This window comes from Streptopelia decaocto (genome assembly GCF_964273445.1).
Source record: "Streptopelia decaocto genome assembly, chromosome: 3".
Taxonomy (NCBI): domain Eukaryota; kingdom Metazoa; phylum Chordata; class Aves; order Columbiformes; family Columbidae; genus Streptopelia; species Streptopelia decaocto.
In genome coordinates, this window is record NC_138656.1 from 9,664,157 (window position 1) to 9,783,653 (window position 119,497).

At 45.6% G+C, this 119,497-nt stretch overlaps 1 protein-coding gene and 1 long non-coding RNA gene across 7 annotated transcripts; one reads left to right on the forward strand and one right to left on the reverse strand.

The window, feature by feature from the left end:
• Positions 1-4,311: 4,311 nt before the first annotated feature.
• Positions 4,312-6,193, reverse strand: LOC309437633. Its single transcript, XR_014183595.1, has 3 exons — positions 6,128-6,193; positions 4,774-5,029; positions 4,312-4,429 (listed from the first exon to the last, which is right to left on the reverse strand). It is a non-coding gene; the product is annotated as an uncharacterized lncRNA (long non-coding RNA).
• A 10,113-nt stretch (positions 6,194-16,306) lies between these two features.
• Positions 16,307-101,137, forward strand: SERTAD2 (SERTA domain containing 2). 6 transcript variants are annotated; one of them, XM_082047332.1, is made up of 5 exons: positions 16,307-16,729; positions 43,392-43,504; positions 75,501-75,608; positions 77,531-77,690; positions 95,538-101,137. In XM_082047332.1, exon 5 carries the CDS (start codon positions 95,542-95,544, stop codon positions 96,484-96,486), a length of 945 nt encoding a protein of 314 aa, XP_081903458.1. In that variant the 5' UTR covers positions 16,307-16,729; positions 43,392-43,504; positions 75,501-75,608; positions 77,531-77,690; positions 95,538-95,541; the 3' UTR covers positions 96,487-101,137. The 6 variants fall into 6 exon arrangements, with proteins under 6 accessions (XP_081903458.1, XP_081903455.1, XP_081903457.1 ...); XM_082047329.1 differs by lacking the exon at positions 77,531-77,690; XM_082047331.1 differs by lacking the exons at positions 75,501-75,608; positions 77,531-77,690.
• Positions 101,138-119,497: the final 18,360 nt, after the last annotated feature.

The following is a 119,497-nucleotide window of genomic DNA, read 5'->3' on the forward strand; positions in this document are numbered from 1 at the left end:
TTCTTCTGGTTGTAATTTCACAGTTCAGCATTAAAATTTCAGTGGTACTTTGTTTTATTTTATAAGTTTTGGTGTCTGGGAATGCCCCCTTCTCACGTGGCAGAGAAATACATGCATGGTTCAATCACCAAAACGTGTTTTCATTTATTAATTTGTGTTCCAAACAAATATTTTTTTCTGCCATAAAGGTTATAGCCTCCTGCTTAGCTGGGAGATCAAGAGACACCAAGCATAAGCATAGCAGTCCTTGCTTAACTGTCCCAAACCAGGCTTGGGGTGGAATCCATGGGAGATGGCCAGGAGATAAGGGAAGCGCCAGTTGCCCTGGCTGGGACAGCCCTTGGAGGGCCACCGGAGCCAGGCATAAATCAGAGCCACCCTGAGACGGCGAGAGAGGGTGCCAAGAGCTGTGCTGGTCCCCTGCCAGCCACAGCACGGGGGCAGTCCCGAGGTGATATAAAGCCTCCATTGGCAAGACTTCCTCCCTCTGCTGCCTGACACAACAGGCAGTGCCGTCACACCAGAGCGTGATGGGTCTGGACTCCTGAAATTGCTGAGTCTCACTTGCCACATGTGTTTTATACATCCATGATAACAGCATCACATGGCGGGGGGGGGCGGGAAAGAGGGCTTAGCTGCAGTAGTAGCCATGTTTATAAGTATCATAAATCAGTGTCATTAGTATCATATGTACCGCTGTTATACTTCCCGGATAATGGTGAGAAGGACTGGGGTATGGCGAAAAATCAGTTGTTAATCCTTGTCTTCCCAAATAGAGAGAGAGCATTTCAAAAGCTTACACTCCCAGGTTCCAGTTCAGCAGAACACATAGACATGGTGTGTATGCTCCTGGGTCAAACTCCCAAGGCTACTTCACCCCTAAAGACACAGCAAGGAGCTTGTCAGAAGTTTGCTTTGGGATGGGAAGGTCCAAAACCATCTAAGCCAGTTTGGCATCTAACTCCCCATGCTGTCACTGGGATTTTAAGCATCTATTTGCATTTCCAGGCCCCTAAAGATCCTTGGAGCACCTAACCCATGGTTAATAAAGGGTAACGTGAGCAGGATGAGATGGAGTGGAGGATATGTAAGAGTAGACACTGGCTGCTTGCCTCCTCTTTTTGGCAAGGAGACTAGGATCTGAGTGCACTCCCTAAAATCACAGCTCATCCAGCCCAGCAAGAGAGCAAGCCCAGAAAGATTACTGCCAGCCCTTGCCAAATTTGCAGGATAGCCCTACATATTTCAGGGGGTACCATCAGACCCCCGGGTGATGAAGCAGGCTTGCTGGGAGGAATGAGCGAGGAGACCAGAGGCTGTGGTTTCCCCTTGGCCACATCCACAGCTCCTGCTTGCACTGAGGAGACTTATCCTGAGTGATGGAGAAGAGCCTGGTGCCCATGTCAGGATCAGATGTGCTGCCCTGGTGTCCAGGACACACGGTGTCACATCAGCTGCAACATGCAAGAGTAACCCACCAATAGGGAAACAATTTGAAATTGGGTGAACAGGAGAACGGCTTCCAAAAGGCATGAAAATTATCTTGTTTCATGCTTAGAATAACCCCATTACCACAATATCCTGAATGAATTATGCCATACTTTCCATGCACACACATACACAAAAAAAAATCCCCTTTTGGGCTACTTAACAACAGCAAGAAATTTCAGAAGGGGAAGCTCCTGAAAAGAGGGAATTTGAATAAAAATTGTCCTTTGGAACGTAACTACAAAGTGGGTATCATCCCTCTTTGATATTTATAGTGGCAATCGTTCTCCTCATTGTGAAATACGTTTCTTTTGTATCAGCAAATTCTTGAAAAAAGCTTAATCTCGCACACATTGTGCATTAGGAACCTACTCAAATTAAGACCTCTTTGAGACACTGATCAATGCAGCCATTAGGAAGGCCAGGAGAAAAAGAAAATAGCAGCTCAGAGAGGGAAAATTATTTCCTTCTGACAACAGAGGGCTATTTATTGTAAACATGGATGGCGGTAGCTTATGGTGTGTTATGAGCAATAATGTTTGTGTCCTGATTTTTGCTATCCAAGACTGTAACTGTTGAGCTTGCACCCAGGCAAGCTGTCCATAGACTCAATCCCTCCTCAAGAGCATGTAATGTCCTCCTTTCACAAGGGTAAGTACTCCACATGCTGTTAAACTCCAGGTGTCTAACGGAGCTGCCATTGCAGAGCTGTAGAAGCAATTAAATCATGGTCATCGCTATCGTGTCTCAGTGGCCAACTGGGCTGTGATGATGAAAAAATGAAGCTCTTGCAAGCAGGCTGAGGAAAGAGATGTTCAGAAAAGAAGAATGAACATCCACCTTGTTTCATTAGCTGGCTCCCAGTAGCTAACAACAGCATCAGCATGCTCATCAAAATTTATAGGTCCTGCCTAAAGCTACCAAAATATTGACTGAGCTATCAAAACATGAAGGTTATTAACACAAAGACCTCCTTGTTTTATAGAAAGCTAATTTTGGGGGACCAAGAGTGCAAGTTCTCAGGGAATTGCCAGGCATGGCTGTGACCTCTTGGTTTTGGCAAAAATAAATAGCAGTGGGGGGAGATGTCTTGGAATTAACATCATGACCTGACATGCGTAAAATCAACCCTTCATGGTGCAGAACGGATCTGGTTCCTGTACAGTCGGTATATCTGAGGGGTGTGTGAGCCCTGGGCTGTGCCCTGCTCTGTCCTGGGCTGAAATACTGCACATGGAGAGGGACAGGCTGGGGAGCTGCTGCTGGTCAGTTTTGGGAGCTAAGAAGAAGTGTAATGTTGCTGGTGATAAGCGAGCCACTTTCGGTAAGTAAGTAAACAGGTTGGTTTTAGTACCACTAAGTGGTTCCTTTAGAGATGGGGCTGTGGGTAAATGCGTTAAGGAAGGATATGCCTTGTAAAATCAAGTGTGAATTCAGCTGAAACTATGCAAATCACCTTTGGGGTCAACCGTAAAGGGATCTTCTTGGGTTTTTTTAGCCATTTGAGCTTTACAGGAAGTTTTCCTACAGAAAGCCAAAGGTCCTTAAGTGCACGTCCCTCTCCTGACATCCCTCTCTGTCCCATGTCCCCAGAAGAAACCAAATTCAGCAGATGGACAAGGCTATGTCTATGCCATGAAACAGAAGCAGACCAGCAGTAGGATGCCCGACTGGCAGCACTGCGGGGCTGTGAGCTGGTTCCCTGGCCCAGATGGGATGGATGGTCTCCCAGGACAGAGCCAGGCTCAGCTCTGGAGCCACTGGTCCCCATCCTCCCACGTTATCACAGTAAGGTTTTGCACCTTGAACACCCTCATGCCCTCCCACCAGAGGTTTGCAACACCCCCTTCCCAGTCATGCCATGAAAACCCCTTGTTGGCAGGTGGCAACAGAGAGCTCACACTATTTTAATAACCAAAAAAACTCAAATGAAATATAGAATGGCTTTGCACTAAATGGGGTGCTGCACAGGGAACATGCAGCCAGGCTGGTGTTTGGCTTTGGGGCTGGAGGCTGCTCTCAGGCTCTCTTCTTTAGCAATATGTAAGATGAATGCACAGAAAAGGCTTTTCTCCAAGGTTTTGGGTAGAAGAGGCCCGATGAGGGAAAAGCTAATGAGCCAATATCTTCCTGTCTCCTAGGGGAGTCCCACAGAGTCGTGGTATTGCCTACATCGAGAGTAACTCGGGTACAGCTGGACTTTTGCTGTGGCGTAGTCTGGGTGATCAGCAAAATGCTGTCCACTTCTATTGCTGCATTTCTAGCATAATCACCACCCAAACAAGCTGCAACCCGGAGCTGTGGGTGTGTGGGCAACCTCGTCCCAACCAGCGCAGCGGCATCCGCGGGAGCTCCCCGTGGCCAGCAACTGGGGCGAGAGCTGCCTTTAGGGCTGCTCCTGACTGAGCACTGCCCATGGATGGTGAGGGCCAGGACGGAGTAGCTGGGTCCAGCCAAGTCCCTGAGCCAGCCCATGGGCAGAGCACACCACGGCAGATTTCAGCTCGTGCCTGGAAACAACATCTGAATGGAGAGTCAGCACTATACTGGAAGCAGGGGTGCTGGTCCAGCATACGCTTCTGATTTAATAGAATTATTCAGGTGTTCTATGAAGCTTTTCTCAAAAGTAAATTACTTGTTTTCATTTATTTTAAATTTAACATCTCCTTTTCTTTTCCAGCAAGGAAAAGACAGAGGGAGAGAGAGGCAAAACCAGGTGAACACACAGAAGCCAAAATGCTTAAAAAGCATTGACATGCTTAAAAAGCATGGACATTTTTCATTTCAAGGCAAAAAAAGCACAGAGTAAAACACTAGACTCACATGAAATCCCTGTGTTTCCCTTGTTCTTGCTGTTAGTTTCTTCTTCACATGTGACAAAACCATGAGTCCACCTTTTTCATCAGAGTCATCCCAAAGACTTTGTAGCACCTGGAAAAGGCTTAATGGCAGCACAACTCTTATTAGACATCAGAGAATCCCTGTCAGCAAATTGCCCCAACCTCGGAAAAACCTTCTGTCAGCTCTTGCATGTCATTAGACATGGAAGAGACACAAATCCAGGGTGAATTTGGCTTTATTTTTTCCACCATTTACAGTTGGGTAGTTTCTCCCAAGTTTGAACCAACTGGTGGCAAACAGGCAGAGAAACGTGGGGAAGAAATGGAAAGGACAGGATGAGAGATCATGTACGGCTCAGGGAAAGGGACATTGCAAGACAGGTGATGAATTGGTGAAAAAAAAAAAAAAAAAAGGAAAACCAGCCAAAAAGTAAAATAAACTTACAGAAATATGGAGGAGTTCCAGTAAAAAGGGAAAGAGAAATAATCTGAAATGGCAGGCCACGATGCAGACGGTATATTTAGTTAAGCCACTGGCACTTTCCTCTGGTGGGAAAAGTGACAATTGCAGGGCTTAGGTCTTAATCTCACAAGGGAATTTCAACGTGGTCTTATTTTTAAACGTGTGAGTAATCCTCATCATTTAAATTCAGGAGGGTAGAACCCAGCTTGTATGAAGTGTGTTGCCAGCATGGACCTCCCTGTTTAAAAAAAAAAAGGATCTCTTTTAAGTCACATGTTTTGTTTTCCACTGTGAAAAGACATACATAACCAAATTTCTTTGGATTAAGAAGGACATGGTGGAGGCTGCTGTGAGGTGGGGAAACAGGGTTTGAAGTTTCCTTGGGGCTGAACAGGTCTGCCTGTGGAGGCTGCGCTTGCCCTGGTTGCATTTTGGGGACCAAATCAGTGTGATGGAAACACTTCCAGCAGGATGGAAGAATGCAAACAGCCAGCGGAACATGGACACCCAAGATACCATGTCCTTGGAAATGGGGCTTTCCTAGTGCAGAAAATATAGAGCAGGGCACAACCGGCTCCACTCCAGCCTCTTGCAACCCATAGAAAGCTTGGCAGGGGTGCGAAGGGATGCAGAAGAGTACATCCAAGGGTGAGCCTGCCTCCCGCATTTGGAGCTTGAGCTGTGCCTGGGGGCACACACTTTATCCCCAAATCCCCTGTGCCCTCTTAAAAGTCAGCCCAGCAGAAATTTCATGTCAGTAACTTTAACCACTGGATTTTAGGGTGGTTTTTTTTTTTGAGAGGGCGGTGGGATCACCAGTTCTTTCTGCACTCATCCTTTGAAAATGCTCACAAAACTAAGTGTTTCAAAGCTTAAACTTTTTGGACATTAGGAAAACAGCGATGCTTGGAGTCAAATGCTCAGCTTGGGAGTGAGTTACTCCTCCATGGGGATGGTCCTGCTCTCTCTCAGTGGCATTTTATCACCTGTTGTAAGCACTTCAGTCGCCCCTGAAATGGCAGAGCCCACCGTGTGCTGCTCTTTAAATGCCAGTGACTTCCATCAGATTAACCCCAAACAGATTAACCTCATCCCCCTCTCTCTCTGGTGGGTTTTGCACTGATAAACCCACAGGGTGTTCAAACATTCACAGAGAACTGTTCTTAGCCAACTTCAAGCTGCACTGGGCCATCAACATCTCCAGGAAACGTAGCAAATAAGGATCCCTGGAGGGTTCTTCAGTTGCTGGATGCAGTGCAACTTCACAGAGAGATGGTTCCTGCACTGGACATTGATGGCAGACCCCACAGAGAGCCCCAATTCTGGAAGAACTTACCATCTTCCTTGAAAAGGAGGATATCTCATGGCATTGGCTTGGTAGAGAGATGTGCCAGTGTCAGCCTGGCATCTTTGTGTTTAACAGGTTGATTTTTGAGCAAGTAGACCCAGACAGGTAGAATTCACCAGCAGGTTACTCCACTTCTTTTTGTTGGATTGACATGAACAATTTCCACAATGCTCTGTAATGAAAAAATTTATTTTAGGAGATAGTTGAAACCAGTGACATTTGGACAGTCCATCCTCACCCTTTTATCAGCAGCATCGTAAGTCACTGAAACTGGTGTCTGATAAGGAGACCTCCATTAACTGTGCTCCTGGAAATACACATCAAATTGCATCTGAGTTTGCAAAACCTACCAGGGAACAATGAATGAATATAAAGCAGGTGGAGAAGAGAAGGGACTGAAATAAAGCAGGTCAGGATGCTCAAAAATATGGCAGTGTTGCTAAAAAAAAAAAAAAAAAGAAAATTACCAGAGCCTCATTTGAAAAAAGTGATCCAGTTATCCCCATATTTATGCAAGCATTTTATACCGTCTTAGATGTGAGCTCTTTGCAAGAAGTGCTTTACCATAGCTTGCTGCATCTGAGCGGCTGATAGCGGGAGCTCAGAAAATGAAAGCACCAGGTCTTCTAACACCCCAGCCTTGAAATCTCGGTTAGACAGCAATGGTTTTAAAAGACCAGGTAGGAGAAGCGGCCTTATTTACGAACGGGTTATCTCCAATGGTGTGGGGAGGTGGTGACGAAGGGGGGAAATTTGGGCTAGAAATCCCCTCTAGCATACCTCAGACTTTTGCCTTTAGTCACCTTTGAGAACAACATTTAAATCTGCAGAGAAGGCATCACTGGCTGGTGGCACTGAACCAGCCTGCCCATCTTGCTGAGCTTTCTCTATCACCTCTTCTTCCCCTCCCTGATCTTAGCATGGGGTGAGGAGGAGCAAGGCAGGAGAGCAAACAGCACGGCAGGACTTCAGAAATCCCCCCAACATCCAAGTCAGGCAGAGATGCAGACCCTGGATGCCCATTTATTACAGGAACAGGTATTTCCCTGGTGCCGACTGTGCAGCCAAGGGACCAAGAATCAGAATACACTTTGCAACACCCAGGTGAGGCAGCTTGTAAGGATGCGTGGCTCATCTTTCCCCCTATGTTCTCTCCGAGACAGACTGTAGTAGACAGCGTGCAATGCTCCTTGCCCCCTGCTCCCCGCTCCGTCCCTGCCAAGCCAAGCTGCTCGGCTCTGGGTGCTGCGTGGCTGCTGTCGAGCGGAGCCGGGGAGGGCCATAATGACGCACCCTATTGGTATTAGAAGACTTCACCAGCTATTTATAGGCCCCTGCCGACCGCAGAAGGCTCTCGGCCTCTCTTTTTCTCCCTCCCTCCTTCCGTCTCGCTCAGTGGCTTTAGCTCAGCAGAGGAGAAGGAGCAAAAGAAACGCTGTAAATAAGCTGGTGGGTCCAAGCGCAACATTCCCAAGCACTGCAAGGTTTTTGCCCCTCCGTTATCGAAATCACTTGGCAGATTCAGACTGAACAAATTATTTCCAGCACACCGGGCTTTTTGCTCTGGTGTTCTTTCCTCGCAGCTTTTCAGCTTGGATTTCTTTCTCTTCTTTGCCGTTTTTGCTTTTTTTTCCCCACTCTGTCTTTGCACAGTTTCACGTTCCAGTTCCTGGCACTGGCTCAGCTATTCCTCGGCAGGGCTGGATAAAGCCCAGAGAGGGGGAGACCTCTCTATTGAGCTCAGCAAATTTCCCCAGTTCCTGCCAAGCACATCCCCCCCCACCCTGTGTCTCTTCCCATATTCAAGGCTGAGCCTTCACCGTTATTTTGACCTGCAACATCTCCTGATGCTCTCCTGACCACAGGGCCAGGCCACAGCCCTCTGAAGGACAAATGTCCAATACCATTGTCACCCATGTGTCTCTTCAGCCACTCCCCTGTTCCCATGATGGTGGTCAAGTTGATGAGGACCAAGCCGAACCATGGGTGGAAATGGTACCTGTGCATTGATCCTGGGTGTTCCTTCAGCGTGGATAACCACAGCAGTAAGTTTTGATTCACTGTTGCAGAAGCACAGTGTGCTTCAGTTCAGGGCAAAGGCAGCATGTGGAAATGTGAGTAAAAAATTCAGTACACCTGGATATAGGCAGCAAGGTAAAAACAATGAATAGTGTCCAAAGCAAAGGCGTTGATGGAGAAGTAAAGCCATTTATAATCACTTCAGTGAAGTGCAAAATAGAGGTCACTGGAGGTGCACATCCATTTTTTTTTAAAAAAACAATGCTGATTTTCACAATATTTATTGTCAGGAGCATTTCTAACAGAAATGCTGCTGCCTGCATGCACGCCCTCAGGTTTACAACAGAGGTAAGGGAGGACAACTGTGGGAACAAAATCTATAGCAAGACGTTTTCCTCCTGCTTTCATGTTAAATTAACCATTGCACTGCCTGGGAGACTCGGTTCCTTGCAGCTCCATCCGCACTGCAGAGATAAAGCAATCAAAGGGCGGTAGTGTCTTCTCAGGAGAGACCAGTCTTATCCTTAAGTAAATCACTTTACCTCTCTGGTTTTGTATGGCACCCAGCTCCCTGCTTATCTGCACAGATTTGCAGGCTCTGGGGCTGCCTCCTGCTGCTGAGTAGGGATGTGCAGCACCAAGCCCAGCCACATCCCCCAAGGGGGGTTGAGGCTTGTAGTGATGCTGGCAAACAACTAACCGTGTCTGGGCCTTTCTCCTTGGAGAGGAACCACATACCCAACTGCAAATAGCTAGTCCCAAAGCTAATGAATTACGCTTTAAAAATTATTTTTATTTTTTAGCAAAGCTTTATGATCAGGTTTTAAAGCCTCAATGTGCATGAGGCTCTTGCTAAGGACGTCTTACTGGGAGCTCTGTCATGACTGAGGCTATGGGTCTGAAAATTGAGTAAGAAAGATCAAATTATTTTTATCATTATGCAGCTCTTTTAGAGGTCTCATAAAATTGTGCTTGCTCTCCCTGCTAAGGTGAGCTGACTGCAACTGTTCAAAACCAAGTTGATGGGAAGGGGATGGGAAGCACCCTGGCACAGGGAAAGCAGCCCTTCTAATCTGACCACACTGGACGGTCCACGGTGTGATACTGAAAAGCCACGTAACCCATGGTCTGCCCTCCTCACACCACTCCACTGCAGAGCTGAAAGCCTACAGACCCTTTTACAGAGGCGGGTCAGCACATACAGATTCCTCTTGGAATGCTGGACGCTGTGCCACAACTGACAGCCAGGACACTTGCCTTTTGCATCCTTCTCAACCTAGAGATGCTCCAGCCCTGCCTTGAGAACTGCATGGTCACCCTACAAGTGTGGGATGAGCCAGTAAAATGTCAGGATGTCTCCCGAAGGCTGTTTTAAAAGGAAATCAGAACCAACAGCCTAAACAGGAAAATTTTGTTTTGTTCTCCAGTTCTTGGTTCTTCAGTTTTGGAGAGGCACAGTCATAAACCATAACAGCAAATTATCCCTCCACCAACACAGATCTAGCCTTGACCTTTCCACAACATAATTAAAATGTGAAAGTGCTTTGCCAAATTGCCATATGACTAAAATTGTTCCTTTCATTTATACCCCACTTTCTGCCAGAACCAATGGGTAAAGAATTGGTGGTTGTGGCTCACAACAACTGTCTGATAGCTGTCCTAAAATAAAATCCTGATTTTGATGAACTTGTAATTTAAGCTGGACAAACACCTCATAGGATATAATTTCCTCTTGAATTCAGTGTGCTTGTCCACAGGCAGCTTAATTTTCTCAAACTTTTGTGTTTGATATTTTCTCAACAGGTATTTACTGCAACTAAATCTTGTTACTATGGACCATGCAAAAGCATCCCTGCCACAAGTACTTGACACTTAGTGTTCAGCACAGGAAGTGGGATTGGTTCACTGCTACTATTTATTGTATTTTTGTCGTTGTCCCAGTTCTGCCACTCCATTCCTAAGCAGGAAAAAAACATATGGCCCCTGCCCTGAACAGGCTGCAGTCAGATGACAACTGGAGGCACTGAGGTGCTGCAGGTAATTTTAAACCTTCTGGCACACTTGGCTGTGGAAATTCGCAAACAAATACCCTTCAAGCATTTAAGAAGCCTGTGTAAAAGTTATGCTAGTTTTCATGATAAATGTTGGGGAAAAAAAATAAAATAACATATTTAAACTGTGGTTCAGACTTCGGACTTAAGAGTGAAGTGTTCAATATTGTATTTTAATATAAAAAGTTCCACGTGGCTTCTGGTAATGAAATAATACAAGTAACTCAGCACATTATACTTTCATGTATTAGATCAGAAATGTTTGTGAACAAGCCAATAAAGCTGTTTGAGCAGAAGTACTTACAATATACTAGTGAAATAATTTGGGTTTTAAAGTTACATAAAAAGTTGGTGTTTGACAGTGCTGTCTGGGGACACAGTGACACTGGACAGAAGAAACTGTTAACCAACAGAAGCAGCACAGTATGAGGTGTATGAGCAGCTTACAAACACATGTGTAAATGGCATGCTTTAGGGATAAAAACCACTACAGATTTTTTTCTTTTTAGGTAAAGGAGGGTCTGCTTTCTTGCAACAAGAGCTCTGGATCTTCTCACTTGGGCATTTGCTAAGCAAAGGGATCGGGAATGCGATGCTAAAGTGCAGGAGCATGCACATTAACCTAATTATGTGATGGGAGTAACGACTTTAAGTTTAAATCTCAGTCTTTTAAACTGCACAATTATACTGTATGTCCTGTAATAAACCTGGTAATATTCATATAACTATTTAGAAAGATGAACCTGATTTAAGAAAAGTAAGTATGTTACATTGGTATACCTTTGTTTCCAGTTCTACCTAACAATTGCAAACAAAGAATAAAAAAAATCTGAAGATTTACATGAAATTATTAAAATGGCAATTGACTCCATCTCAGCACTCAGTATTGTTATTTTTTTGCTAAATTCAGATGGTCTCCAAGAATCTATAAGCTCGTTACAGCTGGACAGTGTTTACAGACATATGGCAGAGGATGGTTTTCAAAGGAATTTAAATATTGCAGGGAGTGGTTTTATATTGCAGGGCCCCAAGTTTGCTTTGTGATAGTGGTTTACTTTCACTGTTGCTCAAGAAAGGAGCCCTCTGTGCAGAGAGAAACACGGAAGGTGTGAAGCAAAGAAATAAAATGTTATATTTTCCATCCCTGGCACAGCAGCACAGCAGAAAAACAGACAAGACTGGATGAACAGGAGAGATACACGACCTGAACAAATCATATGTATAATACTGGTTTGCGTTCCCTGAGTTGATGAACATAAATTAACACCCAGTAAGATGACTGCGTTCCTGAGATAAAATTTTGCTTTCCATTAATACCTTCTAAAATGGGCTAAAAATTCTTTCCATAAACATTTCTAGCCACTAATCTAATTGACTGGAATATTTTCAAAAAGCAAACACAGCTGAAGGAAATTCGCTGCTTTTATTCACATATAAGCGAGTATTTGCAGATTTTAAAGGTATTCCCTGAGGTTGATAACTAACTAAACCACCTTATTTTGTAAACAACTATGGTGCAGCAAAATAGCCAGGCTCTGAGGTCTTTGCTTCAAACTATCTACCAAATCATCTCAGTTACACTCAAAAGAAGAAATATTTATAGCAAGCGTTCACCTGAACACAATACACACCTTTTGATGCTCCCTGGAAGATGTAGCTGAACGTGAAGTTTATGTCACCAAGGCACCTGCACAGGGAACAAAGATTTCTGACTGCTCCAGATGTGCACAGACGCGAATGGGGAGAAATCAGGCCCCTCTTGCCAGACTCTGATTCGGGCTTTGAAACCTCAAATCCACGGGCTTCAGGGGAATTCCTCCCTATTCACAAGGGTAGGAGAGCTGCATCAAGCTCCTGGGACCTACCCCGGCGCCAGGCACACTGTGCACCTCAAGCAGACCTGGTTGCCTCAGCTCCTTTTACTTCTGGTTTTGCGATTTGTTTCTTTAACGACTTCTGCAGCAACAGCTGTGGAAACCTACAGGTAAAGCTGGAGCCAAACCCAAGTTGCGGGACATTCCTCCAGAGTTTTGCGCCACACAAAAATTGCGAAGGGAGGGCTACTGAATTTCCAAGCCAGGGACAGCAACCACCCCTGCTGAGCTGATCCTTACCTAAGTGGCACTAGTTTAACCGTAAGCAGTTTTGAAGCAGTTTGCTAGAAACGCTATAACTTCTAAACCCAGTCTTAACTGAAGAGTAGCTTGGCTCAGCTCAGCTGAAGCAAACATGCTCCCTAAACAACTGACCCTAAGCAACCAAACTCACCAAAAAAAAAAAAAAAAAAAAAAAAAGCAACAACCCACCAAAAAACCCAAAACAAAGCACTTCAATCAGAAATTGCCTTGTAGCAGCGGGTCGCATTTCCAAACTTTTCTCTGTAACTGTGAAATTGAGATTTTAAAAGTAAAAGCTAAGATCATCTTATAATTGCCTCCTCGCCAGCACTGGCCCTGAAGAAAAACTGCTGTACATTGGGAAAGCTGCAGCACTGCAATGATATGAAATATTACCTCAGCTGATGTCTCCGGGAGCGTGCACGCACGAAGCCCTTGTAGTAGGTTGTAGCAGTGGAGCAGGATGATTGCTTATAGACTTTCACCCTCCAGAAGCAATCATGCCTAAATTCACCAGCTGAATTTCTGTCTCAGTTCTGTTAGAATATTGCTGTTAAAGAAGATACAACTATTAATACAAAAAAAGGCAATCTACCCAGAAAGTCCCATCCCTTTCAGTTCTTCAAAGAGGTGGGGTGTATATATATCTATATATATCTATCTATCATTGAATGGTAAATATTCTATTCTTCATTTTATTTGCCAAATTGCATGGAATCTGATGCAAAGCCCTCTTTTGTGCAGCATTCACAAGTTGCTAAGTGCCAATCAGTGTGTGAGCATTGCTGAAGGTTGTAGAACCTTCCAAGTGTTTTAACCTCTTACTATGGCAGGGAAAAAAAAGGACAGAAAAAAAAAAAAAAGACAACAGATCTTAAATTCTCTGCTTTTGCTATTAAAATATGGGCATCACTGATGGAAATCCTTTGCTATTGCAAATGATTAGCTGAAATGAATCCCTTATACCAAGGTAACCCTCCTGGGTTTCAACAGAAACAGGTCTGTGCCGAACAAAATGCATGTTCTTAGTCATAAGTTTTAATGCAAACAGCCAATCACTCCAAAGAAGAGCAAAATACAGTATGCGTAAGATAAAATGCAATAAAATAACAATAGGGAGGATTCAGTTTATTCTAATGCAAGAGCAGTTAAAGCAAGAGCATTTACAATAGCAGAGCTCAGCAGATTCCAACAGAAAAGGAAATACTAATCAACAAATCCTGAAAGTTTTATGAATGTGCCAGTCAGGGTGGAGAAGCCTTCAGATGCTTTTGAAGTGGAGTGAAGAAACAGGGAAGATGTGGTAGTTATTATTTTCCCAATATTATGTTAGAATTGAAAGGTTTACGGCATTATGCAGCTGAGGAGAGCAGTGCCACTGCCCAAAGAATTCTGCATGTAAGAAACTCCCTGGACCCTCAGCATGATTGAGAAAGTGTTTGCAAGCAACACCCTAAAGCATAAAATCAGGTATGCTTCATAGTGTTTGGGGGTAAACTCAGAGCATCAAAAATTATAACTGATTTCTTAAAATTCACTGTGTGCCAGCACTAGATACTCAGGAAGGCATAAGACCCCACTTCTGATTTTTCCTTGATGAAAGAAAAAATTCCACTCAAAACCTACATCTGTAAGCCACCACTTTTTTTTTTCCTCCTTCCCCCCCACCCCAATGGCCTCACTGGTCTTGTTTTTCTTCCCTGTTCATACTAGAGCAATTTGACTACCGTCCATCCGGGATTTCTTGCAAAACACTATGGACTATAGGACAGCTGGCAGGATCGTGCCTTAGATGCTCAGAGACAACTCAGAAGGGCATTTTTTCGGTGTGTGATTCAACATTCCTGTTTCAAATGAGGAACTGTGAAATCTTCATCTCCCTGGATCTTGATAAAAGCAAGCAGGAAAAACCTGTAATTAATCCCACTACTTCTAAACTGAAAAACAAGAACAAATTATTGCAGGTTATAGTTTTTCAGCTCTTCAGTTACTGTGGATGTCAAAATAAGAAAAAAAAAAATCTTTATGGCACTCCGTCCAAGAAACAAGACGTAAAGCAAACAAAATTGGGTATTTTTGCAGGCTGGGAAAACACCAGTGTAGTCTCCTATTTCTATAGCATTATCTCACTATGTTACAGAAATCTATCAGTTATTTTATGCTTTTAGTGCAAAACCAGGTTTTAGTATAAAAGTTTGTGTGTAGAGATGAAGAGGTGGAACACAATTTGAGTATCTCATTTCCTTCACAAGCATTATATTTTTGGTAAGGCTCCAGTATTATTTGGAAACTCCTAGCAGGCATTACTTCCTCACTCTACTCGAAATAAATTCTTCCAGTGCTAATCATTTGTGAAAACAGCGTTGCTTTTTTACACCACCGATACTGCTCTTCTCTGTCAATTCCCCCCAGCAGCACAAGAGGAATTGCTCTTTGTCAGCTGTCAGTGCTATTACTTTTACTTTTTCATTCATCTGGTCAAATTCTGACATCATGCCGGAACCTGAGATGTGCTTTGTTCTGTCAGAAAAAAAAAAAAGGAAAAAAGATAAGGTGGGGGAGGGACGTGGAAATACTCAGACCTTGAGCTGTGACACCTGTCCAACACAAGCAAAGCCCAAGTTCTTACTTCGAAACCCCGGGGTTCTTTGGGGCCGGGGGAAGCCGAGGCTGTGACAGCCGAGCTGGCTGCAGTCAGCCCCCCTCCCTCAGGCTTTTTACCCCCCAGCCGGCGCCCGCCTGGCCCTTCCCCGCCCGGTGCCGGCGGAGCCACACCGCCTTCCTCTGGCTCAGGCCCCAGCCCCGGTCTCCTTCCTCCCGCGGGAAACGACCTTGGCCCCGCCGCCCGGCCCTGGGGCAAGCCCACTCCGCCCCGGACACCTCCCAGCCGCCGGCCCCGCTCCGCACGCAGCCCCGGGGGGAGCCATTCCCCACCCCGGCGTCGCGGAGGAGCCGCGCCCGCTCCCTCCGCCCCGCCCGGCTCCGCCTCACTCACTGAGGCGACTCCCGCCTCGGCGAGCTGGGTGCCCCCGTTCGCTGAGGTAACCCCCGGCTCAGCCGGCTCGGTGTCCCCCCTCGCTGAGGTAACCCCGCCCTGGCCGGCTCGGTGTCCCTCCCCTCGCTGAGGTAACCGCCGGCTCGGTGTCCCCGTTCACTGAGGTAACCCCCGCCCTGGCCGGCTCGGTGCCCCCGTTCACTGAGGCAACTGCCGCCTCGGCCAGCTCGGTGCCCCCCCATCGCTGAGGTAACCCCCAGCTCGGTGTCCCCGCTCGCTGAAGTAACCGCCGGCTCCGTGCCACCCTCCGTCCGCTCGCTGAGGTAACCCCCGCCCCGGACGGCTCAGTGCCCGCCCCCGCTGCTCGCTGAGGTAACCCCCGCCCACGCTCTCACACCGGAGCCGGCTCGGCGCCCCCGCCCGCCGCCCTCGGGGCCGGCTGGATGCCCGCGCCCCTCCCCCGGGTCGGGCCGCCCGCCCGCTGGCTCTAGTCACGCTCCCTCCCCCGCCCTCCACTCTCTGCGTGACCAACTCCCGCGGAGGGGGCGGGAAGAAATGCTTCTTCCCCCTCCTTCCTCTTCCCCCGCACCCTTTTGATTGGGTCGGGCCGGGCTGCCCATCAACCCAATCCTCCATGCTGGTTGGCCGCGGCGGCAGGCCAGAGCGCAGCTCCCGCCCCACGGTGATCCCTCCAGCCCTCCCCAACACTTCGCGGCAGTGTCCTCAGAAGACTCATTGGGCCGAAGGGGCCGCTCCAGCGCTGCCGGCAGATCCGTGCGCCCATTGGCCGGCCGCCGCGCCAATCCGCCGGGCCGCGGCGCCCCGTAGGCTGGCGGGTGTCCCGGGGGGCGGGGCGGGGCGGCCTCCCCCCCCTCTCTCCGGTCCCGCCCTGTGACTAACTCCCGTGTGTGAGTCACGGCGCGGCCCGTCAGCGCCGTTAAATGCCGTGTGCGGGCGGGCGGCGCTGCCTGGGCTGCCCCGGCCCCCTGCGCGCGGGCCGCCGCCTCCCCCGCCTCCTCCTGCGGTACATGGCTGGCGGGCCGTACTTGTCACGGTGTCACATCCTCCCCGCCGGCTGCGGCCCCAACTTCCCCCTCAGCTCGGCTGCAACTGCTGCCCAGGGCCACCGCAGCGGCATGGGATAGAGCACAGCCGCCTCAGCGCCTGGCCGCCGCCTCCTCCGCCGCGCACCCCGGCGCCTCGCCGCACGCTCATTTTAAATTAATTCACCCATCCGGTTTAAATTCCTCACCCGTGTCCCCCCCCCTACAGTCCCCCCAACTGCCTCCTCACCCCCCCGGCAGCGTCCCCTCTCCGTTGACTCTTTTTCCCGCCCCCCATTCGGCCGCCCCCCGCTCCCCTCAGCGCCTCTCTCAGCGGTTCTCAACAGCGGAGCCCCCCGGAGCGGGTGAGTGCCGGGCACGGCCTTCCCGGGCTCGCTCCTTTCTGCGTGGTGGTGGGGGGTGCGGGGTGGGCGACGGCCGGGGCAGCCGCCGGTTGCCCGGGGAGCCGGCGGGGCGGGCTGGGGGAGCGCGGCGGCGGGTCCGGGTGTTTCTGTCCGCTGCCAACTGTTGGAAAGTTGGGGGCATTCGCCTGGCAGCGCAGCCTGGCACCGGCCGCGGCGATACTTTCCACCTTCGGACTGGAAAGGAAAAAGGGGGAAGAAAAAAAATAATGATAAAAAAAAACCTGGCGTCGTTGCCAACTACAAATGCGTGTCATGCTGCCGGTGACACATTTGATTGTAATTTTTGTGTTATTTTTCCCCCGGCTGAAAGCACGGTTGGGGCTGTGATGAAGGTTGATGTGAGGGGCAAGGGGCTCCTGAAAGATGCTCTCCGGCCTGGGCCACTGTCCCTCTCTGAAGACCAGGGAAACCCACCTTTTTTTATTTCCAGGTGCACCGTCCTCCTCCCCACCTTGTCATGTTTCAGTATTACCTGGGCTTGACTTGGCTTGGCAGGACAATCTGTGTAGCGTAGGGTGAAGCCATGGTCCACAGCAGGGACTTCTGGTGGCTTGGATTGATATTGGGAGCACTTAATGTAAAATGGTTTTGTCTCTGTTTCATTGCTATTGATTTTTTTTTTTCCCTTCTTAATGTATTTTCAGAAATGTGAATGTGGTGTATGTTCTCATGTGCTGTACATTCAGAGTAGCTAAAATAAGACATACATGGAAAACCCCAGCAAGCACAGCAGCATTTCCATACACAGGGCGTCTGAAGCCTTAGTACTTTGCTGGGTTTAGTTATTAATATTAATTGCTTGGTCTTTGTAATTCATATCATATGGAAACTAATTGCTGAATTGAAGGTTTACCAAACCTCACAGCACTCCAAAATCATCTTTCTCAGACATCTGAAAAATAAAGCTACTGAACTTCTGTTAAGATGAAAGGCAAACACTCTTGTAAATGAGAAGTAGAAAAGTATGGCTTTAGTTCAGTGACTACTTAATTGTAGTTTTAAGTATGCTTAAGATCAATAAATTTGTAGAGGAAATGAAATCTTTAACAAATCTTGTCTTGCTTCTATCTATAAAGAGAGGGAGGGAAACAAAAGAAATCAACCCTGAGATTTTTACCAAACAGTCAATCAGCCTTTATCCCAAGGGGTGACTTGCTCAATGTAACCCAGAAACTTCCTAAATGTCTGTTATTTTGCCTTTACGGGGGGTCCTTGAGCTGTGGCCTGTTAAGTCAATTTGAAGAGGACCTGCTTCTCCTCTGTTACCACTTTTAGCATCAGTGCAACTTCGTTAACCTTAACGGACCAGATTTGCATTGATGTGAAAAGTAATCGAGAAACCCATGTTTTCAGAAAGGCCCCTATAGTAGTGATGTGACAAGCTCTGATTCATTCCCTCATCAGACCCAATTACGCCACCCTTACTCACACCGAGTGGTACTTTACTGCGCAAGAGCTCCCTGCGATGCTTGTATGACTACTTGTGTACTACAGTACCAATCTGGGTGAGGTAATGGCGCTTATTTTTTTTATAACTATTTTTTCCCTTCCCTTGAAATAAGAACTTATTGGATAACTATTTTTCTTGGGTTGTGAAGAAAACTGAGGATTAAATGTAAAGCTGCTCTGTTAAGTGACTATACAAAAAAACCCGCTGAGATCTGTGCTACCAGTGAAACGGGCAGGTAAGTTTTCTGTGTGTTTAGCTTTCCCTTGTTGCTATGGGAAGTAGGAAAAAGATTGTTGAGAAGTTCATTATCTTGTCCTGAAATTTCTCTGTGCCTGAGGGAGCCCATACCTACATGTGGTGTTCAAGTTAGGGTTGGGTTTTGGTTTTTTTTTAATTCCTCTCCTTCTCCAGAACCCCCCTAAACATTCACATCACATTGTTTAAATGTTTGCTATCGAAATCACTGGCAGCAGGATCAGGCCCTCAGTTGTTTTTCTTTAAAGCAGTTGATAATGGTTTGGACGTGATGTTGTAGAAAGATAATATTATCTGGTGTGTCCACAGCTCAGAACCACTGTCTTACAGTCTCAGAAGAAAGCTCCCTACTAAGCAGCTTGTAAAGAAAATACGTCTAATAAAGCAGAACTGTCTTCTGCCTTTATGTTCTTATTTATAACTCTCTTGAAAGTTTGCTTGATACCCTTTCAGAACAAGACACACTTCTTTCGTGTTTGTTTCATGTTTTCACTTCCTTGTATGACTGCGTTCATTGCTAAGCTTTTGTGTCACTGATTGAGATGTTATTGTAATTAACATTAATTAAGCAAACTAGATTGTTTTTAGAGGCTCTCCAGACCCGTATTGATACTGTCAACTTGTTTGTTTGTTGAACAAAAATACAAACATTTCACCATTCTCAGAGGAAATACATTAACTGGTTCCAAATCAATATATGCATGGGAAACCACAGCAAAATTAAGCTGTTTTTCCTCAAACTGCATATTGAATCTTGATGGAGGTGCTGAATACAGTATGGCTGGATCTGAAACATCATGGCAGGGTAAATGGAGGGGAGCAAGAAAAGGGACTTGTGTACAGCCATTTGGGGAGGCTTACACTGCAGAGTTCTTCCACATTCTTTCCAGATAGACAGTACTGGATTAGTTGGGCCAGATTCTGCAGTCCCTAATTCAGCAAAACTCTTACTGAAGTATCCTGGAGCTGTCTGCTTGGTTGTGGACTGCTGGATTTGTTCGAGAAGTGGAGAAAAATGGCAGAGTTTACTTCATGAATTATTTAGGACATTTTGGATTTTAGACTCAGAGAAGATATCTTCCTTTAATTTGGCTTAGAAGGTGTTCCAGGTTTCTTTTTAAAGAAAAACTTATTAAAAAAATCTTTGAAATATACATTCACTTATAAAATATTCCCTATAGCAATGGTAACATTGTACAATTTTTTTTATAATGTTAATTATAGTGACATTCACAAGAGTCTCTATGATTCCGAATCACCCTCTTGAAACACTTCTGAGCTGTGAGGGACTTCAGAATCTCTCCCTAGAAATTGTAATTGTTGCAATATTTATATGTTGTATAGTTGTGTACTCTTAAGGAAGAAAAAGCAAGTAGGAATAGGGAGAAGAGTTGAAACAAGGGTTTGTTGTCACAATATCTGAAAATCTATGCAGACTAGCAGATAATTCCCTGCCTTAAAAATTAAGTCACTCTAATTTCCCATTTAAATAAGCAGAATTTGGTTTGCAGTTTGCTTTGGGTAATGAAAGAGAGGTTTTTTGTTTCTACTTTTGGTTCAGTGGTCCTCTGGAAAGTTAGAAACAGCGCCCTGGGGCTCAGCGAAGTGGAGGGTGTATAATTATATGGGAAGGCTCCATAGCATCAGTGAATTAGCATTAGCAGCTGAGTGAGTTTGTTAAGCTGTAGAGATGGTATTATGGAAATCAATAAAATGCTGACTTCTTATTGCAGATTCCATGTTAAAAGGAAGATGGTATTTGTTCATCTGCCTTTCATGTAGACATGCCAAACCATTAGTTGATTTGGAAAAGCAGGTTTTTCAGTTCAGAAGATAAATAGATTATTTTTTTTAACTCTTTTGAATCTTTATTTATTAGATTGTCTTCCAGAAATCCCACTAACATCCTGGCCTGCAAGTTGCTTCAAGTGTGTCTGTTTGTCAGCAGAGGCAAGAGTGAAGGTCACTTACTTTTCTTATGACATGCTGGTGTGGCATTGTTTGTTGTAGACCAAATGCTGTATGTTACTGACATTTCTGCTTCTGCTTTAAATTAGAGTATCTCAAGTGTTTGGAGGGTTCTGATGAGATGTACTGAAATCCACACTAAAAATAAAAGAGAAATGGTGACCTTAACTGTTTTCAAATATATGAGTCAGGAGGGCTGATATTAATCACTATGAAATCTGTAATATGCATTGGCCTTTATTTCTTTGTCTCAAAGCTTCTCCTGCTTTTATACCAGAAAGACAAGTAACCAGATCATTCATCACATTAAGCGCTTATAGAGACATGACAGATCAACAGCCTTGTGTTGAGCACTGTGTAATGTGTATGATACATTAAGTTCTCATGATCTATAGAAAACATTTTAATTGAGAAGAATAGTAAATGGGAACGGCTGTCTTCTAATCCAAGGACCTTGTTGTTTGCTTGTTTGTTTTTAATTCTTCCTGATTGAAATTAAACTTAAGTTCATGTTCAAATTATTTTATATTTAAAAATCTGTATGCTATGACCCTTGATAAAATACTCTGAAACATTTTATTAAAGAGGAGATACGCTAAGGGGTTTAGGGGAACATGGGAAACTTGGCTGGTGGATAGCAGAACTGACTGTGATCCAGGGGACTTTATAGAACTTTGAAGGTGCAACTTGGCAGCTTCTTCGGGGATGCGGCAACGAGCATCTGTTTTGTGACATGTGAGCAGCGTATGTACAGAGTTCAGATATCGTGAGGCGTGCGGAGCATGTTCTTGTATGAATAGAAACAGTTCAAAATGCTGGGTTTATGATGCAGGCAATAGTAAAGGTCAGCAACTTGGAAAATTAATAATATGGTTCGTGTTGACATTTTAGAGAGAATTCTGATGGGGGCGTGTAAGCTCGTCAGTCCGGCAGCACAGATAAATAGGCAGCCTTCCTCTTATCTCTTTGGTAACCCAAACCTTTTTACTGAGAAACTGGCAACATCATGTTTATATTCTCCCTGTGCTTTATTGTTTCTGCTAATCTCTAATTAAATAGAGCTAGTGAGGGCCAGCATGGTGCTTTTAGTGCTCGACTACAGCTTAGAAATGACACTCTGCTTTCTAGTGATTATGAGCAGGTGAAGTCCCAGAAAGGGCAGGGGAGTTGGAGTAACATAGCATGCAAGTAAATTCCTGATTTGCTTAAATATTTGTCTGTAGTTGTAGCGATCCACAGTACTTCATATCTCTGGTATTGCCATGGGTGTCCAGTTAAGGGCCGTTTAAGAACACAGAAATGGAAAAACAAACAAACAAAACAAAACCAAAAAACCAGGGATGAAGAAATCTCAGTTGAACCCGGACAGAACCTTTTTAGTTCCTACCATGTAAAATAGGGAGGAGGGTCCCAATAAATAACAAGGATAAAGCCTTTTGTAACTGTAAAATTACAGTAGTGATGGTGACTCTGAAAAGTAGCTTCTAGATAGAGAATTGTAGTCACTTTACTGTCTTTTTGTAAGCTGTTAATAATGTAGTTAAAGCATTGGTTCTGAGAACAAGTATGTTGGTAGCTTGGATTCTTCCTCTTTAAAACTTAGAAGTCTACATTCATATGTTTTCTGTGGAGGAAAATAAAGTACTGCTTGTTTGATTATGCAAATTCAATGTTCTTATTAAGAGAAAATCATGCACCCTGTTTTTTGTTGAAATGAAGTAAAATATTCCTGTGGATGCCTGTTTCACGTTTGGGTTTTGTTTGTTTGTTTCCTGTCTTCTGACTCTCTTTTCATTGCCCACTCTTCTTTCTGTCCTCCTGAATTCCTTTTCTGTCATTGTTTTTGATTCCCTCCACTTCTTTCCAGCCATTTTTTATCCCGTTTGTTATTGTTCTTTCCAGTCTTAATCAACTACTGGTGTTGCTGCTTTCTTACAGAATCACATTAACAGCTCCCAATAACAGTGCTCTACACAGGGTACAAATAAATAGCAACCGATCCTTCCTTAAAAAGCTTACAGTGGGAATGTGAAATCTGGGGGACTGACATCCAGCTCCTGTTTTTCGTGGCCTACACTTCTTGGTTTTGGTATGGAGAGCGGTTGTGCTGCTGTCGTGCACGTGCTAAGGCACGTGTTGAGGTATGGGATGCCAGTAATATTTAGTGACCTCTGCTCTTGGCAAGGAAACGGTTCACCAATGCTGACCCTTAGTCCGAAAGGAAAATGTGAAGGGAGAGCCTGTTGGAGGTGTGACATGAGCTGGTGCAGTCACCCAGAAGGAGTCAGGACCACAGCCAGGAATAATACCCAGGTGTCATCAGCTTCAGACACGTGCCCTGGGCTGCAACAAAGAAAGTTTTTAACTTCTTCTATGGTTTGTGGAGCTGGTTTCTATTTTTTTTTTCATCCTTCTGCTTCTATTTATTTGGCTGTCTTCTCAGTTTTAGTCTTTTTTTTTTTTTTTTTTTTTAATATGTCATAGCTACTAGTGATCTCTCAGACTGCAGCACAGGGATGTGAATAAGATTTAGTGGGTTTTCCCTCATCCTGCGCTGGAATATTTGGCTGTTGCCAAAGAAATTGAGGTCAGAATCAGGGCCTCTTAAGTACCGTGTGCCAAAAAGTACCTATGTATGCATTAAAGGTATCAAAATACTCTTAAAAAAATAAATTGTGACATTAAAAAGCTAATGTGCTGTTTGTGATGCAATATGAGAACCAAAATATAAAATGCAATAGGTTTTCTGCGGTGATGTAAAGGTAAAAGGTGCAGCCTTTTCAAGAGAACCTTTAAGCTATTAAATCTTTTTAAGGAACACACCAATCCTTTGCTGAACCTGCTAATTTGAAGGTTTTGGAAGGTAAGTGGCCCTCCTTCTTGTGATAGGGAACATATGGGACAGTAAAGTTTCTAAACAGAGCTGAAGTCTCTAGGCCTGATGCTGGTTGTTGCCTAATATCAAGGGAAAGATGTAGCAGCCAGATATGCAGTGGGAAAATGCCCAGGAACAGGGCATCCTTCCAGCACCCAGCCAACGCAAGGAGGCTGTTTTAACTGCCCTTTGATTTGAAATATTTTTTATTTATTCCCTGTTATTATTTCAGTGCAGATTCTAGAGATGGGCAGTTTCTGTCCTTTTAGATTGGCAAATTTTTGTGGCATTCCTACCTTGGAAAGTCCAAAGGGGAGGGGGTTCAAATTTCGGGTATCATCTTCTACTCTCCCCCCTGCCATGTTCAAAATGAAATAGTCTTCCCTTGTTCTGAATAAAAGCTGTGATAATCGATTTCCTTTACTGTGATAATCCATTGCCTAAATGTCCTGGTAGCATAATTTGATTGTGGCGCTTGGACAGCTATCATATCACTCCTGTAAAACAACATTGTTTGAAATTTTATAATCCAAGAAATCCAGACTTAAAGTGCTTACAGCAGTAACTAATTGCATGCTAGTGAGTGTTACTATATCTTCCTGATTTATGTCCCTCATTGGCCAAGACAGACTTGCGTATGAGTTCTCAACATGTTATTTAACAAGATGGTAGTGCGCTGTGTTTAAATTGCTTCTTGTTGTGTGGGGATTTTTTGTTTGTTTTGTGTTTTGTTTTTTGTTTTTTAATTCTCCTTTCCCAATGTGGGGTTCAGACCTTATTGGTTTTATGGGAAAGCCACGAATCCGTATTCCTTCAGGAGCTGTTGCAGCATGAGTGAGCAAACTGTGTAGGTTCTTTGAGGAGCTATGAAAGTAGCCTGTGCTCCTTACCCAAGAAGAGTTAAGAATTGTTATTAACTCAGTGGTTTTGGTGGTGTTTGGTGGTTTGCTTTTTGTTCTTTCCTTTTCTTCCTCACTTGAGCTCTGATTCTAGAGGAGTGGGAGCAATTATCCAGCTTGTCTTGTATCTTTCCATTCAGAAGAGAGTAGGATGAGAAAGAAGGTCTGCTTTGGACTGCAGGTGTTCTCTCTAGCCCTTTTGCCACTCACAGGTCACATTTCTTTAACCTGCAAAACAGCAGAGGAGAAAACCCTTCTTGAACACTTCTACTGGCTTTAATGAGAGATTAAGGAAAAATCCTTCTTTTAGAAAGAGAAGTAGTGTAGGTGAATGCATTTAGCACCCTTTAGGAAAGGGTCGCCACCACAGGAGTGCTGTTAAGAAAGGTTGCCAAATCCTCCCAAACTCTGCATCAGGTTGTTATGAAAGACCCCTATGAAATGAAGAAGTTCTATAGCCAGTGCATGCACGCATATTTCTGAAGGTTATGCTGGATTGCTGCCATGCCACAAAACTGATTAGAATAATTTATAATAAAAAGTGGATTTCAGAAATGGATAATGTGATGGATAATGTGAGACTATCTGCTCCCTCCCAAAGCGCTTTTGGGAGGATGCTCAGGGGCTGGGGTATGAAATGGTGTTGTAGAAAGCCCCTCTGCCCTGAAGGGTGAAATACTCCTGCATATTGGGGCTCAGTACTGGAAGGAGGGAAGTGAGTGGCAGGGGATGCAAATCTGAAGTTTTTCCTGGTCAGTGGATGTACCCCAATGTGTAGATTTTCTACTACTGTCTGTAGGAAGAAGCTACTGCCATCACTTTTCTTGTCAGAGTTGACTGCTATATGCTTGGCTTAAAACATTAATACAGATTGTGTGCTTATGCATTGCTGTTTGTTTATTTACTTGCAGTAGGACTCGGAATATTCCAGGCAGTTTCGCAGTGCTTGTGGATAATCTCTGCTCCAAGGACTTCACAAATCTGAGAAAGGCCAGGGGAGAGTAAATAGGTGGGAATTTACAGGTGTTAGTACAGAGAGACAGAATGAGATTCATAGGATGTGGGGCCCTTGAGAGGAGTGTGAGTGTGTGGCAAAGGAGCTGTGCAGGTGAGGTGGGAGGAATATATGTGTGGTGCCCTCCTTGAAAGAAACGGGCACCATGCAGACAACTGCTTTGACTGCTGAGCGGTCTGTTCTGCATTTATCAGCCATCTAGGCCTAGTAAATGTGTGCATTTTGGTCCCTAGTGTGCCTGGAAAGAAAAGAGATCCTTTGCTTTCCTTCTGCATTACAAGTCAGTCCTTGGTCAGTTTAGAGCCCCTGACACCTGATCTGTCTCTTGGACGCTTTCCCCTGTATTTGTCATTGCGCGATGTGATGGCTGTGTAAGTGGAGTTATTCTCTCGTGTTCTGTGCAGAGAAATGCTGTCAAAATGAGAAAATGGGGGAATAAGGCACGTGAGGTGTGTGCGTGCAACATGAGGCTTGACAAGGCCAGCACTGGGGTTTTGCACATGCATTCCTTGGGGCACAAAGTGTCATCGTCTTCAATTCAGTTTTTGCTGCAATTAAGGCCACTGAGCATGTCTGTAATACAAACAGAAAACAAAAAGAAAATGTTTTCTCTCCATCCATCATTCTAGCATTGTTTATGTGTGTATGAATCATTCCTCCTCCATCTGGAAGGATGAGATGCAGAGCTCTTCTAAGGAGGTATCTAACGTACATCCTCATAGCAGCTAGCAATTGGCATGACAAAAAGGTTACAGCTAGTGGCTGGCGCTTTTCCCATCCATCTTGCCACTGGAAACATAATGCTTTTGCAATGTGCTTGTTCTTCAGGCACCAGCATGCAGAGCCAGTCCTCGGGACACACAAACGGAGCAGTTGCGTGTTGTTCGCTTTTGTTTATGGTGCCTCCTTGGTGACCCCAGAACTAAGAAGCAGGAGTAACAACAATGAATGCGACATGGAGTGAATGGGAACAGTGGGGTACTTGCAGGACATCCCCAGGTGTGGGAAGAGGAGCAGCAAGGCATCTAGCACTGCCAGTATAACATCAAGTGTGGCACAAGACCCTGTTTTGCTTCTAGCCTTGTATGCTTTGCACAGGATAAGACAAAATTTAGTAGTATTGGGTGCACAAGGAAAAAAAAAGTTGTTGTGTTTTTTTTTATTAAATGTCATATGTGATTCGTGTAAACTGACTACCTTATATATATATATTCTGTCCTTCTCTTGATTTGTAAGAAGACTAAGGCCCTAATTCAATTAACGTAGTCTCAAATGTTCCTGTGATGTCAAGAAAGAATTTTATTGCCTGGGATTTTGTAGAGGGGTGTTTAACATGGTGTCAGAATAGGCAGTAGAAAGAAAGCCCCCTTAATACTCTGCTTTAACAAATCTTTTTACCTTTCTCTGTTGCTGAGTGTACCTTAACATCTCATCTTGCACCAGTGATGAACACAATATGCAGTTCAAATCTACATGTAGAAGCTGGATATTCTTCTGCTGAAGCTTCTTGAAGCATTCTTGAAACTCACCAAACGCGTGCCCACGGGATTGGACATGTCTTCGTTGCTTCCTTCTTTTGAAAGACAGTTGGTGATGAGGTAGGGGAGAGTCCAGGATGTGCTGCCTGCCCCCAGGGCCTTTGGTGCATTTAATGAGCTGGTGTTTGCACTGGTTGTTCATAGAGCTGGGACCAGTGGCTCTTTCTCCCTGGGGAGTGCCTGTGCAAACAGTAAGAGCCTCTCTGCTCCCCTTCTCGTCTCTGCATTTTAAGCAGTGTCTGTTCTGCAAGGCAGGCTCATTAGTGCTGCAGGAGCTGAGAGTCATCTCCCCATCGCCCACCAGATAGTCTGGAGGTTTAGGGCACTGTTCTTTGCAAGACTGCAGCCAGCTTAGGTTGAGCTGGGAATGGCAGGGATGAAATCATCAGCGTGTCTCACCTGAAGGAGTTAAATCCTGCTCTGTTGCATGGAGGATAGACTTGTGGCTACTGCTGCTGCTGTCTTGTATATGAAGCGAGGAACTTTGGCTTTTTGAAGGACAGGTTCCTGTCTTAGTGCATGAATGGAGGAATCTCTTTTCTACTTTTTTGTAATGGGTGGGTTTAAGATGCAGCCCTGTTCTTAATGTCTCTTATTAGCTGACTCTAGACAGCGGTATGCTGCTCTCAGGGGTGCGAAGTACTGGCCTGTTGTTCCCTAGCATACTTTGCGTTTGGGTGAGAGGGAGATGGCCGATGTGGCCTGTAGGCTTTCTGCGGCGGAGTTCCTGTTCTGGGGTGATAACAGCTATGCCCCGTCCTTTCGAGTTGTTGTGGCAGCAGGCAGGGACTGTGAAACCCTCCTGTGGCTCTGAAGCTGGATGCTGTGTGCGAGAGACTATCTGCTCCCTCCCAAAGAGCTTTTGGGAGGATGCTCAGGGGCTGGGGTGTGAAATGGTGTCGTAGAAAGCCCCTCTGCCCTGGAGAGTGAAATACTCCTGCATATTGGGGCTCAGTACTGGACTTTGTATCTGGGGAGAGCTTTTCTTTCACGATGACTCAAGCTTCTCCTTTTATCTTTACTTGATACATAATAGCCTGGAGAAGACCCTTTAGGTAGGTATGTTTTGTTACTTTATTTAGCTTCATGATTGATGTTTATACTATAGTGTAATAAACACAATTACCATGTCTGCCTTATTTCAAGGTGTGTGCTTGTGTGTGAAAAAGATTTGGATACATTAACTCTGCCATCTTTCCTACCTGTGCCTGAGATATTATCTGCTTGCAATCTTTTCTGATACATAACAGCTATGGAAAGGAAGTAACACTCCTTATGCTCTTGGAAACATTTCGGTAGCTTGACTTTGGTAAGCAGTACAGCGGTAATAGGAATGAGGGGTGACGTGCTTTGTCTTGCTTTGCAAACTGTCTTCTGGATCCTGCAGAGCATGGTTGGCAGTTGGAGGTTGTTCACATTGCACACTTCACCTGCTGTGCCCACTTGCAACACGCTCCGTGTATATAAATTCGTGAGAGGTCGGAGTTCGAAGTCTGGGGACCCCTGAGGCGGAATGGTTGTGTATATGCATGTGTGTTTGTATGTGTATGCTCAGCGGGTGTACGTTCTCCAGCTTGAGTCAGCTGTGGCTATTTCCACTTGCTGAGAGGCTGAAAACCAGGTTCCCATGGCCTAAATTCCACCTTAGGCTCTGTGCTTGAAGGCCAGGAGTCAGCTGGAAGGAAATAAAAGATACAGAGACTTAGGTGCAATTTAGGGCATGTGAATCTGGCTCCTCTCCTGTGATACCGGTGTACCATAAGCATCCAGTGTAGGAAGCTTGTAGTGAACAGGCCAGGCCAATGACTGTATCTTCACTTTCAGAAGTGTTTCTAGACATACCAAACTGGAGTCCCCACCTCTAACCCAGGTCCAATTTGAATTCTTAAGCCAATCCCATCAGTGTTAGACAGAGCAAAGAACCTGATCCAAGCAGTGTTGCTTATTCCTCGGAAGATCCAGACACCTCACAGCATTTACCTTCTAGAGGGTAACTACAGGGCTGGGGGAGAGGCCTGGAGCTATGCTGGTGCATGTGTTGTATTCTGGCTCTGGGGGAGGTGGTGGTTGTTTTTGTGGGTTCTTTTTCCCTCTTATAAAGTTCGAGCGCTTGCATTGCACTTGTGGCCTAGAAAGACTAGAAAAGGCTGTTACCTGTCAGCACCATATAGATCTGGTGTTGAATGAGGAAGACGCTTGGGCTCTCAGACATGGGGTGCTGAGGGTGCTTTGCAGTGTTTCCAGCATGCTTGGTGGTGGAGGAACTGAGCCTTCCCAGGCTTACTTGTGGCCATGAAGAGTGTGATCTCTCACTATGTTGGCCCTGGTAATCTCTGACTATCAATCATCCTCTTCTCATTTGGAAGAACTTTGACTTAATAATAATGAGAGATACATCAGCTTGAGTAATTTCTGTTTGAAGATATTAAGCTCTGTGAATACTGAAGAATATAATATCCTAAGCTTTTGAGCAGTTCTGACTGTAATGTAGTGCTGTTCTTGGAATGATTTGTTTCAACTATAGGGCCAGTTTAAATAGAGCTATTTAAGTATATGTTGCTGTTCCTCATACATCAAAAAGTGAAGTTCAGTGAATAATGGGTTATCATGGGGCACCACAATGAGATAAGAACTCATCACAGCTTTGCAATAAATGACAATGTCATTAAAGGAAAAAAGACTTTTTGTCTGTAAGCTTAATTGGAAAAGCCAGAAATCATGAGTGGAGATTTTTAGCATGCTAACCAACTGGAATATATTGCAATAAGAGCAAATTTCTGTGTGCAGAGAGTATCCAAGATTTTTGATTGCTGTGTGAGCCACATAGCTGTGGGATATTTTCCCATGTGTGCCTTCTATGTAGATAAGTGACAGGTACCTGATGACTGCTCCTGGAGGGGAAACATAGTACGTTATTACTGAACAGCTTTCCAAGATGCAGCAGTTGTCATTAGAACTCAACAGTGGACAATGGAGCTGTATTTGGCAGGTGTTGACTTTTTTTTCTAACTTTTAATGGCAATAACTTGCAGTTATGTCATGCTGTAGTTTTAAACTGTGCAAGGCAGTTTGACTCGTTTATGTTCTTATTCAGGTCTTTAATGTTCACACAGAAGAAGATGACTTCTGGGCTTGCTGATCATATGGGTTGGAGGTGGGGATAACTAGCCATGGTGTACAGGGCTATTAGGCACTCGTTCTTTCACTGGGCTTTATAACAAAGCCACTATGCCTGAATTTCCCTGTCTGCAGAATGAGTCCATCCTGCAGTTTATAAAGAATTTGTGGTGCTTACTTTAACTTAGTGCTTTTAGTAAGCAGAATCATTGTACGACTGTGGTCTCAGTTGTAGTTAGCAGGACACCGCGATTGGCCCATCTGCAACAGCTCTGCCGGAAAGGTCTGATCTGCAGGTGCCCTTGTTTGCTCTTAAGAATGACATGCAATTGAGCATCTGGGAAAGTCTGCTATGGTAGAAATTAACTATAAATTTATACCTGAGGATTTTTTAATTGTTAGGCTTAAATTGCTTATTTCCTACCAGTTGTAGGACTTCTAAAACTTGCTTTTTCTCCTGCCATAAGAAAAATGAGTTTGGGCAAATGCTATGCATGGGTAAGATGTGGCAGCAATAGTGCATGAGGAGAGGTGTGAGGAAAAAGACAGCTTCCTGCTCTGTGTTGTTTCTGATTTATTTCTTTTCCCCCTTCCTAATTACATGGAGTTAGAAGAATGAGCTGGTAGGATATGAATGTCGCCATCCCATTATAAGAATTGTGGTCATGGGTGCCATGCAAGCATGAAGCTTCAAGAGACCGGGATGTGTTTTGAGCACAGACCAGGAATAAATCAGGCCTGCACATGGCTTTCTCGGGTAGAAGGTAAGCTAAGGGAATGTCTACAAAGCTAGTGCCCAAAACTGGAATTATGCTTCCCGTTCCAGTTAAACCAATACATAAACAAACCAGCTCACTTGATGTTCCCATTAATTTGGACTGCTTACCTTTCCAGTTTTTCCAGCTTGTGATTTGAGCAGAATGAGCCCGTCAGAAAAATGACAGTCTGGAACTGGCCTGACTCGTCTCTGTCTCTCCCCAGAAAGCCAGTTTCTTTTCTACCACCAAAATAGGGACTAGCTCCACAGCTATTGTTTAGGACACCTGAGACTCCACAGCAAAGTCATCTGCCATTGCCTAGAAAAAGGACAGAAAAGGAAAACTTGTAATCCTTTGCCAGCTCCTTCTGCGCCTCTCTACCTACTAAAGGCTTTTCTCCACTGTACAAATGGTGTAGCAGCTGTGGCTTGAAAACCACTGGGGCTTTCCCCTCACCCTGGGGTATATTATTGTATCCAGCCCTGGCACCTTTACAAGCCCAAGCAGCAGAAGCTGCGTGTGGGGCCAGTGTCACGTCTGTGCTGAGCCTGCTGCTTCTGACAGACCTGCTTTGCTTGTGTCTCCTTCCAACGCAGCCACAGTGCATGAAGCGGGACAGCCCATGGGAAGATAAGTTGTGCTGTTCTTCTGAGTTGAGGCCTTCAATGACCCTGAGCCTCTTGCCCCTCAAGATGCTAGGGTGTAGCACAAATAAAAGCCTTTCCTTTTTAACAGAGGGCCAGACATTTGTGTTACTGAGGGATCTCTGGAACTGGTTGGAGTGGATTTTCCCACCACATGTACGTGTAAGAGGGAGCACAGTACAGAGAAGGAGACTGGGTGCTCAGTATGACATTTAATTGTGTAACTCCACTGCAGTGAGCTCACGACCTGTGTCTCTGACTTAACCAAGAACCACTGAAGGTGCAAAGCCTCCCTGTGTCCCTGTGTCCTCCTTCTTCCAGAAAGTCCTGACAAGCTTCTGGCTAAACAGTCAACAAGTCCACAGAGTCCTTTTGATGTTCTGATGCCTGTGGAAAGAGAGGTTGGCAGTGGGAGTAATTTTCTATCTTGTGTTGCTGACCGTGATAAAAAGAAAGTTGGCTTTCTTGACCTAGAATGATGCCAAGGCTGCGTGCGGGCTGGAGAATGAAGCCAGCACTCTTCCTTCATGCCTTGGGTCTTTTGAAAGAGATTTCTTTGGTATCAAAGTAGACCCTAACCTTCCATGGGATCTCCTGGTAGAATCCAGAGGTCTGTAGTTGAGATCTCAGGCCTGCCTCCTCCTCAGGCTCACCTTGCTATCAATTTTTATATAGCTCTGCATGGGGCAGTGGTACAGATTTTGATGTACTGAATTCTCACCATCACTAAGGGCTCCATGCTTTTGGATGCTGCCTGTGTATCCGCGGATGCAGATGCTACGCTCACCTACAAAAAGTGTTTCGTTTCTTTGATATTGCTAGAAGCCATTCTTAAGTATGTTCTGCCAGACAAAATAAAACCTGTGAATCTCAAAAACTTGGAGTCTTGAAGAAGACCAAGTAGGGAAATTGTATCCTTGGCAGCACCAAGGCCCTCTGACACAGCAGTGATCCATGTCTCCTGAGACTGGAGATCAGGGGCTGGATTTCTCTTTTTAAACTAAAGGTTGCCAACCTGTGACCAACAGAAAGCGGGGGAGTGGGGAAAGTAAAGAACGAAATACAAGTTGGTTTAATTGGTGAAAGAAAAAACAAATATGCTGGAAACCTGTAAGTGAATTGGCTTGAGTTTATGATCAAAAGTCTTGCAGTAATTGGCTATGATCTGCTGTAATGTTCACACGTTGTACTGGGGTGGGATTTTTGTTTGCTGCTGCCTTGCTTTTTAGTCTTACATGTGCATGAAGAGGAGGGAATAGCCTGTCAGGTGGCCAGAAGCAGGAAACCATCTCCTACATGTGCATGTAAGGGACTGATTTTCAATAACCGAAGCTGGGAGTAAACTGCATCTTACATCAGGAAAAAAACAGATTAAATGAAGCTGCTGGAGTCGGTGAGTGTGTGGAATCGCCTGGCAGAGGAGATGCTGGCTGCAGCATTGCACATCATTCTGGCCTGAGTGATGTTGTGTCGGGGAGCTGGAGAGGCTGAAATCCTCTGTGTTGGTTCTGAACCTGGCACACGTCATAACTGAGATTTACTGCAGGCTCCAGTGGGAGTGAGTGGGAGAAATTGAGAGGATCGCAAACTCCCAGAACGTCGTTTGGATGCTGTGTGTACTTGCGTGAGGAATACCACTTGGGAAAGAGTTATTCCTCCTTCTTTAGAGGGAACCAGGGATCAGCTGAGAACATTTGCTCTAGCGTTTCATAGTAGTGTAAAACTCAGTCATGGGATTTTTATTTTTGAATAGTTAGCAAATTAGGGAGTAGTGATAAAAGTGATTAGAGCCGTGATTAACTATGTTGCTTTTGATTTTGTGACTGAACCAAAAATATGGAGTGGTTTGAACTGAAAGACGAAAAAATTCTTTTGCTAGCATGAAAAATTACGATTTTTGGGTAATCATAAAATTAAGTATTTTGGATTGCCTAAAATTCTTCAGGTTAAATAGTAAATGATTGAAAACCATTTTCTAGTTTTAGAGAAACAGGAATCTTAAGGGCTGTTCATCGAATTAAAATTTATTTCAGTGCTCCTGAATCCACATTTTGCTGAACATCATGTGGGACAGATTCACCTGCAGAGAGAAAGGGGGCTGTTGTCTTCCCAGCTACTCACTACATTAGCAACTTGAATATCTCCTGTATCGAGGAAGTGTAATCACAACTGTTCAGCTCCCTTATTCAGAGAGTGCTGTGCACATCCTTGAAATAATTCCTGAGACCAAAAAACTTCCCAGCATAAAAGACAGATAAAACTGAAAGTCAGTCACAGTGAGAAATAGAGGGGTTTTGTTTGTTTGTTTTTCCTGAAGAGCAGTATGCATGTGGAAGGCAAATGAAAATGATTCCCTAATGAAAATGATTCCCTAATGAAAAAGCAGTAAAAGAGCTGAAGAGCACAGCTAAACAAAGGTCAAACCGTGTTAGACTGAATGCAGACAGAGGCTAAACCTATTTGCAATACATACAGAGAGTGCAGTATAAAATGAAGGTGGCCAGCCCAAGGAATATTACCGTGCATAGATAATACACATATATGTAGATAATATATGCAATCATACGTTCTGAAAGCCTGTCATCAGAACAAATTGCAGAGCACAGAATGCGCATAGGAGGTCAAAAAGACATAGCTGGAGAACATAATACCAAGATCACCACAGAAACTGTGTTCCTTGGGGGTCGCTTTGTTTAAAGCAACCCTTTAAGGCTTTACAATACACAGGCAAGCAAATTCACAGAAAGTGAATTTCCAGATAGATGCTGGAGCTAGGTCCAGTGAAATTTCAAAGGCATGAATGCAGAAAGGATTTGTGCCTTACAAAATCGAAAAAATAAGCCCCCTCAGATTGAGCTGTTGGGCACAAGGTCAGCCCATGTGGCAAAGCCTGTGTTGGCAGGTCTGTATAAAGTTTGATACTATTCAGTAGTGCTTTGTTATGGAACAGAAAGTCTCATGAGCCTGATTGGAAACACTCTGCAAACACGTTTTTATAAATTTATGCACTGAGAAGTGTTTTCAAAGAATACAAAAGGCATTTCAAGGAAGAGTGGATTAAGGAAGTTGTGTGAGATACTGATAGGGGCCCTTGCATCCCAACAGTGTATATGATCCATACTGCATCCCCCTTGTCCTTGAGACATGAAACAAAAGGTGAAAGTTTTTCAAATAAGTGTTGCTGATTGAATGTAGTTTATTAGTGTATGGTTCTGGTTTAAAGAAATAAATGCTATTTTGAACTCTTATCTGTGTACAGAAGGCCTAAATGAGGCCACCTTGAGAACCCTTTACCCCAGTGTGGTTACATGAGGAAGGTACAGAGATGAGAAGACTTCCAAAAGAGGAAATCGTGTCTAGACTTCAAAATGCCAGTTCTCATTTTTGTTTGAGGTGGTGATATCCTGTCTGGTATCTTTGAGCCTGTATGGAGGAGAAATAATTGACCGAGAAGAGGAAACAGTAACATAAGATGCCATATATCATTTCAGAGTAAAAGTTCCCCAACTTTCATATTGAAGATTGTCACCAGCCCTCAAAATCTGTCACAGTCTAGAAAAGCAGTGTGTATGAATTTAATACCACTAGCCAGCGGTGATGGAAAATGTTCTTGCGAAGGTGATCTGCAAAGTCTTGACTAACTTGCATGCTGTAGCCAATGTGCCTTCTTCATACATTTTATGTTAAAGGTTAAATATTTTGGCTTCTTTCATGTTTTCTTGGGGGTTGGGATGGATACGCTGATTCCTAGCTTTTTTTTTTTTTTTTTAAATAGGTGACTTGATAAATGTAAATACAGGATATTGAACCTAAGGGGTTATACTCTCTGTTTCCAGTAGTTCAAATAAAGTTCCCCCAGTTTTGCATATTTTTTGTACTGTGCCACTGATGTTGGGGAGGTGGATCTCAAACTCAGCGATTCCCTTAAATGAGGAGGAAAACAATTATTTGTTTGTCGTTAACCTACACAGCAGTATTAATGGTATGTAAAACCTCTTCGGATAGTTGACTCAATAGAAAGTTTTGAGAAACTATTTGAATTTGAAATGGAAGTTCCATGAGAAGACAGGATAAGACAGAGTTAAAATCATCAGGAGGGTGAGTTGGTGTACATATGAAGATCCTCTTGTGATGCATTTGTGGTAAGTAAGAAAGCAGAGGAGTGTGTATTTAGATGCTGAAGGGAAGAAGCCATTAAGTGGAACCAAAAATCTTCAGTGCAGTTATTTCACTCAGATGATAGTGGTGGTCCATGCAAATGCTGGAAACTTCACTTGAGGTGCAAATAATTGCATTTTGTATTCCTCAAAGTAAAATATACTGGAGTGTTTTTCCAGGTAAAAATGATAGTGTAGCACTTCAAGCTTCAAATGGGTCCTTACAGCCACCAAGGTGAGGTGGCTCTCAAAGGTGGCTTCAAAGTATAATAATACTTTGAATGTGTAAAAGTTGCGCTTGAAAACAGGACTTAATGCTGTCGTGTATCTTCTGTCCCTTCCCATCTGCACACATTCACTCACAAATGAAGTCTGCGCTTTTACCAGGAATAACAAAAACGAACAAAAGGTGTGAAAAAGTCAGACTTGGCTGATTTTATTCCCTCCCTCCCCCCAGACTCTTGATATGTTTTAGCATATTTTCATACAGCAAATTTTAATTAAGTAATGTTACTTTACAGTGACTGGGGGCTTTCCTAATCTTAGAAGAGGAAGGCAATGCAGTTACTCTGAAAACTTAAATAGTCCTAGTAAAACATAACTATTTTCTCTATGCTGTCAAGTATTCAAATTTTCACCTCAGTCCTTTTATTGATGGACAGGCATTGTTTTTTTAATTATTTAACTGTGTAAGCTTCTTTGTAGGAGTTTCAGGGGTATCCCAAGCTTTCTTTTACTCTGTTATGTTTTCATGATTATTTTCATCCATACTCTGATAGTTCTTGCAACAAAACTGTCAGTGTTTCCCTTTCTCTCCTTTGCAGTTTCTGAGAAGACTGTACGTTGCTTTTTTTGTTGTTGTTGCTTTTACTCCTGATATTGCAGTGGGGGAAAAAAAAAAGAAAAAGGCAAGTGGCTTTTCCCCCACATATTTGTGTGCCCACAAAGAGACACACGTGCAGAGTCTTTTCTCTCCCACATGTGCACATGCATGCGAGCACACAGAAGGAGTTTCGTCTTGCCTGTGCGCAGCCAGAAGAGGCCGGACACGGCTGTCTTCAGCTCCGTGGAACTTGGCACCCTCCCATCTCCAGTAAACAACGGCCTGACGTCAGCTCACGCAGCGGCGATAGCAGGAAAACTTGAGAGATTTTTTTTTTTAACTGGCCAAGCTGTTGAAAGGCTATCGCTGGGTTTGATAATCTCTGGCTGCACTTGAGAGGAATCGGTGCAAAGGTGGGGGAAGGAATGGTTGGTTACTGACAGAAATAATAGAGCAATTCCTGATAACTTCACGTGGAGCGGAGAGGTGATTTTTTTTTTTTTTTTTTTTTTTTTTTAAGTGTTACACCAAAGGATGTTTTGATTCCCACCTTGTCAGCCGTAGCTGTTCTCTCCAGTGTTATTCCAGGTTCTGAAATCCTGGCTGCCCTGTATAATTCACATTCATTCTGTGTTGGAAGTCGGAGAACAATTAAAGTACCGTATAACAGTCAATCAAGCAGATGATGAAATTTGACTTTCCTATTGTGTTGCTTTAATCACTTTCATTATGATTTTAATTCCTGATGTTTGCTTTATTCAGCTGTAGATATAGTTCAAAGAACTGAGCCCAGCGATGCTAAGATTTTTACTAGTTTCTGTATATTCGATTTTTACTACTGGCATATAAGTATGTAAGTTTTTGAGGCCCTAAATTGCAATGACAACATTCAGAAAAAGTTTACTTCAAAAATACTTTGTTATTCATCATTATCAACTCAGGCTAGAATAAAGGTACCATTTTGTGGTGTTGGTGTCAGGCCTTTAGAAAAGTGGCTGTTTTCTTGCAATGCTACCAGTGCCTTGACTGCAAGGTTAGTGGAGCCTCTGTTGCATTTCTAAAACAGAGCCACTGTGACTTAAATTTAATAACAGATGGTTCTCCTCATAACCCAACAGTTGAAAGAGACTTTTCTATTGTTCAGTACTACCGCTGAAAACACATTTCCATTATGAACTTATAGTACTCTTATGCCAAAACCAACAGTTAAAAATGAATGGTTTGCTCTGGTAACAAGACAAAACAAACACGAAAATCATTGTGTTGTGTGACAGAATATCAGAATATTAAAGTAAAAGAAGTTGATAAATCTACCAGAATAACTATTTGATGGGCTATTCTTGAATCAGTGGCACTTCTCAGCAAATATTTCAAGGGTATAAAGAATAGTGCATTGACTTCTGCTTTGTTTCTTCGACTGCTGCAAAGATAGCAAAAAGTTCATATTTCATTTAGGTCCTGTCATGAGGGATTTACAGGGTTTTGTGAAGTCCTGGAAGGGAATGTGAATAACTGCCAATATTAACTTTTTCTAATGTACAAATTTTTACCTCTGTTTTTGGGGTATATTCAGACTAGATTAATCATAAAATCTGTTTTAGTGGGGAGGGAGAAGAATCCAAGAGGCAAAGAAAAATTGGACTTTTTCTATGATGGTGTCTATCCTGTTAGTAGCTTTTTAGCCTTTTGACCAGGCCTGATGGAGATGCACAAGTCCCTAAGGTTCACAGCTTCTGTGAAAGTGGGCAACAAGGTGAGGATCCGTCTGAGCCCGTACTTCTTAATGAATTAATTGAGATCAAAAGCAAATGCAGGATAGATCTGTGCATCTCTTTAAAAGAGAACGATACAACTGGGATTGCTGATCTTGCAGAGGGGAAGGAAAGGGTGAACAGCAGCTCTTTCAAAACCAGGAAAGTCCTGACTTTCTGTGAGTGTGACTGTCCTTGGAGACTTGTGTGGCTGCTTAGCATCCTGCTCCCCAGAGGGGCTGGCATGTGGCAGGGCCTGACTGTTGGTGATTTAGGATAAGAGACCAGAAGTCAAGCCGTTGAAAAGTGTCTGCTTGAGAGCTTGCTGTAGCACAAGAGTTAACAGCTCAGGTAAGGAACTTGTTCAAGAGGAATTGGCTAGAGCAAAACTTTCCAAAATCTCAGGCTAAGTAGCTGCGCTGGCCATAGGGGAGTTGACAACTGGCTGTGGGCAGCATTGAAGCTCTGCTGGGGGGCAGGAGATGTTTCAGGTGGGTGGGGAGGTGACCTTCCCCCAGCTGCAGACTTCTTACATTTCAGGGCCCATGGGCAACTCCAGCATCACAACTTGGGCCCCATGCAAATGTGAACTTGCCAGTGTGTAGGAGAAAGGCCTCTTCAGTTGTCCTTCCCAGGCAGGTGTGAGACAGGCAGGACGGTGTTACCTGTGCACAAAGTTTGGAGCAGGTTGCCTTAGGTCTGTTTTATCTGTTTCCTTCTCTGTGGTCTGGAGTCAGGCTGCTCAACTGTGAGGCTGTCGCATTTTCTGGGGTCTCCCTTGCGCCTGGGCAGGGTGAAACTCTGATTTGTAGGACTGTGAAACTCTTACAGTGGACTTAGCTGAGAAGGGATCTCATCCCAGGTCACTTCAACAGTATTGTGTGTTGCACAGGGCTTGCCACAACCCTCAGCAGAACTTCCCCTTCCAACAATCATACCAGCAACTCACAAACGCAGTTAATCTCTCAGCTGCAGCCTCACTGAAGGTCTGTAATGCCATGAATGGGAGCAGATGTGCAGTAGGAAAGTTCCTTTTTTTTTTTCCCCTTCCTTTACTGTCTCTCATCTTGTCCAACCAGCCTGCTACTGCTCTAAGCAGAGCTATGAGCTGGTGGGAAAGACCTGTCCATTTTGCCTCTCCCTCTAAGTGGGTAACGTTTGCATTTGCTGCCAGTGGTAAGAGTTACCCAGAGCTGCTTGCACTGGCCTTGAGCTAAACCACAAGTCAGAGACGCGTTGCAGCATGTTTCCACTTGCTGGGAACCTGCAGAATGGCCCTTTGGATAGCCAGCCCTCCTTGGCCCTTTTCTTCATGTAACAAAAGTTACTGGATGGCGGTTGAGGTTACGGTTCACTTTGTACTGAGCGGAGCATTAAGTTTACCTTTAATGTGGCCGGGGATCCAATAATACAGAATTTTAACCAGTTGCAAAAAATCTTGAATTTGCTTCTGGTTTTATAGAGATAGTCCTAAAAAGGCTCCTAAATAGGCTGGTCTGCTATCAAGGTGTAATTCTGGTACAATTTTGTCATGCATCTTAAAAGGAATTATTGTTCCAGAAAGATTCAGAAAAATCTTGTGGTCAGCCCCATCAAAATAATGTTGCAAGGCTTCCAAAGGCATGATGCTGAGTACTTCTTTTTGTTCTCAGGTTATTTTTTTTGATCCTCGCAGATTTATATTTTCAAGATTTTATGTAATCTAAGGGGCTAAAAAAACAAAAGACAAAAAGTGAAGTTTTCATTTAATCACTTCTCCGTACTGGGCAACACTGCACGCTCCTGCCTTTGCCCCTTCTGTGCTTCTCTAATGGTTACAACTTTTCTGAATAGTGAAGAATCATCGTAAGGATGGCCTCTTCCCATGCTTGATCACGATGTGAGATGGGAGCAGACTGCACAAACAGCTCTGGGCAAGAGGGAGGGTTCTTACCAGCGTTTACCACTGGAGCTTTGCTGCTTTATAAGGCCAGAGCTGTTCCCTGACTTGTCCTGTGTCTGCTCCATCACTCACATCAGTGAGTTAACTAAGGTGAAGGTCAGTCCCCAGTAGATGTTGTGGATTTGGTGTTTTCTTGTTTAAGACACTCCTACAAAGTTGAAGGAGCAGAATAACTCTGCAACTTGCATCGGCTCCATCTAAACTCACCCCCGACCCAAAATTTGCAGGTTTGGTTTCATACCTTGGCGAGGTCATCACAGCTGGTTGGCATAAAGTCTGGGTTCCAACTTATGGAGACCAGCAAGAGCAAAAACGGGGAGAGCCACAATGATTTTGCTTATAGCTTAGAGATAGCCACCATGACCCGTTCCTTCCTTTTTTTTATTTTTTCTTCTTTATTATTATTATTTTTCCCCTAGAAGGCACAGGCTCCTGTGAGGCATGTGGCACCTTCACAGCCCCTCCCTTGCTCATGACTCACCAAACAGGAGACGAGTCCCACCCAGAGGGATCCCAAAGCTCCCCATAGCCTTTTTCTCGGACTGGAAAGGTTCTATTCCTTATTGGTCTTTTTAAGGGCAGTATTAAGCACATTAAACTTACTGATTTCTTGTTGGCAATGTCATGAAAGCCCAACAGGGAGGAAGACGTCAAGAAAACCAGAGCAGAGTGTGAGGTAAACTGGTGTACAGGAGGAATCTGACTTTTATGGATCTACACAGAGCAAAACAGGGATTTGTGTGTTATTTGGACAGTCAGGTAAAGTATACAGCCCTCTGTTCAGCTCGATGGTACTGCTGCTCCCTGTTGAGGCCTCCCCAGTTTTACCTTTGCAAATGCCCTGGATAACACAGTATGGTTAAAAAAAAAAAAACAAAAACACAACAAGCAAGCAAAAAAACCCACCCCAAGCAAGCAAAAAAAGTCTTGCAGCCAAAATGCCCGTTTCTACCGCAAAAAACTCCATTTTATCAGTTCTACAATAATGTGTTGAATTAAAATGACTGAAGACTTTAATTACAATACTGATTTTATTTTTCTTTTTGGTAGCAATAGCAGTCAAGCAATGGCACGCTGACAAAGACAGCTCTGAATGAGTAGCAATCCTGAGGGGTGCCCCATCTCCCAAATCTTGACGAAGAAAGCAAGTTGCTGCCTCTTCAAGATTTTTTTTTTCTCGTCCTTTCTGTTGGTGACAGGCGTAAGTGTCAGTAACATCTGCTGGCCTCAGCTTGCGTCTTTCTGCAGCTCTGCTCTCTGGCAGCGCTGCGTGGAGGGGCCAGGAGCCCCGGACACCCTGTGCCAAGCACCCGGGGTGGCTTTGCCAACCAAAGCCTTCAGCAGAACCTCGTCTGCTGCAGCCGCAGCGCTGGCTTGGCACAACTGGCAGGGCGCTGCTTATCTTGTGGTAGTTTATTAGGCCATGACTCTCAGAAGCGGCAGATTTTTTTTTTTTCTTATTTTCTTTTTGAATAATGAATGTTATTTTAAGCAAAATAGCCAAGAGGGCTAAACAGATCAACATGTGAGTCTGAAACCATTTTCTGTTAGCTTTGACTTTGAGAGTTACTATAAATGATAGATATTACAGAGAACACACTTCTTTCACAATCCATTCTTTAACTTGTTTCTGCCTTTCAACAATGTGTTGTGAGTGACTAGTTTTCTTTCTTTGCTCTGTCAAGTTTCCTTGATGGTGGCAGTATTTTCCAGAGCAACTGGGAGAGGAAGTATATCCGCATATATTTTAGCAGGGACATGGCATCTATAAAGTCACAAGAAAATAAGCAGACTGTAAAGACAGATGCAGGCCCTGCTTTATTTATTTAGTATTTGTTTGCTCCAGAGTTGGCTGGGTTTCCCTTTGGAAGGATGGGACCAAAAGTATTTTGGTTTGCTTTGCTTTTTTGAAGTAAGGCATAGGTTTATCTGCTGCCTCCTAAGACTGGTTGGTTAATTTTAATTTTTTCATTTAAAACAAACAAAAAAAAATAACCAAAACCCTAAAGGAATATGTGGAGATTTTGTCTATTTTATGTCACATGTTAAAACAATGTAGAAAAAAAAGTGCATCTAAGAGTCAAATTTACCTCAGACTTGTCAACTGCTAACAAGTAGTGATCTTACTGCTTGCTCTTGGGTTGTACAGTACCTGTGATATACAGAGGAAAACCAGGCAGTAATGCGATGCTGTGCTTTAGATCCATTTTGGGGGGGAGGGAAGGAGGTGATTTCCCGACGTTTTTTTATGTGCAATTTCCTGATGGTGAGAAGTTTTAAAGACTCTTGTAATGATTTATCTGGAGACTTTCTTCTAAGAGCAAGATGCAGCCTGAAGTTGTACTATCCTATACTTCACACAAAACAGCCTTATACAATAATCCAGTTGTTTCTTCCTTCTGCGCGCACACCAAGTGCGTGCAGCGGTGATCCTGGAGTCTGCAGGCAGCTGCAACACAAAAGGACTTGCGTGGTTTGCTTTTGCTTTCTCTTCCTGTTCCCTCCATTTTCATATATGTTTTTCAGAAGGCTGAGTTTCTGATAGACTATTCACTGCAAGATCAGTGGAAAGTGAAACTGTGTTTTGGGACTTGTTTTGTTAATTCTTTTCGTTTTCATATGGCGCACTATCAAAGGCACTGTTCTTAATATTAAAAACAACTCAGTGGACTGAGAAATTAAAAATGTCAATTGAAAGAAATGAAAATCTGAACTTTATCTATAGGAAATATTAATGAGAGGAGACGCTGAGTGTGTCTTCCCCCTGCAGAATGCCAAGCATAGTCCCTTTGCATAATTTAGGAGTAACCCTGAACTACCTTTAAGTAGCTGGAAGTGAAAAGATTAGAAATAAGTTGATAATACAGTTTCTCTTCAAATGCTTCCTCTAAATGTTCAATACTGTGTCCCTGAGGAAGTCCCATTATTAAAGCTGAGTGACTATGAAATCACCTTGACTGTGAGGTGTAGATATTTGAGTTCTGGGGATTTTCCTCATCTCACCCTTACAGCTTCCTTTCTGTGGTCTTCATTGCAATGATTGCACAGTTACTTGCAAAACTTGTCCCTCAGTGTTTATATTATCTGCAGTCAAGGCTAATTGACAGGGGTGACAGGAATTACTACGTGTAGTCTAGGCATATAAACTCAATCAGGTTATTAACTGATCCTAAAGGTTCCTGCAAACTTTTTCTAACTTGTTCACAAATAAATGCTCAAGTTTCTGTGCTTTTGTTCACAAATAAATGCTGAGTTTCTGTGCTTTTCGGACACCTTTTTCCCCTTGTTGCATTAATAACAGTAACAAAAATAACAGTGCACACTTCTAATTGACTTACAGAAGATCCTAATGCACTTTGCAAATGATATATACTTGAACATGGGAACTCTTCCTCTCCTCTCTGACACAGCCTGGCGTGGGGTGGAACGCAGCAGCTGTTTGACAGCGTGACAGCAGATGCGGCATTGGGACGAGAAGTAGGAGAACTCCACTGTGGCCTGTAGAAACTATGAAGAATTTAAGGTAACCCAAAACTGGAAGCTGATCAGGACATGAGGATTTAATAGTTGGCTGATGGAGAAGTTTCATTTCTCTGCAAAGTGCATACTGTTGTGTTGTTTTGTTTTCCCTGAGGGATGAAAACCTGCTCATTTTCTGGTTCAGCTTTACTTACTCCAGGCTTGGTTACAGGGCAGTTTGTGAGCCAAGGCATGGGCCACACAAGGTGATGCGCAAGGTGTTCTGCCTTATCCCTTCCTATACGGATAGCGTGGTATCTGCTTTGAAAGTGCAGTTATCCATGTTGCATAAGGGCATCTGAAGCCTCCTTCAGTATCTACACAGAGAGCTGTTAGGCTGTAAGATACCGTGCTGTAGATATGCAGTAAAGCGGTTTCCCTGGGGGTAGGCAGTCTGTGAGAGAGAAGAGCAGTGCCCCTGCCTCAACACCACCTCTAGTATCTGCAGCACTTGAATTTTTCCCTGGGGGCCTCTCCATTGCGTGTTGACCCAACCTGACCCTGCTTGCCTTGCAGGAACTGCCTAGATCACAGCTAAAGGTGGTATGGCTGTAGGCATGAAAGCGTAGGGTCTGACACTGATTGTATCAATGAGCAGGAAGCCTTATACTGCTCTATGTATTCTTAGTGAACGCTGAAGCCAAAACATTCATGCATTTCTCTTTTCATCTGTTATCAGTACAGCATATTTAACAATTGTCTGAAAACTACATGTTTAAAAAAAAAAAAAAGGCCAACCCCCCTCAATTAAACCGTTTCTAAACCGTTCTCCTTATTCAGGATGGGCATGAATAAGGACAGAATACTCTCATGATTTTCTGACAGGATCATTCAGCCTTAAACTGAAGTGACCTCATTCTGGAGGGACGCAAGGAGCCCAGGCTCTGAATTCTTTCTTGCTGTGGCTGCTGCTGATGTTTATGCTGTTAGCAAGACTTTGGTGGGTGATGTACCAAAAAGCTTGCAGTGACAAGAATTACCTCTGAATTCACCAAAGGAAAGCCATGTGTGCGTAGGTTCAAAGGAGAAGAGAATGTCTTTGGATTTTGGTTATTTTGGCTTGGGCTTTGGTGTGTAGTTTGTTTAGTCCCTTGACCTGCCACTCTCTGACAGTGAGTTCACGTTTCAGCTTTTTTCAGTTGATTTGATTTTGCGTAACAGGTCGGATTTTTCCTTAGTTATGATCAGACAGCGCTGAGGGGTTTAGTGGGGCTGGTTTTGAGGTATAACTCAAGGTATAATGTGGTCCTTTGTGTTCAGTTATATGTGAGAACAGAAATATTTTTAGTGACATGTGTTCCCACTTGAAGTACATACTCTTCTTAAAGCATTTGTTTTGTTTGGTCGTATATACCAAAAATGCTTTCTCTCCTGTTTTCCCTCTTTCTGTTGCAGAAACTGACTGGTCAAAGATTTGTTTGACTTCAGATTATTCTTTTTTTTTCATGAATTTTCCCTTACCTTAACATTTCCTGGGGTGAACTGGGGCAAATTTCAGCAGTGATTTCAATGAGCCTGACATAGAATTAGGCATAAATGTCACAAAATTCAGTATTCGTGCATTATTTCAAAGCTAAACCAAGCAAAACTGAGCAGCTTTGTGTTCAGAACTGAAGAAAACTCAAATTGCAACGCAAAGCAAAAAGAAAGTCTGGTACATCTAATGCTGCTGAAGTTAGTGAAGCTTTTGAAGCCACCAGCCACTAAAACATGCTGATTACTCCAAAGAGATGATAATATTTTTGGAAGTCAGGTGAACAGTTGGTATGAAGCTTGGGCCCTGGAAAGTCAGCTGCTACTGACTGTAATGGAGTCAGTGTCCCTTGCTGACCTTTTTTAAAGGGTTTGGACTCCGTGTGTAAAGAGAGTAGAATATATTTTCCTTCGCATAACTGAAGATATGGGTGTGTGACTGTAAGAGTTGCCACTGCCCAGGGGCAGAGACTTGGAGTAATTTAGCAGGAGCACAGACACCTAAAGAGAAAGAGACTTACCAATAAGTAGACATAAAAAATTAAACCAAACTGGTGATTCTGGTTTCAGGTAGTGACTGTACTGGTTTCGCATGAGAGAGACACTGTACACAGGGAGCATTAGGTTATAGTGCTAGCAATAGCCTTCCAAGTAGCACTCAGACAGCCACAATTGATTGATTTTGTACCTGTAATTTTGACTTCTTTTGATCAGTGGGAAAAACAGATTATTCTAGACCAAGGGACCAAACCCCACTATCTTGCAATCGCGAGTAAAGCCTGGTTCTCTCCAAGCTGCATGGCAAGTTCTATCATGTGTGACTCATGGCCTAGTTAAACAGTGTCAAAAAGAATACAATCCCAGCATTAGCTGCGTTTTCACTAAGCATATCCAAGTATTTTCTGTCTATTGGAAAGTCAGATAACGTGGTATTAAATCATCTGCCTGCCTGACATTGGGTTGCCAAACCAGAAGCGATATCTGTCGTGAACGTGCAGGACTGGGTTGTCCTGTGAGCACGCTGGATGGCTGCCTGGGATGACTGGCTTAGAAGGGGAAATTTCTGGGTCTTATCAACAAGTATCACCACCGAAGTGTTAATTGGGCCCTTACTTTTAGGATATGCATGTCTGTGTTAGCGTATGAGAAAAATCAGCTATGGAAAGTAAAGCTTCCAATTCTCTGTGCGAGTATAATGGAGGAAGGAAGCAGCAAAATGTATTTTGCTTAGCAGAATAACCTGAGGAGGCTCAGCCCTGTGTTTTCAGTGAATAACTACTGGGTAGTCAAATGAAGTCAGGAAAAACATTCCATTTTGTCGGGTACTGTGCATGTGAAATACAAAACCTTGACATAGTGTGTAGGGTGCTCCAAGGGACGCATAGCCTTAGTGCCTTTTTTTTTTAATATGGTCCTTGGTGAAAAGCCAGATGTACTATAGGTCAAACTTCCATCTGTGATCCTCTCGTTTCTAACCTGGATGAGCTCTTAGATCTGCTAACGTGTAGCTTTGAGTCTCTGCCTGCAGCAGAGTGGTGTTTGTGCATCTTGCACTCCTGTTCCTTCATCAAAAACCAGCTGGTGCCAAGAGAAGTGTCTTTCCAGGCTGAGGTGCTCTTAAATGAAACACCTAATTTTTATTGTTTGGTACCTAATGTTTTATGACTACAAACTGTTATGAGAATATCGATGACTTCAGAGACTTCAATCCCTTTGAATTATTCTCTTTTCAGATGTGTTTGCTTTAACTCTCACCTGTTACACGTACTTCCATCTTTGCTGCCCCAAATTTGTCACAATTAGGCTACGCGAATACCTTTTTTGGCTTTCAAAGCTGGCTTGTGTTGTTTTTTCATTTGGGTTTCACAGTTTCTTTAGAGGGGGAATTTTTTTGGTTAATACTGAACATACCAAATAGCGTAGATGCTTTGCAGAATGATTTTTTTTAAAATTGCCTCAAAACAAGTGTCTCCCAGGGGACTGGAATACACGAGAGGAGAGCAGGTGGTGTGCAGGATGGGAGGGCAACTCAGAAGAGCTGTGTTCAGTGCCCAGCCCTTAAACATTCCCTTTGTTCTGTTGCATTGCTATTCCCTTTGCTGTGTTTAATTTCTAAAGATTGTATTTCCTTTTCCCATCCCTCTGACATATGTTTAGCTTCTGAGATGTGTGGCACAGAATTGTGTGTCCAGGCATGGATGTATGTGGAGAGCAGGACCCCAGTGAATCTCCCAGCTCAGGGAGAGGACAGCAGTGACTGCGTTACCGTCCTGCCGCTGCTGTGATTATATTCCCGCCTTGTGAGCTCTTGTATTTGAAGTTGCTTGTCTCTAGGTAACTCCTCAGTGTAGGAGCAAGAAAAACACACTCTGCAAGTTGCTGCGGCACATACAACCATAGAATCATAGAATAGTTTAGGTTGGAAGGGACCTTCAAAGCTCATTTAGTCCACTCTCCTGCAATGAGCAGGGGCATCTTCGACCAGATCAGGTTGCTCAGAGCCCCATCCAGCCTGGCCTTGAATGTTTCCAGGGATGGGGCATTCACCACCTCTCTGGGCAACGTGGGGCCAGCATTTCACCACCCTCAGTGTAAAAAATGTCTTCCTTATGTCTAGTCTTAATCTTCCCTCTTTTAGTTTAAGGCCTTTACCCCTGGTCCTATCACAACAGGCCCTGCTAAAAAGTCTGTCCCCACCTTTCTTACAGGCCCCTTTTAAATACTGAAAGGCCGCAATAAGGTCTCCTCGGAGCCTTGTTCCAGGCTGAACAACCCCAACTCTCTCAGCCTGTCTTCACAGCAGAGCTGTTCCAGCCCTCTGATCATTTTTTGGCCTCCTCTGGCCCCTCTCCAACAGGTCCATGTCTGTCCTGTGCTGAGGGCTCTAGAGCTGAATGCAGTACAGGAGCATCCTGCCACATCCAGTCATCTCCTTCCCCGAGGCTTTGTGATCACTTTGCCCCGTATCACACACGTGGTCTGAGGAGGCACAGCGCTGATTATCTGGGAGCCCCAAACTCCATTAACCAGACCCATCAGGGTGACTTCGCTGTTACCCTTTTTCTGGTGAGGTTTAGGGGATTTGCTGGCCTGTCTGCAGGTGTTAAAAGGCTTTGCTACTTCACTTCTGTCTCAACAGATTTCCCTCTGAAAGCGTTGGAGCACTGCAGCTGCATCTGGCTCAGGGTGGCGTTGCCTAATCTGCCTGCTGCTGTGAAGCCTCCTGGCCTTTGCCATCTCTGGGAAAAAGACCTCTGTACTAGTAATGTGCTGTGTCTGACTTACAGCTGCAAGATGCCTTCTTTTTTTTTCCTGCTGCATCCTTCTTACTTTTATTCAATAACCAGGGAGTAGGTGCTTTCTGTAGCTGGTGCTTTCCTCTGCTGTTCCCTCGCTATCAAGCGCACATCACATGATTGCAGGCCTCACCCAGACCCAAGCGGCTGCAGATCACAGCCTGTCGTCAGCTGGCACCGTTCCCAATTCTCCAGAGCTGGCAACTGTCCTCTTTTCTTTGAGCTCCGATAACGGGAACAGATTAGCGGTGGGAGCAGCCAGAGCACTGCTTTGTGGAGCTTTACTCCTGTATACCTCCGGTTTTCCACATATCTTGCCAAGTGAGTTTCCTGATCGTGGGCTATGTCATTTGCTGTGCTCCCCTTCCCTGCCCCCACCCATTTCCTGACATCACTTTTATTTTAAATCCTTCTGTAGCAGTGGTCCAGTTCTGCTGGAGCACTCCACCCAGGACTTCCGAATGTAGTAAATCTTGCAGATCGGGAGACTCGTGCGGTGTACGGAGCTAGAAAAACTACTAAGCTTTGTCAAACTCAGGAAAGAAATCCTAATAAAAACGAAGAGTATTGAACTTTTCTTTTTTCCTATACTGTGTAAACTTCATTTGGTGAGGCTGCTCTACCCTAAGTAGAAACAAACAAACAAAAATCTAAGTTTGTCTCTACTGCAACCTCCTGCAGCAATTTTTAAATGATCTGGCACAAAGGAATAAATAAAATACATTCTCATTGTTTTAAGTGGTCCACTCACAGTGCCTTTATAGACTGTCATTGTCATCTTATGAAATGCCACGGGCAGTGTTTAGTTTGCCAGTGGTTACACCGTCTGGCCTCAGAGGTCATTCTGCAAACAGTCCAAAGCAAAGGTTTGCAGTGCTGCTGATTATGATAATCTCTTGGCAATTTAACTGCCATATACCATGCTAACGGAGACTTTTTATTCATACGGAAAATGTTGGAACCCCCACTGGCATTATGACCAGGTACTTTTCTGCTGGAGGTCTGTAAGATCCAGGATTTCCTTACTTTGCTGGCATTTGGGCTTGTCCCGTGTGCCTGCTGATTCAAATCATAAAAATAGACACAGGCTGGATTTTGCACTTTGCTGTTCTGTTAAGCATGGACACTGGGAGTAAAAGGACTTGTCAAATTCTGAACATCATTTTTCCCAGTGTAAAGTCAAAGTCTTTCTAGCTGCATAACTGAGGGAGCGATCAGATGGATTTGAGTCATGTGTGTTCATAACCGGTCCCAGCATGCACCTGTTCCTAAGAAAGCTAATTTATTTAAACAGTGGGCAATTAATGGAATTTATAGCCCAGCACTATGTATACAAGATTAATAAGCAGTGTCCTGTAGGACACCTGAAATTTGCTGCCCTGAAACACTGTGTGGGATCAAAGTGCCCTTCACCATATTGCCCATGAGCTAAGAATGCTGACCAGACGCTCCTGCAGCCCAGGGCATGTTTGCTGCTCTTTCACAGGGAGGAAAGGAAGGCTGAAGGGGGTAATTTGTGTATGAAGTGCCCTCAGGTCACTTCTTCCAGATCAGTTCTCTGATGCAAACATGGCTACCCCTTCTGCCTACCTTTGCCTCCTTTAGCCACAGTTCAATTTTTGCTCATTTTGTATCTGTCTGAAGATACCTGCCCTAGTAGTGCAGTGTCAAAGCCCTGGAGAGAATCAGTGCCTGGCGGAAAAAACGTCTTGTGTGGATTTAAATGGCTTTGAATACTGCAGAAGGAGTGATGGTTGCTGGTGAAATTTTTTAGGGGACCCTGACTGTTTCTTGGCAGGGGACGTCGCAGTTCTGTATGTTCCACCATTGTGATCAGGCAAATGCTCCTTTTCATTTTTGTGTTGCTGAGGATTGTGCACCTTTTTTTCTTTTTTTTTTTTTTTTAATTGACTGTAGTTATCTCCCTCACACTAGGTTGAATAGCAGCGTGACACTTGATCTGAATTATTTTTATTATGTCCTATGTCAGAAGACAGTGGTCAATTGCGAGCAGAACATGTTTGTGTGACACACTTGACACCCTCATCTTCCACACTTTATTGTGGCTCTCAGATTACTTGCAGGGGAAATTCTGAGGACTGACTGTTGTGGGGAGCAATGTCATGAACACACCAGGATCAGTCTGTGTCCAAGGTGGTCAATTTCTGCGTGTCCTCCCTAGAAGTGACATATAGTGGGGATTTTTCTGCTATGTATGCAAATTAACACTTGCAAATGATACTGACAGGGGAGGAGCTTTGAGCTTTCTAGAGAACAGGTTTAGGATTCAAAATGTTGACCAAGTAGAGAAATCACCTGAAAAAAATAAAAGGTGATTCAGAAAAGGGTGAGCACAAAGTTGTAAACTTGGGTGAGAAGAAGGGGCTGCCCAGATACAGAATGGGAGACGGCTGAGCAGCAGCGCTGCAGAAAGGGGCTGGAGTTGGTGGTGGATTCCAGGCTGACCATGAGTCACCAGGCTCCATACTCCTGAAAAAGGCGAGCTGGGGTTTATAAGGAAGAGGGTGCAACAAACCTTTTACTCAACTGAGCTTGGTGAGGTCTCAGCCTGAGTCTTGAACCAATTTTCTGCTCACAGCCATCAAAACCAGCAATACATATAACTCAAAAGTGGGCCAAAAAACCCAAACAAACAAACTAGAGGAAAATAGCATGAAGGAGTGATTCAGCAGACATGACCTCTGAAGAGGAAAGAGTGGTATTGGGGTTGTTCAGTCCATGGAAGAAAAAACTGAGGGGATGGATGGGCACGATAGCACCTGTAAAATGTAGGAAGGAATAAACTGTTCAGCACAGATGCTGGGAACAGGTCTGTATTCTTGTGTCATGGGGGAGCTTTGTGCAGAGCTGTCCCGCTGACAGGCTGTCATCAGAAATCCAGAGAAGACTCTTTCTCTTTTACCTTTGTATTTCTCTGGGTCTGCGTTTCTGTGGCAATGTCCCTTCTCCCCCTCCGTTGTGTGGTGGTCAGGAACACATGGTGCAAAGGGATCCTGTGCTTCCCGCGACGGGAGAGCTGCTGACCTGCGCCTCTGATCGATACGTGCCATGGCAAAGCTTGCCCCGTGCTGAGAAGGCAGCGGATTAGTATCCAGGTGTGGCTCCACAAATGCTTGGTCAGAGGTATGCTCTGACATCAGGCAGCGAGATTTTTGGCTCTTAATGCGGGAAAGTTTGGCTTGCATGAGAAGGCCAGTCCTTTTTCTCCGGGCGGCTGAAGGCAGGGGAGGTGACCAGGGGGAAAGCAAGAATGCTGCTGCTTTAGGCTTGCTGCAGGACTTGGTGCTAAGAGCACACCGCTACAAGCTCTCAGGATATGACAGACGTGCCCTGGTAGATAACCCTTTAGCACCAGCAGTCAAAATAGATGGTGGTCGTGTTGTTGTGAGGGCTTTGTTCCCATCTTTTAGGGAGATTTTTGTCTTGGGGACAGGCTCGCTCTCCTCCATCATGTGGCAGCTACCGCAACAGAGCAATATTAGGAAGTAACATTTTAGCTGTCTTCCGCGTGATTAGTCCTGGTTCAGGGAGGGGGAAGGGCCTCATACTCTCTATTAATCATTTCTTCTTCCCTCCTCCCATCTGCTCAGTGATTCCTCTGCTCTTGCATACACCGCTAATATTTGATCACTTTATTTCTCTCCCTGCCTCTCTCCCTCTCCTTGTTGATTCTTTCTTGCTCCCGGCTTCTTGCAGAGATGCTACTCAATGACCTGATTCTCCCCGATAGCTCCCTTAAAAAAAAAAAAAAAAAGAGGGGAAAAATGAAACAAAAAAAATTCTGAAGTGTCCAGCGTCTCAGTCCCCTCTCCCTAGACATTATTCTTTTCCTAGTGGTCAGCACCTTCAGCCAAAGTTATGGAGCACATGTGGGCAGTGCCTGCTTCCCTCTCCTCCTCCTTGTGCCCTCCCCAGCGGCAGCAAGCCCGACTCCTCCTCCACCTCCTTCTCCTCCAGCTGCTTTCACCAGCCTTCTAGCTCTTCTTGGCAATGAGGAGCCCAGACATCTGTATAAGCAGCTGGAAGCAAGATGGAGAGCCAATATCCTGCAGCTCACCAGATCTCTACAAACCTCAGCTCAGGAACCAACTGCTTAATTCACTGTGTTTCTGTACTATTTAGTTTGCACTGCACACTTCTTGTTTCTCAGCATCCCGACAAAGCCATAGCATTATTGATACATGTAATCTCATAGCTATGGCTCGGTTTTTTTAGAAATCTTGTAGCCAGTCTGTAGAACTTAAGAGCTCCTATGCTACAGTGGAAGAAAGCAAATTTAAACTTTGGTTCTGCCTGCATCTTCAACATTACCTACCAGTGTTACCATATGGCTCTAAGGACAGGATTTAATCCTGCATTAACTAAAATCTGACCTCTGTCAAACCACCAGTGCTACCACAAAGTCATATTCCTGAGAACGCAGCAAAAGTATTTTGCTGGTTCGCTGTCGCTTTCCTGCCTGATTTACATCAAAACCTTCTTGTGAAGACGATTCTGATGTTCTGAAAGGTGACATAGTTATCTTTGCCTGTAAACACTGGAAGCCGGCATTAAACTGAGCTCAGCAAGGCTGGCCTTTGTACAAAAAAGAGCATGAGAGGTGCAGGATTCCTGCTACCATTGGCACAGAAGTGGGAGAAGCTCCCGGGTGTCTGGAGTTGCAGCGCTTTGCAGCAGGGCTTTTGGGGATGGGCCCCTGAAGGGAAGCTTGCGAGTCGTGTTGCCGTGAAAAGCCTCACAGCGTGTTACATGATGCAAGCTACTTGGCAAATGCTGTAATTGTGTCACTGGAATGGCTGAGCCACAATGCTCGGGGAGAAGGTTTTGCCATGTGAGTGTGCGAATGCACGATGCCCTCCCCCGGTGCAGGAGGGCAGGCTGGGAACTGCCAGCAGTGCTGCGTTTGTGTGGCGTTGCTCGTATTCTGGTTTGGGATTTGAAATTTGCCGCTTGCGTGGCTGAGAGCATGTAATGACATATAACTAGAGAGATCCTTTAAAAATATCTTTTCAAAGGACTCAGAAAGATGAGCATGACGATTAGGGACGTTTTTATAAAGCCTTCAGCCTGGCGTCCTGTTTTACTCTTGCAACAAACTGCACTTATGCAGAAAGCAGCTATTGGCATTTTTAATGTCTCATTCCCTCAGCAGCTAGTGGTAGCTGTTTGCTTTTAAATGTCATTATTTGCACCCACAGCAGTTGGAACTGAGAGGTTTAAAATGAAGGGGATGGCTTTAGAAATCAGGCTTCAAAACACCAGCTCTGACATGGCTGAGCAGTGCTGTGTAGCACAGACATGGGTAGGATGTGTGGGTACACAGAGCCTGCATGGGTTGTTCCTGTCAGGTGTTAAAGTTCAGTGTAAAGCAAATACCATTACAAGTAGCCCCAAAATGTGTCTCTTTTTGTTCCCTGTCTCTAACCCTTTGCCATGAAACAGAGCTCTCATATTTTCCATTCCTAATTCAAGAGCTGGAGGGATCGCTAAAGCCAGGTATCAAATTACAAGAGAAAGAGTGAAGACATTTGGTTGCAGCTTCACCGGCTCACACAGTACACCCAAGCGACCATTTTCATCAGCCCCCAAGTCAGTGTTAAAACCGTGTAAGGGAAATCATCTTTTCTCCAAGTCTGTCCTTGGGAAGGACAGTGTCTGCAAGGGAAGTTCCTACGAATAGAGGTGTGTGAAGGCTGAGAAGAGGAGGAAGGAAAAACCCTGTAATGTTCAAAAAAGCATCTCATCCATAGTACAGGAAATGTTGTTCCTACTCATCTAAGCTACTAAAAAAAAAGTTTCAACAATAACAATTTTCAAATTAAATCCTTTGAATGGCTCATGTGTGTAGTTTTAAATGAAAATGTGACTCAGCCAGGAATTGTTACTATTACTGGTACTGTTTTAGCTTTTAAACTGAGTCTACTTCAGATATTTGCCATGTCCTTGGTTGTCATAGGAGGCTGATTAGAGGTGGTGGCAAAATATCCTTTATGGCAGGGGTGTCAAACTCATTTTTGCCAGGGGCCACGTCAGCCTCACAGTTGCCTTCAAAGGGCTGAACGTAATTTTAGGACCGTATAAATGTACATTCGGCCCTTTGAAGGCAACTGCGAGGCTGATGTGGCCCTCAGCAGAAATAAGTTGGACACACCATGTTATGGGCTGACCAATTCAAGCTTGGATCTCTTCTGCTGAAACTGAGATTTGAGACTCTCAAGTTAGACATGAACTTGATCGAAGATTTCACAGTATCACAGTATGTTTGGGATTGGAAGGGACCTCAAAAGATCATCCAGTCCAATCCCTCTGCTGGAGCAGGAACGCGTAGGTGAGGTCGCACAGGAACATGTCCAGGTGGGTCTTGAATGTCTCCAGAGAAGGAGACTCCACAACCTCCCTGGGAAGCCTGTTCCAGTGTCTGTCACCCTCACTGAGAAGTTTTTTCTCAAATTTAAGTGTGAAATGTGTAAAAGAATGTGTAAAAGAATACCAAATGCCTGTATTCTGTTTTTTCCCTGCTCATTACCATTTTTTCACATCCTTGCTAGCATTTGTTTCCTCGTTGGTGTTTTCCAGACCATGGTCTTTCCTCAGACAGAGCCTATTCTCTTCTGTGTTTGGATACTTTCTTGAAACCTTCAGCTGCTTCTCTTCGATTCCTAAACTGGTGTATGTATTTGGCTGTTTCCTTAGTAGTTGATTCCACCAAAAGACAGAGCCTCCTTGCCTTCTTTTCCTTTCCTATATATTTTCTTGGTCTTTCCTCAAATGCTGGTTTTCCTTTCCCTGATCTTCATGTGTTACTTCTTTTCGTCCCTCAGTTGTACTTGTCTGGCTGGAAGAGATCTGCAGCCAACTCCTGTACCATTTCCCCACCTTGCCTTTCCTCTGGTAGAGCTGATGGGAAATGCCATATTTCCGCCTTCCTCTCCTGCTTCTCTTTCTTGTAGAGCTAAGTGAAAAAATGCTTAACAAAAAGGACTTTGGCTAAGAGAGGAGCAGAGCAAGCTCAAGTTATTTCCCTGTATTTTCTACTGTCTGCCTGTTCCTGTGAGCAGGCACTCAGCCTTTGAAGCTGGATATTCTTGGGAGTCAGTTGAGATTCATTTTGGAAGGGGTAGTAGTGGACTGACATTTGATTTCCTTGTTTAAGTGTGACTGTTACCCATATGCTGGAGACCACATGTGACTTGCAATGCCCACTCTGTTTCCTCAGTTTTTCTGCCTAACCTTCAGTTCACATTTTGGTGGCTATCTTCACCGTGAAAAGCGGTAGTAATTGTGTTCCCTTTCACATTTAAAGCTTAGGTTAAAATTAAAACATGTACAGAGCTGTAGGAGCCCTGGGACACATCTACAGCCCCAAAGGCCGCATTATACTCAACTCAGGAGCTGAAAAGGAGAATTTCAGTGTTGTACACAAGCATTTTGCTTCCCGCTGCTTGTGTTGGCAGTTGTGAAGGTGCCCCTAAACTGTAGCAGTTGTGAGTGTGTGATTGCTGTATTGAGATACTTTGTGAACTATGGGAACCCTAAATGCAAACCAAATATGTAAAAGCATGCTGAGATGAGAGGGGAAGCGTAAACGAATCTGCATATTTTCAGCCTATCTGTCTTTATTTTTCCCAGTGTAGCGGACAGTGATTTGTTGCGTGTGTGCCATTTGTGTGTTGCTGAACATGAACAAAGAGTGTCCGTGCAATATTAAAGACAGAAATTGAACTAAAACTGTCCAGTTCTTCTCTTCCTCCTGCCACTTTTCCAAGCCATTTTTTTTTCCTGTGTGGGCTGTGTGTTGTTGCTTGCGTGCTTCCAGAGCTCAATGAAACATGCAGTACTTCTGGATAACAGACAAAACAGAATTAGGTGCTTTGTTGTTATGCATGCGCCCAAGACTAAGGATAAGAAAAGACTTGTTGTCTCTTCCCTTCCTCCTCTCCTCAGACCTTCAGCGCAAGGAGCCAGAGTTTGAAGAAGCTGGCTCAAGGGAGTCTGAGTTCTTCTTATGTCTAAGTCACGGTGGGAGTGATGTGATGTAGGACTGAGCAGAGGCACTGCGCTTGCCTAACTTTGGACCTGGGTAAGAGGAAGAAATGCTGTGAGACAACCTCTTGTCAGCAGCTTTTCCCTGCAGTCCTCCAGGCAGGCTGGCTGTATTCCTGATAGACAGGTCATATCCTGCCAGACATGAAAGACATGGAGTGAGGCTGTACAGCCTGTGCTCTGCAGGCCTGCAGACTAGATAGGTCCTTTGAGCCTTTGCCCATGAATACAGGAAGGATGCACTGTGAAACATCCGTTGTGCAGGTGCCTTCATATAGGTGAGGAAAAAGGAAGCCTAAATAACCCGCCCCTTCTTCTGTCTTGCTCTACAAATGCCTCCTGCAGTTGCTAGCCCGTTACTGGGAAGAACAAGACCCATCCCTCCAAGGGGCTGTGGACTGGGGCTGGTGAGTGCTTGCACTAGGGCAGCCTTGAGGAGCCAAATCACCTTTGAGAATCAGAGGAGGATATGTGGATGGCACTGGCATGCCCCGTCATGCACCCTGATGCTCAGGATAGGATGTTACTAAAGACCTGTAACAGACAAAGCTCAGATGAGCAAATAGAGATGTCAAACATAATGAATAGCTATCCATGCTGCCCCCTACCATAACAGAGGTATCAGAAGGAAATGTGCATCTGTACCTTCTGTAACTGAAAACACAGCCCCAAACTCCAAATTGCTGGTTTAGTTGTTGTGTCAGATGGATAATGTGAGATACGAGCACATGTTGTCTTCTGTTAGTGTGGGAGGTTCCTGTTGTGACGTGGGAAGGATGCCTGAGGTGAGACAGCTTAAGAAGGCTCTGCAGAGCTCATCTACCTGTGCTGTTAGTCAACTGCCCGTCCTTTATTCATGCAAAGCCGTGCATGAGTTTCAGGTTGGCTGCTGTAGCTCATAGCCTGACCCCAGATTCACAAAGTCTACCTGCTAATGACCAAATGGAAATAGCACCATCAGATTTCCTCTGTGCTACCTCTTGATGATTTCCGCACCAACAGTACTTGGCTTACCAACCAAAATCCTGATCCTCGCTACTTTTGTGTATCAGTGTCTGTAAGCAACCCAAGCACCACAGTGTCTTTCCCTAGGCCTGAGCCTGGATTGCAAGGCTTTGCAGGCCGGGTTTTGCTCCCCATTGCTGCCAGTGTGTCAGGTAGTGTTAATGCGAAATAGAGCACTTAGGAGAGCAGTTAGCTGTGCTGGAGATGGCAGGTAGGGCACAGCTGCGGGAGGCCAACCAGCTCTGGCCCTGCAAAGATTTCTGGTGGTGTTGTGGCCATGGGGCAGGACATGTGGAACAGCCACCTCCTACTTTAAACATGAGGGAGAGATGGTCGGGAACAGGCAATACCCAAATTGCGTTTTAAGCTTCGCAAACATTATGTGCATTGTTCAGATGTTTGCTGAGTGTTTTTTGCTTTCGGACCCCTACAGAACAGCTGCATTGGAGTCTGAATCTTTTATTTTCCTACACGTGTTGGCAGATGGTTGGAAGAGGAGCCTGCCGAGCATGGTGCATGCTTGAGGGCAGTGATTGTGAGGCAAGTTGTTGAGATTATCTGATGTTTCGCATTTTCTGTAATTTAATGTGTGTGTGTGAAGGGAGTATTTAAAACTTGTAGACAATAGTTTGCCGGGTTGCAGGGAATGAAACCCCTAATGAATAGTCCATTGTTTACACCAATTTGAGGCTGTTCCTTTGCTGAATTAGTGCCATGAAACCTAGCTTGCAACTCTGTTGTTTTTAACTCCCTTCTCCTTACCCATCCCCCTTCCCATTCCTGATGGCTGCTAAATCCTGCTGTTATCTTCTCTACACAAGTTTTCAAACTTCCTTCTCTCCTCTTGATTTCCCTCTGCTTAAACCTCTCATCCAAACTGGGTCATTTTCTTCTCCTAATTTAGAACATTCTCCCATCCTTGGCCTCTTGGACTCACACATCAGTCATTATTTTTGTCCAAATGAATGTGGGGGAAAAAAAAGCGCACCAAAACGGTTTCATTCTGTCATAGTTAGGTCTATGTCCTGCACTTCTTTGCCTTTCCCTCCTCACCTCCTTGCTTTGGAGCTATTCCTGTGTCAGTTTGCAGCTGTGTGTATGTATTTTTATTTGAGATGATATTTGCCTGTAAGCCCTCTGCCCAGCTTTTAGGTCTTATTTCTATTCAAATACTTTCCTCCCTTGCTCCATCCATACTGCTCTGTGCTCTGATCTGTGTGCCTTCTTCTGGTGACCCCTACCACTTGAGGTATGGATCAAGCATGCCATGAGGGTACTGGCCCTGCGACTGCCCCTCTGCCTCTTGGCCAGAGCATTCACACAGCTCATGGAAGAGTGAGGTCAGGGCACAATGACTGCCTTGCTAAATGTTTTTCGTCCCCATCTCTGCTGTTCCTTGTGCGATTGAAACTCATTCAGTGAAACCTGGCCTCTCTGCTGGTCTTGAGCAGCGTCTACTGGGGGGTAGCTGCCTTTTCCCCGTTTAAACAGATAAGCGTGGATGGTTGGCAGAGTTGTAAGCTTTGTAAGCTTTATTTTCTGTACTCCATTTGTAGGTGACCCTTTCTTTGCTAACTGGGGCTGTGTAGCTGTTTACCTGCATGACTTGCTGGAGTGATTGCTCAGACTGATGCATACCACACTCTGGGACAGTTTCTTCTCTCTCCAGCCCTGATTTATAGATAACTGAAGAAGGGAATTCTTGGTTGCCCTGTTCTGACAACCATTACACTGCAGAAAAACTCATGAAATGAATACAGCAGCTGATACAAAACCAGGCCTATTCAGTTCTCTAGTTTTCCCCATCAAAAAAAGCTTCCACTTTTTATTTAAACATTAATCTCCCTCAAATGATACTGCAAGAGATGTAGGGACAAAGGCTTGTCTGCTTTTCCAGGAATTCCTGGAAACTGGAAATGGAGAGATTTCCATAATCAGTAGAAGGAATAGGGTATTTTGGAGCCGGCTTTTTTGTTTATTGTATTATGTTTTTTTTCTGGATAGGCAGCGTGCATGTGCGACATAGTACAAACCAACGACAGCTCTGTAGGGGTTGTGTGCACAGACCGAAGCACCAGGACAGCTTATCTACAGGGATCTACAGAGACTTCCCTGTGGCTGAAGATAACGGCAGGTTGGGAGGGCTGGAAGGCCCCGAAGATTTCAAGAAAGTACATGCAGACCAAGCAACAGTCTCCTTTAATTAAAGGAGCGCTATGCCTTGTGCAAATCAACATCTTTTGTTCCCCTTTTCTTCACAACCTCTGGGGGATGCCCTCTGGATTGTGACTTAGGTCAAGAGTGTAAATTTGTAAATATTGTTTGTACGTGTAGGACAGTGCTGGTGTCCTTTTGTGTTGGAGGAGCTGCTCTAAAATATGGCAAAATCGTCAAATGACGAGAAAATCAACCATGCTTCAGCCCATGCCAAAAAAAAGAAAATCCTGCAAGAGGGAGAGTTGGCCGTGAAAATTTACCCTGTTGCTACGGAGCTCATCTAGTTGTGTATATCACATCAGAGAGGAGCGATGGAAGAAATGCTCCACCTGGTAAATGAGCAGAGAATACATCTGCCCCAGTTACAGGACAGCGTATACATGCATAAAACCTGGGACATCTGGTAGTGGTGCTGGGCAGGTACTGTCTGTTTCTGTTCAGGTGGGGAAGCAGATAGTTTTTGAATGAACTGGCTCACTGGAAGGCTGGGGAGAAGGGAATTTCCAATGTCTTCAAAGTATTATATTTTGCCTTTGTGATGCCATGAGCTGTTAAGGAAATCAGCTATTTGGGAACAGGGGTGCTATAGGCAGCAAAAGTTTCTGCTTCACACAGTGGGGATGCTTTCTCCTCCTTACTTCCACTCCAGATTGGCGGCGAGGTCCCGAGGCAGTGACACGGTGCCTTCAGTTTGACCTCTTACCTTCCCCCTGACAACACAGAGCCGGCACACAAGATTTAGGATTCATTCCTGACTTTCTTACGATTCACTCCTGTTCCCCTCCTCCCTGTCACTAGACATTCCTCTCAAACCAAGCTTCTGTAGCCCAGAAATAGGTCACACACCAGCACCTGGACAAAAGATGTTGCTTGTGTCATCTGTTGGTGTGACGTCTGCTGAGACGCAGAGTATGTTGTGTGAGCGCTCTGTTTGCAGGACCAGCCTTCCCAGAGAGAACGCGCCTCGTGATACCTGCCATATGGGCATTGATGACGGGAGAGAACTCCCTTTACTAAAGGGAAAATAAAATTTAAAAAAAGTGTAAGCTAACTCCATCAGCACATGGATTTTCTGCTGGCTGGTTTGGATGATTTATAGTAGTATACAGAGCTTTGTCACCTTTATGCTGACTCGTTCCAATGCTGCCCAGAGGTCGGCCCGTTGGCCTGTAAAAAATGAGTTGTTGATCTATGTTGCTTTTCTGAGCGGCCACGGTACTGGGGCTGTCGTCAGTCCTACTGCAGAGCTCAACTGGGGGCTGGAGGGGGCCGCCCAGGATAACCACTCAGCCTCTCCATACTGCTGATCTCATTTTAGGCATCTTTACAATGTGACCTTATGGAGGACACCAACAAATCTTTTTACTTAGCAGGTAGAAGAGCAGCAATGCCCACAGCTTGGACCTGTAGCCTTTGTGCAAGAAAGTGATTTCTGGTCTGCGTGATTACTTTGGGAAGCTCGCAAGAGAGGAGCGTGCTTCCAGGTCTTTTCTAGTGGGGTTCACATGGAGTGACAGGGCCAGTTGCTGGAACAAATCAGCTGCAAAGCGGATGGGCACAACACAATTGGCAGCAGAGATGGAGGTGTCTGCGAGTGTACAAACTTTTTCTTAGGACACATACACCGTGCTTCTCCTTCCTGAGAAGTGCTGAGAACAAATTGTCATAGAAATGCAAAATACATTGTTTGGTTTGGGCTGAGGCAAGAAATGAGGGGCCTATAACCTGGAGAGGCATGTGTGAGTCTGCGTGGGGGAAATGCCCCTTAATTAGATGGGTTGACAGATACTGTTTCTCCTGCTCCTTCCACAGTTAGCAGCATTCGGTCTAGGAAACACCTCCCGAATTTGCCCACTGGTACCCTTACAGAAGGCCTGACACATGCACCCATGGTCCTCTGTGCCGTACAGCTGGTTGTCACCAAGACCCAGAGCGTGGTCTGTTTGGCCCTGGGAGAGCAGCCCAGCAAGTCCCATGCCCTCCACACATTGTGTTCTTTAATGCTTCTTCCCAGCACTGGCTGGTTTTGGTGCGGAGGGGACGACGTCTCTACCGACGGGGCCTGGCCAGGCGCTGGGGTCGAGGCTGCATCCCCTCCTCTGGCGCTTTGAGCAGCACTTCTCTGAAAGTCACTTAATAGACACACTAGACTCTATCTTGACAATACACCCTTTTCTTGAGAGAAATGAGAAGTTTCAATTTCAGTCAGTAGCCTGTTTTTCATTAACCTGTTTTAGTCAGCAAGTCATGGCTTTACTGTGCCACCCTCAAACTGCCGCTCGTAAGCCAAACGAGATGGTGGAGCAAAACTCCTGTCCTCTGCAGAAAATGCAAAGAGCAAAGAAGCAGTTTTACCCCAAGTGTTAGACGAAGCTCAGTCAAATTAATTGTACAATAAATGTCAAATATTTTGAATTTACAGGGTACTTTAAGCCCCAAGTGGGTGGTGAGAGGAGGAAGGGGGGAAGGGATTGGAGTGAAGTTAATAAACCTTTTACAACTTTTGACTTAATCTTTTATTCAATGTTTGTATAACTCAGTTATCTGCTAGTTAATACCAGTATTTTTGATACCTCTCCAGAGCCAATACACTGCAAACCTTCAGCCTTGTTGGGTATTTGTGCTACAGCATATTTAATAGCCATGACAACAATTCAACAATTGTATAGCAGCCTCCCCTCCCTGTCTGAGTGTTGCAGGCACCAGAGTGTCTCCATTGGAAAACCCCTAAACATACAGTTTCAGCCAAAACTGGTTTAATGATAGTCTACTGAGAGCTTGACAGGCTTAAAAAAAAAAAGGGAAAAAAAAAAGCACTTTTTTTCCCTTCTCCCCCCCACCCCTTGTTTTTTCTTAACTTGGTTGCTTCTTTTGAAAAAGCTGCCACTGTAAAATACAAGGCGAATTAGAAAAATAAATTGCTTTAAATTGCTTAACAGGCTTGATGAGACAAAGACTGGTGTGTTGGAGTGGCTGCAGGGAGCTCTGCGGCTGCTTTTGTATGATTTCAGAGGTGAATTTAGATGGCTGGAAGATAGATGGGTGCCAGATGCAGTTTGACACAGATTCCGGCAGCTGCTCCTGCGTGAAGTTTCATTAGCAGCGAGTTAGCCAGCAGCAGAGCTCCGGCGAGGCCCCAAACGCTGAAATGACAGCGAGAACAGCGAAACAATACAATATTCGCTAAGTGATTTTAATCTAGGAGATTAAATGACACCCAGTCGGTTTCCCTACTTAGGAAGCCAACAGGGTATAAAGCTGTTCATGGCACTCACTCTATCCAGGCCCTTGTCACATACATTTACATAGCGAGTGTTTCCCTCCCCTCCCCCCCCCAAAATGGGAAGAGAAGGGTTGATTTTGTGTCGCAGTCATATTTTTCCATCCTAACTGTATAATGTGTTTTTAACTGCAACAGGAAATATTGGCCTCGCTTTGACAAATGCTTATATTGGACTGAAGTGCTCGTGTGCTTCTGCTAAGCACAGGCCTAACTGTTTGAAAGATTAGAGCTGCGGTCCGTAAAGCGAACAGCTTCCTTTTTAATGGATGGGCAAGTCCCCAAAATCAGGAAGTCATTGATATTTACAGGCTTGGGGCATTGGGTTTGGTTTTAAGTAAACCAGTGTACTACGGTGGATGACTTAATAGAAATGGCGGTGAAGCTGCTGTTCTTGTTCTGTCCCATATGAAGGGACACGAAAGGCTAGGATTTTGTGAAGGGAGAAAAAAATGTTATGAAACTTAATTTGCAATACAACCCAGGCTGACTGTAGTTAAAGATTCTTCTGGGGTGCTTTGTGGGCTGTGTTTTTGGAACCGTCGCTGTGGCACACTTACTATGTGGTTATTTGGGCTTTGTATGAAAAACAACTTTGTGTATTTCTGATTGCTTTAACAAGTTAATCCCTGATTAGCGGAAGAGATTTTTCTCTCCGTTAGTCAAGGAAAAGTATATAGGGAAACAAACAAAAAAATCTCTTTCCTTTCACATGTGCCACCTGAATATTGCCCTTACTTATTTAACTGTTGATGTCAAACTACTCTGTTCACTTTGAGTCATTTGCACAGTAAGCAAACAAACTAGCTTTTTTTTTTTCTAATTAATATGCAAGTTGGATGTTGTCCTTCAGTCTCAACTGTTGTTTGTTTGTGAATGTTACAATTCTGTATCTAGATGCCTTTGGTAAGTACCCCATGCATGGCTTCAATTAAGCTTTCTATATCGAGCAACTATGCCTTAATTTAGCAGGTTAAAGATATCTCTGTTACATCAGTTTGTTCACAGTGTGTTGTGACCTAATCAACTGGGGATGTAAGCCATTTCATGAGGAGTAATTACTCAACAACAAAAAATGTCTCTCTTTCCTAATAGCTGTGAGTGAGTTGGCTAATTTGAATCCATTTTGGTGGTGGCAGGTCAGCAATCAGGAGGTGACTTTCCTGGCTGGAGTCTAGGCGGGAGGGAGAAGCCGGCAGAAACTGAACCAAAGAGCTACAGCTTCCCGAGGCCACCGCGAGAGCATCGCTGCCCTTTCCTTTACTGATGATGCTGTGAGACGGTTTGGTCAAAACCCTTTCCTGGAAAAGGGAAAGAATTTGTGCGTTGGTTGGAACTGCCAGATCTGCTCTCAAGACTTGCGAAAGGGCAACTGTTTTAATATCACTGGGGGTAGGGGTTTGCATTGAGGACATTATCATGTGACAAATCTCCATCACCTGGTTAGGCCTTGGTCAGGAGATGGTGGGAAGTTTAGGGATGTTGGCTCATTGTGTCTCTACTTGGGTTAACTTATGACAGTGACAGAGCAATTTTTGCTTTCAGTGCTTCATCACTCAGGAGCATGGGCTACCAATCCTGCCAGACCTTACTCGTTGCTGTCCTGTTTTTCTGCTTCACCAAGAGAGAGATCATTGAGGTGCATTCTGATTTTTTTTTCCCCCTCCTTGGCTTCAAATCTTGCTGAGAGGGAGGTGGAGAGGAAAATCCTCATGAATTAACATTATTTCCCTGGTGGGCTTTGCTGCCATTTTATCTAATTACGCCTGCTGTTTTCCAGATCACATTGTAAGCATTTGCATGAAGGGGCTTTCACTTACCTCCTCAAGTAAATTAAATAACAGCCCTTAGGCTGGGCTGACAGCATAATGCATTTTCATGTGGGAGATCAACAGCTCCCATACCTTGAGATGGGAAACTCTGCAATGACAGGGAAGCTCTGCGCTTTTGTCTTGAATTAGGGCAACTGGACCGATTTGGGGCTACTTTGCAAACGCCTGCTGCTGACTCTTGCGGTGTACGGGGATCAGTGGGCAGAGAGGGGCACACAGGAATCTGACTGTGGCACACACGGAGAACTGACTGTGGTTTTAGGCTCCCGGAGATCCGCAGGCTACGTGTAAGATGTGCAGGAAAGCCAGGGAAAGCAAGCCTGCTGTCAGCAGGTTTAAACGCACAGCTCTGTTGGAAAGCGTGAAGGGATCTGCAAATGAGGAAGGACTGGTAGCCACAGACATGAAGCAAATGAGAGGTGCAGGCCCTGCCCTGAGGATATTTATAATGTGACTTTGCAGATGAGGAAGGTTGGACTTGTCTTCAGTGCTCTGGAAATCAAAATGCATGGGCTTGTCTTTCATTTCTACAATAGGCCATCCCGTAGTTTCCCTGTGCTTCATTTCTTCAATTTGCAAAATGAGGCAGTAGTCCGTCTGCTGAAATGACAGTCTGCTGATTTCTTTGCCTGACCCGTTACTCCCATCAAGTATCCAGCCCCAGGAACTACCCTCCTCCAAATTTTTCAGAGCTCCCAGGGCCCTTTGTAACCTCAGCCCAGTGAGATGATCCAGTTCCTTCCCAGTCATATGTGGTATACATCGGAAATGTACCTCAACCCCTTCCCGGCTATGGTCACTCCTCCATTTCTTTGACAGAGTTGAGAGCTTCTGAGGGGCAGAAGAGATCAGGAACAAATGACTGTGAAGAAAATTCAAATCCTGATTAGCCCAAGCTTGTCCTGGTGGAAAAGAGGAGGTTGGTGGGAAGGCAGAGAGAGGAACTCCAGCTTCACCAACCATTAGGTTTGGACAGACCTGGGGTGGCCCAGTCCTCTGATGTCCTCTTGCCTCTGCCTTCGCAGGATGGTTAAGTGTGCCCAAACTGGGGACATGTAAGTAAGTGGGCTGACCAATAGTGCAGCCAGACTGAGTAAGCATTTAGTGAGTGAGGAGGAAGAAGCAATGGATCCCTTCAGCAGGTAGGGAATTTAATCTCTGCTTCAGCTTGCTTGTGTTGGTCATGAATGGGAGTCAACAACAGGAGAGGCTGCTTAGCTGGGGGGGGGTGTGTGTGTCTTACATGGTGGGGAGCCTTGTACACGTGTTTCATGTAAAAGGAGAAAGACTCTATGTGTCCTCTGAGTTTGCTGTAGCTCTGTGGTGACAGCAACCCTCTTAGTATTTTATCCGTAATGTTGAAGTACCTTTTAGCTTTCAGGGCTAATTCTTCTTTCCCTGTGTTGTTGGTTAGGGATTAAGGAAATACCACAGATCACTAAGATCTGCTTGAAGGAGTCTGCAGTGACTCACTTTTGTCTGGGGACATTTGCTGAAGAAATGCAGTTGACTTGTTTTTCTTTTCAAATCAAGATTTCTGTTCCATCAAAACATAGTTCCAGGTTGAAGGTGGGGGAGAGCTAGAAATGTTAGTGTGATGGGGGTGTAAACACCTTTTAACTTGCATGTTAAAGCATCTTGGCTCTTCCAAGTATCTAGAGAACTACTTTGTGATGCATTTCTGTGTCTGAGATGAATTTTGAATGCCAGCGAGATAATGAGATTTATCAAATAAAAAGCCTGTCTTTCACTTTGTTCAAGCTTGGCCTCATGCCTCAAATACATGGAGTTTAGCTCAGAAGCCATTTGTAATTTGTATCACAAAACCACCGTGTGTAATTCATGATGGATGGTAGCCACTGGATACGAGAGGTTTGCAGTTAGGATGTGCTAACAGCGTTCACTGACATTTGTGTTTGGTCAAAGTTGCTGCCACAGGATAGAGGAGAAGTGAATGGTCACTACAAGCTTGCTGTGGCAGAGGCTGAAGAGGTGTTCGCCTTTATAAATCAGGAATTCAGGCTTAATGTCAATCATTTTTTAGCATGAACATGCATGATATTCACCATGCAAGACACATTGCTGCTTTTAACACATTAGGAGAGATGATTCAGGATTGAAACAGCTTCTTCAGTGATCTGGTAGTATACATCTCATTATTATTATTATTCACTCCCCGCAGATGTTAGAAAGCTTTCTAACAATTCACAGTATCTCTTAAGCTCTCATCCCTTCTCTCTCTTTAAAAAAAAAAAAAAAAAAAAAAATTAATTTCATTATTATTATTATTATTCAGATTCCTGCTGTACACATCCCCCAAGCAGGTGGGAGGGTGAGTTGGTGGGAGATGACTTGGCTTTGTTGGAACTTCACTTAATGCAGGGTGGGGGCAGAGAAAATGAAGCTAAATTACGCAGATCCTGAAGGCACAGCGAGTGTGCTACATCACTTGTGAGCATGACTAGAACTGAAAATGAATCACAGCCTTGTTAGACACTGTATGTGTCAGTGCATGTGGGCAGAAATATCATTCAGTGAGAGAGAGAAAAAGACAGAGTGACTACATCTTTTAAAGTGTGCTGGTCCCACTGAAATTGTAGTATTTAACCTAATGGGTGAGAGCTGGGAAACGGTGGGACAGGTGCTGTAGAATACTTTGCTATGTTGATTTTTCTTCCTTTCTGAAAGTTCAAGCGGAGTCCAGACCTCTCATCTATTTTCTAAACCAGAAAAGGCTATAATTGCAAGTTCGGGTTTGAACCCACTTTCGAGGACTTTATAATACAACCACCAAGATTTATTCTGGGCTAGATTTGAATGTGAGCTTGCTTCAGCCTGCGTGTTCATTTTGCATTAGGAAGCAAACTTGATTTACTCTTCCTGTAAACTTTTGAAGGTGCACACGCACGTGAACACACAGGCACACCCACATGCACACCAAGCTAGTTAACATATTTCAGCCACAAAAATCTAGTCTGGATCTGTAACCTTGATTCTTGCAGCTGCATCATTGAAACATGGCTTATTTCTAAAATGGAAATTGGTTTCCCAGGTTGTAGTGTGACAGAGCCACATCAGGTGATTTGATGGAGAGATGCTGGAAACAGCTGACCACTAAAATCTGCTGTTTACATGTTTGTACTCCAGAAGACACTGCAAATAATTGCAACGTTCCTGAAGAAGCTCTCCCTCCTTCTGCAGAGACCTATCTGTGGCAGCTAACAAGCAGAAGCCACCTGAAAAATCCCGACCCTAGCACACCAGACCCACACTTTTTCAAAGCCAGATGGAGTCAACTGGTGTATTCTTTCAGAATTTTGGTTGTGTGTTTTTGTATGTTTTGCTCAGTCCTGCAATCTGAATTTTCTTTTACAAACCCTAACTCTGCTACTTCTTCAGTAAAGCAAAGGGGCCCATTTGTGGACTATCAATCAGATTGCCTGGTGCTTCTGTCTTCCGATCCAATACTGATGGTTTTGTATAGTGATAGTCTCCTCCCATTTCTTATAAACTAAAGTGTGCTTGCATCCTAACAGAGATGAGAGAATCTGGCCTGAGTCTGCAATATGCATGTTTTGGAGTTGTACTTCTCCAGTGAGAGGGCAATCTTACCTCTCTTAAAGGGATTGCATTTAAGTTTCTTTGAGGGTGAAAAAGAGGGATTTACCCATTCTTGAAGTCTGGGATCATCTTTGTTCAGCAAAAACTGCAAGCTATGGTAGGACTGAGGCGTGTTCCCAAATGACACTCAAGGGAAGAGCTTGCTTGTTGACACCACCAGACTACAAGTGAAAACTTGAAGAAATTAGAAAGCAAAACAACAACAAAACCAACAGATTGTTCATGCTGGTTTTCCTCAAAGCCCCATTACAAGAATATAGAACTGTTTGTGTAGCTATTGTGGGCACTATGGGCTACTGTGAAAGCGGCTTTAGATGCTGTTGCACAGCCTGAGGTTTAACCAGACCAAACTCTTGTTGTGTTTTGTTGCGTCTGGGTTTTGTTTGTTTTTCTTCCTGTTTATATTCCCTTAGTTTCTCATCCATCCAGTACCGGTATAGCTAACTTTCTTTTAACTAGAGGTTTATATACTGCTCCAGGGTGGCCTGTGCTGCTTTTGTCCCCTGAGTAGGGGACCTTTTACTCACCCTTCTGCCTGAATCCACACTAGGTCCTCCTGGACCATGTCAGAGCACCTTCTCTTGAGCAGAACAAGGTGCATCTTCTCACACTCTCCTGCCTGAAGAGGCTGAAGACATGCAGCTCCAACGAGCTTTGCTAACACCTCAGCTCTCTCCCATAGTTGGGCACTAGGACTGTTCCTACTGAGAGGATGAACCACAGGCTGGGAGGAAGGAGAGAATTGAGGAGTGGGATCAAGTGGGGATGCTGTGGTCCTATCTGCCTACCCCATACAGTGAAGGGAAGAGCGACCTGTCAGCCCAGCAGGGTTAATCTGAACTGTCAAAACTCCAGAAATCCTGAGGTTGTGGTTGAAAATGTTTCCTCCACAAAGTGCAGCTGGTGCTTCCCATGTGTGGCATTTGTCTTATGGCCAGGTCAGATCCTGGTGCCCAACTGTTCTGCTGAATTTGGGAAGACTATGCAGGAGAAGACAGGTGGTCTTTGCTGGTAATGTTTGCCCGTGAGTCTTCTATAATTTCAAAGCTGATGATTCTAGACACTAGCTTCATTTTTTTTTTTAAGTGGCTAGAGAGACGTGGTTTCTCCTTTACCCCCCTCCCCACAGACCAGGTGCTCTTTACTTTCTGAACACGAAGTGGTTTCTGAACGTTAAGAAGGATGTAAACTGTTCACAGCTGAGGACACAATAGCATACCTCCCCTCTCCCCCCCAAAAATAGGTAAAAAGAAAAAAGCCAAAACCAATCAATAACTTTTGAATATCCTAGTCATGCGATATTCCTAGAATGTCCTTACTTACTAAATGAAATGGGAATAGCTTATGATTTTCCAGTTCTTACATGTGACTGTTTTGGGAGAAAGGCGAGGAAGGTATCCATATTTGTGAAAAGCAAAAAGTTTTAATTACTTAGACCAAGAACATGTTCAGAAAAGTAAAGATTTTAGACTTAATGTGCATGGAACAAAAGGCCGTTGTGAGCTATGTACGAGAGTTGCTGAGAGTTTGTATTCTGCTCTTTTTTTTTTCTGTGGGAGTTATTTCCTGTTGTTGACGAGAGTTCTTTATTTAGAACCACCTTAGCTACTGAATGACGGCTCGCTTGCAAGAAGAAAAAGTGTGATTAAAACTTGCTAAGGCTTATTTCAAGATCTCCCCGCTTCCATTTATTTAAGAGTAATCTTTGCTAAATGAAAGAAAAAAGTTCAAAACAACAAATGCATTTCCTTCTCATGATTTCACCCCCATCAGCTCTGACAGGTAGCAAAAATATGTTGGGAGTCTGAAGTCTTTCACCTGAACAACTCATGGAAGATGTCATTTCTGTAACAGAGGTGGTTTGTTTTAGGTGGTTCTGGTTTTGAAACTAAAACAAACCCATCAAATGCCAGGCCTCCCTTCTTGCTGGTAAGAGTAACACACTGGTGTTTTTGGGAGGGGGCGCAGCTCTTTCTAAGAACCCCACAACTAGAGTAGGAGTGGGCACTGGCACTTTCCCACTGGCACTGCTCAGATGAGAGTGAGTTTCCTTTGAAGAGCACAACCAGCAAAAAGGGGGTTCTGTCTGCTGACCTGCATGGGAATAGTGTTGTTTGTGTGTGTGTGTAGTCAAATTATCAGCACCTTGACATCTGCTTAACAACTTCTTTTGCTCTCATAACAGGGGCTGAATGTCCCGTTAAGAGTTAAGGAAAGTTAGCAGAAGACCAGGTTGGGTAGGAGATAAATAAATACACTATAGGTGTAGGTAAGCAAACAAAGTAACCGGGGGTTTATTAGGCCTTTTTTGCTTAGCAGGAATCACACTAGGGAATGTCCCCTGCATGTGGATGATTAGAAAATGCCCTGGGGCATGAGGTAGAGCAGATGGACAATCATCCCTGGCTGGCTGTGAGCCTCTTGCAGAGGGTGCCTGTTCCTGCCCAGCTATTCCAAACAGGCCTTTCTGTGAGTACCTGGGCAGGTTGTGGGACAAGAGTTATGGGTCAGGACAGCCACTCACATCTTTCCTTCCACAAATCAAACTGATAGAAGCTGCTTTGTAAAGCTGGATCTCCGCAGGAAAAAAGGCACTCTTCCTAAAAGAGAGAGGGATCTGGGAGACTTCTGCCCATCCCTCTGTGCTGGGAAAGTCTGTGGCTGGGAGAAGAAATAGGGGGAGCCTCAGTGGTATTTCTCCTGGTGTTTTCTTCTCCTGCTGCTGTCCAGAGATGAGACCAGAGGACACCTCGGACTTGGTAGCAGCCCCATCAATGGGGATGCAGCTCTTCCCCCTTGTTTCTTGGGTCTACTCATTTTCCTCCGCCCGTTCCCCTCTGTACTTATATCTCTGTTTTGCTCTCTCACCAAAGCTAAAATTTTTAAAAAGGAGGATTATTACTGTTTGAGGTACTTATGGCTATCTCAGAAACCCACTGCTGGCTTTAGGGAGCAGTATGCCACATGTGGGATTTGCTTCCCTAGCTCAGTGCCGTCCTGCTTGTGCTCACGTCTTTTCCCCCTCCACACATGCTGTGCTACAAGAGAGAACCGCTCCCAGATTTCAAGGGCATTAGCACCCCAAAGCCACTGATGGAGGAAGAAAGAGAGCATAAGAGGTGTGAAAGGAAGGCAAAGATATGGACTGTGATGATCAGCGGTTGATTCTCAGCTTTTTCTTTGTCCTGGTGGTAGATCCTAAATACTGGGTGGGTTTGCAGTGACTTAGTGTTTCATATTTGCTTGGGAACACTAATTAGGTGTAAACCTCTTTTAGCCTTTGGTTAATGGTTACTATGAATGAACGGCTTCCTTTAAAGTGCAAGAGCATAAAAAAGATGAGGGGAGAACCTAAATTAACTTGTACAGTTCCCTTTTTCTTCAGAAAGCTAAAATGCATTTCTGACCGTTACAGGGGTGGTTTCAGGTAAAGTTAACAAATACAGACTTCACCCACAGTCTGTTTACCTGCACGTACAGTACGAGCATTTGCTGACTCTTAGCTGTGCTAGCACGAGGGAATGTAGAGAAGCAAAATGAATCATCACCACAGGCGCAGTCAGGAAAAGCATCTGATGTACTCATTCAATCTTTATTTTTTTTTAATCTCTTCTCTGCACATAATCTAAGAAATCACACATTTTGTGAAGGGTTAAAACAGGAAGACTTGTACATTCACTGCATTGACTCAATGAGTTCAGTTCTAGATGATCTTCATTTATTTGTAGTGGAACAGAACGGCAGTGGGAGTTTATGCTACATTTGATGTTCTTGTGCAAGGTTTTTTTGCCAGCTTAATTTTTTTCCCCTTCTTCTAAATTTGGCCCTGCAGATTCAACTTCTGCTTTATTGTGTGGGTTTTTTTTTTTTTTAAGAAGTTGTGTAGGTCACTCAATGTTTACTTAAAATTGGACTCTCAGAAACCTCTCTCTGTCTGAAAGGAGTACAGATAAACCTCGTCTGTAAAGAATTTTGCACCTGGGACAGTCAGAGGAAGCATTTGTCATTGCAACTTTGAACTACTTTGAAAAAGGCTCTATCTTACTTGGTAAGCATTGCTTGAATCTAGTGGTTCTAAGCAGCTGCAGAAACTAGTTTTAAACAGAATACCCAAGCCCCCCAAAAGGAGTAGAAGCATTAATATGCTCTACAGGTTGTATTCCAGCCAGAAGTGCTAGAGGTGGGTGCATTCATTTGGATGCCAATGTATTAACTCATGTTTCTGTGTAAACAAAGATTGAAATAGTGGTGTGGTGATGGGGTTTTTTTGTTGTGTTTCCCCCCACTCCCCTTTAGTGCATCTGCGCATGAACGCATTTAACTCTAGTTATATGGGTTTAAGTGCTATATAACATATTGCAATGCTACATTAACTCCCTGTATCAACACCATAGCCACAACACCATTTTGGCTTTGCCCTCCCAGCCTCGAACACATTGCTCCTGCTGTACAATGTTTCAATGCAACAAATCAGAGCAGGAACATCTAGAAACCTCTAGTAACCCCGCTGGCGGCCCCGTTTGGTCTGTCAGGCCTTGGGCACCTCGGCAGGGTTGAGCAGTGCTGAACATACTCCAACTTGCCTATGCAGCCAGGCCTCTTCCAGGTTTCAAGAGTGTTTAAGAAGAGTGTGGCGGGGGCATCTGTGCTCCAGAAACTTATGGCTTCATGGAGAGTTCCGTTAGAGCAGCTTTGCTTCAGAAAAGGGTTGTAATATGTGCAGTGCACGTGGTAAGCCACATTAGCAGAGCCGCTCTCCCCTGGAGAACCAGGAGCAGTTAGTCTGTCGGTGTAAGGGAGATGGTGACGACCTTTGTACTGAAGCGCCTGTGTGGCCGGCATGTTTCACAGCCCCATGTTGGTAGGATTTTCAGGCTCGTGTTGGGTTCGTGCTCAAGACTAGTGGGTGGCCGAAGTCTTCTGGCTTGATTGCAGTGACATCTGTTTACACCAATGGTTAATTAGGCCTGAAGACTGGCTATTTCTCTCTATTTTCCCCCACTGTTCCTGTGTTTTTTTCTTTAAGAAAAGTATTCCCTCCTTGGTTGTAAAACAGAGCCTTTGGTTTTATCTGCAGATTTTTTTCTTTCTTAATCCACTGGCCCCAGGATGAGATGAATATCAGGACACCAGCAAAGCCTCTCTTCAAAAAAGTAACCAAATGTTCCAGAAAAGAATGACTTGTGCTTTTGATAGAGACTGCAGAGGGAGCACTGAAAGGGAAAGAAAAGCAGCCTAAGATTGTTTAAAACTCTGCTCAATGCAAGGTACAATCCACTGCGTCTCAAGAAGCAAGAGTGGAGAGGAGAGACTGTTTTAGGAGCCCCTGTGCTGTACAGACTGTCAGTGTGAACAGCCTGGCCTGGGTCAAAAAATGAAGCATATCTTGCAGGTGATACAGCCTGAATGGGATTTGGGAAAGAACATGGATGTTTACAAAAAGGCAAAAACGATGTGAGAAGATCTGCAACAATGGTAGGCAGCCCGAACGTCTGCTTTAGGACAGAGTGTTTCAGCTGGAGCGAGGATGATGCACACCAGCAGTCTCCAGAGGACTGGGAGTGCACAGGGAATTGCAGAGGGAGGGAGTCATCTCCGTGCATGAGGGAGGAATGCAGCAAAACCTCCTCTGACTAAGCCAGCTAATGCACGCTGCGTTTTTTTTCTTTCCTGATAATCCTGTTCCATAATATTTCCTTAATAATTTAGTATGTGAAGAGTAGCTCTTTTGAAAAGCATCTAAATCACCAAGTCTGACTTTCAGATGAAATCTTGCCACCCTTGTCCTTGACACGCGCTGGGGATTTTTAACGGGCACGACTGTTTGAGTACTATCTTGGCATTAAGGTTGTTTTTTTTTTTTCTTAATTACTTAATGAATTTACCATGTGGCACAACCCTTGGTACTGCCAAGCAACAGCTTTCTATTACTAGACTGTATGGGCCCGATCCTGCATTACTGAAGCCAAAAGCAGTTATTTGGGAACAGACGTTGGCATCGAAATCTGTAGGAAGGCTTAGAATAACTATACAAAAGGGGATAGTTGCACTCAGAATATTGATTCATGAGCTCCATGGTTTTCTGCTTCTCTGTTCATTTTACCCAAGTAAGAACAACTGCCCAAATGGACATATAATATATGATACTGCATTAGAACTAAGGCTGCATTTGGTCATACTCATTAATTAAACTGATTTCTCCTGTAGGTTTTTTTTTTTTTCCTAGAGAACTAACAGAGAATGATAATTAAGCATATTATGCATTCTAGGGAACGGTGTTTCTCCTACTGCCACAAAAACATTAAAGGAGAGAAACATGAGCTAAAGCAGAAAATGAAGGAAGGAAAAAAAAAAAGCTAAAATTGGAACGAAAAGGGAGGGAGCATTCCTTCATTCGGTTTTCACCGGTTCCTCTGTGCCTTGGGATGTGTGGCAGCCTCGTTACAGTGAAGAGTTGCACCAGCAAAAGAAGGGAAAAAGCAATTGAAATCTCAAGGAAAGGAGCCCAGCTCACAGGTGCAGCTCCGTCCCTGCCAAGGTACAGGTGCAGACTACAGTAACGCAGCACCCTGATTTTTTTTTGAGGGGCTTGCTTTTATTCGCAGCTGAGCCTCACATGAGAAGGGCCTCGCACTGGAAGGTCAGTATTGATCCCTGAGGTGGCCTGAATGGAGATGGCATGAGGTCTTAGCCGTGTTTAATCATGCCTTTGCTTGTAGCATGCTTACTTCCTACCCGTGAGACCCAGGTTGCTTGGTGGGGAGTGCTGCTCTAGCGGAATGAGCACCTTTGGCCCTTCCTTTAGCTTTTCCCAAGTTATTGGTGCTGATGGGGTCTGTCTTTGCAAAAAATGTGCCTGCTCTGGGCGCAGTATTAGGTATTTGCCTGCAAGCTTCTGCACGCACTGAAGCAAAAACATTCAGGGAGAAAATGGAGATGTGTTGTACAATTACCAGATGAAATCTCACAGTATTAACCTGTACTGCAATTAGAAAGAAAAAGGCTAAGGATGCAAATAGAAACATAGGAAGCAGTTCACTGGCTCTTTTTTTGAAAAACATGAGGGATGCCAATGTTTCAGCACACTAAATGTTGCCTCTCTTTTCTAATTAGCGCATGTGTTGACAGGCAATTGCCCTATGAAGTCTGGTGTCTGTTTCCCCCATCCCAATCTTTGATTTTTGTTTGTTCATTTATTTATCTTTAACACAGGAGGGTTTTTGAATGATCTACGAGAGACCTGGCCTCAATCAGGCAAGCTTTGACCATCCTTGCTCAAAGAGAAGGCTGCACTCAGGCTATGCCTGTAGCCCACGTCAGGTCAGTACCACTGTAGAAAAATGCAGTTTGGTTCCTTCACTTTTAGCACGTTGTCGTCATGTGTGAGCAGTTGGAGGGTCTGTGTCAAGGCTATAACTGCACAATTACATGTGCGCTGCTGCTCCTCGGGAAGTCCTTGTGTCCACTGCTCCAAAATGGGATGCCCTTTGGATGGCTCCTTGTCACAGACACACAGACTTCTCTCCCGCTCCTGCAGGCTCTGGAAGCCTCTGCTGACCCACTTCCTCGTACAGTGTTTTGTGGCTCATTCGCAGGCTGTTTCTCTGCACTTACCAACATGTTTGGGCCTTGCAGACACCTTCTGGCCAGATTGCTCTGGGGCTGCAGAGCAGAGTTGCTATGGCCTCATTAAATCAGGTGCGAGGCAATGTGAGAAGCGGTCAGATTATTCATGTTGCACACCCTAACGTCGTCCCACCACAATGGAGCCCCTGCTGTGGGCAAAGCATAGGAAGGAGCTCTACTTTTATCGATTCGTATCATGACCTGTGCTCAGCTGAGAGTGCTTCTGAGTGTGGATGCAGGTTGTACTAGTTGTGTTCAGAGGAACAATCTGAGTTACAGCGTGACTATAAACTCCTGCCAAGAAAGGCCCTGGGGAGTTACAGTAGGAAACAGAGGGGCGGTGAGTTTTCTCTTGCGCTAGTGTAAAATTGGAGCAACCTAACAAAGTCAGAAGCATTGAAAACTCAGACGATATAGGCTCAAGCCTTTTACTGCTGAGTATAACATGACAAGACTGGGGCCATGGATATCAGACTGGAGCCCAGCTGCTTATTTAGCAAATGTTTGTGGTTATGCCTATGGTGCTGGCGATAGCATGCACACACCCAGGCACAGGGACTGTAAACCTGCTGCGGACTTTGAGCTCCGGAAGGCAGGCACTGCTCAGCTGGGTGCATCCACAGCACAATTACGCAAGGCCAGATCGTGCTGCATTAGAAATCTGGTGTCAGGGAGGGCAAAATGTGGTCCTGAAATGTGGTGGATCTGCCATGCAAAAAAAAAAAAAAAGGACTCCTGTAATTTCAAGAGGGGGCTTGTTTTCCCGAGTAGAAGGACCAAATTTCAGCGCTTGGCTGCTGGAAAGTATCTAGCCAGGGGAAATTCTGGTTTTAATTTTTGACAGCTCCTGATCAATTCACAACTCACTCGTCAAAATTCAGTCAACGGCTGTGAATTGCTTTGCAGGTCGGGTTCGGGGCTACCTCTGTACTGCAGACAGAGGATGAGGGAGTTTGGATCTCGTCAGAGATCCAAGACTCCGCTCTGGTAGCACGAGTGGCAGGGGAAAGTGTCCTGAGGCCTCCAGAACTGGCCAAGTCAAACACCAGTTTTTAGGTCTGACACTCATTTGTCCTGTTGTAGTGGCTTCAGCAAAGTATCACCTGAAATACCAGTCTTGGTGTTAAACCCCAATTAGGTGGGGTCTTTTCAAGTATAAGAATTTAAAAAATCATCACTTTAATCTCCTGTTTTGGCATATTCACTTTTTTTTTCTCCTTTGTGGATTTTTTGACATACAATTTCCAGGTTAAAGAAATCTTCCCTCTAGAAGTATCCCGCTTTGCTGTTTTCTAGCTGAAAATGGAACTTAATTTCTAACAAGACCATCAGCTTGATTGATCGCAAATCATTACGAACCATTTCGAGCATAATACCTAAACGAGTCGTGGTATTAATGACTAATAATCGCCTTTATGTTAGGTCTTAAAGCTTTATTGTCCCGAAGTACAACCGGTTTAGTGGAACATGAAAGGCTGGAATGATTCGAGATGCTCCTGGGGCTGCAGCCAAAACTGTAAGGTGTTTGAATCGCCTTTTACAGCGCTGGCTGGGATTACAGACCCTTTCGAAACACAGGGATTTGAGGTAACTTAAAATAATCGTCTTCTTTCCAGATAGCGCCTGGCGCGCAGCTCTCCCCTCCCTTCCCCCAAGTCTTCGTGCGCTCCAACATCTCCGTTTGGCCTCATTTTTGTGCTTCGGTGGTATCTGCACATCCCAAATTAGAAGCGAGGATCCCACAGAGGGGGATCTGCCGCCTGCCTCGGCTCCCAGGTGAGATCCCGGGGCAGGGGGCTGCCGGCAGCGCCCCGGGTTTTCTCCAGCCCCCCAACACCCGCTCTGCTTGGCCCGGCTGGGGGCTGGCCCGGCGTCTGGGGGGTTCGGGGTGACCCCGGGGCCAGGCCCGCGGGGGAGCAGGGCTGGCGGGGGGCAGCCGAGCCCCGTCCCCCGGCCGGGTCCTCGCCGCCGGATAGCAGGGATACTTGTCATATTTGCGGTCGGGGCGCGTTGGCACCCGCCTTTGTCCCGGCGCGGGGCCCGGCGCTCCCCGGGGAACCCCCGGCGGCGGCCGCGCTGCGGGGGCCGCGCCGCCCGCCCGGGGCACAGGCTGGCGTGGGCAGCCAGGGGAGCCGCGCCGGCGGCCGCGGAGCTGGGGGAGGAGGAGGAGGAGCAGCGGGGGTGGGGGGCGGGGGAGGAAGGCAGGCCGGGGCGAGGCGGAGCGTTGACGCGGGCCGGAGGGCGAGGAGCTCGCCGGAGCCGCCCCTGTCGTCAGTGCTGGCGGCAAGTGCTGGGAGCCGGGGCTGGTGCCTCCTCCCCTCTCCTCCTCCATTGTATAATGCTGCGTGATCACAGCCGCCGGGGCACAGCAGAGGCTTAAATCCTCACGCCGCTTGCGCCTGCCTCCTCCACCTCTTCCTCCTCCTCCTCCGCATCCCACCCGGCCCCTCCCCGGAGCGGCGCGTCGAGGGAGCGACATATGGAGCTGCTCTAGGGCGAGAGTTTGCGACCTCCCCCCCTCCATGCGTTAGTTCTCAGGTGGAGCTGCATGTGGTGAGTGGGGCTGGGGGGCAGGGGCGGGCGGCTCCGGGGGGGGGCGGGGGGACCGCGGCACCCACTCCCCCCGCCTCAGCTTTGCGAGTCACCGGGGCTTGGTTTATCTCTACCTTTAAATTTGTGCCTGGGTAGAGGATCTCGGGGCGGGTGTCTTCCCCCTCTCCGGGGGCAGATCGTGCTTCAGATGAGCAGAGGAGGGAGAGCGGCGGAGTTGCTCTTTAAAATACCTCCCCCACCCCAACGCCGATGCGCGGGGATCCCGGGCCGGAGCAGGTGCGTGCGTGTAGTTGGAATACTTTTTATCGGGGCTGCTGTGCCGATAGTGCGGGCGGTTGTGCTCTCAAGAGCCACGCTCCATCCCACTCGAAGAAAACGGCTTCACCCCGGTAAGTCAGCGTGTGCGCCGGGGGGGGCCTTTAAAGCGGGAGGCTGCAGCCTTGCTCCGTTTTCTCAGCCAGAGCGGGGACTTAGGGTATCCCTAAAAGTGCGTGCGGTGGTGCCGGGAGAGCTCAGAGGGCCTGGGGGAGACTTTCACTCCGGTGGAGCGAAGCTGACATATGGCTGGGCAGGACCCGGCTGGCCCCGCTGCTGGACCTTTCCAGGGGTTGGTGTTAGGGCGGCAGCAGGGCAGGGGATTAGCTGGTCTTTTCCCTGAGCAGTACCGCACTTGCGTCTTCCTTGGGAGCACCGCCAGCACGGAGGAACAGGCGTTTGGGGGGCTTTTGTGAGCAGGGTGGTTCATCTTTTGGAAGCCATGGCAAAAAAACCTGTTTATTGGGATTTCCTTCAGGGTGAGGGAAGGCTTGAAAAAACTCATTTTGCGATGCTAGTTTCATTTAGAGCGTTTGCTACTTCACTCATGTCGGCGTGTCAGGATCTGGAAAGATAAGTTCTCCTTAAGCTTGAAAAGAGGAGTGCAGTTACTTGCTGTCACTTCTTGCATTTGGTGAAGCACAGCTGGAAAACCCAGGGCCACTTTTGTTGAAAATCTATGGAGGGGTTTGTGTCCTGTCCCTTTGGGACTCTTGGTGGCTGATTTACAGCTGCGGGTCAGCTGCCAGTGTAAAATAAAGGCGAATGTGCCCATTTCATCTCCATCTGGGGGGGCTGTCAGCCCCTTTAGCCGAACTTCAGCGCAACTCGCCAGAGCTGTTGCGTGTGGCGGTCTCTGTCCAGACAAGTCTCGAGATCAGGAAAGTCCAGGCTTTTTCAGCTGGTGCCCGGTGAAGTCAGCAGGGTGGCTCTCGATGCTGTCAGTGGGTGCTGGATTTGACCACTGTAGATATTGCTCAAACAGTGGTGGTAGAGGGCTTGGCTGCCCCCTAACATCACTTTTTTGGTTGTGTCTTCTCAAATGGAGTAAACTGTTTCTATTTGTGAGAGTTGAAATGACGCTTCCTTTTTATCCTGATTTTTAGGGATTCACCTGCATAAAATACTCAATCCAAATTAAGGTGGTTGTGTCTTACAGGCTTCTCGCAGGGTACAAAATTGACACAGGTACCTCAGTTTCCATCTAAGTGGATGGGAAGCTTTCATATGGTAAAACAAACTGTAGACATTAATTGTGTTTTCCTAAAAATTGCTGCTTCATGTACTTAAATTGCTGTAGAAATTAAGCAGTTTATTAAGCAGGATAAATTGAGAGTATCCCTTTCTGCCTGAAGTTAAAATGCATCCATTTTTACATCATAAGACGGTATCTTTGGAATCTGATTTAACATAATGAGCTAGTGGTGGTGGTAGAGATAGGAGGAGGAGGATTAGCAGTTTGTGCTGCCAGACAGGTATCTGAGAGCGTGTTCTAGGGAATACTCCCATTGTCCAGGCAAGTACTGCAACATCTAACAGCTGTAGCTCTTCCTCCTTTTGTGACCGGTCCTGCTTCCATTTAAGTTGGTAGCAAAAACCACCCACTCCTTTTCTGCAGGAACTGGATTGGACTGCTAACAAAGGAAGCTAGACTTTGTGCATATTAAAACGCCACTTTGGTTTTCATGTCAAGCCGATTTCTTTCTCTCTGAAGCTGATGAGAAACAAACAAAAAGAAACTTGCTAGCCATAGGTACTTCAAATTTTGTCTGTAGGTGAAGCAGTCTTAAAGAGCATTAAATATGTCTGTAGGTGCTGGTTGTTAAGAATTGTAATTGTATTCCTTTATACACCTGCTCTTTTTAATGGGAAAGATGAAATAATGATAGTTTCTCAGTGTTTTGGTAGAAATAATAATATAAATAATGCAAACACTGCAATTGTCTACCTGAGTAGCATCAAGGAGTTTGAGATAATGTCCTAATATCAAGGAAAACCTCACATTTAATATTCTTTTTTTTTTTAGCTTCCATGAAGTACAACAGATCTTATGCAATATCTAGTTTGAAGGATTTTGCCATCATTTCCACAAGCTGCTTTTATTTTTCCAATAAATAATTCATAGGGAAAAAGATCTTTTTTAGGAACTCTGACTCTTTTCACACTGATGTAAAACACTCCTGGCACAGTTCATCTCCAGCAGTGCTAACACTAGACAGGTGATCCAAAATACTTGTGACTATTTTTGCTTTTATGTAACATCTTAAAGTGTAATCTGTCAAGCAAGGAGAATGCAGTACTTTGAAAGTGTAAGTAGTCTTCTGGTGATCTACTTTCTATAAGGGCTGAGTAGCAAGAGAGACACCATCTTTTAACTCAGCTTTGTGTGTGTAACCAGTTCATAATGAGGCAGCTCCAGTTGCAGTGGTTCCTTCACACGCACACAAATCTGTGCCAGAAGCGGCAGCTTTCAGTTACCAAGTCCAAAGATCAGGAGCGTTCCAAAGGAGAGAGCAAGGTCCAGCTTAAATGTAAGCAGGTTGGCAGTAAGCACAGATCTTTAGTGTAGATGAATCTCTTGCTAATTAATAGTTTGTAGAAAATGGAGTTTGTCAGTCTGAGAACAGTTCTCCTTTTCTTCAGGGAGATATAATTACATGTTTTCTGCCACTTGTTTTATTTCTAAACTTCAATCAGTCAGAGAAAGTGTGCTGTCATGAAGAAGTGCATGTTCTCTGTAAATGGAGAGAGACCCTCAACATGTGTTAGTTCTTTCATTTTTATAAACAAACTCAATTTTTGTGTTTGCTGTTGTGGAGGCTTCAGGTTTGTCAGGCATTGCCAGTGCAAACACTAGATAACAAAAAATGGCAATGCTGATTATTCAACACAAGTAGGGAAGGAAAGCCTTGTAAATGCAGTGCTCACTTTGCTATTGGGTTGGGCAAAACAGAGTCCAAAGCGAATGTGTTTCTGGGAGACAGCACAGATACTTTGGAAGAAATAGGCCTGTATGTCGCGAGTCGGTACAGCACCCATCACAGCAGGTCCCTGCCCTTTGTCTCATGGCCGCATGGGTATTAAATGGTGTGTTGGGTATTAAATGGTGTGTTGTTGTGTAGAATAGAAAGTGCATGGTGATGTTTGCTTTGCTGGTGGCTCCAGATGAATGTGTCAGATGCTCTGTGTCATTGCAAAGTGGCCAGGAACTGTGAAGATGCAGGAGACCTGCAGCTGCGAGATTCCTTCAGCGAATTCCTTGGTGGGGAAGAGCTGCTTTGAGGGGCATTTCCAAGGGAGAGTAGGACCCATCTCCAGGGGCATGGGGCAGCTGGCAGTACAGCCTCAAGTGGCTTTGGTGAGGAGCAAGATGGCTTGACAGGACCAAAGAAGTGGTCAAGTCACCGGAGAGCAGATTTTTGGTTTTCACGTATCCCTTCTTTGAGGGTGGCGGCTCAGCTGGCTCAAGTGAGACAGCAGCCACCACCACATCAGGGTGACTATGGACTCAGGCTGCTGCAGTGATAGTAAAACCACACTTAGTCGAGTTCAAGCCATTATTCTTCCAAATAAGGGGCTGGGTTCAGTACTCTGCTTGGTACCTAAAACCGGAGCTGTTGCCATACATCTGAAGTTCCCAACCTATATGGACATGATCAGTGTCTTGAGGAGCAGTGGGCTTAAAGAGGAATTTCTCATTAATATCGCTCTGGAATTGAGCTTTAAGTGGTGTTGAATGACATGGGTCTCAGTCTGTGTAATTATTAGGAGTCAAAGCCTGTTTACTTTGCTTTCACACCAGTAAGATATATTGAATTTCATCTGATAGCTTGTGTTTCCATGAAGTTAGAATAAAAATTGTATTGCAGATATAGTAGAATACAAAGAGAAAAGTGCAATCGTGGGTTGTTTAATGTTATTTTTAAAACTGGGCGCTATGTGGAACTAGCAGAAGAAAGAAGTTCCCTTTTCAAAGGAACCCTGGGTTGGTGGAAAGATCTGAATCCACCCTTAAACTTACTCTGGTGATCTCTAGTGAATAAAAGTGTTTTCCTGATCCCAGATTTTCAGTCCCCTGCAGGAAACCCTTGTGGTGTTTGAGCCACACTCACTTTTAATGGAAACGTGACAATTATCGACTGTTTTCTTACAGGTTCTTACAGCAGCCTGTAACATGTATTCTGTTAAAAACTCCTGTCGTGCCAGGCAGGCAATAAGGTTGAGTGAACTGTGCAATAGAAAGAACCACCCGTGATTGGAGGTAAACTATGCGGATATATGTTGGGGTGGAGGTTGAAAGGAGCGTGGAGGGCATATTTGAAGCAGACTGTGCAACTGCTACAGCAGGTCTGACTAGTTTGAGGTGCCTAAAGGCAGCTTTGTCTTGACTTCAAGTAGCTGCAAAGTGAAGTTTTAGAACCTAATTCAGAAATACATCATCATCTTCCGGTGCCTGCACAAACTCTTTACTTTTCACGTGTTTTCACAGGCAGTCTTTCAGTCTTGGAAGAAGTGCTTAATAGATACACGTACACGTGCATGCATATCATTTGCGTATTTTTCAAATATACATTTAATCAAGATAGGAGGCTGGCATTCATGCACAAACCACAGTGTTTTTTTTAAACAGTGGTAACATTTTCCTTTCTTATTGCTCTGTGCATATGTGTACATGGAAGACACTGCTCTATTTAAGCATTTTTTTTTTGTATAGCACGGTTTTTTGCCACTTGGTTCTTGTACCTTCACTTGTCCCTGTATAGGAGGAGGGATGTACAGTTTATTAGTCTGTGCTGCGGATGAGGGGATTTTGATCAGGACTGCTTTCCTTCTGGCCATCCCAGGGGTGCAATAACCTGCTTAGGTTACCCTCCTGTGGTCGAGCTCACAGTCTCCCTTACCCTCCTACTCCGTCTGTTTGGCAAAACTGGCGTTTCTAAACAACCCTTTCCTCCCCTAGCTAAAGTATTCCAGAAACAACTTGCAAATGAATAGAGGAGAGAGAATATTTTTTGTGTGTGTCACATATAGTGTAAAGCTTCCTGTTGCTGCTGTGCCTCCCCTCGCTGGCAGTGGAAGGTACGTGATATGTATGTGCTCTAATGCTTTTTTTTTTAGCGTTGTGGGGAAAATCAGTGTAATAGTATCTTGGGTGAGCTGAGTGGGTTGTGCCTGACTGAATATGAAATGAAGTTTAACACACTGAGTTTCAGTTTCCTGATCTCTTCTCCTGTGTTTTCCACTCCCAATTTCCAAAGGTTTAGTTTGTGGTTAAGTGTGTTTGTTCCATGTTAATTGACCCTGTACTAAGCCTGCTTCAAAATACAGGTTTAATACGCATGTTCTTAAAATATGCTATTAAAAGGGTGTCTCCATATAAGTTAAAATGATTTATTTGAGAATGCTTAAATTACTACACATAAAAGTTATGTGAATCCCATGGTGTCTGTTTTAAAGGGTATCACTTTGGTGTAGTAGTTTTTATTGTGAAATAAAGCAGGTGCCATGAAAAATGCTATCTCCAACTCAGAGCTGTTACAGGTTGAGAATAGTTCAAGGCTGGCCAAAGTTCCCGTTATCAGTTTTCGGAAGGCTCCTTCATGAAAACAAATGCTGTATTTCAAAGCAGGAGCTTTAGTACACTGGATGGAAAGGCCAACAGTTATCATCTCGTCTAACATCACTTAACGCCATCTTAGCAAACTTTTCATGTCAAACTTTAACTACTTTTGTTTGTTTGTTTTCACTGCTGGAGGAGCTGAAAAAGCTCCTCTTTAAGAGAAACTTGGGGGTGAGTAGATGCTTTTTCACAGAATAGATACGTTTACAGGGCTGTGTTTAGTTCATTTAAGCAAAAATGTTGAAAACTATTCATGCCGTATAGCTGCTTGAATAAATGCCAGGGAAACACCTTTTTCTTGCCTCCTTTTTTAACTCTCAGTAGCAAGAAACTGGTTAGCAAATAAAACCTGCAGGCCAGAAACTAAAACGACTTGTCATTGCTGGGATGTATGTTACATTTTGCAGTATACATTTCTTTGGAGGTTGTTTTTTTTTTCCCCTTCTTCTCTTCTTCCCGCTGCCATTTACTGCTTTTCAGTTTGACTGTGATAATTTATTCAACACTGTTTTCAGAGCAATAACCTACTTTTTGGCAAACCATTCAGTTCTTTCCACAGTAGCATGGGTATATTTTCCCCCATGTGTTTATTAAGGGTCTATGACAAGGGGGAAAAACAAGGTATCTTTGGGGAAACGATGCCACGATACGCTTGAAAGCAAAGATTCAATCCAAGTAATTATACATACACAAGAAAAACTCTCTCATTATACACAAAGGGGTCTCGTCTCCCTTGGATGCACGCACAATTCTCATTAACCTTTGTAGGAATTATACACATCCGCTGAAGATGGGTCTACAGTAGTCAGTCCCTAAGTATGCTAAAAATATCAGCTAGACCGTGACACGTGTGTGCAAATAGAGATGTGTTGTACAATCTAACACAATATTGCCGTAATCTATTGTTCAGAGCGACATTGGAGGGAGGAGGGATGTATAGCTGCTCTTGCCATTTCATCATTTTCCCTTACAGTCTGACCAGTAGCATCTTGTCATTGCAGGCGTGTCATTTTAGCAGTGAAAAGGGAGACTCTGGTCGCTAGCCTGTGTCACTTTCTGCTGGCCGCGCTAGGTTTTTTGGATTGTTTTGAATTGTGATTTACAAGTAAGTTGCCTCTTTTTTTAGCCACTGCTTCTGCTGTGCCGATGCCTGCCGGCTCTGCAGCGGGAAAAAATGGAAGCAGTCAGCCCTTGGCTGAGCTGGGCCCTGGAGCGGTACACAGCTGCCTTAATTGCTGCTGCTCCCCGGCTTCAAGCGATGATATCCCTCGTTCTCCCAGCGCGGAGCTGCGTGCCGTGGGCTCCTTGCCCACCGGTGTGGAGATTTCATCGTGCCGTGGTCCTGCTTTTGCAGCACTGGTATCTCTTGCTTCTCTCCAGGGAGGCCCGGAGTGCTGGACTTAGGAAGCGAAACCATGGTGTGGAGCAGGAGGAGCTTCTTGGCTGATCCTGGGGAGGCTTGTGCATAGAAGCCCTTGCATATTTTTCAGGTGACAACAAGCAGAGTCTGCTGAATAATCAGCTAATCACGTAGTAAAGTCTGAGGAGCTGGCCTAGTGCTGTGCCTGGTTTTATTTACTGCAGCTCTGATTTCCTACTACAGATGCCCAGGTGTGTAATGCAGCTCTCAGTCCTTGAGCTTTTGAGATTGGCAGCGGAGTTGCTCAGCCTGTGTGTACACAGCACAGTGTAATTTGATTCACGCTTGGCAAGCCTGGCTGCTTCCTTAGCGCTGCCACGTGGAGACACAAATTTTGGAATAACCTCACCCCAGCTCTTCTGGGTGGCTCTTTGAAGCCCAGAGTCTCAGCCAAGCTGATCCTGAGTGAGAAGGCTCCTGTGCAGTGGCACGGGCACTGTTGGGAGTAGATGGTGCGTGTGGCCATCCTGGGGAAGGTTGTAAAGAGGATTCGGCACAGAGGTGACCCGAGGAGAGGGCAGCTTTGCCGTCTTGCTGAAAATCTCTCTCCCCCAGTGCCTAAACCCGATGAGACAGCTCCTGGTAGTGAGAAGGGGGAATCCTACACCCTAGTCAGGCTCAAAGTAGCTGCTGCTGGGGCTGGTGGTCAGCCGGGCCACGTCTGCACCAGGCCTGAAAAGAGCTGAGGTGACATCAGCAATTGTAAGGCCAAAAAGGAGCAAGCTGGGGTCTTGTTTCCATCTGCTGGGTGCTGTTGTAAGGATGCTGATGGGAAGTCGTGTCTGGAGCAGAACGTGTGAGAACTGACATTTTGGCTGTGTGAGACCTTTTGAGGTAGAAATGACTTCTGCCGGGCAATCCAAACCTGTTCTTTTTTTTCCCCTTCCACTAAAGATGACTACTTTCCTGTACATGAATAAAACTTATTTTGAATAAATGTTTTCTAGCCTCTCTGTGTTACAAAGCTATATCACCCCCCTTGCTTCGTACTGAAAAGAAGTTGTCAGAGTTGCTCAGAGCTTTTGCTCTTGACTTCAGCCTTGCAGGCGGTTTGAAATCCGCCTAACCAGCTTTCCATGCACAGAACCTGTGCAGTCTTGTTCACCACCTAATTCTGCCAGGGTAGTCTTTAATGGTTTAACGAGCTAATAAGTGCTCGTCTGATTTAAACTTGCATTATGTTCTGCTACCCTGATAGAATTCCTAATATTATAAACACCCTTAATAACACACCTATGATCTAGAAAACCTGCTCTCTTTTTTTCCAAACAATTACTTAATGAGGCAGTAATTTATTATAAGCTATATTTATAGGAGTCCATTCCAGCTTTATCAGGCATACTCTGCTTGGTGTGTGCAGTTAGTCAAAAACATTAAAACTGTTCCACTTCTTCCAAGAGAACATGTTACATTTAGCAAACTGACAGCATTAGAAACTGTTTCCAATTTAATAGAAGCATATGTTTCCTGCAAGATTTAACACACTACAGAGTCGGAGATTGCCTTGGACTGCGGCTTTGCCTTTTTTTTAGCATGATAAAAAGGAGCTGGAAACTGAAGGCAGAAGTGGAGTTTGTAGCCGCGTTTTTGGTCGTTTTGCTCGCTTTTGTTTTTCAGAGAGCCTTCTAGCAGGGCTTCCATGGGCTGCAAGTTTAAGAAACTATCAAGAAAGTAGCGTGGGCGGCGCACGTAGAGCTCTCGCTCGAAACGCAGTTTCTGATCATTAACAAACAGCAAGAGCTTGCTTTGCCCTCTGGGCCTCAAATAGTACAGTATGCAACAAGGGAGAGCAGGCAAGGCACGAGGATGGAAACAGTAGGATCAGATTACAGTTTCAAAATATCGCTGGAACACGTTGGCTGGCGTTACACTATTGACTGACTTTATAATTGCATTGCTTATTTGCTAGGGAAGGCTTCACCTTACTCTCTGATTAACATGGACACTTCTTCAGGGACCTGGAGACTCCAGGCTCTGAGTACCAAAGTCAAACCCCTCAAGAACTGCGTGACTTCAGATGCTGTTGGAATGAGAGCGAGTTTCCTTGGATTTCTTGTCTCCTGTTTGTCGGGAGGTTTCCTTGTGCAGTAGCTACCTCATTATTGCTTTGATTAGCCTCTGAAAGTCACCCACTATGCTTTCCTCTCTTATTTCAGTTTTAGCTGGGGGCTAGTAAAGATCACTGTCAGCTTGCTAATTGCTTGCCCCCAGTCTTTACTTGTGGGTGCCTGAAGCTGCGTTTCCAGGTGTGTGTGGGGGGCACCTTTCTTGTTAAATGCGGGAGTGGGGGCCTTCCCAACAGGGTGCCGAGTGGCTTTCTTTGCCTCTCTGCTTCTTCTGGAAGAGCCGAGGTTCACCCATCCACCACAGGAGAATGGGAAGAGTTAGAGCCCTATAAAGTATATGTGAAAAATACCTGCCAGAGTTACTGCTGGCACCGACAGCCTTGCAGCGAAGGCTTGCAAACATAAAAACAATTCCCTGTGCTCTCTGGAAGCACAGAGCTACCCAGGAGGCCAATTTTTTGATACAGCTCTAAAGGAGAGTTTTGTAAGTGCTTATTAAACCTCACCTAGTTAAAAGAAAAAAAAAAAAAGGGCAGCCAGAATTAGTGTAAAATGTAAGTGTCGGGGAAAATAAACCTTGTAAATAGGTAATGTCTGAGCACTGTGTCTGGAGAGGACAGAAACCCCAGCACTGCTCTGTTCCCTGTGTCTCTTGTCTAGGATTGGGGGTTTTGTTTTCTAACTCATGTGATGTGAGACCCAGCTCTTAGCAGGCAGCAGTTGTCAGGAGCCCTTTCTAGCCAGGCAACATGGGCACATTACCCTTGAACAAGTAAAATCTGCATCAGAGCCCGAGAGGCAGCCTTGCAAGAGGAAAAAAAAAAACCAAAAAACAGACAACCCCACGCCACCCATCAGCGTACAAATTGCGAGCCAGCTGCAGCATATTGAACGTAGCCGTGTGTTACTGCGTGGTACATGCTGTACTAGCTCCCAGGGATGCTGCCGTGCCAGGATTTAAAAACCCCGGTGTCAATGGGTGAACTCTTCAAGGAGGGATGATTTTCATCACACAGTGGCTGTCGGCTCTGAAAGTCCACATTACTTATTTGTTCCAGTCCTGGAGTTTAAACCTCGACACCTGGGCTCTTCGACTTTCTTCCTTGTTTATTGTGAGGCTGGGAGAGGGTGCCAGATTTATACTGGCGTTCCCCTCATCTGTTTCCCTTCCTTTCCAGCTTTGAACGGGAGGAGGTTGCCTGTACTCTCAGAGGGCAGGCTGACTCCCAGTTCACAGGGCAGGTTTGCTCCGCTTTGCCAGGATCCTGCAGTACAAGGAACATTGTTCTGTGGCAGATGAGCCTATGGTCATGCCCCGAGGGGTCTTCTCAAGATGCGACTGCTCTCCCTCTCTCTGCTGTGGCCTTAGGGATGCAGAAACAAAAATGGGGAGAGAGGTACTTACCTGTTTGCCTCCCTAGCTCTAGGGGACAGATGCTTTGAAGTCATGGGGACTGGCTACAAGTTCAGGTGGTCCCTCAGGCTGGACCCAGCGGCACTGAAATGCCTTGCGGCAGCCTGGGCCACCTCTGCTAGCTCAGAGGATCTAGCCCTGTCTTGCCAGTTGAACCCAGTTGGCACAAAAGGCCTTTTTATTTTGGTCCTGCAGCTATCTATGCCAAATCCTGATCCTGCTGAAGTCAGTAACAAAACACTCATTGACTACCGTTGGGCCAGGATACAACCAATGCAACCCTCAAGGATGAGGAGTGAGGGATGGAGGAGAGGAAAATAATATTTCATGTGCCAGAAGTGACACAGAGCACTTGCGTAATGTACTGGATAGAGTCTCCAAGAAGCCCTGGTAAGGTTCATTTACACCTGAGGTTTGGAAACTTGGTTTTGGCCATGAAATGTGCAAATTGAGTACTCTCTTGTTTTGGGGAGATTTTGTGGTATTTGTTTGTTTTGTTTTCTGTACACGTGTGTGTGTGTGAAGTAGTGGTTTTTTTTAGTTCCCCCAAGTTGCCTTTTTTCTTCTCTCTCCTTTTATTCCCTCCTGTGGTTTTAATTACCCAAGAAATCAGAACGTAACCGGTCCTGCTTTAAACTCCGCTTTTTGTACAAGTCCCTGCAGTTCACATCTGTCCTTTGGCTTTCGGCTGCGTGGAGAGGAATTGTTGCCTGTGGACTCTGGGGTTTGATGCTTTTACCTTTTTGAGCAACGTGGCGTTTGTTCTAAAAGTGAACCTCACTGTATTAAGCTGTTCAACCCCATGACCAACTGAAACGGTGGTGTAAATACATGAGTGAAAATTAACTTCTTAAAGATCCCTTTCCGCCATCCCTCTTGGTGTTTGGTTCCTCTTTCTTTTTTTCACTCCTATCTGCCTTGATGAGTGGGGAGGGACTAGTGGGTTGTGGAATTGATTTCCAGGAAGAGCCCTTAGTCTTGAGAGATGTTTTAAACTAAACTGTTAAAGCCTTTGAGAATTAACATTAAGGGGTATTTTTATTATTAGTGAGATAACAAATCACTTATTTTCCTCCATTGTTATAAACCCAGTGCTTCCCTATGCCAGACTCCCAATTATTAAAGACATCAGAAACAGTCCAGCAGTGACAAGGTATAACATCCTAAGTACAATCGATAAATGCTTCTCTCACGATGTGTACGTACCTCTGTCCTCTGGAGAGCGAAGGATTCGTCACTGAGTGGGCTCAGAGACATAGTCAGGCATTGCACAAGCTTTTCTGTGTTTAATCGATGATGGTTGACTCCAGAGAACCACCCGCTCCGGGCTGATTATCTCTTCTGCTGAGCCCCAACTGCATTTTGTTCCAGCTCTGTCTGAAGAGCATGCAGAGCCAATAAAGGGAAGCTAAATGGCATGCAAATGAAAAAAATATATATTACTTTTGTTTTTCAATTAAGAAAAGCCAACTGCCAGACAATGCTGGGGTTTCTCTGGCTCTGAGGCGCGTGCAATCACCCTAAATGGGCAAAAAAGCAAGTTGAATCTTTCTGAGCAACAATGGTTCAGCTTTTGGGTCTGGGTCTTCCAGAGCTGGAGCCAACTGGTGGGTAAAATTGGGGAACATCTCCAAGTAACTCCCCCCACCCCAGTCCCTGAATAAATGCAGTTTTTCCATTGCCTTTCTTCAGCTTTCAGGTTCCACGTACCTAAGTAACACTGAAAACTCACTTGTATATCAAAACACCCTTTATTGAAACAACAAAACCAAAGTGACATCTCAGCTCAGCTCTTAGCACTTGGCCCCAAAATGACGTTTGCTGGCAGGCGGATAGAATTGCAGCAGAAATACATCTGGCTGGGATTGTTGCTCAGCCAAAATAGATGCACAAAAGACTGTCCATGGATGTGATTCTTTGGTGTGTCTGTCCAGTCTGGTGTTTTGGTGGGTTGCTGTTGTCTGGCTGTCCCCAGTACGGCCGTATGACTTGGTTGGCCAACTCTGTCCTCTGATGCTTGGGAGGGTGTGAGTATATCTCATGTCATACTCATCTTTGGCCAACCCGATCTCTGAGCTTTTCCCAGCAGAAGCTTTGGCTGGAAAGGCTAGAGGTAAAGTTTTTGAGATGAACAGAACTGAACCAGATCAAATGTTGGCATTGTACAGCTTGCGCCTTTTTTTTTTTTAATGTTGTTCAGTATCTTAAGATGTACAAAATCAATCTCTTTAATGTAGGCATGAAACTGTTGATTTGGTCTGAGCTGTAAAGAACAATCAGGCAATGTTGTCTGAAGCTGTGGCAGTCAGAAGCTATAAAATTCCTTTATGGAGATCCGGAGAAAGGCTTGCAAGCCCAAAAGCCTGTCTTGTTTTTACCAACTCTATCAGTTGGCCTAAAAAGATACTGCCTCTCTGCTTTGCTTAAAATGAACAAAGTGATTTATGGAAACTGGAGGAAAATGTTTTTACAATTCCAATTAGCATGCCAGAGGAGAAGGGGATAAAATAAAACTCTATAAAGCTGAGAATCTGGAGGTGTTCACTTGAGCCCCCTGTATTGGGGAATAAAATCTCCTTGCTTAGGGTAGCATCCTTGTTTGCCACTTTAATGGTTAAACTTGCTCAAGGGAGAATTTCTGGGGAAAAGGAAACCGAAAGCTGCGCTGAAAAGCTAGTAGGTGAAATTGGAAGTTGCCTGATCTATTTTATCTTTTAAAAGAACAAGCTCGGAACCACACTACGTGGAGATCAAGTGAGATGTGAAAGCTTGACAGTCACACATACAGGAAACCTTGAATCATTTCTGAGCTTCCTGGAAAATGACGTAGTGAGTTGTGTTTACTAATGATGATCCTGTAGCCTTTACCGATCAGCTTAAAAAAATGTTTTAACTACCAGCACCTCAGTCTTGGATGCAAATGGGCTCGATTGGGTTAATTTGAAATGCCTGCTGGCGTCCCTTGACAATTAATAATCAAGTGCAGGGAGCAGAGCGTGGCCACCCGAATGGGCTGTTTTCTTTATCACGGGGACGGAGGTTTTCTGTGTGCGGTGAATATTTTTATACATTCCTCGCAGAGCCTGACAAACTTCAAAACTCTCCTAGTCCCCAAGCCATTTAAAAATTTCTTCTTTAAATAGAGCGTTGCGGAAGGAGCACTGGTATGTCTTTAGGACAGAGTCTGTCTTTTTTCAGGGGTAGGAGATAGTAGGAAGGGACAGAAAGCTGCTAGTTCTCCTCTTAACCCATTGCCGCTGTGAAAACTCGCTGGACTTGGGCAGGGGTTTCGATTCTTGCCAGCCCGGTCCTCCCTTTTTTGCTCTGTCTGTCCAAAGTGGAAGGCAGCGTGTCTGTCGTGAACACTTGAACAGCAACCCCCCCCCCTCGCACCCCAAACCCACGTGCACAGCTCTGGAGTAGTCCATGGAAGTGACACCAGGGAGCAGAGAAAAACCAGACTTCAGCAGTAGTGCTAAATTTCAGAGGTTTTGTTCACCCGAGATTCCAGGCGCGGGGATCGCTGGTAGCTGGCCAAGGAGCTTGGATGGCAGCCTGCCCGTTCCTCAGCTCTGCTCAGCTTGCTCCCTCCCTACTGCCTTTCTTTTTTTAATTGCATAATATGCTAGAAAATGATCTGGATTTGGGACTTATTTTTAACCAGAAGAGGCTCACTTCACCCAATCTGATTTTGGATTTAACATCCAGCAAATGCTTTCTGAAGCTCTTTTTGCGTTGACACTTTGACTTCTTTTGCCCCTTCTCCTGCTTCTCAAGGGCTCTTTGCTTTTAAATGTTTGTCAGGCATTCTTTGGGATATTTGCAAGTTCTTAGCCACTGGGGGACCGGCATATGACGATAAAATTGGTGTTAGACCTGCCTGCTGCAGTCATTTCGCAGGGGTAGATCCCATTGGGAGAACTGGGAATTGTACTCAAATGCGAAAGGTGAGTTTTGTCTTGCAGACAATAGCTAGGCAATAGCTGCATAATAAAGCTTGTATGAGAGGAGTCAGGTTTGGGGTTAAAAATCTATATGCCTGTTGCAGCTTCTCTCTGGGTAGGTGGGGCTGGAAGGCATTGTCTACTTCTTTTTTTTCTTCTTCATGCCATTTCATTAGTGTTTTCTTGAGGGAGCGATGCAGGGATGAACAGGGAGCTGTGATCCTATTTAAAAGGTGACTGGATTAGTGCTCCAGCACCTCACCACTCTACCTGGGAAAATGTGAGAGGAAACCCAAGCAGCCGTAAGACATGGAAGACACACGGGGTGCTGCTTTGCAATCCTACCCACGTCTCTGCAGGACTTTACCTCATCTGATTTGACGCAGCCCATTGGAAAGGCAAGTCAAGTGTAGTGATGGCCTCTGCTCCTTTTTGGTTACATGTAGATGTGATGGAACACCCTGTCTGGTGAACTCAGTCCATGCAGGTAGCAGGGGAGAGAGTCAGAGGGAACCTGCCATCTCGCAGGCACCGAAAGAAGTGCCTGTCACGGCGACCATGCTGTCTCACCCAAGTAATCACGGATATTTCAACAAACCAAACCCTGCCTGTTCACCAAAGATGGGTGGTAGTATGGAGCAGAGGGTTTCTGACCTTAATGCCCTCCCCCTAATGTTGGGTCGCGCCTCTGTCGCAGCGCAGCAATTCCTTCGTTCCTTTGCGTTTGGAGGGATCTTCATGTTACAGAAATAATGGTGACAAAATGAGGCTGGGACTGTGCTGTGTAGAGGAGCGTATCCAGGCGCTCTGAAACATCCTGGAAGAGACAGCACCAGGGATTCAACTGCCCTACTTACTCTTAGCTCAAAAATGATTTATGACACAGGGCAAGTTTGATAAAATTCCCTTTGTTTCCATCTTCAAAATCTGCCATCTGACCAGGAGAAAATCACATGCATTTATGCCGACTTTTGTTCTTTAGAAAGCCCTACGGCATTCTTTTGTTCTCAAATGAAACCTGACATAGATGTAGTCCTGAGTGAGGACCACACTTCTGATGGGGGAGAAGCGAATTACAAACGGTGCATCTGGAGCGATGCATCCTTGCTCTGGTGCAAAAGCTTTTCTGCTGTGGCTGGCAGGCTCCTGAAACTGTTACCAGAGGAGGCAAAGGCTGCTGGCATCGCCTTAGCCAGGCAGAAGTTGAAGATTTCAAACACTGCCTTGTGAAAATGCTTCCCATATCCAGAAGAGCAGGGGGAGATGCAGCACAAGGGGGCATGTGCAGGTGGGGATGCGACGCAGGGGGGATGCAGCACATCCTCCCCTAGTGCAAGGGTCAGGCCCTGCTCCCGTGTGGATTCAGGGTGTGGGGCTGGAGATATTGCTGGGGGCCTGGTTCCTGGAGCGGGATGTGCTGAATGCTTCAGGAGACAGCAAACTCCTTTGGAGCTTTCCTAGGCAGATGTCCCCATCCTCAGATGGGGACCCAAGCACTGTCAGGATCAAAGGCCCTGGCTGCAGCAGCAGAGTGCAGTGCAGAGAATGGTCTTGGAGATTAGACTAAAAGACCTGGTGGATCTTCTTCATCTGTAATTTATCTAATTCTGAGTGCAATAATTGAATTTCCTGCTCTAGTAGTTTAGTCTTTATGTGATCAGTTAAATAAACCCACGAGGTCAGATATGCATATATGCTGGTGTGCCAGAGGGTTGAATCTCCTGACTTCATGAGCTTTCTTTCCATATACAGTTGCTTGAGCCTCGCTGCCCTTCCCCCTGTGAACACACTTTCAAATAAAAAGGGTGATTAGTTGCAAGAACTTTGGTGTATTACATCTGTATCGCCAGACATAGGACTGCGTCCGTCAGGAAATTTAAAGGAACGTTTAAATAGTATCTGTAGCTTGTCCACCTAATGCACAGATATTTGGGAACCATACACTTAACATATGCAGCAGTGAAATTTGCTGCCAAGGGTGCAAGGGCTTGAGTTTTACATGAATTCCTGCTTGGAATTTACCAGTGTAGCTGTGCTTAAGCACAACGGACCAGAGCGCTGCGTTAAGGCGTCTTCTGCCTCATCATCGTGCTGCCGTGGGCCTGGAGTGAGTTACTTACGTGGACAGATTTCCATTCGTGACTGTTTGGGGTGAGCAAGGAGGGGACAGAGTGGCCAATCTGTCCACAACGCCTGTGCAAGGGAGATGGTGGACGGGGGGTGGTGATTGAGGCGGGACGAACGGGTTCTAGGCTTTGTCGGCTTCATCAGCCTCTTCTCTTTCCTTTCAGATATATGTTGGGGAAAGGAGGAAAGCGGAAGTTTGACGAGCATGAAGATGGGTTGGAAGGCAAAGTGGTGTCTCCCACTGATGGTCCCTCTAAGGTGTCTTACACCTTACAGCGTCAGACTATCTTCAACATTTCCCTTATGAAACTCTATAACCACAGGCCATTAACCGAGCCGAGCTTGCAAAAGACAGTTTTAATCAACAACATGCTGAGGCGAATCCAGGAAGAACTCAAACAAGAAGGCAGCTTGAGGCCCGTGTTCGTCACCGCTTCGCAGCCCGCCGACCCTCTCAGCGACAGCTTCCGCGAGGCCCAGCCGGCGTTCAGCCACCTCGCCTCCCAGCCCCTTCTCCCCGCCGACTTCATAAGCACTACGCCCCTGGAGTCCTGCCTCACCCCGGCCTCTTTGCTCGAGGACGACACTTTTTGCACTTCCCCGACTGTCCAGCATGATGGTCCGACGAAACCACCACCTCCTGCTCTCCAACCAGTAAAGGACAGCTTCTCCTCAGCCTTGGATGAAATCGAGGAGCTTTGTCCAGCACCTACCTCCGCAGAGGCAGTAGCAGCCGAAACAGCAGCCGATGACTCTAAAGACCACCCCAGCGAGGCCGGTGTTCAGAAGCCCGAGGGCTTCCCCGATAGCAGAACGGCCGACTCGAAACTCATGGACTCGCTACCCGGCAACTTTGAGATAACAACTTCCACAGGTTTCCTCACAGACTTGACCCTGGATGATATCCTATTTGCTGACATTGATACGTCCATGTATGATTTTGACCCCTGCACATCTGCCACGGGGGCTGCCTCAAAAATGGCTCCTGTCTCAGCAGATGAGCTCCTAAAAACTCTCGCTCCGTACAGCAGTCAACCAGTAACTCCAAATCAGCCTTTCAAAATGGACCTCACAGAACTGGATCACATCATGGAGGTGCTTGTTGGGTCTTAAAATACAGAAATATAGCAACCTTTTTTTTTTTTTTTTTTTTTTTTTTAATTTTAAATACCAGTACTTGGTAGTATACACTTGGTAGTATTTCCGTAGTCCCTCCCACCCCCAATTCACAGCACTGTGCATGCGTCCTTGCTTGCCTTTTTTGAAAAGAAAAGGATCACACTAGTTTTTGCTTCGAGCAGAGTTGGAGTGCCTTCATCCATGTATGACCACTTCTAATGTATTTTTTTTAAAGTGGTTCCTCAAGGAAGACTGAATATCCTGGTATAGGAAAAGAATATGTATTGTAGACAATGTTACGTTATTACAAAAAAAAAGAAAAAAAAAAAAAGTAAAAGCTAAGCACAAGGATTATGTTGGGGAAAGCTGTAAATTGCATGTGCATATTTGTCTATTTTTTCTATAAGTTTTATTGCAAGAGGTAAAAAATTTTATTATTTAGATAATCTCAATACCATTTTAGCCCTGTATAGGTTGACTTAGCAATTCAGCCTTTTGGAGGCATTAACCTGCTCCTCTTTAAGTGTTGCATTTACATGGCTGTTTAGAAACTGCTGCCCAAATTTATTTTATATTTTTGTACAGATTCTGCAGTTTATGATATTGTTTTTTCTAAAAAACAAATGCTGTTTATACACACAAAAAATAGCTATTTTGATAGGATTTGCTCACATAGTTCCTGCATAATTCAGATGTACAAGAACCACTTGTACTTTTATACAGAGTTGTAATGTTTTATATGTGTATGGTGCAAAGAGAAAATTGGATCAAATAAGCCTGCAGTCGGTTTCCCTGCGTGCAAACAAACAAACAAACAAACAAAAAAGTGCTTTAAGAAAGGGCTGGGAGCTGCTTTCTGTAGGAGTTTCACAAGTGTTTGCTCCCTGCTGTACCCACTGCACACTACTGTGATTCCTGAAACTTAGAGCCATGTCCTTTTCCAACACCTACGTGAAGCAGTTGGCAGGAAACAGTTGTGGAACTTCACCCCAAGAGGTCCCAAGTGCCAGCGCGGCTGCAGCGTCCCAGCGCCGGGCAGGGGTCCCCGGGCCCGTCCATCCCGCGCCACGTGGAGCGGTGTGGATCAGCGCTTCACCCCCAGCTCCTGGGAAGGGTTCTGAGGGGGGACGTGCCCATCGCCCACCCAGAACCAACCCCTCGTGTCAACCTTCCCTCCCGACGGGCGCGTGTGCGGGCGGGCAGGAGCCGTGACAGCGTCCACGCGCCTTTCTTGGAGCATTTCTCCTCCCGTCTCCCCCACCTCGCTGTGCTAAGTGCTGAAAAAATGGCAACTTCAGTATTAACTGCAGTGAAGCTCATCTCTGACCTGCACTGGATGGACTCGCTTTAAAATCCATTGCTGTGGAAACTGGAGCTAGTCGTGTTACATCACTTGGCATCTCGTATAGGGTTGGTTTCTTGCATCGACTGTGTTACCTGCTTTACACTTTATAGACCTGTTCTACAACGAATATACAGACACAGCTTTCTATGCATGGTCCCGTTCCCCGTAACACCTGAGAAGTCTTCTCATTACTGCACCAATAGCATTTTTTAAGTTCATTGTGGTGTACATTTAATTTAAAAAAAAGAAAAAAAAAATATTTGCAATGTATCATGCCTATTGCTGAAGTTGCTATGGCATTTTAGTTTCTTTTCAATGGTACTTTAGCTGTTGAGCGCCGGTTACAACCTATATTGTTGACATGCCTATGGCTTCTTTAGGAATAACTTTTATATTTATTTAAGAAATTTTAAATTATGTTTTACGTCATTTGGCAATATTCAGTCAGTTCTGCTCCCTTCTTGTCATGGATGAAATTGGGTCTTGTCTGCCTTTTTTTTCAGGAGGCAGCTTTTTTATAAATTGGCACTTTAAAACAGGCCATATATATATATATTTATTAGTATGTAGATAGAGAGATGTAACATAGATATGCACACAGACACAGTATAAAAGCAAATACGTCTTTTGCAATGAAGGAACTCCTCATCGAAATGAAATGCATCATGTACAATTACGAAATGCGCTTCTGGCTCCTAATTCATCTGCCAGGGTGAGACGTGGGGCTGGGGGAGGGACGGGGGGAACAGGCCGAGGGAGTGGGTTGGTTTGCTTATTTTTTCTTTTCCAAGCTGAACTCAGTGAAGCAGCAGGATGCTGATGGATTTGCAGTTGTTTCCTTAAACAGATTTTAAAAAATAATAATAATAAATTTAAAAAAAAAAAATCATTGCTTCAAACAGAAAACCATTGACCAAGTGTAGCTTTCAGGGACCATCAGAAGCAGGGGGTGGGGAGGAGGGGGCTGCTCCATCTCACCCCAGCAGTGACAGGACGTTGCTCAGTCCTTGTAGGAAAACCAGCAGCCCTGCGCTCTTGTAACCGGGAGGATGTCTGTGTGTCTGTCCGCACACGGTAACATCAGCAGTTTCACATGGTAACTTGGTAAACACTTGCCTTACCATGGTTAAAAACTCATTTGCAGTATGCTGGAGCTGCCCTTCTTTTTTTTGGGGGGGGCAGGGGAGGGAATTAATGCATTTAAACAAATACTGTATGCTAAGGAAAAGTTCACATCAACGCCATTTTTGGAGAGCTACGCTGTTAAGTGGGATTAGTTGAAGTTTTTTTGTATCTGCAGAACAGGAGATGAGCTCTAAATCCCATTTACCCCTGGGAAGACTCTGTGTATCCTCAGTGCGTGTCCGTACGGGAATCCCGTGGGACACAAACGTCCCCAACAGCAAGTGGTGCTGGTCTGGAACCGCGGCAGAAGGGCCCCGCGGTGGCTTTGCCCCCTCACTGTCACTCAGTGTCACCAGCGTGGCCTTCGCCGTGGTCCCGACAGCAGCCACACGTGGCATTTCCCGAGACCTGCGCCAGGGGTGGAGATTGACATTAAATGTGCAATGAAGTGACAAGATGGGAGCAGAATAAGAGCTTTGGATTTGAAGTGATTTTTTTTTGTTTTGTTTTGTTTTTCATAAATTATTTATTCTTTTTTTTTTTTTTCCTTCTGTAAATATATTTATTTTATTGTGAAGCTAACAACATCTGGATTGTAACATGTACAGAATGTATGGTAGGAATGTATTCTCTTGTAGGAATGTAAATCTGTATGAAAAAGGGTATGGGAGCCAGATTCAGAGAAAAATGAATTGAGTTCCAGTCAGGATATGCATGGTTCACATGACCTCCCCTCCTCTCCCTCCCTTTTTTCCTAATATGGGTCTGGTTGTTTGAAATATGCAAAAAAAAGGTATGGATAAGAGGCAGTTTTATGTTCAAAACCAGTCCTAGTCCGGCTCCTAACCCTGTCAGCTTCTCGAGACAGGGCCTCCCCTGGCGCTCTGCTGCAATCTGCGACCAGAGCCAGGAGCAAACGCAATGGCCTCCAGCCTGCTGGCCTGCTAAATGTTTGAAAAAGGTGATTTTTTTTATTTTTATTTAATATTTTTAAACACACACCGGAAGCCCAGCCTGGGGCTGGAGGGCTGAATAAGGTTGCAGGATGTCACCTCCAGCCCCTGAAGTTGTGGCGACAGAGGTGACACCACCTCATCACCAGAAGGTAAGGCCAGGTTCAAGAAGTCATGAGCACACTTTGCGGGGGGTTCCAACTCCCTGCACTGGTCTGTGTGTCCCTCCACCTGGTCCTTGGCCACCACAGGTCCCTTCCAGAGCCCAACGGGACCCCACAGCCCTGTCCAAAGGAAGGGGAACTTCAAGAGAACGTCTTGAGCGGCGTCATGTTCTGATGCATCAAGTGGCACCTTCCTTGAGCCCTCCAGAGCAGCAAGGCAGTAAAGCCGCCCTCTGAAGCGATCACTGGAAGAATAAATTTGGACCTTGTGAAAGGTAATTTGGTTTTTCCTCAACGCTGTGTGGTAATAACCAGGGTTCTTTAAAACCAATATGTTTTGAATCCAAAGTTTACACTCTTAGCACCATTAAATTGAGTAAATCGTAATGGGCCCTGTCTGACAAACGGTTTAATTCAGTCTGGCATATTGTGAACTTTGTTACAGGGTTTCTTCTGGTTTTGGGTTAGGGTTTGTTTTTATTTTTCTTCCCTCCATCAGGTTTCAGTATCCTGCTTCTGTGCAAGTCGCTTTCAGTGCTTCTATTAATTAATGAGACTGAACATTTTTGAATAAATTACTTATTTTTATAAGCACTTTTTCTTTTTCCTGAAAATTAGCCTCATGTAAGTTCTGGAACCTCTTTGAAAACACACGTTGCAGATAAAAATCCCAACCTCAACTCCTATCTAGTTCTGAGCGTAATCCATACTAGCGCCTGTAAAGGCCAAATTCTGGAAAAGGTGTAAATAGTGTGACATGTTCAGTGCATGGTTGTTTGAACAGGGCTTGTTATTGTAAAAAAAAGAAAAAAAAAGAAAAAAAAAAGGAAAAAATAAGGAAAAAATAAGAAAAAAGGCTGTATTTCCCTTCCCCTCCCACAGACCTTAGAGCTGTGCCTTTTCTATGCAATATTACAGACATATACATCTGAAACCAGATTACTGTATTCACTTGTAGGTATGGGCTGTAATCAAAAACCAATTGGACAAATGTACATGGAAATGAGCAGTCTTACTTTTGTAGTTTTATATTATACAATAAACAATTAAAAATAAAACCTGGCTTTGTTCTTTCCCGCCACAAAACAGGACGGTAAGGGAGAGATGGACCCCACAAGTCAGCAGCCTGCGAGGGTCTCACCTGCAGGGGACAAGTTGGGGACAGAACAAGAGAAAAGTCACCTTGCGCAAGGCCTGTTTTTGGTGTGGGGCTCTTGTCCCCGACACCGACGTGCGCCCTCGGTGGCCGCATCCTTCAGTGGCTGTTGTTGGGCTGCGAGGATGCTGAGGATGCTGTGATTGAGCTCAGCGGGTGCCGCTGGGCCAGCCGGGAGCACAATCCCTCTGCTTTTAATAGATACAACGCGCTGTCCTTCGGGGCACTAAATCGCAGCAGGAAACACCTGATACCTCAAATCACTGCTTCACTGACCAGTGCTGTCCCCCCCACCTCAGGTGACTGGTGTCTGCTTCCAGGGCCAGCCAGGAGGGAGATCTCAGCCCTGCCTTTGGCTCAAGCCTTTTGTGTGGATAAAGCAGCGAGAGCCGCTGGGCTGGCCCCGCTTTGGGCTGGCCCCGGCTGTGGTGCACAGTGCATGAGTCACCCCCCTCCCGCCCCCACAGCGCACGCTTCACCCGGCCTCCCACACCCATAGAAACGCGACTGCTCCATTTTGCATTCACGGCGAACCAAAAACCAGACAGAAAAGCGGCAAGTTTTCCCTGTCCCGACATGCCGCACATAGCATCTCGGCTGCAGCGAACTGGCTCATGTTACCGGCGCGGCACAGAGCCCTGCGCACCAGCTGCCGCTCGGGGACAAATGGCTGCGGGGACACGAGGCACAAGAAACGCAAAGAAAGGAGAAGTGCAAGAATTAAAGCCAGCCCAGGGATTGAATTTCTGTCTGCTCAGCAAGCTCAAAGGGGTGAAACACAACCGGGACTGTGGTGCAAACGCTTTCCCCAGCAGCTCCCTGCCTTCCGAGGCTGCTACGGTGCTCACCCTGCACCAACCGACTGCCATCTCCCCTACAGACATTTCCAATTGTCCCTGCATCAGCATGACGCAGGACATGTGGAGATGCCACTGTTGGGTTCCTAAAGGTGCTCCAGTTTTGCTGCCACCTACCTTTTAAGATCTTGTTTTCTCACTTGGGACTCGTTAGTAAGAGATACCTCCAGCCCAAAAGGCCATGGCTGCAGGCAGAGCCCCCTTACCCCTTTGTGTGAGTGACTTCCCACCTGCTCCAACCTTTTTGTTTCCCAGTTCAGCAAGGCCAAGCCCTTGCTCTGGGCTTTTTAAATGGGGTACCTGTGCACGGAGCTGGTGAGCTGCACCTCCCTCTCGTACCTGCTCTGGGCCGGAGGGCTCCCCAGCTGCCAGGCACCTCTCCACAACCAGCCCCTGCTCTGAGCTCGCCCCTGCGGGGGCACGAGAAAGCAGGTTTGGGGTCTGCAGTGGACGAGGTTCAGCCCTGAGGTATCTCATACTGACACCACAGAGGAGAACAACACTTACTTACCTTGTTTCTTGGGGTGACAGAATTGTGGGGTGCCCCCAGTACTGAGGGACAGTCCCTCTCTCTCCCAGATGCATCGGCTGATGTGTCCCAGGAGCGGGGTCTCCAGGCAGAGGAGCCACCTCAGCACAGAGCAGCAGCTCCTTGCTGAGAGCGATGGCCTGGAGCTGGCCCAGCTCTGCATTCGGCTCTGCTGCTGCTCCGTGTCACGTCGAGCCAGTGCGGCAGCTCCACAGCTGATGACAGCCACTAAGGCTGGAGTGTCGCAGCCGGGCAGAGTCACTGGCTTTCATAAACCTTGCTCAAGCATGTGCCATGTGGACAAAAACACACTCGAATGCAGCACTGAGGCAAGGAGGGGACAGCAAAGGGCACTTGCTTCTGGTGCCCTTGCCCGGGAGGGATAATGCTCCCTGCCTCCAACCTGGTGTCCAAGCCAGGCAGGAGGGACATGCATTCCTCCCCTTGTTGGCAACAGCAGTGACCCCCAGCCCAGCCCAGCTTGCACAGCAGAGCTGGCTTCCCTGGACCATCTCATACTCGCCAGAGAAACCACAGAGGGGTAAAGCCATTGGGGAAAAAAACAACAAAACGCCTCCAGCCACAGGCAATGCCTTGTAGAGCTGTTCTGAACCACAGCTAATTGATCAGCTGAGGCAGGTCCGTAGGGATGCTGGCTCCACGGCAGAGCTGTTTCTCGTCACCCCTCATGCCCCCTTCCACTTCACCCCTTTCCTCCGGGCTCCTCCACCTCCACTCCAGCTGAGCCCACGGTCCCTTCTGCCTCCATCGCTGGTGGCTGCAGGTTCACTGTGTGCATCATCTGCCTCCTCTCCAGGCAGCTCCCTCCTTCCACAGCTCCTCTCTCTTTTGAAGAAACTGCCTTAGCAACTGGCAGCAGGCCAGCAAGATCATGGGTTTTTCCTCCCACTCCTCCTCTCCTCCAAATAACGAGATGGCCGGGGAGGGGGAAAGATCTGTGAGACCAGGAGCCAGCGTCCCTATGAACCACAGCAGCGGGAAGGGACAACGCTCCAGGTACACCAGGTGCTCTGGGTTCATGGGCAGGGAAGTTTCTGGTCCTCTCGGGATCCCCATTTCCAACCAACATGTACCCCAAAGCCAGGCAGCTCCTCCCCAAACATCTCCAGATCTAGAGCATCTGCCAGGGAAGGCACATCACAGGGCACAGAAGGAACAGGTTTTAAATTGCCCGTTTCTGCAAGGATTTCCTTCCATTCTTCTGGCCCTGCCTTACCCACCTCATGCTACTCTCCCCAGACTATTTCCGCTCACGTTTCCTCTCCTTTTCCCCCTATTCACTGGGCTTCCTCCCCCTCCTCCTGTTCCTCTCCCTTGTGCAGTTTGTCCTACAGCCTTTGTTACTCGCTGCCTTTGCTTCTCCCTTCCTGGTGTGAGTGGGAACGACATGGATTTTAAGCTTGCACCAAGCTTTGCACTTATTAGAGAGAGGAGGGGGGAAAAAGCCACAAAATCCCGAAGTTTGCTACAGGACGATACTGAACCATCACTCTCAGTTTCTTTGCGTGCTGCCTTGTGTGGGGAAGGGATTTTCAGGCTGCTCCAACCAGCGTTTATTGTCTCACTCGCAGCTCCCCGGCAGAGCTGAGGTGGGGGGGGGGTCTGCACTGGGGTGGGAGGCACAGAGGGGTGAAACCCCCTTCCCTCTGCCCTCATGTCATCGCTTACCGCTGCCTTTTTCCTGCCTCGGGCCTGCCAGGGGTTAATATCATTGCAGCCAAGGTGGCACGTTCCTTCAATCAAGGGTTTCCTCCTAAACCATATATAAACTATACAGTCCTAAAATTACATTCAGCCCTTTGAAAGCAACCATGAGGCTGATGTGGCCCCTGGTGAAAATGAGTTTGATAGCCCTGTCCTAAATCCTTCAGCACTGTCCCTCTTAGTGGTCTGCATCTCTTCCCCTGGCTGCCTTGTGAAAGCTTGGTGAAGAGATCTGCCTAACATCACCTTAAATTAAGGGAGGGGTGTGGGGAAGCAGGAGACCCCCCTGGGAAAAATCCAGAGAAATTCAGCATTAGGGCCCACGAACCTGGGGACGGTGGATGAGGGGGGTTTGGAGTCCTGCCTGCTTTAGCAGACAGCAGCATTTCCAAGCAGCTGGCTTGGAACATGGACACGAGTGGCTACTGATTTCAAGAAGCCATTTTTCAGTACAGAGCTCTGCTTTAACACCTCCCGCCTCCAGCAAACGTAAAGAAGGTGCTTCTGCCACCCTGAATGCGACTGAGGGTCAACTCTGCCACCGATGGCTGCCCGCAGCTAGAGAAGACAAGTTAATGCTCTAATTCCAGGGCTGAGGAGAACCTGTTCTCAATTTGGGGAACATCTGCCCTGCATGTAACTCCTCAGCTTGTACTGGATGAAAGCAAGAGTGGGCTCTGGACTCAGATCATCTCCCCAGGAGGAAATACATTCAAATGGGAGCAGCAGCAATACCCAAAAACCACAGAGGGGCTTGGCCAGCGCAGCCCTGGGATAATCCAGCTCCAGCATCAAGGCTTGATGCCAGCTGTGCAGCTCTTGTCCAAGGAGGGGCTTGGAGGTCAGGACGGGAGCAACTCAACTCCAGGATCTCTAAAGCCTTTGGGGGTTACCTGTGGATCCCAGTGGCCTCCACAAGCAGCAGCTGCTCTGTCCCCTGCCCTCCGACGCCGCGAGAAAGCCAAGCCCAGGGTACAGCATCAGCACGGGCCCGGGCTGGCCGTGCTCCAACAGCGTCACGGTCACGGTCCCTCCAGACCAGTTCCTCCTGCTGACGAACCTCGCGAGCGCACTGACTCACAGCTGCCTTAGCCAGGGAGGGAAAACTGGATTTTGCTGCTCTAGGAGCCGGTTGCTCCCGCCGTGGAAAGGAAAAGGATTCAGGGGACTTGGGGAAGAGCTGAGCTTGCAGTTTGCTCGTTTTGAGGTCTCAGATGCAGGCGACAGCTCTGCCAGAAGCGATGCTGGCACAGAGGGCCCCCCCTGTTTAGACGGCCCTCTCCACCATTTGGCAACAAGCTCAAATATAGAGAGCAGAAGCAGCTCTAAGCAGGGTTCAAAACACCACCTCCATCCCTCCAGTGCTACAGATTACTTCCCAAACACAGCGTGGCCTTGCCAGTCTCACTGGAGTGCTATAAACTGAGCTCTGGATAGTTCACTGTATCACAGTATGTTTGGGATTGGAAGGGACCTCAAAAGATCATCCAGTCCAATCCCCCTGCTGGAGCAGGAACGCCTAGGTGAGGTCGCACAGGAACATGTCCAGGTGGGTTTTGAATGTCTCCAGAGAAGGAGACTCCACAACCTCCCTGGGCAGCCTGTTCCAGTGTCTGGCACCCTTACCGAGAAGAAGTTTTTTCTCAAATTTAAGTGGAAAGTTAGGTTTGTCCAGTTAAAGTGAATAACCCTAATGCAACCAAAAGAAAAAAAAAATCACTTAATCACCTCGGCCACTCAAATTCTGTTATTGAAAAGCCTCGGCTTAATGTGTCAGGGATCATCGGGACACGCAGAATTACTTGCAGAAAGGAGTACGATTAGGGTTTGTACATCCCCGCTGTGCGATGGGGCAGCGCCTGGTGCATGGCGGGGGCTCCGGGGCCAGCAGCGATACAGAACAACATCCAGCACGCCTGTAAAAATTGCAGGCTGCTGACAGACGCTGCGGGAACCGAGCGAGGGCCGAAATGGATCCCGTGAATCATCCACTACGGATCGGTTTAACCAGTTTTAAGTCCCACACCCGAAAGCAAAGACACCCCGGGACTGTGTAATCCCCGGTGAAGGAGTGGGGGAGATGGGGAGAGAAACGTGCGGGGCAGGAGGGACGGCTCTCCGACCTGGCCCTGAGGGCGAGCTCAACAAGTCCCAGCTTGCTCCCTCCTGCCAGAAACTCCTATTCCTGCCTCTCCTCCCACGCTCCACGCTCCTGCCGCGACCTTCCCCCCCGGCACGGCCGCCGCTGCCTCCAGGCTGGACCTGGCACCCGGAGAGCAAACGGGAGCCTAAAAACCAGGTCTCCAGGAGGAGTGGAGGTGTTGGGGATGAAGGGAATGAGACCAGGGAAGGAGAAGAACTGACCTTTCCACAGTCCACAGGCTAGTCCTGGGGGTAGTGAATCCACTCGGCTCCCACTGACTTCATTTGTGCTTTGACCTTGAGCCAGGATCAGTGCTGTCCAAAGCGATAAAAAAATAGTAATTTAAAAATAAAGAGTGCCCCTCTCAAGTTAACCCCCGCCTAGCTGGTGCCTTCCTGGCCCTGCTTGCCAGGTTCAGAGCGTGCACGGTGGCTCCAGCCTGCCCAGCACCAGCGCCTAGCTAAGCCTGGCTTTATGGTTACGGCTGGGCACTGGAATGCACCCCGGCTGGCTGGTAAATCCTCGGTGGGACAGCGGCATGAAGGAAAAACTGCAGCCTCAGGAGCAGTTAACACGCCAATCGCGTTTACTTGTTCCGCTCTAAATGCTAAAGGCCTTCAACTGAGAAATATCAAGATTTAAGCTTAAATTAAGATTTAAGAGGAACAGCAAGAAGAACCTATTCATTGCGACTTCCCTCTCTCCAGCGGACTTGCAATCCGTACCAGGGGAGAAGAACCAACAATTTCTGGTTACGGTGTCTGTTCTGCAGGAATTAATCTAAACTTTTTTGCCATCAGCTTCAGTAAGACTGGCAATTAGGCCCTGTTGTTCCAGAATGCCCTCTGCAGACAAATCTTTATACAGGGAGAACGCCTCCTGCTGAAAAGGGTTAAAACAACCAGTTTTAAATAAATAGCTTCATCTGATATATAATCTATTGCCCAGTGTAACCACAGGACAAGCACATTTAAAGTGTGGTTTTTAACTGTGGTTAACCCTGAAATTAGGGAATTCATTTTTTTATTATTATTGTTATTATTATACCCATCTTTTTGCAGTACAGCTATCCCCAAAGCCGAGCTCAACTCCTGCTGCTTTAAAACAGTTCCTAACGCGACGCCTTCTCCTAACACAGCCAAGTCTCCAAAGAGGTTAACTTGTGTCTTCTGCGCAAAACAGGTCCTGCAACTGTACATCAGCCAAAGTTAATACCTGCCACACAATGGGAATAAAGTTAGAAATGTATTTTGTAAAGCATTGCCTCCTTGTTAACCCTGGGGAGAAAAACCAGGCACTTACTCATGGTTTACTATCTCACGCAACCCTGAGAAGCATAATAATTTACCAACGTATAAATGGAGGGCTTAGCGGCAGCTGCACTACATAAACAGTCACTGGGGTGCTCTGAAGTTTCTATCAGTATATGGTATATAAAGCTGGGTGAATAACTGATTTTTCGGTTCGCTGGCAATCCTGAAAAAAAGGTTCAAAAACAAAATAACCATTTGGGGTCGACTGAAACAAAAGTTTCACTTTGACTCTTCAGCCCTTTACAAAAGTTACCTCTGAAGATCATTCAAAATGAAAAGTTGCTTCAAAGAGGAAAAAATTTCAAAGCCTTTCATTTGGAAAATGCTGAAACAAAATAGGTTCCCCCCCCACCCCCCCCTTAAAAAAGTTTGGCAAATCAAAACAACTCATTAAATGTTTTCATTTTGTCAAAATTTGCCTTTTTTGCTCAAGATTTTGCCCAGCTCCCACAAAACCAATTTACACCTATAATAACTTAAACAGCGACATTAGTAATCCCGATGAAATACGGGTTTAAAAGAAAAAAGGCCTCAGCCACTGTACAAATGTCCCGAAACTGAAACCCAGAAGAAGAAAGTAAGCTAAAAACCACTAAGCTCTTCTTGGCTTGGCAGGAGAATCTTATTAAGTCTGTGAATCGTATAGCCACAGATTTGGGATGTTGTAAAAATTAAATTAGTCTTACTTCTTATTAGCAAGGCAAGAACAGAACCAGGAGATTATGATACAGCAATGGCTATTGTGAGCCAATTTTTCAGCGTGTTTCTGCTTTTCTCCCGCAGACCAACAAATCGCAGGCGCTCTCGCTGCTCTCATTAAGGCGGCGTTATTTTTAATCGCTGGGATGCAGGTTTCTGACTTTCCACTCAGACTAACGCAATTCAAGGATTGAACGCCACGCCGCAGTGAGGTTCTAATTTAGTTTCCCTGATTTGTTTTATTTGAAGCCTCTGCTTTATTTGTGGTCTGGAGCAGCATCTACCTCTGCAGCAGGACCCAGGGCAGGCAGGAGTTAAACCCTTGGGATACAGAGGTGGAGAAGGCACCTAACATCTGTCTGTCTGTCCATCCATCCATGCACACTCCCAGAAAGCAGGATGGCCTCACCCCTCCTGTTTTGCCCTTTTCTGGGAGTTTAGTCCAGGCTGCTGGATGGCTGTGATACCTCGAGTGGGGACACAGGAGTGGTGCCTTTCACGTGGGACTAAACTCCAAAGATGGGGTTTATCCAGATTTCTCCATATTTTCGTTCAGAATGCAATTGCTTCACGTGCCGGGGAAGAAGCGGGAGTGAGGTGATGTGTTTTTCTACCCGCTGTATTTTTAAATTAAGCCGGGCTTTAGCACTGCCTGCCTTCGTAATTCACAGCTTCCGGACATCCCGTTGTGCTCCTCACTGGAAATGGTAGAAAGCAAAGGGCGGATATTCCAAATGTCACACCCAAGCCTGGTTTTAAAACAGTAGAAAACAAAATAGAAGTGGTTTTTCCATTTCATAAACACACAAGGATGGGCAGCGACAGTTTGCTGGCAATTGTTTTAACAGCTCACAGCTGAAAGTGGCTTTGAACCCAGAGAAATCCTTGGAAGAAAAAGAAAATATAAATAAAGAACACCACTACAACACAAAGCAGAACTTGGACCATCTCAAATCACAACTACACTATGAAAATGCAGCCTTCCAAGGACAAACTCCAAAGCAATATTTAATGAGCCAGTACCTCCATTTATTATGAGCTGATTTGAATACTGGAGTCCCTTCATAACACTGCAGGTAGGTTTGATTTATTATTATTATTTTTGAACTAGCACTTTTAATCCCTGGACAGCTGGCTATGAGCACAACAGGGCCAGAGGCTGAGGTTCTGTAAGCACCCCAAACACCTCTGTGACACTGAAAATGAGCTGCTCCCACGTGCTACAAAACCCTGAGCAGGGCACCCATGAGATATCTCTGTACCAGACCCTGGCACCTACCTGAATTGCATCCAGTACCTCACGGAATAATCCCAGCTGCACCAAATGTCACACATATCTATGTATCTATTGGTATGTGTGTATAACTGTATGTAACTATATATGATCATTATATGAAATCAGCTCCTAACGGAAAATGGTAAATAGTCACAGAATCACAGAATCGACGGGGTTGGAAAAGACCTCAGAGATCATCGAGTCCAACCCTTGGTCCAACTCTAGTCCGTTTATTAGATCATGGCACTAAGTGCCATGTCCAATCTCAGTTTAAAAACCTCCAGGGACGGTGAGTCCACCACCTCCCTGGGCAGGCCACTCCAATGCCTGATCACTCTCTCTGTAAAGAATTTCTTTCTAATATCCAGCCTAAATTTCCCCTGGCAGAGTTTAAGCCCATGCCCCCCTTGTCCTATTGCTGACTGCCTGGGAGAAGAGACCAATCCCCACCTGGCTATAACTTCCCTTCAGGTAGTTATAGAGAGTGATGAGGTCACCTCTAAGCCTCCTCTTCTCTAGACTAAACAAGCCCAGCTCCCTCAGCCTCTCCCCAGAGGTCTCATGTTCAAGTCCCTTCACCAGTCTTGTTGCTCTTCTCTGGACCCGCTCCAGCACTTCAATGTCTTTCCTGAGCTGAGGGGCCCAGAACTGAACACAATATCCAGGTCTGGCCTCACCAATGCAGAGTACAGGGGGAGGATCACTTCCCTTGTCCTGCTGACCACGCTATTTTTGATACAGGACAGGATACCATTGGCCTTCTTGGCCACCTGGGCACACTGTTGGCTCATGTTGAGCTTCCTGTCAATTAGTACCCCCAGGTCCCTTTCTGTCTGACTGCTCTCCAGCCACTCTGTGCCCAGCCTGGAGCGCTGCAGGGGGTTGTTGTGACCAAAGTGCAGCACCCGGCACTTGGCCTTATTGAACTTCATCCCACTGGAATCAGCCCATTTTTCCAGTCTATCCAGATCCCTTTGCAGAGCCCTCCTGCCTTCCAGCAGGTCGACACTCCCTCCCAACTTGGTGTCATCAGCAAATTTGCTGATGATGGTCTCAATCCCCTCATCTAAATCGTCAATAAAGATGTTAAATAGGACTGGACCCAACACTGACCCCTGGGGAACACCACTAGTGACTGGCCGCCAGCTGGATGCAGCCCCATTCACCAGCACTCTCTGGGCCCGGCCCTTCAGCCAGTTCTTAACCCAGCGTAGAGTACACTTGTCCAAGCCACGGGCTACCAGCTTTTGCAGGAGTATATTATGGGAGGTCTGGGTAGCATAAATTATACAAACAAAAGTAAATGCAAAATCCCTATTTAGACACTTAAGTTGAAGTGTTTTGCTAGAGAAGCCACTCTTGATTTTATCAGCCTCTTCTTTGACCAGCTTCGAAGCAGCAGGCGACAATCACACTGTGGATGCAGCATCTCTCTTGGCCCCGGCATTTGAACCAACTCTCCTTGCAGGGAAAGGGCACCTGCAATTCACAAGCTGCACTTCTGCATCTACAAGAGCAACTTCAGGAGAGCCTTTTCCTCTCCGTCTCTAGTTAATTAGAATTTCCCCGGTGTGGGTTTGTTCTGCAGGGGAAGAGCAAGGCCTACCTACCGCTGTCTTGTTTTCCACTTTTCCAGCTCTATTTTTGGGGAGCGTACAGCAGCAGCGGGGTCTGCAGTGCTCTGCCAGGCAGGAGAGCAAAGCGAACCGCGTTGAAAGTAGAGCATGAACTCCCTTGTGATCCTGCCAGCGCTCCCTCATCCGCCTCTACCTGTTTGGGTTGCTGAGAAGAAACTAGAGCCCATTATCAGGCTTGCCTCTTTGTCAGGTGTTTCTTTGATGTAAATTCAACCATGATCAAATGTGCTGATCGCAGCAAACAGCCAAAGAGTAACAAACATGCAAACTGCACAGTGACCTGCAGAGATTAGAGCCACCGAGGCTGTAGACAAATCGGGAAGATTAAACACAAATGAGCTAAGAAGTCTTGGGAGAAGTACCCAGGGAGACAAAAATAAGCAACGCAGACAGAAAATGAGAGAACAAGGCAGACCAAAGATCGAACAGACCCTACTAGTGCATAAATCAAAGTCTTTCCCTGCCTCCTAACGCTTTAGCTTTACTCTAATACTTCTGTTTCAAGAAAGTCAGCGCTAGGCTCCTGCAGGGAAGCAGGCTGAGAGAAACCCTTACCGCATCTTTGCTGTATTCTGCCTGTCACACCACTGTCACTGCGTAACCAAAGCAGCCCACACAGAGCAATGCACAGGCTTTTTTCCCCCCACTTGTATATACATATATATATATATATTTTTTTTTGTTAAAAAACCCACCCCATACTTCTGGAGAGCTGCTGAGAGGACTTCCTTGCAATCAGAACCACCCTGCTAACCTCAGCATCTGCAGAATTCACCTTCACTTACAACCCTGCAAATTCAAGGAAAGCCTACCTGGAGCTAATGGCATTATTGATATCTATCTTCTCGCAGCGTAACTTTCCCAAGCACAGAAGACCAGGAAGCTTGCAGGGCCAGAAAAATCACATGCACGTATATAATGCGATGCAATCCCATGGCTGTACAGCTTCTCCTGCAGCTTTACCTTGGGGACGCATGTGCTAAGGTATGGTCTAGAGTTCCTCACATGCATCGTGCTATTCAAACACACCTCATATATGTCCCTGTCTGCAGCACAACAGCATCTCAAAAGCTTTCTTTAAAATTTCTATCTTTTGAAGATAGAAATACTTAATTTGGGGGAGCAGAGCATAGCATTACTTAGTTTTTCATCTGTCGCCAGTAGCAATGCCATCACTTCACGAACTCTCAGATTTAGGGACAACTTAGCAGTATGCCAGGTGGCAAGAGGGTATTAGACACCCAAATTCATGGAGAAAACAACAGAGCACCTAAAAAAGAAGTTGTTTTTCCACTAACCAACCTTTCTGTAGCTAAATGAGATCTGCTGCTTTACTACAGGCATGTTTATTTTTCCAGTCCTGTAGTTGTACACAGAACTTTCTGTCTCCGTCAAAAAAATGAACTTCCACAGCAGCAACACTGGGAGATCCGTGAAATTCCTCCTGCAAACATGCTAAAATCCCCCTTGCTGCTGCACACAGCTCTTTCCACCATCACTTGTAAACACAGGCAATGACATTGTGTTCACACTTGCAAAACAAGAATGAGTTTTCAACTGTGCTGATCGGAAGTGGCGGAATAAGATCAAGACGTCAGCAAGGCAGGTTTCAGCACACAAGGCCTATTATTTGCTGAAGAGATTTCACCTCCCCACTCCCTTCTCCGAGATCAAAACACACCTCACGGATCAGAACACTTAGGAACAGCTTGAGAGCAAGTCCCGAACTATCCCCCCTAATGCTGCTGTGCCATTAGGCTGGCCTGGGCAGCACTAAACCTCACCAGCGCTAGTCAGGGTCTAGTCTAAGTGTGCATCAGTCCAACTCTGGTCTATTTTTTCCTGGGGGTTCAGTATATTTTCCAGCACATATAAATGACACAAGACAACCCAAGATGTAACATACCAGTTCAGCAGAGCCACAGTCCACATGCAGTTTACAAAAAAACCTGCAAAAGGATCAGCACACATTTTGGAATGCAAAGGCAAATGCCATCTTTCTGGCCAGGACTGAGGTAAAGCCTCCAAGTCCTGCAGGTATCACCTGGAGCTTCGGGTATTAACTATCCCTGTCCCTGCATGCAGGACCCCTGGCCCATGCAGGCCATGGGGGACTACAGCACTAATAGCACCCAAGGGGATGATCCCATCCATCTCCTTTTATTAAAACCCACTCAGCTCAGAGGTCTAAGCCAAGCAGGGTTCAATTGGAAAAATCCAGATCTCCTTCTTGCATCCACTCCCAATCTCAGGGGAAGGTGGGTTTCATGAAGGGGAGGGAATTTAAGCATGCACAGCACAATATTTCACTAGTTTTCTGAGAAAGGCTAAGCTCCAAAGCACCAAAGTAGTCCTCCAGTGCACTATATGAATGAGACACTGGGAACAGGAGCCTGTGCCAGCTGCAATGGTCCTGCAAGCTGGAGAGGACCAAACTCCCCACCTCTTTGGTCCTAGACCAGGGGAGATTTGGCTCAGGCTGCCTCCTGAATGAAAGAGCAGCTTTCCTGATGACTGAGTTCACACTGCCAGCCTGCTAAGGAGCTACATCCATTCGAAACCTAAAGGACAGCTGTTTGTTTCTCCCATTCCACCCTGCTTCCTCCTTCCTGGCCACACGAGGAGGAACGTTGCCGGAACAGGCTTCATCTAGGTGGATAAGGATAGAGAGAAAGGGAGAGGACACCCCCTTAAAATGAAAAAGGAGGGAAAATTGTACCCTTAAGAGCACAAAGCAGCCATAGCACTGCTCATTTTGCCATTGTCAGAGGGGCAGCTCAGTCCAAGAGAAAGCAGAGTAACCTGTACAGTCCTAACAGCTGCAAACGCCCATCACCAGCTGCATGTTGATTCTTAACACACTCCAGCATTAACTACATGACAAGAGGCTTTAGTGCTCCTAATGAAAACACAGTCCCTGTGCTCAGTAAAATAACACAGCAATGAAAAAACCCTTTTTGGTAGTAGAATTCATGTGCAAACAGGCTTCACGTCCAAGTTGCTGAGATTTGGACAAAACATTTGATGAGATTTGGGGCTTGGAGAGGGCAGGGAAAAGGAACGGTTTGAAGGGCTGTGTGTGACACTTCATGTCTGCTTTTGATTTGTTTCCAAAACAGCCACACTTTTGTATTTGTGCTAAGACTCCTGCAGTTTAAGAGCCAATCTTTGCTTTTTTGAAGGAGCCTGTTAGACACTTTGTGCTCTGCTCTGCACTCCTGCGGAAGCTGCTCCCAGACTCTTCTCCAAGGCTGCTGTGCCTTTAGGAAGAGATCCAGCAGAATTTGTTGCCTCATCTTCTGTAAACTCCTTGGACTGCTGAGCATAAGAGAGTAAGAAAATCAGCAGTCCAACTACTCTGTGCCTGAACACAACTGACAGTGTTCACTTGTTCTTTCCAGACAGTCTCCTCACACCCTTCTTTTCCTCAGCCGAAAAAGACCTGAAAAACCAGCTCCAACCACAGCAAAAATTACAATTCAGCCAATATCACAGCTCTGCAGACCCAAGTGACAGCCAGAGAGGACACCAGCACGAACACTAGGCAGAGCCAGGTCTGCCATGGCCACACACATCTTCTGCACATCCCACCACACATCAGCCTGTCCACTGACTTTGGAAAAGCACACCAGGATGAAGTTGTGGGGCAGGAACAGCAGGACTGCCATCCCTTTCCCTGTGTCACTGTGGCCAAGACTTGTTGCTATCCCAAGCAACAGGGCAGATCCTGACTAGCATGTTCTTCTGGATATTTACACAAACAGGCTGCCGTTAACAATTAGAAATACCACCGGGACTAGCCCTGGAGAAGCCAATTTGTCTGTTCCTTTTTCTACTAGAGGTGGAATCTGTTGCAGATAAATTCCCCAAAGATGTGTGAGGTGCTTTAACAACGACACCAAAAGTGGTTGGTGTGGGATGGGAGGGCTTGTTCTCCTAAAGACACAACTTGAGTCCAGAAGCCTTACCCCTCTGCAGTGCCAGGCCTGCTCCAACACAGCACGGCTCCTTAGGATGGAGCTGAACACCATGGTGGTCTTCAGGGCTTGTACCACAACCAGGTTTGCGTTGGCAGGAGGTCACAACTACCTGAGCTCTTCCTAGGAGTCATCCTCCTGAGCAGCTGGAGGCCAGTCAACAGATTTAAGTCTGATCCAAAGAACTTGCTTTTCTCCCCTTGTAATGCCTTCCAAAGAGCAGCTCAGGTGACACAACACTTCCTGCCGTTTGGAAGATTAAGGCTGTCTTGAAAACCACAGCTGGCTTCAGTGAGCTGCCCTCACTGCAGTTCTGTCTGAGGGAAACAAGCACCAAGTGTTTTATCGCTTAAAGATTTAAAAACAATTGAAGCACATTTCATTGGGAAAGCAGGGACAAAGGCACAGACAAGGCTGCTGAGATGAAACTGCCTCCCTGACTCCCCTCCTTCCTCATTTAATACCTTCATTGCTTTAAATACAGGAGGCAAAGCTCACACAATGGTAACAATCCTGGTAAGAAACCTTGTATTCTGAGGGGATTTTCTTGCTAGACCTGCCACCAAACATGCGACACTTGCAGCATGCACATGTACTAATAAACCCCTACGGTCCAGCTCTAACGAGTAAGGATCAGTCACAACAGCTGAACCGCCAGCACTAGCACAGGTGCAGCAGGGCAGCAGCAAACGCCACCCTGGTGACACAAACAGTGAGGACACAGGTGGAAGCCCAGCAGAACACACCTTAGGGCATACAGCCTCCAAGGGTCAGCTTCATTTTGATGCCTCAGTTCAGTTTATTGCACACATGCACATGTGAGTACATATTCTAAACATACAAAGCTATGCCAAAAGGATGATGAAGCTCATGGAAAACCATGCCAGAAGGATAATGAAGTCTGCTTAGAAATATCTATGATACCTTAATTTGATTCTCCTTCGAATCAGTCTTTAGTTACAGAGTCTCATTGTTTTGTTTTCCACAGGACCATGGTGTCTTTCAGTTCAACGAGAAGTATTTTTTTGCCCCTTCACGTTCTACACGTAGTCTCAAGCCTTATTAAAGGCACATAATCTAGTTTTTATATGGAGTACAGTATTAAGCAGCTCTGCAGGTATATGCCCTAATGTTAAGTGAGTACATCGCGACCAAAAAAATAAACAGTGGATCTGCAGAGAAAGATTCAGAGCTCCTAACCTAGGATCGTACTTCCATTTGGTGACCATACAGTAAACCTGGACATAATACAGTGAGCGCTTCCCTATGCCTTTGAGATGTGTGATACTTCCATCAGCTGAATGCTTTTGAGATGTTGCTGACAAAGATGAGCACAGCATTTCCAAGAGTTGATCTTTGCAACGCTGCTATAATGCAGGGATAACAACTTACATCACAGGTTTAAGAACAGGTTGACAAGGTGAAAACAAGAGCTCCAGCAGTTTTGGGTGCTTAGAACATGCACCTGACCCCTGGTGTCACAGAGCCCTGATTGTATATCAGACAAGCAAAGCTCCTGACTGCTTAAGCTACATCCCAGAGCAATTAACATTTCTGCACATCCCAATCAGGCAACTCATGCTGAGCACCAAGTGACAGAAATGCACAAGTGACTTCCTGCAGAAAAGCCGGCATGGCCAGCTGCTTCAAGCCAGGACGGCGTTGCGCTCCACTGTGCCTTCTCTGGAGTTTCCACATAAGGCCATCCTTTCTCTTTAGTTATACGAAGCAGGAGCCCTATGGAGAAGAGTTTCACTGCACTGCGCTGATTTGGAGAATAAATCTGCGCAGGGCATGAGGCAAGGATCAAGTGAAGACAGGATGATATGTAAGTAACGACTGTCACATTGCAGATGCATGACAGGACTAAATCTGCAGCTCCAAATCACAGCAGTGGAGCTTATTAGCTTTTGAGGACTTGATTTTATACCTACAGTCTGGATTCATAACGTACCCCCTTATTTCAAAATATTTTTTAAAAAAGGTCTTCTAACATCTGGACTTGTACCAGTGTTAAAACGTGCACCAGTAGCTGAATTTAAACCCCTTATGTCTGCAGTCCAGCTCTCTACCAAAAATAATTGATAGCAATAGCAGGCTGTTGCGATGCATGCAACTCACACTCACCCCATGGGTTTGACACATTTTCTCTGTGGTATAGTAACACAGAGACATGGGTCACTGAGGCTCAGGTCCAGATTTTGGAGAAAAGCAGCCAGTGGGCACAGTGTGAGCGCCTGTAATCCATCCCAGGCTTTTTCTCCTCTCCAAATGCCCCTGCTCCTCGTGCTTGTATCCCACTTTCTCCACCACCTGCTCTTCCTATAGCTATCCCAGCTGCCTGCACGCTGAGTCCTGCTTCACCTCCTTATTTCCCCTGCTCAGAGCTTCTTGGAGCTCTTGCTCTGTATTTTCTTCCAGCTCTTCTTCATCCTGTTTTTAGCCCTTTGAATTGGAATGTGTTGTTTCTCCCCATCTCCCTTGATGCTCTGGGTTCACCAGGCTACCTCTGCCTTTAGTGGCTGCACTCTTCAGCACAGAGGCCAAATTACGAAAATTTCTCTGCTTTTGTAGCAGACACTCCTAGCAGATGCTATGCAATTATTAGATGCCATATGCTTTTATAAATTACACTCAAGTGTATTTTTCAACTATCCTGCATTTTCAGACTGCTCTAAAATGTAAAAGATAATTATGCAGAGGTACAGAACTGGCACGAAAGAGTTGCAATGAGAAGTAAGGAGTTGGGCCAAGGCTGATCCATCTTACATGCACTGAGCTATGTCTCCCTTGCATCCTATAAAGACTACTAGATATTTAACCCAAATGCTGCAGTCCTGCGGTCCTACAACAAAACTTTGCACGTGCCGATCTGATTACCAGGTAAAATTCTGTGCAACAATCCAACGTGATGAAGGGTTAACTTCAGTACATGCTAATTGCATTTGAGGGCATCTACACACATTATGTGTAAGCTTTATTTTTGGCATTTCAGAATGAATCTGTCAAGCTAATGATATTCTGAGAAGGTCTTAACGTTTCGAGTGCCGTGGGAAGCACAGCACTGCCAACACCTGCAGCAGGTGGTAATGCTCCCGATAAGTCGGTGCTGAACCACTGAGCGCCAGCGTGCAGCCTTTTGGACAATACAAGCAGAGTCCAGCTCTTCTGAGCCGTCATACAGGGGCCTGCAGCTCGCTTCACAGTGGGAGCTTTGGACTTGGCTTCATGGCCACGTTCCAGCTCCGGCAATTCCATCTGAACCGGGTGTCCTCTGCCGCTTCTGCTGGAGGAGCACGGGAGCGCCTCGCTATTAAATGACAATAGTTCTCAAGTGAACGTGATGCACGTTGACATGTCTGGTGACAATGCACAGCAACACGTATGTGCAGAAAGTATCAATTACCATCCTGCCCATAAGCCTACTGGCAAGATTAAGCTAGATAAGGCATGCTGTGTCAACGGCAACAGCATGGAAGGACAACTCCAGCGCAGCCGGATCTGCTAGACAAAACCTTCTGCATAAGAACAAAGCTGTCTGTACAAGACTGGAGGAGAGAGATAGAGAAACCTGTCTGTCCATCTCACGATCAACAAAAAAGCAGCGAGCTTAAGCTAGGAGACAAAAAGCAACCCTACATTTTTAAGGCAAGCAGCATTCACCTCAAAAGGCCGAATTCCTGAATTTTAGATGGAAGATTTACATCTTTCAGCAATGTGAAGGTCTGTGGGATGCCGTGTTTTTTTTTTTTTAGACTCTACATAGTACGAGGTTTCACCAAGCTTCAGATTGGTACATCAGTCATAATAGAAATCTCCTTTCCCCCTGCCATTTCTTCCCCCTCCCCCACCTACCGCAGGCCACCAGTATCGCACTTGGAGACTGGAAGACAAATGGGCAGCTGCCTCTAGAGGCAATTGTGAGGAGACTAAAGATCAACTTGCAGCTGGCACTTCCACCCCCACCTCTCCTTAATACTTCAGTCCACTTGCTGCCAGACAAGGATCATGAGTCAGCTCCTAAACATATTCTCCTTGAAACAATAGCTATAGCTCTCCGCTGCAGCTATACAGCTCCGAGGAACATGCCACAGTTACAAAAACAA

Bases quoted from the DNA above. Each gene is read 5' to 3' on its own strand.
- SERTAD2 (XM_082047329.1), top strand. From the start codon at position 75,589: ATGCCTGTAGCCCACGTCAG. The intron at 75,609-95,537 runs GTCAGTACCACT...CTTTCCTTTCAG, and splicing joins ATGCCTGTAGCCCACGTCAG to ATATATGTTGGGGAAAGGAG.